We start from the raw sequence: 112793 nt of genomic DNA, 5'->3' as shown, positions 1-112793 counted from the left end.
TCCTCATATTGCGGAAGATGGCAGGACTGTGACCCATTTCCAAGTTGCTTGCCAGGCAACTGTATGCATAATGCATATCTGTGGAGAGTTATGTCGTGTGCTAGGGTGAGTATATGTGTAAGTGTTTGTGTAAGTGTAGTATAGGGAATGAGTGAGGATGATGATGAAATTAACATCCCTGTCTGACAGACGAATCACTATCGACAGTGATATACAGTATACCTTCTCTTCATATGTGGAGAGATTTAGAATTTAACCCAGGCATATTGCACAATCTAGTGATTAGAAGTTGTGTGAGAACTGTACTTTTAATATTACAGTGTTCCACTTTCATAAATCCTCAAGAAATAAAAGACGAGCTTAATGACTGCTCAAATGAAACCAAGAATTACCCTTTGCTACAATAGTGGGTTGTTGCTTATAGTAGTTTGAAGTACAATTATTATATTTAGTTGAAATTAATATTTCTTCATCATTAAAATTGTGTGTGTTCATTTGTTCACACCTATATCATATTCACAGTAAGTGTATGTAAATTACATATCGTATAAGTAGGATAAAATGTTAAAACTAGGCGTCTGTGTGGAAACTAGAAATGTACTGTAAAGTGGAGTAAATATGACTACAAAGCAAGAGAAATTAAACATATCAGGCTTGTTAGTGTTTTAAAATAATAAAATATACTTAAAAGAAAAATAAATTATTAACTTTACAAAAATATGTTCAGTGTATCTGATGTCATTGGTTAAACCTTTTTTTATGGTCAAGTTTAACCCAGTTTATGGTATGGAAAATAGTTTATTTCAGAGGAAAAAGTGAGGAAGTATCCAGCAATGTATCCTATAAAGTCTTCCATAAAAAATCTTGTCCTCCCAAGCAAAATCTGAAATGATGCCCCTTCTTGCGTCTGAAGACTCCATATTCTCTACACTACACAGGACTGAGCTGGCCACGTGCTTTGCACTGTGTGACTGTAACATAGACCTTTATTCCAACAAATGTTTTTGCTTTAAAGCTAGCAGAATACGATGTTATGCTGACGCCTGGTGAGATTAGTTTTAACCTAATATGGTAAATGATAGAAGTAGAATCAGAGATCTCTATTCCACTATAAACTCAACATCAGATAAAATTAACATAATCCTTATTCGGTCACATGTTTTATTTATTGAAATTTTCTTCAGCAGTTTTGTGCTGTATTCTTTGCTAAGTCATTTCCTTCATTGCACCAATATTTTATTCATGCAAGCTGTACAAATTAATCAAACTACTACATCAGAAGAGACTGAAAGCATTCAGAGAACAGTTTATAAAGTAGTATAAAACCTGTAGCTCTGTTGTTTTTAATGATACTATATTACTGTTTCCGGTACACAATTCTGTGACTGAGAAGTGACAGTGAATACAATATTTTGAGTACTCATACTTCATATTAAAGAAAGAATAATCGAATTTTAAATTAGCGATGAATTATACTTCCTTGTTAGATTTATGTGTAAGAGTTAATTTTAGGAATGAGCCTGAAACATACATTCTTGTACAGGTACTTACAACTTACAGAAAAAAGTTCATGTGTTCTAAATTGTATTCTGTTACGAAAATCTGTAAAAGATATATTTAAAATAGGAACATAGATTTAAATATAGCTATGAATTTAATACATGAAACATTATATTGCAGGACTTTATCTTCTAGGATTCAAATAGTATTATGCATATAATTATTTCATGTTTTAATATTGTCATGATAGGATCTCTATTACCTCTTCACATCCTTTATCATAACTGATAGTATATATAATGGAAGTTATGAAATAAAGATATTTGACCTTTTTGATTATTGATATATGCTTAATGCATTACCTTGGAGACCAATATTTTTATATTATATATAATTTTTTAGTGTTCACGAAATTTTGTTTTTGTTTTTTTTTTTTTCTTAATTCTCCTTTTCAATGTGAGACTGTTGATTGGCCTGCCCCACCACGAGGAATAAACACACTAGCAAGGCTTGTATGCTGACAAAAGACTTTAAGTAGGGAATCAAGACGTTTTTGAAGAAATTCTTCTTTTGTTTCTAGATATTCTGTTCCATTTTCACCAACAATCCCCCTGTCTTTCAAATAAAGCTTTGCTACATCCTCTTCTTCGTTTTTCTGTTCTATAGATTCCGTTATTACTTTTGGAGTCCCAGTAGTTATTTTCTCTAATGTTGGCAATTCTTGAGGTGATGTTATTGGTTTTGTGTCTTCATTTATTTCAAAATTTGTTCCTTTCGCTTTTTCAGAACTTTTGAATATAGCATCAATTACATTGTTTATTACATTTAGAGTTGGTAAGAAAACTGCATCTTGAATTGCTTTCATGATGTCCCGTAAAGTGCTATCTTTACATTCTGCTGTAGTCTGAAGTGGAGAATAAACTGTGTCTGTGATTTCATCAAGTATGTTCTGTGCTGGTTTTATACCAGTAGTTTCATATACTTGCTTCATTATTGTTGCCATAATCTTCCATACAGGGTTTATAGTTTTGTTGACTTCTTCGAGAATGTTGGGCTTTTTAATTTCTGCAGGATTTACAATTGACTGTTCAAATAAATCATTTAATATAATGATAATTTTTGCCTGTGTTCGTTCATCACACTTATCATAAACACTATCAAGAATGCCAAGCATTGCTTGCTTTCCAGGGTTCATATCTTCTCTGTACTCAAATATTCTTACAATAATTCTACTTAATATTTTTTTCATGTTACTTGTATCATTTGAATCATAAATAATATTTATAATTTTGAAGAGTGTATCCTTACTCGGATCCATAATTGATTTTTGAAACATTTTATTCAAATTTTCAATTAAAATTTCTTTGTTAGGATTTTGAGTTTCATAAGTATAGTCAAGAATATTAAATAATAACTTTTTTCCAGGATGATTAACTTTATTTTCAGTCTCTTTAATTATTTCTAGAACAGTTTCTTCTCCATAATATGTGAATTCATAAATATCTGCCAGAATCCTTATTAGATCTCTTTTTGCAAGATTATCATCTGAGCTTCTATAAATTGCTTCTATAAGTTCATTCAAATGTTCTTTTACAGGAAGTATGTCAGAGAATTTGTATATCAAATGCAGAATTTTAGTCAGTATGTACCAACCAAGATATAGGTCTAAAGATTCGTATATTCTCATCAGTATTATATTTGTTATTTCTTTTATTGGATATTTGTGTACAGAAGTGTATACATTTTGAAGGATTTTCATTATTACTTCTTTTCCATGTTCAAGTTTTATAGTATCATAAAATCCATCCAATATTTTATTTACTACTTGTAATGATGGATATTCATCTGAAGTTTGACAAACATATAAAAATAATTTCAGGAGAAGTGCTACGGGCACATATACTTCTATAGTTTGTTGAATGCAATCCATGATTTCTTCGAGATACAGTTCTGTAGGTAGATAAGCTAAGGCTGTAGATATACTTCTCTTGTTATATTTAGTAACTGACTGACCATAAATTTTATTTAGTACTTTATATAAAACATTATCTCCTGAGTCCACCTTGAGAAACATTAGTACTGCTTGTAACACCTTGAGAAACCCTACTCTTGTGGGGTGCAATGCTGTTCGGGTGTTCAGTTCCGTTTTCTCATACACATCATGTATAATGTTGTCAATAATTCTATTTGCTGCCTCACTATTAGTTACTGATGTTTTCAAAGAAATATCTGTAGTTGGGCATTCTGTGTAATTTTCAGATTCTGAGGAAAAAACTTGTTTTTCTTTTGAAGTTAGAAGTTTCTCGAGTGTCAAAAGGAATTCTGCCTGTCCTGGAACAGCTTTCATAGAATAATTTATGAATTTCTGGAACTCCTGAACAATTAATTTCAGCTTTTCTTTCCAGAAATTAATATCTTTTTGTAGAATCTTCGTAATAGTCTCCAGTTTTGATATCTCTGTTGTTTTCCTCTCGATTATACTGTTCAACTCTGACATTTTGATACTAAATTCTTTCTGCAATTTTTCTACTTCTGCTTTGCTGTGTTCACGTTCACATAGTATAGCATATGCAACATCGCTAAGATTTTCACACTCCATCTTGTAATGAGTTTGTTCTAAATTGCAATTGTAGATTTCTGTTGCTTTCTGCAGCTCTTTCTCCATTTCGAGCTTGTTTTCCCTATCAATAAAAATATAATTATTAATAATTATATTTCCATTGAATGTACTTAAGGAAGTAAAGAGAGCTTTTAAATATTTATTTTCACAGAGTTAGGCTACTTTTTCTTTGTTAAAGAATAGTCCACATCTTGTAGGAAATAAATGCTGACCATAACCAGGAATAATAAGTTTGTATTAAAAATAATGGAAAAATATAAACTTCGTTGAATATAAATTTTTGAGTTTTCATTTCTATTTCTCCTTTGATACGTGAATTGATTTTAAGTGATTATCATTACAAGTTGATAAATACATGATGAGCACAAATGATTTGGACGATTTTGCAGCCATCCTGTATCGTGATCACATCGAAGCTACAGCCATGGAATTTGATTGGAATTACAGGGCAGTGCCCAGAGTTTTATTATAGGTGGCTATGGTAACTATCAACATTTTTTTTTTAACTAGTGATCTCTGCGCAGGAGAAAAGTTTCTACATCTTGTATTTTCATTGAAATAAATCTATTATCACTGTTCAGTGCAATTTTCGAAGATAATATGGAAAGAATCTACCAGTCAAGCCACGAAGGTGAAGGTGAGATAGGAACAAGAGAAACAGTCCATAGTTTACGAATCAGAGGATTTGGAGTGCTGCAAGGTGAAACGCCATCTTGTGATTGGATAACTTGGTGGCCATCTTAGAATTTTTTTAGACGACCATGTCCTTGGAAACATACATGGACTCGTGAACAGATCACAGAAAAGCAAATAAATAGTTCTCTCTGATGGTTTTGAGGGCTATCAGACAAGTCAAGTTATTGAAATTCTCCAAGTTTTCGGCTACTGACTTCAGGGATGAAGATGGCTGCAGAGTTAGCAGCCGGAAACTCAGAGAATTTCAACTTGAGTCGGCTGATAGCCCACGAAACCATCATAGGACGACAGTGTTCTTATACATACGGGTTGTTTGGTGTGTAATATTTTCATACATACAGCTTAACACCTATTTCACATGGAGCTCTGTGATCGCCTTTTTTCCCCACATTTTAACATGTGCTGTTCACTTCTTATTCTGTGAGTCAAGCAGTCAATTTATAACTGATACACCCAGTTCTAATATACAGGATCTTTATATAAGGTAAAGTCGATAGGTCATCTCCCTTTGTCTAATCAGAAAGTGAATAGCATTCATCAGTGCTTTGAATGAATACCCCAGAAATGTACAAGAGAAGCCAGCAGAGAGCTCAATATTTCACAGAAAACTGTGAGGGAAGTCCTATGTAAGCAATTACACATGAAACCATATTGACTACACTCATTTCAATGTCTAACTGATTTTGACTGTGTGCATCATAACAATTTCTGCATCTTCCTCCAAGGACTGCAAGATGTTGGTTTTGCTGACAAACTGATATTCAGTAATGAGGCAACCTTTCATATGATTGGAAAAGTCAATAACGTGAGATTTTGGGGATATGAGAATTGACTTGCTTACCGGTATGTTGAGCATGAGTGTGTTTCACTAAAACTTTGTGTGTTCTGCATAGTGTCATGTCAAAAGCTATACGTACAGACCAGTAACAGGCCTGTTATGTGGATATGCTTAGCAAATGAATGATGACTAGGATAATTTTATCATTCAACAGTTCTACTGAAATATTTGGAGAAGTTTCTTCTTCAAGCTTCCATCCTACCTCCATATCAGTCGAAATAATTCTACAAATCAGCAAGTACTTCATATTACTGAACAAATTGCACATAAAAGAAAGAACACACCAAAGTTGCATTTTTTTATTTCATTCAGCATTTGATCGAGTTTGGCTTTAAGGTCTTTGGTACAAATTATACTTGTCCAGAGTTCCAGACTATGCAATATAATCACTAGTTTCTTGCCAAATCGCACATTCTCAGTTAGAGTAGATTGTACTCACTCTTCTGTTAGAGTCATTAATGATAATGTAAAAATTGTAATTGTAATATTTTGACTTGTTCCACAGCTTAAATTTCACCCCTTTGATTTGATTACCTGGTTGGGTTTTTCCTAGGTTTTCCCCAACCAAAAGGTAAATACCAGGTAATTTTTTGGCGAATCCTCGGACCTTACCTCATCTCACTACATCTCGCCAAAATATTGTAAAAAATTGTACAAAATTGTAGAAAATTACTAAATTGTAAAACTGTAAAAATTGTAATTGTAATATTTTGACTTGTTCCACATCTTAAAGCTTCATTGCTCATGTAAGATCTATGGAATAAAATAAATGAATGAACTCAAGGCACTATCTTAGATCCAATTTAGTTAAACATATATACTTCTGACATTCTTGCAACACCAACTACACAAATTGCCAAGTATGCAGACTATACAGCTATTTATGCAACCCATTGCAACATTAACAATCTCACTCAATTCTCCCTGGTTTGTCCATAATACACAGAGAAATTGGCATTGGCACAATCAAACAGTTTATTCATTCACAAGCGAACAAGTTCTATAACAACCTAGAAAACATTCCAGGCTCTGTTCATTACTCTCTCGGAAGTAACTCTACATTTCCCACCAGAATTAAGAGCCGACTATCCATGGACCTAATATTATTATCAAAATTTATTATGACATAAACCTTGTATGTAAAGGGTACGTCTGAAAGAATGGATGGATTTAAAACTATCGATACACAGCGAGGGGAGGGATAAAGAGAGGGGGACCACGACTGTTGCATCAGCGAGAGAATGCAGTTTCAGTTGAGAATATGGAGTGGTCTAGCATGCAACGTGCGTTCATCATAGAGACATTTTTGAAAAATGAAGAGTCTGTGATTGCCACTCAGGACTCATTTCGAGATCAGATGTCATGCTAGGATTCCAACTCGGAATACAATTTTGCAGTGAGTGACTTCATTTCGTACTACAGGTTCAACATTGAAGAATAAATCACCTGGATGACCATGGAGCGCGTGTACAAATGTGGAGACAGTCGGTTGTCCAGTCACCTCAACGATCAGCCCGCAAACATGTTATTGCACTGAGATTGTCCAAGACTACGGTAAGATGCATTTTGCATTTAGATATTAAATTTCACCCATACAAGATGGCAATTGTGCAACAACTTAATGCAGGAGATTGAGAGAACCGTGTTGATTATTGTCGGCATATTATCATGAACGTATCTCCTACCACCGTTCTGTTAACCAATGACAAAGCCCATTTTCACTTCTCCGGCAGTGTCAATAAACATAATTTCCGTTATTGGGCAGGAACCAATCCTAATGAATTGCACGAGAAATCTCTTCACAATGAGAGAGTTACGGTTTGGTGTTTGGGGGGTCTTATTTTTTTAGGATGATGAAGGCCATGCAGTAACCATTACAGGTGCTTGTTACATTAAAATGTTACAAACTCTCCTGCAACCAAGGTTGAACAAGCTTACTGTTGATGCTGAGGACATTTGGTTTCAACAAGATGGGGTTACTGCTCATACCATGTGTCAAACAATAAATCTCCTACAAGAGCTCTTTCCAGGGCACATCATCTCGCATTGTGGCGACATTCTTTGGCCTGCATGTTTGCCAGATCTTGCGCCCCGCGACTTCTTTCTTTGGGGCTATTTGAAGGCAGAAGTTTGTAAACATCGACCACATATACTGGACGAACTGAAGACTGCGATTCGTGAAGAAATTGCGGCAATCCCACCAGCTATGACTGTGAAAGTGATGGTGAACGTCAGAAAACGCCTCAATGCCTATATGGATGATGTATTCTATAAATAAACTGCATGTATTGGTGAGTCTGTTGATAATAAATTTTTGATTTGATGAATCCTTACAATTTTCTTGCCCTGTGAAATCCATCCATTCTTTCTGACGCACCCTGTATTAGAGTCCAACCATGGTATTGATTGACATGACCACTGATTTTAAAACTGTTAAATTCTCATACAAATTTAATTTATTTAGATAACAACAAAACCCCTGTAATTTGCTGTGTTATACTAGGGGCACGAGAAATAGATGGGTATGGTGAACCCCTCATTCACTACCCTGACTCCTACACCGTCAGAACCTGCTTGGTGTATGGTCTTGTCCCAAATAACTTACTCGTCCATTCACAAGTTTTGCACTATTGGAAAACTTTAAAGAACAAATAAAATAATAATGTGATTTCTAGTAATTACAAATACTGTACCTCATTTACTGAATATTGTTGTTTTGTTTAGCCAACTGTCCGAACACAGGTCTGAAACTCGTAAGTGACAACAATAAGGCATCATTCATGAGGTAACTAAGCCAGGATGTAATAGGTTATGACGGCCAGTTCTCTTTCCCCCTCCATTGCATACGTCGCTGAATAGTAACATATTACACTAATCAGACTTAGATGATATTATCATTTATAATATTTAACAAGTTAGCCATTTCACAAATTTAATAATTATTATAATGTAATGTAAACCTAATACGAGAAATAAAATATTTAGCATCACACACAAGTAGACCTATTTTGGTTTTGTGTGTTTTCAGAATATTATATTGAAATAATAAATACTAAAATATAATGTTTATACAGTTATCAATTTTGTGAATCATGAGAAAATAAAAAAATTAAAGTGTAAAAAAATAATATATTATTTTGTACTATGTTAAGAAAATGTACACGTTATTATAACATGAACGAATTAGCTTAACAAACGTAATAACACAATAAGTATGACTAAAAAAAATCGTTTTATAAATAAAATTAGGCACTCAACACTACTCCGAATCTATACAATGAGTTTCGTTCAGTCTAAATTTGTTTATGAGTCTGTATTATTGCAATCCATCAACAATTAAATACAAAAATAATCTGTAGATATGCATTATTAAAGTAGTTGATCCACATATGTCACACATCGTGGAAACGTAAAATGTATTGATTTCGACTCCGATCAAGGTAGGTAGAAATTATAAACAAATAAAACATTCAGTGTAATGAGAAGCACTGCCGTTAATGTGTTTGTATCATTTAATTATACGATTATAACTTTCATCGTCGTCATCATCTCAGTCTGAAAATTTGTCAATTTTGTCAGTAATTATACACATTAGGCCTACACAACAAATTATTCACTTCTTCACATTTAAGGGAATATTACTTATACGGTATAAGCAAAAAATATTGTCATTAATTCCACATACAGTGAAACTTTTAGAGAACTGATAAAAATACAGGCATCATAAAGTTCAATTTGTTCAATTTTAAAAAAAAATCCACTACTTCGAAAACATGTCAAAATTCACCGTCATTATCACTGTCTACTTCAGAACTATCACTTCCTAAATTTACTACAATTCTTTCCATTATCACATCCCTGGCCACTTCTTTCATAAAATCCTCTTCCTGTATTTTCTGAGAGTGCGTCATATATTTTTTCCAGTCCTGCACTGTTACTCTGTCCAAAGCTTCTTCCAGCAACATTCTAACGTCTTTAATTTTAAATGTTTTATTTTTTTCTGCAACCTCCTCTTTTACTTTCGCCCATATTAGTTCGATTGGATTATATTGACAATGGTAAGGCGGTAGACGAACTACTTCATGACCCATCTCTGCAGCAATGTTGTCTAACTAGTACACTTTGGGGAACAATCCTTTATATTTATCCACAATCTGGAGTAATTCAGGAACGGACTTTTGAGGATCATGAGGAATTTCTTTACTGGCGAGCCAGGACACAATTTCTAACTTTCTGGAATTTGTTGTGGGAATTTTCTCGAACACGTGCGAATGGTACGATGCATTGTCCATGACGATGATACAGCTTTCTTCCAGACTCCAGAGAAGATCGATGAACCACTCTTTAAACACATCGCTGTTCATTTGCTGATGGTAGTCACCATTGTTGCTTGCTTAGTCCCTTCAGTAAATCCATAGTTCGATGAGCCTGCATGGCAAACAATTAGTCGTGACCCCTTTCCAATGGGAACCTTAAGACCACCAGATGATGATGAATTAGTCCAATATATTTTCTACTGTGGTTTTGGTTCACCCACGCTTCATCTATATAAATTATTGGGCATGGAGTTTCTTCTTCTCTGATGTTGTGCATTTTCCTTAAGAAAGAGATTCGTGCTGCAATGATGTCTTTCTTTCCACAAGAAAACGTCTGCTGTCATTGCTCCTCTTGTATGTATACCCAAGTCTTCTCAGAATTTTGCCCATCGAATTCTTAGAGCCTTCGAAATTAACAGCTTCCATAACTTTTTCCCGCGTGGGGTACATACCTTTGTCATAAAATTCTTGAATTTTACGCCTAATATCCTTCTGGAAATCGTCTATATCAGTGACAGACTTCTTATGTTCTACAGTCTTCTTTGGAGACGAAAAAGATGGCTCCGCAGCATTGTTTTCTGCTGTTCTCCCTTCTCTGCACAAATTCTCTGAACCGTTCACAGAGAAACACCACACGCCTTGGCAGTAGCTGTCTGCGTTGATGATGGTACACTTTTAATGTCCTCACAATCTTTAAGTTCTTTCAAGAAACAGTAAACTTGATAAATAACGCCTTTAGTATGACTTCTGATATCAGGGCTCGACTGAGACATGATAGCGATTACTTGGATGATTAGTATTTAAAAATACTGTTTGTAATCAGTGATTAGTATTTAAAAATACTGTTTGTAATCAGTTATTAGTATTTAAAAATACTGTTTATTGTTGTATATATTTGCGAACAAGCTATAACACAGTAGTATCACGGGCGAGCATTTGTCAACAACTAGCATTCGAACGCAGCGACAGGAAGGTCTCTTTGTTCAGGTCATAAACCGCTAGAGAAACTGTGGAGTGAGTCGTTTCCGCACAAGACCAAAAACCCGCCTATTTCTCTTGTCCTTACTATAACATTAATTTTCAAAATAAAATACATTTTGAAAATGCAAAAAAAGGACAAAAGTAAAAAACATGGATTTTGAGTGTTACTGAAGGAAAAGAGTTTTAATTTTTTTAAATTGCAATGTGCATTATTAAAATATATGTTTACTGTGAGTACAATTCTTTAACAGGTCAATATATTTCTGCAGTAAGTAAAGTGATACAATTTTTTGAAGATTTTGATCAATGTGAATCTAAAGATATTCATAGGAATACTGCAGAAATTATTTAAAAGATACTTATGTTCTGGCAAAATTTTCTTCTCACATACAAGATTCTTTCTTCAGGTAGGCTCTATTTATGCAATGTCCAGGAAGGGCTGAAAGATGATGAAACTAAAGTGTGTGAACACAAATCACACAGTAGGCCTCTGGGTATTAAAATACAATGAAGATGATATTTCTGTGATTTCAAAAACGGATATAACCAGTATAAATCTAAAATCATGAGTGGTAGAAACAAAACATGTGCGTTATTATTTTAATATTCCAGTTGACATTAATCAATCAATCAATCAATCAAAATAAATCAATTTTCTTAATGTATCCAGCTGTTTGCTGACAACATAAAGTCCACTATAGTCTTTTCAGTTCTTGTTTTTCATGAGAAATGATAGGTATTTTGGTCGGTGTTGACATTAAGGAACCCTAATATGTATTCCAGTAATGTAAAGGCTTTGGCTATTCTAATCTCCAAATACAGACACTTAAATAAAAGGTTTGTCAGTTTTTCCTTCCGTAACATGACTCTAAATTATGATTTAGTTCTCCATTGTTAAAACATGCGAACAAAAATATGATAGTAATGTGTGTTAGAAGTTTAAATATGAAATAATTCTTCTTGGATTCTCAGCCAGGTGAGTTGTATTGTTGCTTCCAAGCTTTCAATGACTAGCTCTGTAATCTTAAGGGAAGATGACAAAGCTAGTCATCGAAAGCTTGGAAACAACAATCAGCTGAGAACCCGAGAAGAATTATTCCATATCTAATCCTGGGAAACCCCAAATCCTACAAGTTAAAATATGTATGTATTCATAATAAAAATTTCCTCTCTCTCTCTCTCTCTCTCTTTTTACATCTGACTTCATTACTTCGCGTATTTAATCTATGTCTTTTTCAATTCCTTTCGTAACACAGGGAATTTTTTCTTCTCCCTTGGGCTTCTCATGGTCCGTAGTATGGAAGTATGTTACTAAGGGGTATTGTAGTGTATAAATGACGTAATTGTAATGTGTGTGCTCTTAATATATTTTTGTAAAAAGGCAAATGTCTTCCTTCTGTAACATTATATACCATCTTGACCCATATACTTATTAACAATTTTTTGTTTGCTGAGTAGGCTGACCAGATTTTTTATGCTCCAGCAGGGGACAATTTCAAGAAAAACCACAAACACTTATCTAGTCACTCTCCGTTGAAATGTTGCAGAAAATATGTGCAACAGTAGATACATTGATAGAACTTTTCACACTAAATTTGTAGAGTACCTATCTTAACTGTTTTAATTAAATGCATAAACACACTTAACTCCTATACATAATTATAGCCACTAAAAATTCAATTTCAGTACTGATGCATACATGGAAGTCTTTCGCATAATATTGTACACACTGAACTCTAACACACACATTTTACAAGTACCTGTAATTGTCTGAAGAATATATCTTTTTAAGGATCTGTTCATTCCTATACAGCTTCATACTAAGTTCTTACATGAGAAATGAAGGTTTGTTTTCACTTGTAACAAAGCTTTAACAGTGTGTGTGCATCTAATGCCTACCCACTTCACTTGCGTGATTCGGGTTCTGCATATTGTGGATACATGGCAGAACTGTGACCCATTTTCAATTTGTAGACCACTTTGGTGGGCCATGCTGTACATGATGTGTGTCTGTGAAGAGTTATGTCATGTATAGGGTGAATATATGAGTAAGTGTTCATGAAAATCTCTGACTCCATCTTCAACTTTCACTCTTGACTTTTCATCAGTACAGATTGAGTTTATTGTGGAGAATAGTATTTCAACTGATGAATTTCTGCCTTAAGACACATGATTAATGACACTATTTTGAGAAGATTTTCAAATGGTGTGGAATTTATTTTTAATGTTGAAAAACATCATACCACTTTTCACCTGTTCGTTTGTCACAAAATTTCTCATTTTTTTTTAACTACTTAAAAATGGACACTGTGGCATTCTAATGCTTCCACACAATATGAATGCTAAGCTGACCAAACGCAAAGATGCTATATTCTTCTCAAAGAGTGCAGAATATCTCATACTGTGCTGGTTCTTCTGTCTCATACTAAGAACCGTTCAGAAATGTGCATGAATCCATTACGATACTTAAATATTTACATGTAAAATGTTATTGAAACAAAATCAAAATTTCTGGGGACAAAATTAATTTCCACGGACAAAAACGGGGAAATTTGCTCCCTGGGGACAGCAACTCAAAACTGGGGACTGTCCCTGGAAATCGGGGAAGTCTGGTCAGCCTATTGCTGAGGTACCCAATCTAGGCTGCCCTCAATTTAATGTTACATAATACATTTATATTTATTTACTTAGTTCAGAAGTGGTCTGTATAGCACTAAATGCGCTGATCGATCAATAATTTATTTTAAAAAATCTTTCAACAAGATGGCATATCACTGCATTTTCACTGCGAAGTATGCTGGTACTGCTACCACAGCATTGGATAGGATGTGCAGGAGAGAACAAGTTGAATCTTTTAAGGTGGCCTCCCCATTCAGCTGACCTAATGCCCTATGGCTTCTTTTTGTGGGGCTACATAAAGAAGGCCATGTTTGTTTCACCTTTATCATACTTGCCCAGTTAAGGCTGCTGATCACCAAGACTGTTGACAGCACTGATATATGCTGAGAAGAGTATAGGAACACCACATTGACTGACGACGTGTAATATGGGCCAATCATATTGAGCCCCTTTAAAAGTTTCAGAGATAGCCTCTTTCGTGTAAAGTCCCATGTGTCTAAGTAAAATAAAATATTTGTAGTAATTAAAGGAAATCGTCTAAATCTTTCATGCTCACGGTGTACTTCTGTTAAATACTGACGTAAAATAACAAAAACTGCAGTATGCTTATTATTTGGTATGTTAACAGAATTCGTTTCTCATAATAATAAATGTCAAAAAATGTATGTGACACATTCTAAGAAAATTAATTTTATATAAGCATTTCTTATGCGCACACACACACACACACACACACACACAAACACACGCACGCACACATGGAGGAAAGAATTATGGGGACCAAATGGGATCCCACAGTTACAATCTCTGTTCATATCTAGTGTGATAAAACTTACATAAGGAATAGTTGATGCTGTCTATTAAGAGCAGAAAATTTTTCTGCTTGTTCAAGTTGGTGTTGTTTAATAATTTCTAATTCTTGCATCTGCAAGGCAACCTCCTTTTTATCTTCCATGAAAATTGCCACTTCAGCTCTCTCCTTCTGTATTGTTACTTTCATTCTTTCTTCAAATCTACATTTTGTTATATTTACAGCATCCTGCAGGTAAGAGTAGCACTAGGGTTAATTTATTTTAATAAACTGTAACTTAACTACATTCTTAACTGTAACTTAACATCATATTCTGCTGCCTCGAGGCAGAAAGTAAAGAAAGAAAGGAGAAATTAACTTTTTTTTTGGCCATATCTTATGTGCACAAGCTTTATTGAAGTTGGTAATCACTGGAAAGTAAAAATTGCACATGTATACTGGATGTTCATTTCAAAGTGTGTCATGACGTCACTGTTGATGAGTCAGCGATTTGAAGCGAGTTTCAGCTTTTGTGTCAGAGAAGTTGCCTATTAATCAAGGCGTTCAATCTGGACTTGATGACATGTACGGTATAACTTGAACATCGTAGCAACAGATGCCGGTCTGTACGGTCTGTGTGCTACCATAACCTCTTTCGAACTGTGTTTTGCGTGGCCAAGTCGTACGCAGGCTATTTGTTATCATCGGTTGCATACGGAAACATTCCACAACACAAATCAAATGCTCCGTGTCCATGTTGACTGTCGAAGTTAATGTCAACAAATACGTAAGTAATCGTCTTAACCCTCTCCACATATTCCTACAGTAAGAAAAAAACTCACCTCAGTACGTGTTTCCAAACAGTTCACATTCCTGCCACTACATGCGTTACCGTACATATCAGTAAGTACTCTTCTGAATGAACGCCGTACTTGCTAGGCAACTTCTCTGGCACATAAGTAATACACCTCTGCGGAAGTGTAGGAAGATTGAATTCTCTAGGCTCATTGACTAGCCACATGACGGCATACAGCGAGCCATGATACACTTTGAACTGAACACCCAGTAGAATTCAACTGCTCGTTTTCTTAATTTAAGTGTTGGGAATTTTTAAAGATTGTTTGATTAATGTGTCTATTTTTACTGCTTTAAGCTTTAATTAGAGTAGAAGCACTTCTCTAGAGAAATATGAATGTAGTATGCAAAGTTACCTGTATTGTTTTATGAAATTGCTTTATTATGACCTCTTTCTCTTCGTCATATTTCTTTTGCTCCTCCTGAATAGCCTCTTGTATAGCTTTTCGACTTTCCATGAGTGTATCTAATTTCGCATTTCTTTCAGCTGTAGCAATACCATGCTCTTTCTCCATTTTTAATTGATTTTCATAGCGTACCATATATCTCTCTCCCAGTTCTTATAACAAAAAAACATTTTCGTATACATTTTTGTATTACATGTAACACAAAGGCTAGTATAATTATTATGCATGTAAGGATTTGTCTGCAGTGGACTATGTATACCATAAGAGCTGAGGTTTGTACGTTCAAAATTAGTTGTAGATTATGTGTTTTTAAGTACGATAGAAATCATTGACATGCATTCCTCAAAGAAAAATAGAGAAATAAATGTATCATTGCATGCCAAATCAACACACCCTTTTGGATGTCCATGAAATTTAGTGAGTGCATAGACATTATAGCAATATGTATTTGGACAACATTTTAACTCTCTGTATTCTGCTTTATAAGTTACAGGCATTCAAAAGTTAGTTAGTTTTTTTTTTTCTTTTTTCTCTTCTTGTTGACAGTGGTCTTAATCAGTTTGACCAGACGTCCTTTTGAAGGATATGCCCTCGTTTTTAAGCCTTGGCTTCCTGTCCTCCAGGCATTTAAAAATATGCCAAAATGTCCGGAATTTAAAAATGTATGACTACTGAAAGCTGAATTCGTAACATGTGTTACTTCTTATCCTTTTAGAGGGGGAGGGGAATTATTTAATTGTTTTGATTGAGATAGCAGTGCCAAAAAATACTTTCTTTGATTTATGTTGGTAATGTCCCTAAATTTCGTTTGTACTACAAATGTTGGTTGTCTTGTTAGGTATTGTTTTTAGTTTTTTGAAGCTACCAGAAGTTACATTTTTTGTCTTGGATTGTGTCACTGCATTTTGTAAGCATCTGCAATTGGCATTACAAGTATTAGAGTTATATCTGTTTATGACCACGTCACTGATGAAAAGAAAATACAAATTCAGTGATAGTTTGAGAGTAAAATATCGGTAAATGTTACTTTTAGCGATCACAACATAACAGTGCTAAGTGACAGGTGGCTGAAGACTGTGACAAGATTAGAGTGAATTAGATGAGTGGATAGCTAAATCTCATGAAGCTGAGATACCACTGTGACAAAATTAGTGTGGGTTAGAAGAGGCAATACCTAAGTAATCGTGGCAAGATTAGAGTGAATTACTCCTATTATATGAAGGGCTAATTACATGTAAGGAGTCCGTGGACTGTGACAAGGTTGTGACTTAGCTATTCCCTTATCTAACCCACTCTAACTTCGTCACAGCTCTCAGCCTGCACTCACTTAGTGCTGTTGTGTTGTGGCTGCTAATGGTTATGTTTACCTAAAGTACCGGTATCCATGATTTGTTAAAGGACGGACTTGTTTCATTTCTGTAGTCAACAAAGTTATGATGATTTGTATCGCCATGTGGTGAGTGATAAACACAAATCCTGCATGCAAAATGCAGTAGAGTCTTCAAAAGTTACCTTATCTCTTATGTACAATTACATGTATCTAATCATCCTCACAGGTGACATTTCAGAGTTGGATGTAATGAAAATGTGTGACGCAGAAAAATCATTGTCACTTTATGAGTCGGACGAAGTGGAACCTGCAAACGCTGTGTTTGGTTTGAAAGAAGAAGGGCTCACATTGGGGTACCAAAACCGTGCTTACATGGACTCTGTGCTCCCATAACTCGAGAAGTACTTGTTGCAGATGGGTCGAGCTAAGTGCCGTTCAACAGAGAATTGTTTGTTCTAGAATTAAATATGAGAGATCGCTCCTTAGATGTGACATTTTGGAGCTGGAGTAACGAAAAATGTGTAACACAGAAACACCGAGTTGAATGAAGTGGAAACTGCGAATGCATTTCAAAAAAAGGAAGGATGTGAGTAGGCGATTGTGAAAATTTCGATTGCGCTGTTAGCAGAAGTGGTGAGGGGCACACATTGAAGTGCAAAAAACCATACCCGTGCAGCTGTGCATGCTCATAACTCGAGAAGTACGCGTCATGGATGTGTAGAGTGCAAGTACTGATCAATTGAGAATCGTTTGCTCTAGAATTAAGCCTATCTGATCGTTTCTCAGAGGTGACATTTCAGAGTTTGATGTAATGAAAAATGTGTATGCTGAAACATTATTGACACTGAGTCAGACAAAATGGAAATTGTGAACGCCACATCATGAGTCTAGTATTGTAACTAGATAACTGTAAATCTAATGTTTCGAGATAATTAGGAAATAGCTTTTGTGCATCCAACCTATTATCTTCATGTGTAGTAATGCTGTGTAGCAGATTTTTTAAAATAAATTATTTGGCTTAAGAAACCATAATGAATCTCTAAGCTTACTACCGGTACTTAAATAAGTCACTGAAGTAGATAACTCAAATATCGAGTTAGCTAGTTATAATATTAGATCTGCAATATACGGTTCGAAAGAGGATATGATACACGACTGTGAAAATTTCGATTGCATGCTGCACTTCTAACAGAAATAGTGGGGCACACGTTGGGTTACCAAAACCGTGCTCTAATGGCTTTGCATACTCATAACTCAAGAAGTACGCGTAGTAAATGGGTTGAGCAAGTGCCATTCAACAGAGAATTGTTTGTTCTACAATTAAGTCTATCAGGTTGTTTCTCAGATGTGACATTACAAAGGTGGATGTAACGAAAAATGTGTAACGCAGAAACATTATTGTGACTAAGTTGAAGTGGAAACTGCAAATGCTGTATACCAAGTGCTTCCATAACAGGACTCTGGACTACAGTCTTTCTCTAGTGGCCTACTTGAATGTAGACTTGATTCTATGAGTTTTTAAGCATTCACGGTGACTGTGATCAGAATTAGGGTTTTGGTAGAAACTATTACAGAAGACTAAGATATATATTTAATGCTGTTTGTACAGTACCTGTATAAATAAACATAATTATTTACATTGTCCAAAACAGTGTCACTTGCAATGGACAGAGCTCAGTGTATGGTTAAGGATAAAAAGGGCTCAAAGCATTTCTTAGGGAAAGAGGTGTAGAAAGTAATTATAATCTGAATTGCATTCAACACGAAGAATCCTTTTCTGTAAATTCAGTGAAAATGTCAACGGTTATGAATATTGTGACCCAAAATGTAAATATAAGGTACAATGCAGTGAAACATCGCCAATTTAGACATTTGATTCAATTATTCCGAAGATAAATTTGTAGATCTACAATACAGTATTTTTGTGACGTAAAGTGGCTGAGCAGAGTTCAGACGCTACATAGACTTTTTGATCTTTGGAACATGATTGATAAATTTTATTTTTATTTTATTAGGTTATTTTACGATGCTTTATCAACATCTTAGGTTATTTAGCATCTGAATGATATGAAGGTGATAATTCCGGTGAAATGAGTCTGAGATCCAGCACCGATAGTTACCCAGCATTTGCTCATATTGGGTTGAGGGAAAACCTCGGGAAAAACCTCAACCAGATAACTTGCCCCGACCGGGAATCGAACCCAGGCCACCTGGTTTCGCGGCCAGACATGATTGATAAATATATGAAACAGCATGACAGGGCAATTGTAAAGTTCAGTAATGATGAGTGGATTTGTGACATATCCTTTTATGCGCGACATTTGTGAACACTTAAACAAGCTCAGTATTTCCTTGCAAGGTCGAAAAAAACATTATCAAACGTTATCAATATGTACTGCTCGATTAATGCATTCGTTAATAAACTTAAGCTTTGAAGTGAACATGCCAAGAAATTCCATTTGCACTACTCTTTCTGTTTGAACTCTCTCTAATATATACCTCCACAGTAGCTTAATAGCTATAGTGACAGTTGAATAATCTAAAAGTCGAATTTACAGAAAATCGATCTGCAGACTTGAGAAGTTTAGAAAATCGTATCTCTGTGTACACTGATCCATTGTCTGTAGATGTCAGGAAAGCAAGAGTAGATAATTGAGTTACAAACAGACATAGTAAAGAAGCAAAAGTATGCAAATTGTAGTCTCTCTGAAGTAGGATACAGAATTAGTGTGAAGAAAAATGTGGAAAGGTTAGGAATTTTATTTTAGAGGAAGCTATTTTTGGAATAACCTGTCTTTGTGAACAACTGTTCTCACAAATGAAAATTATAAAATCTATATGTACGAACGGAAGCCATTTGACAGACACACATTTTAGTGACCAGTTAAGATTGGCCGTATGTAGTGCATGTGTTATGACCCCTGATTTCAATTCCATAATCTGCACAGTGTATAGATAATTATACAGTATGGACACTTCGCATCGGTACCTTTGATGTAGCAGGACTGATTTCAATGACCTTCAAACCAATTTGAGCGTGAGAGTCTGCTTTCTCCCAGGAGTTCGCACTGACATCACACTAATTAGCAGTCGATACAGCGGTAATATAACAGACATACAATTAATACATCTAGGTACATTATGTACTCAAAATAAATTGGACTGATGAAATAATAAATCTGTCGTTAACTGTAATGTCTATACTCTAGAGTTCCTTTATAATGAGAGTTGAGACGTTGACCACAACAACAATTAAAATATGTAATTATTTGATAGCACTGAAAATGGAAAAACAAAACTCTTATGAGAAGTAAAACCATGTGCCTATATTATATTGTATACAAATATTAAACGAATTTGATACATAATTTTATAATGTATTATATTTTGTAATATAATTTATTATTTCTAAAATATAAAAAATTATTATTACAACTAGTTTGTCACTGAGAAATAAGGAAAAGCTCAAGCTGTTAACTTGGATTTATTTGAAGCAAAGCATTGCTGGATTATGCAATAAGGTAGGTGATGTTTGGATCCTGTGTCTCAACTCTATTCTCAATTATTATCTTAGCGTGTGCTCGATTACACTAACCTCTAGCGCTTGAAAGTGGAACTATACGCCAGCACATAGAGAAACAAAACACAGGAAAAATCGCTCAGTGTCCATTCTATATAATCCCTATTCGCTGATCTACTCACAGTACATAACGAGGACTAATGTCAAAACGTACGAGGGTGTGTCAGAAAGCTAGATGAGGAACTTTTGTCTCATAGAGATACATACAGTATTATTTGTGAAAAATTAAGTTGCACTTATTAGTTACTAATATGTCGGTAGTTAGGCATAATGTACAGTGCGTTATTTATTTTTTATTCACAAGTGTTTCTTTGTAATTAGTTTGTAATCAATATCACAATTTAGAAATAATAGTCCATACCTGTGGAGTAACGGTTAGCGTGTCTGGGCACGAAACCAGGTGGCCTGGGTTCGATTCCCGGTTGGGAAAAGTTTAGGTTTTTTCCGGGGTTTTCCCTCAAGCCAATATGAGCAAATGCTGGGTAACTATCGGTGCTGACCCCGGACTCATTTCACCAGCATTATCACCTTCATCTCAGTCAGACACTAAATAACCTAAGATGTTGATAAAGCGTCGTAAAATAACCTACTAAAATAAAAAAATAAATAGAAATAATATTTCGATTGTGAGAATGAGTAATTTGTTTTGATCACGCGTCCACATACAACTTGTACACTTCTTGCTGTCTATGTCACACATGAACAATGCAGCAGTGATGGCTGGTTTGCGAAATGGATCTCCAATAGGACTCCGAGCTGGCCACCCTTACCATGTACTGTTCGAAAGAGGAAGGATGTGGGTATACAACGTGAAAGTTTCGACTATGAACTATGCTTCTAGTGGTCGTGGTGGACGCATGTTGGGATACCAAAACTGTGCCTGCATGGCTCGACGACTACAGCAAACATGCCCTCCATGTCTTCACCAGTATTAAACTTCGAGTCTGACACACAATATCTCAGTCAACTCTTGTATACCATGTATGAAATGAATTCTGTAAAATTTGAACAAATAAATGAACTTCTTCAAAATTTTTATTTCTCTCTTATTTTCTTGAGCCCCAAAACTACCCCTTTCTTGCCACAAAAACTCTATTGACATAATTCCGCGCCTGAAACCGCAAAGATCTTCCTGTAAGAGGGCATCCCACTTATTTTAATGTCTAAGATACAAAACTAAATAAAAAATGTTACAAAAATTAAGAGATGTAGAACTTTACTATTCTGTATATCTTTACATGGAACTACATGTGGATGCGATCACCTGTCGACAGATTCATATAGCTTTACTATGCTGCATATATTTACATAGACTGTGTGTGGATGCTGCGAGAAATGAAACAGGGTGTGTATCCAATCATCATTTCTGTGTTTTGGAGCAATGCAGTGGCAAGCACCATTAGGGAAGTTCTAGAAATCTCAAAAACAAAGTTTCTAAAGGTTTATGAATCATATCTGATAAAAGTTTGTGTACGTCAGTTTCACATGATTTAACATAGGTATACTGCTGCTGCCCTTTATCGGGCCTTGGTCTCCTGAAGATCAGAGTTATACAGTAATATTATAATTAGTATGTATGTTTTTTTTTTTTTAGTAGGTTATTTTACGACGCTTTATCAACAGCTTTGGTTATTTAGCATCTGAGTGATATGAAGGTGATAATGCCGGTGAAATGAGTCCAGGGTCCAACACCGTAAGTTACCCAGCATTTGCTCATATTGGGTTGAGGGAAAACCCCGGAAAAAACCTCAACCAGGTAACTTGTCCCGACCGGGAATCGAACCCAGGCCACCTGGTTTCGCGGCTAGATGTGCTAACCATGTATGTTTGTGTATGTGTTTATACGTACATACACACATATACATATATAAATGCTACTAGTCAGCGATGTATCTTTTCAAAGCTACTTTTAATATAATCATTTTTCTAATGCTAAGATTATACCGAAAGTAGCTTTGAAAATGAAGGCAATTAAAAGTGACAATGCTTTTTCTTTCTCCTGCAAAATGTTTTTAAATACACATAGCGGGTTTTGGAGGTGCAGCGATGATATAGGCCTATATATCGCTGCATATCTCATTGGCTATGAATTTACCATTATATTGCCCCAAAATTATTTTGAAGTGGAAACGATTAGGAATTTTTATTAGATAATGAATTTATTTATTTATTTATGTCATAACAGTAATTATTTATTAATATACCAGTGCATTACGCATATTGTAATATTAAAAGGTATTTTATGAGATAGTTCTGTCATCATTTCGCTACAACATGATCACTGGATACTCTCAAGGCTCCATATGTTTAACTGCAACATCAAAAGTGGCTTGAAAGTAAAACTCATGCTACACGCAGGAATATATGAGAACAAACTTTTAAGAACGTCATATCGATGGCTGGGAATCAGACTGCTCTAAGTCCAACTTTTTGTAAGAAAGAAATCTATATTTCATTGTGTTCCAGTTCTTGTCTGCATATATGAATCGAACAAAATTGTAAATATTCCTCTCCATAAGGTTGCTATGAAGCTATTCCAAATTGTTTCATGAAGCTTTGAATGTCAGGAGCTTAAAATAGCTCTCCTGAAAAAAAAATAGTAAAATGGACTTGGAACAGTCTGGTTCTGGGCCATCAATATGTAACTTACTAATAGACAACAAAGTTCCAAACTCCTGAGGTATAGGATCAAGTGACATTCTAGATTGGCTTCCTCGTTTTCTGTAGGGAATTTCATGTCATGTCCCCAAATCTGTATTTATGACTTCTTGAATTTCTGCATTAAGTGCCAGAAGATACTAATTGAAAGCTGCAGAAGTCTCTCAAACTAAAGATCTCCATCTGTGATAATTTTTCTTTCTGTAAGAAATTTGGCACGAGATGACATTGATAAGATATCTTCAGTTTTGATTGCATTGGTTTTTAACTTATTCTTTCCTGATGCTTTTATTATTATTGAAATCCAGTGATCAGTACGGTACAATAAATAAACTGCTTAGCCTGTTCTCTCTCGATTAATGCCTGTATGACCTGATAGTGTCATAATATATATATATATATATATATATATATATATATATATATATATATATATGAGGCGATAAAGTCTTTGAACACATTTCTAGTGGCAACGTGACTTTTAAGTTCACCATCCCTGAGTAGGTTGCAAACAATTTGCACGCAATATGGAAAGGAAGATGAAGCCTTCAACCTGATAACAGATTGAAAGGAGTACTTCCGAATCTGTGCCCAGAGGGTCTCACAAAAGGCTCACATCTGTGGAGTAACGGTTAACGTGTCTGGCTGCAAAACCAGGTGGCCGGGTTCGAATCCCTGTCAGAGCAAGTTACCTAGTTGAGATTTTTTCCAGGATTTTCCCTCAACCTAATATGAGCAAATGCTGGGTAACTATCGGTGCTGGACCCGGACTCATTTCACCAGCATTATCTCCTTCATCTCCTTCAGATGCTAAATAACCTAAGATGTTGATACAGCATCGTAAAATAACCTACTAAAAAAAAGGCCTCACACTACTCCCTATTAGAAATGAGAGGGCAATCCGTAAAGCACTTTTTTGCTACCTGATCCTTCTCCAATAAATTTTGGCCCATCACATAGCTGTAGAACTGGGAATGCCGGTAAAAAATTTATTGATAATGTCATTTACGAGGAAAGATGGTAAATCTGTAACGAACATTGGAATTTTAATGAACTTCACAGAAACCATGAATCACTCCCTATCTAATATGGACCCACCAACCCATCGTGTAGGCCTAGATGTCACGACACAGAGGCTATACATGTCCATTTTTACCACTACAATGTGTCCATGTTCGAATTTTAGAAATTGATGAGCAGCCTGGGAAGTACCGGTAAATTACAGAATTTGTTGCAATTGTTACAAATCCTTAATCAATGTGCTTGCAAAAAACAATGTATCTAGCAAGTTAATTGCTTTCTATGGGGTCAGTACTAATAGTACTGCTACGATAATTCTGATGGTGCAGCAGGTCAGAGAATCAAAACTGTTTTCCACAAACTTAAAAATGACACTTGGTCGTAAAATCCTCGGCATTGGATGTGCAGCGCATATAGTGCACACCATTACAACTGCTGCTGATTTTTTACCAATTGCTTAAAAAAGTGAATTCACAAAATCTACTACCATTTTCATACACACACTGTCAGGGTTGAATCATTAAAGGATTTTTGCAGATTTGCTGAGGTTGATTACAAGAAACTAGTTGGTTATGGTAACACTGGATGGTTGAAATTAATGCCAGCAGTTGAAAGAGTTCTTGCACTTTTGAAGGATTGAGGTGTTATTTCCTTATTTAAGAAAAATGTACAGTATTATCAAATAATTTTTCGGAAACTATTTGGCTAATCTTTTTTTTTTTTTTTTTTTTTTTTTTTTTTTTTTTAACCAAGCAGCAGCTTTCCTAGGGCATTCTCGAGGTAGAATGTGAAATAACGACAGGTGTTGAAGTAGCCATTGTATTATGGGCGAATCCAGAAATGCATATAGAGTGTTAGTTGGGAGGCCAGAGGGAAAAAGACCTTTGAGGAGACCGAGACATAGATAGGAGGATAATATTAAAATGGATTTGAGGGAGGTGGGGTATGATGATAGAGACTGGATTAATCTTGCACAGAATTGGGACAGATGGTGGGCTTATGTAAGGGCGGCAATGAACCTGCGGGTTCCTTAAAAGCCATTTGTAAGTAAGTAAGTAAGAAAGCAAATATGACTAAGAAAAAGAAAAATAGTGCTTATCCTGCGTGACATACGAAATGCTACAAGATGAGGGTGAACTGAGAGTAGATCCCCAAATACAGTAGTAGCATTTCTCCTTTCAATAAATTATTGTGTACAGTATCAGAGACATTGCTAAAATTGTAGATTTGGCTTATCCTTGCCTGAAATCAATGCTCCTACTGCAAGAATTTTTGCCAAACTGAACAAAACAGGGACTGAATAACTTTATGATATCTTTACTGTGTTAACTTCTGCAATTTATCTGGCTGACTAGTTTCGAATTGGTATCCTTCATTGTCCGAAGCCTAGGCCACTTCGGAACTAGACAACCAGGTAAATTGCAAAAATTAATATTAACACAGTAAAGATATCATATCAATGATTATAAGTGTTAAAAGAGTGTATTGAACAATGAATACGGTAATAAAATATTGACATCAAAGAAAACACAATTACAGGTTGACACATTGAAAGCATTGTTAACTACCAAAGTTTATTTAAAATACAGTTGCCTTGAATTCTTCAATTTCTTGAAGGAGAATAAACTGTTTATGGAAATTCATTCTTCAGAAAAATATACTCATCTGTTTTTGCAATGTATTATATATATATCGTACCTAATTATAAATCCGTAACAGTTAATGTCTACATTGTGTTTGCATTTTTTTAAAATTAAATACCGTAATTGAATTTCCCTTTCCAGTACTGAATGTTGTAAGATTAGGAGAGAAAGTTTTTGACGTAGAACTAACTATTTCTCCTCACTATGTTTGGGGGAAGTTAACTTGGAAATTGGCCGTCACATAAAAATGAAACCTTATTTATTTTTCTCGTTGCATCCTCTTTATCTTCCCATAATCCTTATATTCTTCTTGTCATTCTCTTGTTCTCTTTGTATTCCGCTTGTTCTCCTTGTCTTTTCGTTATCCTTGTATTCTCATTATTCACCTTGTTTGATTTCTCGCTCCAATTACACGTAGTTGTATGTAAAGATATGTAGCATAGTAAAGCTATGCATTTGTAAACAGGTGATCACACTCACACATAATTCTACGTAAAGATATGCAACATAGTAAAGCCATGCATTTGTCGATTTTTGTGAAGCTATTGTGTTAATATCGTAAGTGTCCTATTTGGAGCTTCAGAAATTCTGGTCACATTATCTGCGAGCATTGCCCGACATCGTAGCTGTTCACCTAGTACGTCACTTCGTCCGTCAGAGCGCTCTCAGACGTCATATTATAGATAGCGCTATGAATCCTTTCATTTTCTTATCCAAATTATCCTATGGGCCGGTTGATTACGTCTCACGAGAAGAGGGGGAAAGCGAGTTTACTTGGTTACGTGCAGTCATATGTTACTTCCCTCAGGACTCGGACGCTGTAGAGATATCACTCAGGACTTGCACGCCGTAGAGATAACATCACTCAGGACTCGGACGCCATAGAGATAACATCACTCAGCAGTTGAAGTTGGTAGAGATAACATCACTTAGGAGTTGCAAGCCGTATGGGTAACATTACTTGGGAGTTGCAGCCCTCATCGATAGTTTCATTCAGGCAATTGACGTGCACTCGCGAAATGGAGCTCGAACTGTTTTCTATTCTACTTTGGTAACTTAAGTTTATCGTGATAGATTGTTCGAGAATAGGGTGTCATTATATTTCTTTTGAGTATTTACGGATTATATGGAACCTTGTTTCAGATGTATATCTTGTGATTTAGCGTGCTTACAACTTGTGTCAGATTTGTAATCAGTGGAGTAGGTAAATTTGGGTTGTGATGTTTTTATTTTTGGTTGTATGTGTTTGAGAGATTGTGCTGGATCGTATTTTGAAAAATCGCTCGCTGGTGATACGTCTTGGGTCAAGTAATTGTGATTACGTGGAGTAACATATAATGTGATGTATGAGGTTATATTGTATTGGGGATTACGTGATGAAATATGATTTGACATGTGAGGTTTTGATGTTCCAAGATGGTTTGTGTGATAGCGTAGCGATTACGATCTTTGGGTTACGTCCTATTTGACGTTGTAAAGAACTAGAATAGTATGGGCCTCATTTAATTGTTCTAGTATCTTCCCTACTCCATTTTGATTATTGATTCCCACGCCGCTATTCAGGAATCGAGTGCATTGACTTTACGTTGCTATTCAAACGATCATTGAGATTTGAAATTATCGTCAGTTACTTATCATATACCGTATCTCTCTCTCTCTCTTGGGCATTGTTAATTGTAAAGTACAGAGATTCTTGTTAGTGCTATCTGCACAGTTTATGTGAGACGTATGTGGAATGGGTAATGTATAGTGATCAGTCATGTGACGCTTCGTACCGGGTAAAGTCTTTGTGTTATATTGAGTCTATGTGTACATTGAGTTTGGTTAGTCAGATTGTATGGTATCTGTAATTGAATGGGCCATGTATTGAGTTAGTGTACTGACTGGGCGTTTGTGTTGAGCTTTATATCTAGTTGGATATACATATATATATATATATATATATATATATATATATATATATATATATATATATATATATATATATATGAGGTGTATAGTTCCAAAAGTCGACATCTGCCATTTTTATGAAAAATGAGTTACGATCATTTCTTATATCTTTGGGTTGAAATACATTGAAAAAACACTATTTCATCCTCAAAAACTCGATATTTCTAACATAAATCAAGCTTTAAAATATGGAGTTTTTTCCAAAACCAGACTTATTTTGTTAAGGTATTGTTCCAAAACTCGACATATGCAGTTTATTCCAAAGTCCGACATTTACACTGCCATTGTGTGAACTATGAAGGCTAGTATCGTTCCAGAAGTCGACATCTTTGCTCAAGATAAAGAAAGTGTGTGATTTCTTTTAGAATATCATAATTCTTCAGTGCACGGAATGGAAAAATTGACAATGGAACTTTAGCTGAATAAGAATATGCTTAATTATATTAGTACTTCAGAGCTGTGCAGATTTTTACAATGTGTTGACGTGTTGTGTTAGCTTCTTATAGAAGTAAAATTTTCATAGAATCTCATATACAGATTTTGCCTTCTGAGCCTGGGCGTGGAAGAAGGAGAGTCGATGATACAAAGAACTAGACAAAACATAGAAAAGGGATAGGAAGTTAAGTTTTATGCTAACTGTAATATTTGTCTTTACAGTGATTGTGCGATGCTTGCCTGTATTTGGTAATTTTTTGTATTGATTATTGGTCGCTACTCTCTCAGAACTCAAAACTTTTCCCATAAACCAATGAAGTTTCCTAACTCAGCGTGATATCAACCACTTTTACAAAGTGTTTTACAGCGTCCCCAATAAGTTGGTTCAAGATGAATTCATACTGAATACACAATAGCTGATTATCCTAAAGCATATTTTGTTAACAGAACAGTGAGACATCAGGGGATGGGAGCAGGTCGTGTTCTACCAGTTTACCGACAAACTTTCTTAAAAATATTGTAAGTGTCAAAGAATTGGGTGGGACTTGTATTTAAGTGGCATTTAAAAATTGGACTTTCGCCAGTAAAAAAAGAAGAGAAGAGGATACATGTAGCAAGAAATGTGAAATAAAGTGATATGCTATGAAAGACTTCATCGAAAAATTAGGTACAATGAGTCGCTTCATTTCCTCCATACCAACGGATAGAATTTTTTTATGGAATTGAGAAGGAGGCAAAGAAGATGAACATTATGAAATCCGAAGATTACTGCAATATCGTCGACAATAACACCATAAACAAGTTAAGTACAGACTGTCCAGTTTATGAGTGTAAAACGAATATACAAACTGTTTTGAAGCCACCAAATGGCTGGCATTTCAAACTAAAATTCTGTAAAAGAATTAAGATAAGGGAATAAATAATTGAGTTGCGATAAGGGGTGAACAAAACTATAGAAGAATTGTAAATTTGTACAAAGGATTTTGAAAAAGGGTAAAACGTGCTCTGGATGGAAAAATCACACTTGCACAAAAACACATCCATAATCTATAAGGAAGAACTAAGTAATGTTAACAAATTACTTAAAGAAATGTTTAAGATAACTTGAGAGACATGGAAACTTTGGAATATTGCAAGAATATTACAGACCGTATTTATAACGAGGATGAGGATGAAGAAGATTGACTATCTGTGAACCACTCGGAGAAGAGAATTTCAGGATTTAAAATGTACACTTAATGAAGGTTAAATATAATATTCTGATGATATATATAAATGAATGACAATTGTTTATTACATTCTTACCATTTAATACGAGAAAAATTCGTACCGGCACTGGGAATCGAACCCAGGACCTCTCAGCTCTGCGCACTGAGCGCTCTTTCCAACTGAGCTATGCCGGGACACGATCCACGGCGCCGGCCGAACCTCTCTCGTTCGATTCCCGGTGCCGGTACGAATTTTTCTCGTATTAAATGGTAATAATACACATTGACTACTTCATAGTAGACGTGTAATATTCAATGAGGTGGGCGAGACCTCATACTTAATGAATATTGATTTATTACATTCCATGGATTCAATAAAATTAATAGCTTTTTAGTATAAAATGTGGATTATTTATGGGAAATAATGTTATTAGGATTTCCAAAATCCGACATAAATTTTATTGTTAGTTCCAAAATCCGACATATATTTTATTGTTAGTTCCAAAATCCGACATATGCAATAGTTAGTTCCAAAACACGACATGTTCATATTTAATAATCTAATAACTCTTACAAAAATACATACTTTTAGTTCAAACATGTAATTTTATCCTCAGCTTTACTATTAAAGATTATTATAAAAATTTCCTGCACATCTCAACACTGGAAATACTACAGATAGTTTTTTTGGCTTTTTCTCTAAACCACTTAGAAAGCAAATGTCGGGTTTTGGAACTATACACCTCATATATATATTCAGAGAGTGTTTTAATGACTAGATGATTAATAGGTCAGTTATTGATTATTGAGAGATGGGCATATTAGATTGTATTATGACCTATAAGTATGTTTGCCCAGTCTAGTTAAACTTTCATGATTCAGATATCGCTTTGGCACTTGTTCAGATTAACTTGTGATATTTTCATTCGCTTATTTCATACTTGTTTGTTATCTCATTTATCATTCATGTATATTGTTATCCGTTATTGTTAATTATATCTGTTATACAAATTCACACTATTTATTTCTAAAAGTCTTCCACTGCGCACATCTAATCTTCCAATGTACCATCCACCTGGCGAACAACAGCCACTATAAGAAATGTAGAGAAGTGGATGATCGTACACCTCCCTCTCATCTGTGAGGCCAAATGAGTGGCTCATCAATGCCAGAGGTGCCTAAACAACAATAACACTGAAAAGAGATATTGAAATCTAAATTTGGACGTCGTTTTTTAAATTATGTGCACTCAAATGGAAATTATTTCTCCTTTATTGTCGTCTAATATTTATCTCGTACATGTACTTGGCATACATAGAAATGATAATTTACAGTCATTCTGTGCAGAAGTCAGAAGCTCCAAAATTTGTGGTTAGGCAACTCTGATACTATACCACTCATAATATAAGTAGATACTGAGAGATACCTATAAAATACCATGTGCTCAACCATGTTTGTACCACCTGAACTTTATTCAGTTGGTGGTTTTTCACTAAAGAGGGTCTGGGTTTGATGCAGGTTATTATGGGATTTGTAGTGGACAAAACATTCGTAGGCCAGGTTTACTATAGCATTCTAATTCAAACAGTATACTTCAGTAGCCTACTGGTATCATCTTATTTCCTCATCGTCATTGATTAGCATTTGTAGTTGAAAAGGGATGCACTAAATAAAGAATGATCCATCTTGCAAACGCACCCCTACAACAGGCAGCGATGTCGAGATGACGCTGGGATCTAGTAGGCTCTGATGATGGTGTGAAGGATGCACCGAAACAGTCGCAAGCCACACGTGGTTATATAATTTAACATTAGTAAGTTTACCATTTAATAAATCATTTAAAGAATGATCATTACCAATAATGATTTGTCCATAATTAGAGGTTATCAGTATCTATTGGTGACACACCTCAGGTCAAACTGTCCTCCATTGTCTATAAAATACCGCAATAGAAAATTAATGTGGATTGCCTATAAACACTGCCACTGTTGCTTACCTAAAATGTCCTTGTGAGTGAGAGCACGTATACTGGTATGTTTGGTTGCATTTAATTTACGAAGTAACTCATTTCCAGCCAAGAGATTATTTGACGATACCCAAAGGTCATTACCAGGTCCTACCAAGTAAGGAGTAATACCCATTACTTCCTTGGTTCTTTTGTCAAGAGTAGAAAAGAATATATCTGCTAAGGAGGATCCCAAACGTTTTTTGACTTCTGACTGTTTGGGGACAGCATTCTCCTGCAGCAACTTCCGCCTTTGTGTGAGTTTCACAGATTCTGTTCCAAATCCACAGTCTGAAAGAATGAAAATGAGAATGCTGATGTACTGGTACATAAAGCCTAATACAGACCTGCATTGTATATATTGCCAAGAAGAAAACTAAAAATTATGTTTTCAGGTACTGTACTTTACAAACTTTCATGGCACACTGAATTTTTTAAACAAAGGAAGTAAGTCCCTCCTTTTATCGCCACAGTCCTCACTTCTTCTCTTTCGGAGAAAGAGAGAGGCTGTATGGGACAGATTATCTTTGATAGGCTAACTGAAAATATCAATGACTATTTTAACGTATTCTTGTATATTTGAAAGTTACTAGTGACAGGAAGAAAATAGGATGAAGATACTACCACAGTCTAGTATGTACAGTCACGAAGCTCAATACGTAGGGAATATGCATCCATAGATAGTTGCTAACCACTTGGATCGCTACTATTGCCTCATCACAGACAATGCAAAATAGTACTGGCACAGTATATTGTTCCTAGTACCCTCAACAACTCAAGCTTCGTGACTGTATATTAGACTGTGATACTACTGTACCTGTCAAAGCATTGAAAGAATCAGAGAAAGTATGATCACAAAAATGTTGGGCATAAATGTATAGACCAAGGCCAATTGTGTAAAGAAGTTACATATTTAGACTTTGGAAAAATCAGAATACATTTAACTTAAATACCGGTATGTGGCAAATGGTTAGCCACTCTGATTTATACCATGGTGACCCGGTTTGAATCCTGTCTGGGTCATGAAGAAATTTGTGGTAGACAAAGTGGGCTTGAGGGTTTTTTCTCTGGGTTCTCCCATTTTCTGTCACTATTAACATCACTATTCCATCACCATCCATCCATTTGAGCAATTCTGCTTCAATTGGTTGAGGATTCCGAACCAGGCCTCCAGATCAAAAAATGGCAGTCATTTTTTCTGTTTCAAAGCAGCAATACAAGCAATATGTTCAAATAACTCGAAGAAATCATTACAAATAAAGGAAGCATATAAGATGATAGCTCTCTCAACTTCAAAAACTTCACAAAACAATATCCTTTCAGTGGATTCCAGCACATTGTGGAATTGCAGCAGGGAATGAATTGGCCGATATGCTTGCAACGAAAGGAATAACAATATTACAAACAAAAAAGAAGTCAATTTTCTATTTTCATCATTAAAACGGGTAATAAAATCAAAATTCTTACAATAATACTCGCATGAATTGCAAACATATGCTGCAGACAAGAAATGGAACATCCTCCTCTCCAACCCAACATACATTGTACAAAAACAACAGTACAGCTTTTAGATTGCTTACAGGCCATGATTGTTTGGCGAGCCACCTCTACAAAAGGGGCATTCCACAGAAAAGTCAACCCAGATACAATTTTGGGAAAATTAATGAAGAAGAATTTTTTCTCCTTAAAGTTGTTAAAAAAGCTTTATGTTAAGCATGTCTGGTTGAAAATTAGGTTAATTTCATGTTACCGGTATATATGCAGTATTCCTGTTTAAAAATGAAGACTTTGGAACAGCTGCGAAAACAAAGAAAGATAACATAATACCGGTAATATTAAGTAAAAATAACATAAGTTTGGGAGTGGCTAGCAGCATTTTTAAGAAGATATTGAAAGGTTTTTGAATACTGACAGAAAGGTACGAGTATTTGTAGCATGTTCACAGGTATTAAAACCTAAATTCATTCATAACAAAGGAAGATTTATAATACAGAAATATTTTATTGTTGTATGTCCCATACATGACATTAAAAGGTTATATTTTCAAATTCTTTGAAAGCAACATAAAATAGGAGTAAAGTTTTTATATTTTTAAATAGTATTAATATGGCTAATATTCATTGCAATTTTGAGAATTTTAGTGCGTTTTTTTTATTTACATATTCACAATTGATTTTATGTCCCATACATGACATGAAATTGTTAGTAATTTGAATCAAGTGACTGGGAGTGAACTATTGAACAATTTTTACTATACTGGGTGTTCATTTCAAAGTGTGTCATGACGTCACTGTTGTGAGTCAGCGATTTGAAGCGAGTTTCAGCTTTTATGTAAGAGAAGTTGCCTATTAATCAAGATGTTCAATCTGAACTTGAGAACGTGTACGGTATAACTTGAACGTCGTAGCAACAGATGGCAGTCTGTGCGGTCTGTGTGCTACCATAACCTCTTTCGAACTGTGTTTTGCGCGGGCAAGTCATCGCAGGGTATTTGTTATCATCAGTTGCGTACGGCCACATTGCACAGTACAAATCAAATGCTCCATGTCCATGTTGACCGTCGAAGTTAATGTCAACAAATACGTAAGTAATCATCTTAACCCTCTCCCCATATCCCGACAGTAAGAAAAAACTCACCTCAGTGCATGTTTCCAAACAGTTCACATTCCTGCCACTACCGACGTTACTGTACGCATCGGTAAGTACTCTTCAGAATGAACGCTGTACTTGCTAGGCAACTTCTCTGGCATATAGGTAATACGCCTCTGCGGAAGTGTAGGAAGATTGAATTTTCTAGGCTCATCGGCTAGTCACATGACGGCATACAGGAACACCCAGTATGTATCGGTACTATGTAATAATATAATATTGGATTGTTTGTATTTATACTATAGAATGGATGAAAAGCTTAAAAAAATCCACAAGTGCTATTCGCAGAAAGACTATAGTTTGGATACAAACTTCTTTTTTCGTCCTGATATTGTATACACATGCCCAGGAAAGATTCAACTGTTATATGGGAAAATGGAAAAAAGATGACACTACAAAAATATTACATTACAGTGTTTTTTAAAGAGGCTTTTGCTATCTTTCGTGAGGAAAATCCAGGCTTCAGTTCAGCTTTCCATAGTTTTGCAGTTTGAAACCCAAAAAGGTCCTCTTATTGAAGGATATACCATGTGATCAATGCAGATGTCAGATACATGAACACTTCATTTTGAAACTGAAAGCACTAAAAGTAAATTATTCTGAAGAATTCTAGAAATTTATGCTAAGTAAAGTTTTATAAAATTCTGCATGTTGGTAGAAATCTTGCAACGATTGCTCAAATGGAAAAAAGAAATTAGTGTGTTCGATGAAATGAAACAAAAGTCACATGGAAGGTTTAGGAAAAAGATTCAGAAGGCAGACTGACTTTGTTCTTGAAGGAAGGCTTTGTTGATGAACTTCGAGATATTGTAATTAACGATTTTCCAGAAATGATGTGACATGTTAATCTAAAGAGAATTGAAGCCATGAAATTTGAAAATGACAAATCGGGTTATAATATTCGTATATTACAGGTGGACTTCTCAATGCCATTCAGTTGTGAATACCAGGATGAAATACAAAGTGCTTTATGGTCCAGGAGAAGCATCCTTTTGTTTACAGCTGCTACATTTTTCATGGATAAATGCAAGATGTTTCAAGTCTGTTCTAATATTGCACACAAGGATAAAAATATTATATTTGTCATGATCAACTTTGTAACAGAATATTTATGCTGGAAGGGGATTCACTACAGCCTGCTGAAGAAGCAAATTGGAGTGATGAACCATCTTCTGAATTTAAGAATAAGTACATTGTTAGGTTGATGTAGTTCCTTTCTAATAACACAAGAAACAATTCAGTTGGAAATACTTCAGTACTTCTCACAGGAAAGATGTGATAGATGATGTGGCCAGTAATGTGAAATGCTTAGTGAGGCAAAAAATTATAAATAAAAGAAATTTCAACTTTGTGCAGTGTGAAAAATATTTTGCTGATTTGGCAACACAGCTAGTACCGTAAACTTGTATTTTCCACATTAATGAACACGATATCAGAACTGAAATAGAAAAGGCAATCCATGGAACACAGTGGTCGTGGTTCCAGGCATTTCTACCTTTCATGTCATGACAAATATAAGTTGCAAAGTACACGCCCTATCAGAAGAAACTCAAGTAAGAAGTAGGAGAATGGATAACTGATACATATGAAGAGCAAGTATACCCAGACCAGGTCAAAAAGATTAATTCAGGTAATAGAATTAAAATGTCAGTTATGCACGAGTTTTGCATTGGGAGTACAAATGTCCAAAGGATCCAGACTGCATCATCTATGATCTGGAGGACATTGTAAAAATGATCACCCAGGCAGGTGAACAAGAAGGAAGTTTCAAATTTGAGAATCTGTAATATTTCATGCTAATATTGTCACACTGTTGTTTGTTATATATTAAATGTGTTGCTGCCTAACTAAATACTTTGAGAATGCCAAGAAACCATGTTCTTGATTTCATTTTTCATAGTTTAGTGCACAAGTCCCATACGTTACAGTTGATGTCCCAAACGTGAAAACACAGTTAAAGGTAAATTCTACTTCGTTGAAGAGCAAGAAGTTAATCTGAATGGTCTAGTCGATAAGCAAACTTCACAATGAAAACATAAAAAAATTAATTAATTGATGAACTACCGATAGTGGACTTACTCGTGTTAAATATATATACCAATACAAGACACATTACAGATACTAAAACAAATGCTCACAGATAACAACACACCACAAGAATTCATCGAAGAAATCATCGAAATCACAGACATCATAAGAAAGCAAAACTATTTCACACACAACAACAAATACTACACCCAAACAGAAGGATTGCCAATGGGATCACCCATATCCAGCATACTAGCAGAGATATTTTTACACAACATAGAACAAACATACATACTCAACAATGAACACAACAAGTATGCAGACAACATAATATATTGGCACAGATATGTAGGCGATATACTCATACTATACAAAGGAAACAAAAGACAAATACACAAACTACACCAATACATAAACAAATTACACCCAAAACTTCAATACACACTAGAACTTGAAAACAACAACTCCATAAATTTCCTAGACATCACCATAACAAAAATCGACAACAAACACACCTTCAAAATATACAGAAAACCAACCACCACCACCACACACATACACAACACATCTAACCACCCCATACAACACAAACATGCTGCATTCAGGACAATGGTACACAGATTACTCAACATACCCATGAACCAACAACACTACAATGAAGAAGTGAACACAATCAAATACATAGCACAAGAAAACAGATACAATCCAAATATAATAGACAATATCATAAGGAAGACAAAACAAAAACTTAACAAACACAATAATACACAAAACACAACACAAACACAAGAACACAAGAAATACATCACACTAACATATGAAAACAAAAGCACACATAAGATCGCATCTTCATTCAGAAAACAGAAATACAACATAACATACAGAACAGAAAACACTCTACAAAGACATCTCAGCACACAAAAAACACAAACAAATAAATACGACCACACAGGTGTATACAAACTCAAATGTAATAGTTGCGACAAGTTCTACATAGGACAGACAGGCAGATCATTCCAAACACGCTACAAAGAACACATTAAAGCTATAACCAGAGGACACAATACATCTACATACGCTGATCACATAACCAATACTAACCATACATACAATAATATAAATACGGACATGGAAATCCTACACACACAACCCAAGAACCAAAAACTCAACACACTAGAACAATATGAAATATACAAACACACTAAAACACACCCCGATCAAATCCTCAACACACAGATCAATTTCAGTACACACACACTATTCGACTCCACAATTCAACACCTTCCAACAATGAAACACACCCTCCTAACAGGCAGAGAAGTTCGAGATGACGCCGCGATCTAATAGGCTCTGATGATGGTGCGTGAAGCATTAAAACAGCTGTAAGCCGGACAAATATTTCATATTTAACACGAGTAAGTCCACTAGTTCCTCAATTAATTATATTCAAGTGTTAAAAGTGGTGTACGCAAGATTCAAAATGGAACAAAAATTTGTTAAATTTTTAACATTGATAGTTTAGCTGAATTTTGATAGTAGTCTTACAAAAGTAATATGATGGTAGACTTTGAGTGTCCCATACGTGACAATAAAATCTTAATTAAGTAACCCTAGTAATAGGGGTTGCACTAAGAATCTAAATGCACTCTGAATCTCCTGAAGTGTCCTGTTAAGTTTCATAACAAGCCAAATTTTTTGCATCTATTTTACTAGCTGTTAGAGCAATTATTTCAAAATAAAATTGCGAGCAACTGTCCCATACATGACATTGGAATGCTCCAAAATAGGAATTCTGACTTCACCATTCTGCATTTTATGCAACATTCAAACTGATATGAACGAAGAACATCTGAAAACCTTCAGCACATTCATTGCCAGATTCCAGGCATTAAACAACAACAACAACAACAACAACAACGACGACGACAACAACAACATATTGTAGCCCAGTTAGACGCATATAGATGAGATGGACCTTGACTATCTTTACAGTTGAGTCAAACTCCGCAATGAATACTTTTTGTATACACAACATTGAGCTTACGGAAGTTAAACCACATCTCCTTCCCGTCTTGCCTCTCAACCCCCGCACAAGCCCATCTCTCGTCTTTCTTCAGGTAGCCAGCAAAGCTGCTACCTAACAAGGCTCCTACTAACAATTGATGCCAATCACATTAAAACTTATTTAAATGTAAAGGTAAGAAAATGTAGACTTCAAAATAATAGCGCTCACAATAAAAAATTGAAATATTTCAGGAGGAAAAGTTTGGTGGTAGCGCAAACCTTCTACTGACTGATATAATTTTTGCGAAACTTTCTACTTAAAACTTTTCTTTCTAAAAAAATGGAGGATACGTTTTTATATTTTTAGAATCTCAATATGCATGAATAATTGTTTATAAAAAGTATACATATTTTTTTATAATTTAGCAAATGCATAATTTTGCTCATTGGTATGGATTTACATAATGATCTTATAGCGTTAGGCCTACAATCTTCTTTTATATCTTGCAGCATTTTGATTTAATATTCTGAATATTACTATTATTCTATTATGAAGCTCAAGCTATTACAACGTACTCATTCTTTTATATAAAATCCTCGTATGTTATGTTTAGAATTTAGATATTTCATTTCATGTTCCTGTTTGGAACTTTGATTTACGCGGTATCATGGCGTCATGATTGGTTTCTATGGAAACCAATTTGCTGTATTAATCTGCCATCTATAGGTGAAAGTACAAAAATCTACCCACGTGACCAGTGCTGTGGTTGTGTAGTATGTGTGTGCGTGTGTTGATGTGTGCGTGTACGCGAATAAGGAACCACATGTGACAAATATTGATATATTCTGATTACACAGTAAGTTTACATTAAATAATATACCTAATGATAGTATTACACATTCTGTTGAGGTCTACCTTTATAAAGCTACAATTCAAGTTGCTAATATGATGTTGCCGTCCATTGAAACACTCAAATATGTGGCGGACTCGGGAGCATGTTTTTTTGTTGAGGTGCCTATTTTCTTTCGCCTAAAAATAACACGACCTTTTTATTAATAAATTATGTGAAAGGGCGCGTAAGAGTTTTATTAGCATACGTCAGTAGAAATAATATGTTTTGATGTAACTCATTTGTATTGATTGGTATAACACTTCTGTCCATATCGGTATGATCCGGCAAGTGAGTAACGCGGAATTTCCATGCTTTGTAGCATGTAAAGTTTGGTACCGGTCGAAGACCCTCGATATTGGTCTTTGTATATTTAGGTTTATAATTGCAATTATTTATGTACGAAATACTCCCAAATACGAAATGCTAACCTGTAGAAATTAATTACAACGTTATTATCAGCTGTTCACAATCGTCTAGTATCCTTTGCCTTTTTTTCTATCGTTAGCAGTGGGGATACTGGTAGGACAAGTTCTTACCGGACTAGGTCACTTTCCAGTATCTTGGTTAAATTGTTTTACGTTCTGTATAAGATATGAATTAAATTTTGATGAACAATTGTTTATAATAATTTTGATTACAGTAACTTTAAAGTACTATAATATGAACGATGGAATCTATACTGCTCTATAACCTCAATAATATAACTAGTCGGATAAAATATTCTTCATCAAGAAACTTCGTATGTAACATAGTTTCATGTGATAAAGAGCATAGTGACATTTATGTGTGTAGATTCATATAGCTAAATAGAATTCATTATTAGAATTTACCGTAATTCATTTTCATTTATAGCGCTATATGAAAGTTCATGGCCACTTGACACGTTCCGGTCACTCGTAAGGACACATTCCCTGTTACTGTTTACATATATATTTTTGAAATTAATATATTGTTTTACTAGAATAGATATATTTGTAATTTGATAATTCCAGAAGTGTCCGCAATGAATTAGGTTAGAGCAATTAATAAAACATAATACCGCTACAAATAGGTAGTGTCAGCTTAGGTAAGAATTCATAGAGTGTTTCGTTACAATACTGCAGAAAGTTAATTGACAAAATTCGTAGTGGTATTGAATAATAATAATAATCGTCACCACCACCACCACTATCTGGCAATGTGTCGTGGTTATCACTCCTTCCTTACATTCGAGAGGTCCGGGGTTCTATCTCTTGGGCCTGCTATCCTGATTTGTGTTTTTCTTGGTTTGTATCAAGTCTCCCCAGGCAAATGCCTGAATAGTACAAAAGGGCCACGACCCGTTTTTACCTAGTCCTATATAATAGCTCTTAATCATCTCATTTCGCTTATCACACAGAAAAGTCTTAAACACTATATCTATTTTTGTTATCATTGTGTTTTTTCTAACGCCGCGCATATTAGCCTACCCCATTTGCGCCTCTGTCTATTTTATTGTCGTTTATAATGAAGAATCCTGTTCTGTTATTGGGGCACCTGTTAGGTCGGATTCTGTACGCCCATATGATAGGATAACATGAGATGGATGAGGATGAAGGTGATAATGACGGCGACAGAGCCCAGAGTCCTACACACAATTGAGGATATTTATTTACTTCAGTGGCACTAATTTATCAATCCCCTATCCTCCATAAGACCTTGTGACAGTTCTTGATCTACTCTCAGTTACCTATCCTCTCATCTAACCCACTCTAACCTTATCACAGCCCTCAGTCTCCTATCCGTTATCTCTTCATCTATCCTAACCTAATCTAACAACCTGACCTGTAGCAAGCATTGTTTACAGAAATGCACGCCGTCAGAGGGTAAAGTACAGTGCATGATCAGATGCTACTACAAATAGCCTATGTGCCAAATACGGTAAACTCATGGTGTCGAAAGTAAATAATTAATTACGAAATTTAATTTTTACATGCATTCAATCCTAAAAATACTTGCAGCCTATTAAACATTTATGTAACATATTGAAATAGGCTAATGGCTATGTAACAGTTATTTTTCTATAAGAAAAAAACTAATGATTATAATTTGTCCAAGGTCAAAATGTAAAAGACGTTAAAAAAACTTCTACAATTCTGAGAACTGCCGTAATTATTGTTATTAGTCCGTTATTTGTTTCAGGTGTTACCTCTTCTTTACAAGACACCTGTCATGGAAACAGGCTTCCTCAACTTACATGATGAAGAACATTTCTCCACTTTGCCATCACCCCTATATGACCAGGTAAAATTTGATGGGTCATTATTACATACATCGTTTTTGTATTGTTATATAGGCCAACTGTAAGTAATAGCCTAGGTCATAATATATATACCCAGATTGCTCGGCGTTATAGACTTCGACAGTAACAACTTTTGTCAGGTTTACTATGCTGCCATCTAGTTGTTACATAAGGAGTCACGTCATAACTCCCATTTGAATTGCATTAGCGACTGTACTGCCATCTCGTGTTTGTTTACGGCGGACGGGTAGCGATCCTGGCGGTTCTCTTCAAAAGTGCAACCGATTTTAACATAGAGATAAGCAACCTATATATGATCTGGGGTAATAGCCTAAATTCAGGAATCTTGATATAGTATAGGTCATTCATTATCTCTTCAAACCAAATGCTTGCGTGCGCTGTAGCATATAGTAAGAACCTTATGGTGGGAGTAAGTGAGCTTGATAGCTACGAGTAGAATTGTAGCAAGGAAGGGAAGTTTCTCAGTCCACTTTCTTCTTCTCCTGATGCGCTAGAAGATTTCATGAGATAACTAATGGCCTATAAATTATGATAAAATACGCAAAATTGTTAATCTAGTATAATATTACATTAATACTTTTTGTATCCATTGTGATCATATCTTTTTGCATTTATGTTCCTTTTTGATATTTGTAATTTTATTTTTATTTCTTATTTATCCCACTTCGTCTCTCTGCATTTGTTTTCTGTATATGCCTATTTATATTCTGGTGGTGTGGTAGAGAAGGCTTGTTGCCTTAACTCCAGCAGATTAAATAAATAAATACATTACTAAAATATGTTACAAGTGCTGAAATGACATTAAATAATAGCTGTCATCAAGATGATACATTTTGATACGGTTTTCATGTTTTGTAACAGTTTAGTTATTTATAATGCAACCAATTATATTCTTGCTTATAAATATATTTTTCTCAACAAAATATGTACAACTGACATTTACTGTGTTCAGCACGTTGTCTGTGTTGCCACATGTACATTTTACAAGTTCAGTATCACATGCTTATGAAGAATATCAGTTCTTGTAAAGTCATACTACCATTATTGTTCAAAGTTGCCAGTGGCCAATTTTTATGTTAAAAATAATGTAGTTTGGAGTACCTACTTTCAATTTCAAATATATTTGTACAAAACTGTGAACTTGGCTGTTGCCCTTTCTAGTACACAATGAATGGAAGTGAATTTCAGGGGCCAAAAAGATCTGCGATATTAACGTAGAACTACTTTCCCTTTGTTTTATATAAACACGACTTTAACTTTCAAATATCCTTGAAAGTTTCAAACCATGAATAGTAGCCTATATAAAGTGCAATTAATAATATTTTTGATTTATAATTTAAAAATAAGTTTATATTATGATGTCTTTCATAGCGTTGCGTTAAATCTTTTTTATTGTGCCTCCTCCTAGATGTGTTATAGTCTGGTTGAATGCAAGATCGTTAGATGGCAGCGATAGCGAGCTTGCTGCACAACCAGTCGGTTTCTATTTCCCGCCTATGCGCTGATTCAGAGGAGGATCTCCTCCCTCTCCGTTCATTTACTCGCTTTAAAACTCTGTTTCTTTCTCTGGCCGCTAGTGCGCTGTTGTCTATGTGTGCTAACTGCAGTAAAGGAGGAATGGATTGACTTTCCTCCATACAAACAATCTCGCATCTTTCTCACAGTTTTCTAGCAGCACATGAGTGCGCATCGTTTGAAACTCGATCAGCCAAGGTTTTCTTACAGCTGTGAACTTAAAAATTATCGAATCTTCCTTGAATTTCGAGGTACATATTTTATTTGGTATTTACTTTCAAAAGAAGAAAAATGTGAGGAGGACGTTCCTCCCTTCCCTCCCCCGAGGAACTGCCACTGCATTGTATTGAATATTGATTTTATCTTTGATTTCTTGTAATCAAAAAATGGGTGAGAAGGGGTTCCTTATTCGTGGGGTTGATACAGATAGATTCAGTCAAGCGTAGCTTTGTAGAATGACAGGAGGGGAATCTGGTAGTGGGGGGGGGGGAGTAGTGGAAAGTGATAAGAGGTGATCTTCAGATTGACATAAGCGATTGAACATGTATATTATTGCAAATGAAAACAATCTCTTGATTACGGACATGACAATATTTCATGTGGATGACTTCCTTTAAAATTGTATAGAAATTTGTGAAGTCGAAGCAGAAAATAGTAATATTGTTATGAATGTAGTCACATGTCAGCAATTGAAAAATTTACAAATAACACCACAGTTTCCAATGTAATCATTGGAATTTTATTAAACTTGATCTGTAACTAAAATTTATATTGGAGATTATAAAAATTGCACATGTAAATTAATGTGATGCTATTACCATTTTTAGGTTTTTTTTTTTTTTTTTTTGCGTTTATTGGAAATTATTTATTTATTTATTTTTTTCACATTAGAGATTGCTGAAAATTGTGTAAAGTAATTATATTCATTTGAAGAGGTGGAAAAATTCAAATAACTTGGAACAACAGTAACAAATATAAATGTATAAATGATACTCTGAAAGAAATTAAACACAGAATAAATATGGGAAATGCCTGTTATTATTCGTTTGAGAAGCTTCTGTCACCCAGTCTACTCTAAAAAAAGCTGAAAGTTAGAATGTATAAAACAGTTATATTACCAGTTATTCTGCATGGTTGTGAAACTTGGACTTTCACTTTGAGAGAAGAACAGAGGTTAAGGGTATTTGAGAATAAGGTGCTTAGGAAAATATTTGGAATTAAGAGGGATGAAGTTACAGGAGACTGGAGAAAATTAACACAACACAGAACTGCACGAATTGTATTCTTAATCTGATATATTTAGGAACATTAAATCCATACGTTTTAGGTGGGCAGGGCATGTAGCACATATAGACGAATCCAGAAATGCATTGGCTATAGAGTGTTATTTGGGAGGACGGAGGGAAAAAGATCTTTGGGGAGACTGAGACTTAGATGGAAAGAGATTATTAAAATGGATTTGAGGAGATGGGATATGATGGTAGGGACTGGATTAATCTTGAATAATTTCAAGGGAAAAATTGTTTCAGGGCCGGGCATCGAACCCGGGACCTTTGGCTAAACGCATCAAGCCTCTACCAACTGAGCTACCCAGAAACTATACTAGACCCCGACTCAATTTCGCCCCCTATATCCACAGAACTCAAAGTGGGCTGACGGCCATCAAGCAACCAACATTGATGTCACACAAACTCTGTGTGACTTGAATTGTGGTTTTCTGTTAACGAACAGTGACGTGTATTATGCAGATCTAGCTTTTAGGTGTAGCTCCCTGTGAAGCTGATTTGAATAATTTCAAGGGAAAAATTGTTCTGGGGCCGGGCATCAAACCTGGGACCTTTTGCTAAACGTGCCAAGGCTTTACCAACTGAGCTACCCAGGAACTATATCAGACCCCAACTCAATTTCTCCCCTTATATCCACAGACCTCAAAGTGGGCTGACAACTGTCATGCAACCAACATTGAGTGCACGCAAACTCTGTGTGACTTGAATTGTGGTTTTCTGTTAATTAACAGAATTAATCTTGCTCAGGATAGGGACCGATGGCGGATTTAGGTGAGGGCAGCAATGAACCTCGTAGTTCCTTGAAAGCCATAAGTAGTGTAAGTAAGTAATGAGAACACAGTGCTATATCTGTAGATAAAACATTTGTAATGGGAAAATGATAACAACTTACTTTTTGACAGAGAAATACAGACGTGTAAGGCACATTTCTCAAAATGTGAACAAAATGTAACTTTTTACAACTGAGACAGTTTGGTTTCAGTTCTCTTGTAAGAATCTTGGTTTAAAGTATAAATCCTTCCTATGGCTGTGCTGACATCAATTTGGCACAAAATGTTTGAAAATGGAACTTCACAACTGTCATTGTCAGAGCAATAAAATGATGGAGAGGACTCATGTGGATGCATGAATTTTATTGTAGCATCACCTTCTTCATAATTAACTTTTTACAATAAAACCCACATACCACAAAGATTCATACACACAAGCAACATAAAAATTTGCCTTGAAATTTAGAATCACAACAGTTTAAATATGTCAAATATCACACTCAGTGACATGCAGTGGCCAACAGATTACCCAAGCATCCGCGTAGTCAAGTTTTCTTTTCCTTCTTACTATTTATATTTGATTAAAATAATTATAATATTACTAATTATAAAAATACATTGGTATTTGGTACCAATTTTTTTTTTACAAAAGCTATAAGATTAGGCCTACTGCAACTATTGCCTAAAATTAAAAATACTATTATAAAGGACTACTCCAAGTATTAGTAAGTCTTGACGAGTTATTCCATCTTGTTTGGGAAACATGTGGTAATCATCGACCCAGAAATTCATCAAGAAATTTTGTGCGCTTTGATGATTTGGAAAAAAATGCTGCAAGCCCAGAAAGAGTAGCAAAAGATATACGACATTCAGAAATACTTGAAGTACTTTGGGACAGTGCTAAATTTAAACAGCGTGCATAGCAGTGAACAAAGAGAGCTAATATTAAGGTGCCTTGCCTTAATATTAGCTTGACACCACATAATGAAGAGGCCATCACTGCTCTTCCATCGTAGCTCTGTGCGACAAGTTTCTTACTGCAGTTTGAAAAGTCTTGAATATGTCTTAAAAATAAGATCAGAATGTGCTGCCGCTGTTTTGTCCTCACATCATGGAGGCACACAAACTGCTCTACCACCCTTCCTTCAATTGTATATCGATAAGCGAGAGAAAATTGTGGTTTATTCGAGATGTGAATTGTCTCATCAGCTAATATGGCAAAAAAAATCAGATTTCTGTAATTGCTATTTAATTTTCTTATTAAGTGCACTGGCAACAGATTCAATTAAATCATTTTGAATACGATTTGATACATCTTTGAATACTGTAGATGTCTCCAAATGATTTTTTAGAAGAGGGTCGTACTGGGCGGTGTAGTCCAAAAGTTCTGAATAATTACCGCAGTTGTTGGACATTTTCGACTCACCGTTTTCTCTAAATGAAAGTTCCAGCTTTGCAAGTAAACAAATGGTGTTTATAAACCTTTTCAGAATGTCTCTATTGTGTGTTACCTTTTCATTATGTAGAATAATACTTTGTTGTGTTTGGTCACTTAGCTCAGTTTCAATATGCACAGTTCCAAAGTTGCGAGTGCGTTAGAAGCATGAATATGTGCAATAGCAACATCATGATCCCGTGTTGCTTTAGATAAATTACTGTATTTAGCTTTTGTTGTTGAATTAAATTATTATTATCACCAGACGTAATCAAAACTTTTTATTGCATTCATATACACGTACACAATGTACCTACAAAGTACCAGTACAAACAAACGCAAGAGAATCAGTACGTTTTACACTCAATCGACTTCATGCACACAGCCAGCACAGGCAGGCTACTGGCTGCAGGGACTGCAGTATGTGCATTGTATATGCCCCATCACGCGACTTACAATTAACAAAACGTATTTAGAAACGTTTCAGGACTTTATGATTAAATGAACAGAAAGTTTAATCATGGATTTACATAGATATCGTGATTCTTTATAATCAATCAGTGCTGGCCAAGCCATGCCAATGTTGCATCTGGATTAACCTGGTATAACGAGCCCAACAAAGTAAGTAGAGCCCGATCAGAAACTCGTGGCACCAGCATGCATGAACTTCTTCTGAGGCTTCGGAGTGGAGGGTTCTGTGTGTGCGGGCCGATTGCTTACTCATAGAGTGTACTGTTCAAATTCCCCACCCAGCAAGACTCTTGGGCGAGTCCATGTAAGTGGATGCCAGTTCGTCTTTTGCACAGATGCCACGAATTTGCGATCGGGCTCTACCGCCTCTGGTCTTACCTGTATGCCTTGATCATGGAACCTGTGAGTAGTTTCAAAACGTTGGAAATGTCAAGTTCCAGGACACAGTGGAATACCCAAAAACCTAATTCTGATGAGTCGCCATGAAAGCCTAAAAACTCATAAATTCTGAGACCAGTTTATTGTTATATGTTAAATGTATAGAATAATTTAGTTATGTCAATTAAATCTTATCTGGAATTAGTATCTGTTATTACAGCATAAAATCTAGATAAAAGCAAGAGATTATTTTATTATTTTACCGCAGTTTTGAAGTTGAGTAAGTGGAGTAATAAGAATGATAATATTATGTAATTAAAATAGCAAACCTTGATTTGATTCCTGGTAAGAGTATGGGCAGGACCATTTTTAGGGAATGGCGAACTGGAACTTGGGTGAAATGGAACTGATTCCTGGTATAGAGTGTAAACATTCAACTCATTTTTATGAAAAGTGACTTATTGTTCTCAATGTTTGTCTCCAAATTTGTTATTGTCTGACTGAACTTCTGTAACTGCAGTTTTATTTCCTGATTCATTTCTTCTTTAATTAATTCTTACATCACTTTGCTCTTCACACTTGTTGGCCCCAGATTCACTTCAATTCCTCCCATTAATATCATCACTATGATGCTGCAATTGCCCATTTTAATTCTTTCTTCTCTCCGCACTCCCATCTTCTCTCTTCTTTAACTCTTTTTATGCTGAACTTTTCAATTCTTGATCTATATACATACAAATCCACAGCCATTTTACTTTCGTCTACTGTTGTTCCTATTGTCTGACGATCCTTTTTTACATTAGCTTAGAGCATCACTCTCTCTATGTTGATTCTGCAATTTGTAGCATGACAGTACGTCCACTCGGCTTGATTTCCAGTTGCTGACTGGAGAGAGTAATATAGTCCAACAATAATTTGTCCAACAATTGTTAGTAAAAATATTCTTACGAAACTCAGAAAGCCTACAGTGAAACAAACCTCTTTAAACTGGATCCTCTTACAATGGACAAAGTTATAAAATCCTCAGTGAAAGGGATATGGAATATCATATATAATTACCTCTTTCAAACCAATAACCTGCAAGATAAATACAAACACTATTTTTATTTCTACTGAACATAATTTATTTCTCAGTTATAGACACTTAGTTCATATCAATCAAATGTGCATACAACCAGACGTTGCAATTTAAAGTTAAATTCATGTTATTCTGTTTGCATTTTAACTCCTCAAAAAATTTTAGAAAGAGAAGATATTCTCATCCTTTCACTCGTGCACAAGGTAGTTAAGGACTATGAACTTAAAAGTGAGTCTTTTATTGTGCTTAATTGGGATAAAGCTGTCATGCAAGTTACTAACTTCCTTACTTATGGCTTTTAAGGAACCTGGAGGTTCATTGCTGCCCTCACATAAGCCCGCCATCGGTCCCTATTCTGAGCAAGATTAATCCCGTATCTACAATCATATCCCACCTCCCTAAAATCCATTTTAATATTATTTCCCATCTACGTCTCGGCCTTCCCAAAGGTTTTTTCCCCACCAGCTTCCCAACTAACACTCTATATGCATTTCTTGATTTGCCCATATGTGCTACATGCCCTGTCCATCTCAAATGTCTGGATTTAATGTTCTTAATTATGTCAGGTGAAGAATACAACGCGTGCAGTTCTGCATTGTGTAACTTTCTCCATTCTTCTGTAACTTCATCCGTCTTAGCCCCCAATATTTTCCTAAGCACCTTATCCTCAAACACCCTTAATGTCTGTTCCTCTCTTAAAGTGAGAGTCCAAGTTTCACAACCATAAAGAACAATTATTATTCCTCATGAGAATGGTGACTTGCTTGCAGTCACTCATTCAATCCTGTATAGATGGGAAAACTATTTTGGGCAACTACTAAATGTACATAGGCCAAATAGAAATGATCGGGACAAAATTGAAATACAAACTGCTCAGCCATTTATACCTGAATCCACACTTTCTGAAGTCGAAATTGTGATAGAAAATCTGAAAATGTAAGTCTGCAGGTATTGATCAAATTCCAGCGGAATTAATACAAGGGGGTGAAAGCTCATTGTCTAATAAAATTTATAATCTCGTATACTGCTAACAACCTTACTTAGGATTCTTTATCCATAAAAAAATAAAATCAACAGTAAAAAAGGTCGAATTTATCAGTGACAGGTTATTGTATTTAGTACTTAAGAGTAGATGGTGCGATATCATAGTTATAAATGCTTACGCCCCTACAGAAAAGAAAGACGACTATATAAAGGATAGCTTCTATGAGGAATTGGAACATACTTTTGCTCAGTTATCTAGGTATCACATGAAAATTTTATAATATACACTGTGTCCCACTTAAAGGGATCGAGAAATAAATGCTAATTTAAAGTATAAATTATGGGTTTATGACATAATATTTTGTATAACTTGATGTAAAAACTATCCGAGTTTCGAAGAATGATCAGTGCAACTCTGTTTGTGTGCATCAAGCTACCCTGAAGACATTTAAAAGGTACTCAACCTTCTGCCAAGTGTTCCATAACATTTGTGGGGTTATTAGCGCAGCTGCATTTATAATGCATTGTCTAAGTTTTTCCAAAGTGCCAACTGTATCACATTGGTACAAACACTTGTCACAAAGTCCCAGAGGAAGGTCAATGGGCGTCAAGTTGGTTGACCTGGGTGGCCAGGCAAGGGTTCTCCTCTTCCGATCAACCTATTGGGAAAGTTTGCATTCAAGAATCCACACACTGCTCCATAGTAATGGGGTGAAGCCCCATGTTGTTGAAAACGCGATTCTGGAAGGAGTTGGTCAACAACAAAAGTTCTGCAACATGTCCAGATACATATTCCCTGTGACTGTTGCCTCGATGAAGAAGAATGGTCTAATGACGGAATGTTTTACTGAATGGTGCCAGACTTGTTTGCATGATAAACATTAGTACACATGCATATGAACATGCAACTGTTTTTAAACCATTGGTGCATAAACTTGGACAGTTTCTGCATCTTGTCAGATATAAATCAGAACGATATCTTCATCTGATTTTAAATAGTGAGCATTTATTTCTCGATCCCTATAAGCGGAACACGGTGTATAATATAATTTCATGGAAGTTATAGCTACAAATTAAAACAAAGAGAAGTTTGTGGTTTTGAGACGTCCTTTTTATTTGTTTCACTTGTACCACTTACATTCCTTAACTCCCAGGGAGCATGAAAGGGAGTGTATTTGACATCTTTCTGCATGCAACCTGTACACTACCAATGTACTTTTAGTAAATAACATTTTACTTTAATAAGTTCAGAATTGCAAATTGTGTTTCTTGTTCATATCAAGTAATACTGTGTATGTCTGTACAGTAATTCAAATTCATCTTCAATAAACACTCCCCTCCCTATTATGGACAAAAAGTAAATCTCCTCAAATGTCTATGTAGGAGAGGTTTGCTGTATTTAAGTTCATCATACAAGGCAGAGGGGACAGGTTTGTCTGAAAGCATTGTTCGTATCATCAAGATTGGAGTCTTTGTCAGTACACTCAGACTGCCACTACAGTTGCTTCTTGTGTCACTATTCACAATGTCATCGATCAACCCTTTGAATTGTTAATACTTATTTTCAATTTTATTTGCATGGTTACATCATTTTTCCTTTATTATACAGGCAGAAAATATTGCCCTTTAATAAGACATGCCTTGCCATACAACCACCAATCAAATTATTCATTTCCTATTCTTTCATGCTTCCACTACCAGATGTCCAAGTCATGTGACTGATGCGCATTGGTGCTGCACACATTTTTTAGAAACTTGTCAGAGTAGACCTACAGTAACAGTTTTATGATGGGTTTCTTCATGCCATTGGAACTTGGTTTTTCTGATATTTCTGAGGTATTGGGCTCTCGACCACTATGTTACCTCTCTCCATTAAGAATATATGCTTAAATTTCTTAATTCCGAAGCCAGCCTTTTTCATTTTCTTAAAAATTCCCTTTCTCCACAGAAGTTGATATTAACTTGTTTCAAAGTTGGTAGCACACGTTTTAATATTAGTGTCTTTTTTTTTTTTTTACAGTGATATTATGATGTTGAAAACGTGATTACTTGGTTCTCATCATGAATATTTGTTAATTTTGATTAATTTCTTATTTTACGAATTGTAGGTTCAGACTTTTCAGTAGCAGCAGTGCATTTGTATCATGGCAATGGGATACTTTTAATTTTTCAGTTGACTTTTCTTCATGAAAATACTTTATTATATTTCTAACTATTTCAGTACTCTTGCTTTGAGTAGTAGATCTAATTATTTATTTGTGTCATGTTTTCTTTCGAAGCCTTCACAATACTAACAAGTATACATCACATACTAGAAGAAAGAATACCTGTATAGACTGTACACTGTCGCAAAGTCCATGCAAGAGACACATCTGATTAGTAATCTCGCATGTATCTCACGCATATTTTAATGTGGTTGCACAGTATAGAGGGTCTCAGTGTCGAAATTCATTGTGGCGAGAAATGGGCTACATAATTTTCCTGGAGCCCTCTATCAGGGATAGGATTCTTTTATGTACTATAAATCTAACACATGTGATCCCTGCTTCACTTCCTTCCTGGTATAAGTCATGTTAAGAATTTTATCTCCCTGAGTTGGGTTAGAAACCTCTAAGCTTGGATCCAGTGGCTAGTATTGTAACCATTAGACTACTGATTACGACTTCACAATGTGATTCTAAGAATTTATGATGTTTGGTGAGCTCCATTGCGACATTGTGCTTAAGACTGGTCCAGATGCAACAGCTTACTTGATATTTTGCTTGCACATGCTTTTAGTTGCAAGTAAGAAGGAGTGTGTTGACTGTAAAACTGAGCGATTTTTAGAACCGAATGCCTCCTGCTCAGTGTTCAGTTTTCCTTCAGTTCTAAAAATCACTCAGTTTTATGGTCCACATGCTCCTTACTTGCAACTAAAAGCATGTGCAAGTAAAACGTCAAGTAAGCTGTTGCATCTGGACTGGACTTTGCCTAGAATACAGTTGATAAACTTTTCGATTCCTGTCTTGCAGTGATGGTTGACTTAAACAGTTATGTCCATTGGGTAATCTGATTCTTACTACAATTTTTTTTTTTTTCGGGAAAGCTCTAGAGCAGGATATCAACATCAATGCTACAAGCAAGTGACTGTAGCATTCATAGTACTGGGGAAATTAAGGATACAGCATGGCTGTATGCACAAACAAATAACAATCACATACCAAGTCTTTCGTATGTACAAGTGTAGTTCATTTAGTTTGACTTCACGAACTGTAATTTCAAGAAATAATATACATAATCGTATATTTAATTAAAGCATTGTGCTTATACAGGTGAACTTGGTTATAGTGTCACTGAAGGGACAATAAAAAGAAACAGCTTCCATATTACTCCTTAACACTATCTCTCATCCTAACAGACTCTTGTTTCACCTCAAAACCAGCTTTGAATGGTCAAGTCCCAAACAGTATTCTGTATGAAGATATCCACTGTAATGGGATCCAACCTCTTTTGGCTGGCACCTTTGTTTAGTTTTCAAAACACACTATAGGTAATTATTACAGTAACATTATTTTCAAAGTAAAGAAAATCCACAATATTTTAAAACAATAACTAAACATACATCCTTACTTGCCTAATTTATATAAACTTATGCTATTTTTCTTCCTGACAAGAAGAGGACAACATTGAATGAAATGTTATCAAAATCCATTAATTAATTTTCACATTTTATATCTGAAATTAAAAATCAGAAGAATATTGGGTATTATTAATACTTTCATCTTCATTTATACATTTGATAATAAATAATAATTGTGTAGCACAGATCTTATATTAATCCTGCACACTGAAAGTAATTTTACTTATACAAAAAAATAATATCATATTCATTAGTATTCTTATCAGCAACATCATTACCTTCAGCATCACACTAAATGTAAAGTAATCTATTCACTAAATCAGATTATGAAGAAGATTGGTATAATCGCATCAAAAATGATCTCAAAACTCATCACCACCATCACTAGCCACTTCAGAACCATTATTTTAAATTTACTACAACTCTATCAACAATTTCTTCCCTACTTATGTTATTCGTATATGAAAAAAAAAAAATCACACATAGGAGCACTTATTAATAATTGACATTTAGATGGAGCAATAGGAAGTTTCAGGTACACAGGCTGTAACTTTAGAAGGTGTGGCTTGGAGTGTTCTTTTGCACTTCCAGAAACCCACCTATTCTTTCTGCCCCTAATATAAAGAAATTATGTTGAAGTAAACTAGTGTTGGTATAATAAAAATAAATGGATACAGAAAATAAAATTCAGAGAAGAAATAATTAATGTTGTTGTTGTTTTCTAATGCCAGGCATTTGACGGTAAAGTCATTTGACCTCTTGCACTCCAATATTTTTCAAAGATATTATCATGGCCAGCCACTGAAGCACAGATTTTGAGGTGTTCCGAATCCACTTCTTGGTTTGAGTTGCACAATGGGCAGTTAGGGGACTGATATATTCCAATTCTATGCAGGTGTTTGGCCAAACAGCCATGGCCTGTTGCCAATCTAAATGCAGCTACAGACAATTTTCGTGGTAAATCGGGAATTAACTGTGGATTATGATGTAGAGAGTTCCATTTTTTCCCTTGAGATTGTGTTATCAAATTTTGTTTGTTGAAGTCTAAGTCTGTAGATTTAATAAATCTTTTCACAGAGTAATCACCACGGCATGGCGCGTCCTCAGGTTGCGGATAGAGGAGACGGCCTCCAGATATGGAGGGTAGCTGCGAATATATTGAATAAGCAGTCGTGGACAGCCGATAAGGGGTGGTCCTCCAGCTTGGGGGTTGGGCGAAGGGCTAACAACCCATCACCGTAAAAAACAGCTTGTTACGTATCCCTATAATAAGCCTCGGAATAGGACTGATTCTCCGGCACGACCACAGCAAAGGAATAAGGATTTGAGATTTGGCACTTGGAACGTAACTAGTCTTTATAGAACAGGAGGGGTAACATTAGTAGCAAAAGAACTAGCTAGATATAGAATAGACTTCGTAGGAGTACAAGAGGTTAGGTTAGATGGGAATGGCATATCACAAATAGGAGATTACTTGTTGTATTATGGGGAAGGAAACAATAATCACCAATTAGGAACAGGATTCTTTGTTCATAAAAGAATAAAATCAGCAGTAAAAAAGGTCGAATTTATCAGTGACAGGTTATCATATTTAGTACTTAAGGGTAGATGGTGCGACATCATAGTTATAAATGCTCACGCCCCTACAGAAGAGAAAGACGACCATATAAAGGATAGCTTCTATGAGGAATTGGAACAGACTTTTGATCAGTTACCTAGATATCACATGAAAATTTTATTGGGGGATTTCAATGCTAAAGTAGGACGGGAGGATATTTTTAGACCAACTATTGGAAAAGAGAGCCTACACGCAATTAGTAGTGACAATGGAGTTAGATTAGTCAACTTTGCCACATCGAAAAATTTAATTGTCAAAAGTACAACATTCCCCCATAAGGATATACATAAATATACTTGGACTTCTCCAGATGGATTGACACACAACCAAATAGATCACATCTTGATAGATAAACGGAGACATACTAGTATAGTAGATATTCGAACTTTCAGGGGTGCAGACTGTAATTCTGACCATTATTTGGTGATTGGAAAATTAAGAGAAAGATTATCAGTAGCCAAGCGAGTAGAGCAACAAGTTAATATTACTAAATTCAATATTTTGAAATTAAAGGACGAGGAAACTAAGCAACATTATCAGGTCGAAATTTCAAATAGGTTTGCCGTATTAGCAAGTTCCGACGAAGTTGACAAAGAGTTAGATGTTAATAGCATGTGGGAAAATATCCGAGACAATATCAAAATTGCAGCTGAACAGAGTATAGGTTATTATGAAACTAAGAAAAAGAAACCGTGGTTTGATGAAGATTGTTGCATGGTAGTAGAAAGAAGGAAACAGGCAAAATTGAAATTCTTACAGGATCCAGTTGAGGAGAAGAGAGATAATTATTTCAATGAAAGACGGGAAGCAAGTCGTACACTTAGGATTAAAAAGAGAGGTTACTTGAAGGAAAAACTGAATGAGGTAGAAACAAATAGTAAGAATAAAAACATTCGAGATTTATATAAGGGTATAAAGGAATTTAAGAACGGATATCAGCAAAGGGTAAACGTGATCAAGGATGAGAATGGTGACTTGCTTGCAGACTCTCCATCAATCCTAAACAGATGGAAAAACTATTTTGCGCAACTACTAAATGTACATAGGCCAAATAGAAATGATCGGGACGAAATTGAAATACAAACTGCTGAGCCATTTATACCCGAACCCACGCTTTCAGAAGTCGAAATTGCGATAGAAAATCTGAAAAAGTACAAGTCTCCAGGTATCGATCAAATTCCAGCAGAATTAATACAAGAGGGTGGGAGTGCATTATATAGCGAAATTTATAAACTTGTACTTGCTATTTGGGAAAAGGAAATTGTACCAGAACAATGGAAGGAGTCCATAATTGTACCTATTTTTAAAAAGGGGGACAAAACCAACTGTGGTAACTTTCGAGGAATATCACTTTTGTTGACGTCGTACAAAATTTTGTCCAATATTCTTTTGAGAAGATTAACTCCGTACGTAGATGAAATTATTGGGGATCATCAGTGCGGTTTTCGGCGTAATAGATCGACTATTGATCAGATTTTTTGTATTCGACAGATAATGGAGAAAAAATGGGAGTATAAGGGTACAGTACATCAGTTATTCATAGATTTCAAAAAGGCTTATGACACGGTTAAGAGGGAAGTATTATATGATATTCTTATTGAATTTGGTATTCCCAAGAAACTAGTTCGATTAATTAAAATGTGTCTCAGTGAAACATACAGCAGAGTCCGTATAGGTCAGTTTCTATCTGATGCCTTTCCAATTCACTGTGGGCTAAAGCAGGGAGATGCACTATCACCTTTACTTTTTAACTTCGCTCTAGAATATGCCATTAGGAAAGTTCAGGATAACAGGCAGGGTTTGGAATTGAACGGGTTACATCAGCTTCTTGTCTATGCGGATGACGTGAATATGTTAGGAGAAAATACACAAACGATTAGGGAAAAACGGAAATTTTACTTGAAGCAAGTAGAGCGATCGGTTTGGAAGTAAATCCCGAAAAGACAAAGTATATGATTATGTCTCGTGACCAGAATATTGTACGAAATGGAAATATAAAAATTGGAGATTTATCCTTCGAAGAGGTGGAAAAATTCAAATATCTTGGAGCAACAGTAACAAATATAAATGACACTCGGGAGGAAATTAAACGCAGAATAAATATGGGAAATGCGTGTTATTATTCGGTTGAGAAGCTCTTATCATCCAGTCTGCTGTCCAAAAATCTGAAAGTTAGAATTTATAAAACAGTTATATTACCGGTTCTTCTGTATGGTTGTGAAACTTGGACTCTCACTCTGAGAGAGGAACATAGGTTCAGGGTGTTTGAGAATAAGGTGCTAAGGAAAATATTTGGGGCTAAGCGGGATGAAGTTACAGGAGAATGGAGAAGGTTACACAACACAGAACTGCACGCATTGTATTCTTCACCTGACATAATTAGGAACATAAAATCGAGACGTTTGAGATGGGCAGGGCATGTAGCACGTATGGGCGAATCCAGAAATGCATATAGAGTGTTAGTTGGGAGACCGGAGGGAAAAAGACCTTTAGGGAGGCCGAGACGTAGATGGGAGGATAATATTAAAATGGATTTGAGGGAGGTGGGGTATGATGATAGAGACTGGATTAATCTTGCACAGGATAGGGACCGCGGGCGGGCTTATGTGAGGGCGGCAATGAACCTTCGGGTTCCTTAAAAGCCATTTGTAAGTAAGTAAGTTTCACAGAGTAATATGTAGATTTAGTAACAGGTCTGTAAGTAGCAATGCTGCCTTTCTTTGCTAAAGCATCTGCATTCTCGTTTCCCAGGATTCCACCATGGGATGGTATCCATTGGAATACAATTCTTTGATTGAGAGAAATAATTAATAATATTACATATTTTGTATGCTGCTATATTTTATAGACCTACAGTAGCCTACTACAACTTCTTAAAATACTTTACACTGTTTTCTCTTTTATTATTTTGAGAAACAAAAATAATTGTGAAAAATAGTGAAATACATAGTAAAATACTATAACATACAGTAGCCTATTCACAATTAAGAATGTGGGTTGAAGAAATGTGTAATTTTTTTTTCTGCTTCAGTTTTGCAAAATACTGCATCAGTAAATCATTCCAAATCAAATCTATGGCACACACAAGCTTTCTTTTTATACTATCGATTTGTTTCATAACATTAACTTTAACTTATATATTAAATGAAAACTTTCTTTTTCTTTGCACCTTACTCCATTGTACAGTTTGCGAAGTGAATGTCTGAAGTTACAGCCTGAACTGATATGGTACACAACTTGGCATGCTATTGTTTGTAAAGGTATGTTAGGATGACAAAAGAAAGAGTCTAGCTTACCCCATACTACACCCTCTTTTCTTAGGATTCCAGTTCTTGACTACAAAATTATATTGTCACAGTAACTAAAAACCCAAGCCATTGTAACTATACAGTTGATAGTTGTTATTTTAAGAATTCTGCATTGTAGCCTTCTGAACCAATCAGAAAGTTGCATTTTTTTATCAGCTATTGCTGCCATGTGGAGCACTTCTGTGTTGTCACCTTGCTGCAAGTTGTATAACATAGTGTTACTACCTCGTGTATAATTTGTGTGTTGGTGTTATAAATACTTTGTAATGCTGCTGTGAAATGTCGCAAAAAAGATGTTCTGAGAATGATAACTCAAGAAGTGAGATTTCTTTATGTAAAGGTGTAGCATTAAATAGGTGTAAGAATTGGTGCTGCAAAGAGCTAGCGAGATAACTGTTGTGTTGTGATCATTTTGGCAATGTTGCGTCTCTTGCTATCAACATAATATAGAGCTGTCAGGTGCATAGTTACAATGGCTTGGTTGTAATGACATCACTGGCTGCCTGCGAATTCCCTTGAATGACAATCTCTATTTAATGTAGGACAACCCTTTTTTTCTTAGAAATCCAGTTTTGGCCTGTAAAATGCTTTTGTCACTGTAAGTGAAAATGAGACTGGTCATCAATGACATACCGTGTACTTGCAAATTCATTTACAGCTTTTGTTTAATGTATGTGGAACATGCATTTTTAAACAATTTATACTGTTGCTAAAGTCACTATAATCGAGTTGCTTATTGTCATTATAAACGTAATAAATCACATTTGTTTACTACAGATAAAAGCTGTACTTCTTAATGATTGTCACTGTAGTTGAGATGCAAGATGTCTCACTAACCTTGGTTGCTATATCCAAGTTCCACATGTATTTTAATGCAATAAAATTGAGAGATGCTTATATGCTGCAAGTATTTAATAAACATTTGAGAGATGCTTATATGCTGCAAGTATTTAATGAACATGTTCATATTACTACTACTACAAATGGCTTTTAAGGAACCTGCAGGTTCATTGCCATCCTCACATAAGCCCGCCATCAGTCCCTATCGTGTGCAAGATTAATTCAGCTCTACCATCATATCCCACCTCCCTCAAATCCATTTTTATATTATCCTCCCATCTATGTCTTGGCCTCCCTAAAGGTCTTTTTCCCCTCCAGACTCCCAATTAACACTCTATATGCATTTCAGGATTCGCCCATACGTGTTACATGTCCTGCCCATCTCAAACGTCTGGATTTTATGTTCCTAATTATGTCAGATGAAAATACAATGCATGCAGTTCTGCGAATACACATGTTCATATTATTATTTTTTTAAGTAGAATTGGTACCATATTACACAATAATTTCAGAATGTATGAATTTGAAATACGAAACTACCTTTTTTTTTTTTTTTTAATCTTTCCTGTAATACTTTACAAATCACGATTATTCTCAGAACCTAATGTACAGTAAAGTCTCGTTAAACTGGACTAACTGGGGGGATAAGTTGACCGGTTTAACAGAAGTCCGAATTAACTGAAATAAGCTAAGAAAACAGTACAAAGTGCATTAAAACTTCGTTTATTACAACAAAACATCTTTGTTATGGTGTATTTAAAGGGCATAGGCCTAAATACACTATACAGTACAGTAAAATGTAAAGCACTATACTTTAAACCTAAATTCACACTTTTGCCTTTTAAACCTTTATGTAATCGATAATAGCATTTGTTTGTATACCGTAGTTTAATTACTTTAATGCAAATTTGATGGATTTTCTTTATTTTTAATACTGTAGGTGTAATATTGTAATGCCATAGTTTTAATGTATAAAATTAAGTCTTAAAACAAGATTCTTCAATTTTTTCAAACTCGTCTTTTTTTTTTTTTGTCCATATTAAGCGAAGTCCGGCTTATCGGGGTCCGTATTAATGAGGTTGTACTGTACATTAAATAATGTATTTTTATTTGTCGCTTGTTTTATTATTATTATTTCTAATATAGTATTCAGAAACAGAAACAGGTACTTTCCTGTTTTAAGCTAAATTTTTCATGTTTTAATTTTTTATTCAACACGAGTAAATAATAGGGTTTTTTTTTCCGAATCATTTGTTAACATTTAACATTCAATGCAATATCTTGTATCTGTTCTGCAGTAGTGTTTCTCGATAAGCAAATAATCGAACTTGTATGATCCTGAAGACCAAATATTTTTAGTCACATTTCTAATACACTTCTTAATGTAATCATCTTTTTCAGTGGGCAACTTCTGTATGATATTTTATAACTAGTTCTGAAAAGTGCTTATGATCAACATTCGTTACTAGTGTCCTGCAAAAGTATTGGAATATAAATATCAGGACATCGTTACTTACCTTGGAACATTTCATTCCAGTTGTCCTAATAGACCATTTCTTTTGTTGCCTATGATATTTTTATAGTTTGCGTTTAGTACGTTTATTGGTATACAGTGTTTTCTTTAACCCCTTACCGCATGGGACAGTCTTGCACAGACCAGTTCAATATTAAAATAACTTAAGTAATTCTTTCTTTCTTAACTGATGTCACATATGGTCAAATCCAATTCTAGACAGTGTGTCATATCTGTCCCAGTATGCAGTTTGAAATATTATATGCTTATATTATAAATTATATGAATATAAAACCGGTATGTACCATATCTGTCCCAGAATGCGGTAAGGGGTTAAGTTGAACTTAAAGACCTGTAGCACTTGTTGCTATAACAAACATTTTACCTGAGTGTCAAATTTTTCACACTCAGGATCGAAATAGGCCCTATTTAATTGGTGAGGTGTCCATATCCAAGTCTCTATTTAATTGGTGAGGTGTCCATATCCAAGTCTGTAGCCCTGGACAGGACCATTTCGATTCCACTGGAAGACTAGTGCTTGCAGTACAATGACTCCAGCAGAGGTGCTGAGAGTCTGGTGGTACACTACTGTATGCGTCCTTGACACCACTGTTCTATAGTTATAGTGAGGATCACGTAAGTTCAGTTCCCAAACAGCAAATATTTCCGCCTTGTCAGTATTGCCAACTGTTACCAGATATCACCACATGCAGTAAAATCACGATCCTATGTACTGAATGACTTCTTTACTCACCGTACTTTACCTTAATGTTGGAAGGTTATTCTAAATAGTTTCAATAATAATGAGAAATGTATTGCTATGTTCTATTCTTTTATTCCTTTACATTATTATTAGTATTAGCATTAATAGGTTATTAGACGTAACTGTACAACAAAGTATAGTATATAATATAATATTCAAGAATCAAATCTGTTTCAAGACCAATTAAATTATTGTCACTTCACTTCAAAGATTCCAGCGTAAATATACTGTACTTCCTAAAGGTAGATAAATTAATAATCAATTGACTTTTGGTTGGAATTCGAATGAACTTCTGATTATCTTTTGAAATTAGTAAGGAAATGGATAATACAACTAGGCTAAAACTGAAATAATAAATCAACTTACAAAAATAATTTTGGTCCTTAAAAGCCATAAGTAATTTCACTTCTAGATACCTTTTTAAAGATTTCATTTGTTTGTAAATTGCTTAATAATGTTACACTTACACTTATTATTTCTGCAACTCCACGTGTGTTATTGAAAAAATGTATGATACATAACTGTGAAGTCTCTTTTTCGCTCTTGTGTCCTAAATTTAAATAAGAAAAAACAAATGATTCAAGAAATGTGAGCTGGTGAAAATTAAATACTCAATTAATAAAATAATTACTACCAAAAGAGTATTTTATTAATTCTATACAAAAGATGGATTACACAGAACAGATGGCCAGAAATCATAGATTTATACGCGACATACAGCATGAAACGATCATCAAAAAATGCTTTTTGTACACAATAACATCTTTCAAACGAAGTGAAATAGCCAGTAAGTTCAATAAATATTATGCTAATAAGTAATAACTATAATTAATAATTATCTACAAGCTGTAAAAGGGAATAAAATAGTATATTGTTGAAATTAGGGGGTTATGGTTTATTACGTGTATTTATAATTTTAATTACTTTTTCTACATTTAATTATATTTTAATTTCTATTAGATTAGTTGGTGGTGTGGTTGTTAGTTTTATCTGTGTACGTCAGACTATTAAGGAAAAACTGAAAGAAATATTAAATCTACAATCTACTTTATATAACAATATTTAATCAAGAACTGAATATTACTATTAATTTAATAACATAAGACCCAAAACATCTCCAAGTCCAGACAATACACATGCTGATTTTCTTAAACATGTTGGCAAACAAGCAAACTCACTACTTTTATCTTGTAATCTCATCTAAAATACAATATCTGTCTGGAGAAAATCTATCATAACATCAATTTTGAAAAGCAATTATTCAACTAATATCTTTTCGAGTTATCGACAGATACCACTTACTAGTATGATAGCCAAAATTATGGAAGAGATGATTTCTTAGATTGAATTGGTTCCTGGAATCTAGTAACTAACTTTCATCTTATTGGGTTGACTTTAGAGAATTGCATTCAACAAATGGACAGATTTTAAATTTTAGTCAAGATATTGAAGATATTTTAAACAGAAAACAAAACACCTTAACAATTTTAATTTATTTTCAAGGATCATATGGCTCTGTAGATATAAATCACTTAAGAAATTGCAAACTTAGGGTGTCCATGATAAAGTGTTACACTGGGTCAGTGACTTGATTATTTGATTCAGTGACACAAATATGTAAATAGAGACAGATTCATCTGGGCTTCCCACATTGTTGTTTTCAGGAATACATTTTCCAATATTAATGTCGATGGTCTAACTAAAGAAATAGATCTTATGATAATCTCGTCATTTGCAGATAATATGGTTGTCTAGAACAAAAAATCACAGTCCACAAATATTAATAAACTGAGCCAAAATCCCAACAGACTTTTTGACTCTACTTGGAGAACTCAAACTTGCTCAATTAAGGGAAACTTTACTAATAAAACACAATCCCAAGTTATTTGAAAATGAATAGTATATAAGATAACTTTAACAGATGATGTTAAGAAATGTTATACTTCTCCAGACATTTTAAAAATCATTAGAAACGATAAATGATCTGGTCAGTGAGTGACTACATACAGTATTTTTTATAGATGGATCCTGTTTACCAAGCCATAGATGTAGTGGTGTTGTAGTACAATACCAATATATTCCCTTTTACAGGGAATTATATTCAAACACTTGTTTGCCCCATTTTAACCGTGACAACGCTTTTTAGTTTTTTAAACATTCTGGTTATTGTATTGTGTTTGTGTTTAGTGAAAGATTTTAGATAAGGGCGCAAATAGCCATAGTAGCTGACGCACCCTTTTTAAACACCACTAACTAACTAACTAACTAACTAACTTCAAACACTGACTAATTTTGATAGCGAAAATTTAGATACACTTTTAAGCTTACAAAATCTCCAGTATCAACTTCATAAATCTGAGAAGGCTGTCATACTATCAGATTCAAAATCAGATATTCTTGCTGCAGTATTGGACGTAACAGCATGAAATCTCAATATTTTACAGTGTTTTAATATTTTAAGCAAAATGGTCGAATTACATCGACGACTGGTACTTCTGTGGATCCATGAACTTTATGGAGTGGGAGGTAATGAGGTAGCTGAAAGGTAGCAAAATTACTGTAAGGTTATCTATACCTGCATCTTACCACACTGTTAAAAGAATAACAAGATCAGAACATGACAATGTGGTAACAAAAATCGGAATGATTCTAAAGCAAATGAAAAAATTGCAATAGGCCATCCGGCATCCGCTCCACGATGGAGGAAAATCCTCAGAAGAAACCAACTAATCAGATCAAATGGGGGCTCCAACCTACCCTTGAGTGCAGCTCTGAATTTGCAGGCCAACGAGTCTACCGACTAAGCTACATTGGTGGCTCTACTAAAAATATGAAGTACATGGCACTCAGATTATTAAATTGACAAACCTAAACAATTATTCATCAGTTAAGCTATAAAATATAATACATAGCAAGCAAGTTAATTCAATTTAAAAGTATAACAATTCAATCAGTTGAAATGTACAGAAATTGATAATAAATATCATGCAAATTACTTCACATTACAAGCATAAACAATTCATCACTTGTGGTATACAGCCTACTATTTAATTTACAGCACATACAATTCATCAGTTACGCTATAGGCCTACTGTCTACTATTCAATTTACAGCATATATAATTCATCAATTAAGCGAAACAAAAATATAGTACAATACATAGTAAAAATAATACACCTAATTTAATAACTGAACTTCTATGAAAATCTACAGTGGCAGTACTCATATTATCATAGGCCATGATTGTCTCAAATATTTACAAAGAACTGATATTTCAGAATCTCCCCATGCCATTTCTGAAATCTCAATGAAGATATGGATCATTGTCTTGACTGTTTAACTTTACACAGCTTTCAATCATCTGGTTAAATATTGGAGTGCAAGTTAACAAATGACATCAACTGCTGAACACTTGGTATCAATCAACCAACAACTTCATTACATTAAAGGGGAAAAAAACTGAAAGAATTAATTGTATATAGACACAACACATAAGACAAGGCCGCTTCAGAACAGTAACTGGCAAGGCTCTGTTGTCTTAGGATTCTTATGTAGATTCAATTTCACCTGAAAGAAAAAAGTAGCATCTATAAGTATGCCTAATTATGAGAAACAAGAGCAGCAGGTGTGGTGGTGGTGGTGGTGGTGGTGGTGGTGGTGGTGGTGGTGGTGGTGGTGGTGGTGGTGGTGGTGGTGGTGGTGGTGGTGGTGGTGGTGGTGGTGGTGGTGGTGGTGGTGGTGGTGGTGGTGGTGGTGGTGGTGGTGGTGGTGGTGGTGGTGGTGGTGGTGGTGGTGGTGGTGGTGGTGGAGGTGGTGGTGGAGGTGGTGGAGGTGGTGGTGGTGGTGGTGGTGGTGGTGGTGGTGGTGGTGGTGGTGGTGGTGGTGGTGGTGGTGGTGGTGGTGGTGGTGGTGGTGGTGGTGGTGGTGGTGGTGGTGGTGGTGGTGGTGGTGGTGGTGGTGGTGGTGGTGGTGGTGGTGGTGGTGGTGGTGGTGGTGGTGGTGGTGGTGGTGGTGGTGGTGGTGGTGGTGGTGGTGGTGGTGGTGGTGGTGGTGGTGGTGGTGGTGGTGGTGGTGGTGGTGGTGGTGGTGGTGGTGGTGGTGGTGGTGGTGGTGGTGGTGGTGGTGGTGGTGGTGGTGGTGGTGGTGGTGGTGGTGGTGGTGGTGGTGGTGGTGGTGGTGGTGGTGGTGGTGGTGGTGGTGGTGGTGGTGGTGGTGGTGGTGGTGGTGGTGGTGGTGGTGGTGGTGGTGGTGGTGGTGGTGGTGGTGGTGGTGGTGGTGGTGGTGGTGGTGGTGGTGGTGGTGGTGGTGGTGGTGGTGGTGGTGGTGGTGGTGGTGGTGGTGGTGGTGGTGGTGGTGGTGGTGGTGGTGGTGGTGGTGGTGGTGGTGGTGGTGGTGGTGGTGGTGGTGGTGGTGGTGGTGGTGGTGGTGGTGGTGGTGGTGGTGGTGGTGGTGGTGGTGGTGGTGGTGGTGGTGGTGGTGGTGGTGGTGGTGGTGGTGGTGGTGGTGGTGGTGGTGGTGGTGGTGGTGGTGGTGGTGGTGGTGGTGGTGGTGGTGGTGGTGGTGGTGGTGGTGGTGGTGGTGGTGGTGGTGGTGGTGGTGGTGGTGGTGGTGGTGGTGGTGGTGGTGGTGGTGGTGGTGGTGGTGGTGGTGGTGGTGGTGGTGGTGGTGGTGGTGGTGGTGGTGGTGGTGGTGGTGGTGGTGGTGGTGGTGGTGGTGGTGGTGGTGGTGGTGGTGGTGGTGGTGGTGGTGGTGGTGGTGGTGGTGGTGGTGGTGGTGGTGGTGGTGGTGGTGGTGGTGGTGGTGGTGGTGGTGGTGGTGGTGGTGGTGGTGGTGGTGGTGGTGGTGGTGGTGGTGGTGGTGGTGGTGGTGGTGGTGGTGGTGGTGGTGGTGGTGGTGGTGGTGGTGGTGGTGGTGGTGGTGGTGGTGGTGGTGGTGGTGGTGGTGGTGGTGGTGGTGGTGGTGGTGGTGGTGGTGGTGGTGGTGGTGGTGGTGGTGGTGGTGGTGGTGGTGGTGGTGGTGGTGGTGGTGGTGGTGGTGGTGGTGTGAAAAGGTGATTTCACACCATCAACTCTTATCATTTAGTACAACAAATCTATTATATTCAGTTGCAATCACCAGTAGCTGTTCTTTCCTCCATTTTGTTGTTGGCTGATTTTTCACAAGTCTGCTATGATATGCAGCACTATCCATGGCAATAACGCATTGCCCTAATATTCTCAGGTCAACAACTGTGTTTGCACCCACTTCTCAACTACAGGGCTATTCATAGCACTATGGTAGTCCTGACTTTTCTTTCAATTGCATGAAAAAATTAAATCAGCACCTGCAATAAAAATTATACCTGTGCATATAATTACGTCACATGAATTCACAGCATTTAAATAAAGAAAATAAAACATAACATAACATGACATGAGATCCTCTTTGGTGAAAGGCTTTCCCACGTTTTTATTTAGTCACCAATTTTTATATTTTTGTACCCTGATTTAAAAAATTACTCTTGCCAAATTTATGTAAAATATAAATCAATATAACTTACTGAGTATAAATCCACCTTTCGTTCCGGCATCTAATCTTCCACCCTCATTTGTTGGTCTACGAATAACACCATTCATGTCACTGGAAACTTCACCTGGTTTATTTCATGAATAAGTGGGTGATCCTACTTAAAAAAAACAGAGAGAGAAAAGCAATTCACTTTGACACTCTAAGAGACACAAAAATTTTAAACACAGGAAAACCGTTCAAGAATTTTATAACTAACCTCTAGTTATAATATGAAACTATTAATTGCAAAACATGTTGTTCCCACCTGAATTCATTACTAGTAGCCTATATTAATTGCAATTTCATATTCCACATAAGTGTTAACCTATTTGTTAGTAAAAAATTCAATCAATGTCTCACAATACATTGAAATTTACCATTCATAAAAATCCAAGTCTCATCCAAGAATACTACGGGTTTAGGGTTCTCACGCTCCACATTTCTTATATATTCTCTTAAAAACGAATAACATCACTTTCTCGTACATGTGTATAAGGATCCCCTTTGCTCCATAGAAATTTCATCTCTTTCAAAATTTTTTTCACCTATGATAAGGATACTCTAAATAAATATGTTTCATAATCATCATTCATATGTTCCAGAACTTTTGCTGCTGTTAGTACTTCCCCTGTAACAATAAATGAAAATTATGCCATATTTTTATACATATGACTAATATCAGAATTGCATTGCATAAATCAACACAATAATTCCTGTAACTTCCCTACCTTTATGTAACTTGTCATAAATAAATCTCGCAATTGCATCTTTCGTAAAATCATCAGCATCAGTCACTGGATGTTTACGTAGTCTATGTTTTCCTGGTGTCCCAAGTGGGGTCCCCTTCTGTGAATTTGTTATCACTTTCGTGGCTGTAGTAAAACCAAGCTGTAATAACAAACAATAACATAACACTTCTAAAAATTGTTATGTCATAAAATTTAAAAATTGTTATGTCATAAAATTCATGCATGATACCAACATTTACAGCTATATGAACAGAAAATGATCAACATGTTAGGTTGGGTCTGCGATAGGTTTAAGTAGGCTAATATTTAGGTAATTCTCCAGAAAAGCTGCATCAAAGAAGGCATAATTTTATTTTGTTTAATTGATTTCTGTGATATTTACATAGTGATGAACACGTGGTTTTAGTGCACAGCCACAAATACTTTCAGCACAAAAATCCTTTGACACTTACCTGTATATTCTAATGCATTGTTGTAGTCCCTCCCTCAAACTTGTTACTAATTACCAATATAACATGCGAGAGGTCCAGGATGAAGAGAAATGGTTAGTTTCCCAGTAGTGCGTCCTCGTCCTCTCGAGTGTTATATCTTAACAAGTACTTTGGATGGGGTAGCTTTTCTGAAGAAACACCATATTTAATATTACTTAGACCAGTCATGAATAAATTATTCAGCCAGAGTCAGCGTTCCTATGCTTTATAGAGTATGTTATATAGTTATTATATAAAACTGAATTATTTTTAAGCACCATAACAGGCCAACATTCATGTAATATTTGCTGCAATATCAAGTTAATAATTACAATATGACTTGTATTTTCTTCGGCCGATGTGGCATGTAAATTGTGATCTGAACGGTTAATTTAATACCAAAAGAGAAAACTGGAAATTTACTTTCGTGCTGTTTGATTATTTGTTCGTCTAATTTGTAAATGTATTTAAGCTATCACCTACTGCAGTATTACAGTATCTTAAATGTATTTAGTTTGGCAATATGAAAATCACTGACTTGATTAAACATCTAGGCCTAACCTAAAAATTTGTTTTGTTTGACCACAATCATGAAATTAGTGGTGCAAACTCCTAAAACTGAATACCACTTTGAAATGTATGCTTAAGAATACTTACTCCTAATAATTTTCCTATTCTGGTTGTAATTGCTGTCTCCGTTAGCATAATTCCTTCTTCATTATCTTCTTTGTTCAACTCATTATACATGTGACCTACAGATTTCTGAAGCGTACTCTGAATGCCACACATTTTCTTCCTTGGAGGAGTCACTGCCACACTATTTCATTTTTTTGACATTGTAATAAAAATCTAAACACGAAAGAAATTCATTAAAATTTGAAATAATATTTCTATCCATTACCCACGTGCATTATCACGCCCAAGTATATTATATTTATTCGTACTTATCTGACTATTCTTGAATTATAACCACAACGCAACACATAAAATAACTATTATGTATTAATATTAATACTAATATTAATTAATTATTAATAAGTTCGGATTTCACTATCTTCCAGTAACCGGCTGAGAAATCTAGTACAATTTTAATTTCATGGAACTCCAGTACCGGCAAATATTGTCGATATTTGCCTCAGCTGCCAACATACCAGTTACAAAATCACTACCATTTATAGTATTTGTCAGTAACGAAATTCGAAACGAAGTTGGCAAAAGAAAATTCAACCTTCAAACTAGAAAATCACCATAATCCACTAGCATTTGTAGTAATGGGGGAAAAATGGTTAGGTTTCACCCTTAGGGTATCAAGTTACCTGGTCTTCCCTATAGATACAGTTTTTCACCATTTTATTTTATTGTTTGGATGTTTCTTCATGATGTTACTTGAAATTTGTTGTAATGAGCAGGTTTACTGATTTAAATAAAATATTACTGATATTTAGTGCCCTTTCTCCCCTTTTTGCGCACTGTATGAAGGAATCTTCTTTATAGTAAGATTGATTTGTTTAATCTGGCTAACTATATGATACGGTTTTGTTTACTTTTTTGTAGGCCTAATTCATTGTTTACTAGTGCCTCCTATTGCTTTTATTGATGACTTAGATTGTGACTGGATGATTTGTTAACTTTCTTGGTTTATAGATCAGTTATTGAATAAAAGTTTTGATCAAAATGTTACCTGTTTGTTTTCAGGATATGTTGGAAGATTCTGATGTGTCGTTACTGGATATGATTCGTAATGATTTCTCATATGAAGTGGCTGTTAGGAACTTTGATGCACCTGATCTCTGGGGCACAGAACAAGAGTAAGTATGATTGGAATGTGTTATTTATATTTACAGCAAGATTTGCAGATTACAATGAAATAATAAAACAAAACTGGACTAAAGGAGTGAAAAGTGCACTTCAGCACCAGTGTTCCTTTCAAACTTCCCATGTTGTAACATATCCTAAAGCATAAAGTATAGAAGGTAGGGAGAGTGACGCACACACATGCGCACATACACCTGAATTCATTTTCTTGCAGTGCCTTCTCCTCACATACCAATGGGTCACATCTAGAGATTTACAGATAAAATCAGTGATTCCAGAAGTAGATCCTCTTTTTGCCAGACTAGGATATTATGACCGAAGCAAGAATGCTCTATCTCCATCCAGTACTTAACTGAAAAGTATATTTGATTGCAGATTTCTGTAGAGATACAAAAAAAACAGAACCACAAAAATGTTGTTGTAATATAATGTTACATGTAATGTTATGTATGTTTGGATGTATGCATTCGTGATTCATAGAATGGCTATCAGAAAAGTTGTCTTGAGGGTCCAGATTTATTGTTATTCTCATTCCAATGTTGTTCCATTGTCTCATGGTGTAAAAGAGTTTTAAATAACTTCTGACTATTCTCCTTCCTTTTCTCTCTTCCTAGATTCATCATAATCTTATTTTATTTCCATTTTGAACTTCCCTATAGGCCATCCTTGACCCATTCTCCATTTAGATCTTCCTAATGTCTTGTAAGCATTTCTGATTTCTCGTTTATACTGTTTATGTGATGTTATTTGCCTACTATTTGATCCCTGCAATAAAAAGTATTTTCTATCTTAGGCTGAATGGTGACATGGCTGTGCTTCCATTGACAATGCCCTTGGATGGGAGCTTCTCTAAACTGGAGTCCCACACCAAGGAGGACTTCCAGAAAATGCTTACTGATTGGCAGGAACATCTTGGTTCGTTGCAGGTAAAAAAACAGCTATTTTGCTTTGTAAAATATGTATTTTAAAATACACTAGACTCTTGTTAATCCGGCGTTCAGTAATCTGACTTCTCGATTATCCGGCTGCCTTCCAGTGTACTGCCTACCCTACTGCAATAGATCTCTGAGAAATTTGCACTGGTGCCATGTATTGTACTGTGTTACTTATACACTATAATTCTTTTACATACAACTCAGGAATTTGGTGGAAAGTCTTTAACTTCTAAGAAAATAAAATTCTGAGGATATATTAGAATGGGTATGTATTAATAATAATGTTGTGGGATTTAATCGATTAATCAATCAATTTCTGTTGTGAGATTAATCGACCAGAAATATTTAATTGAATAATCGAGTCGATTAAAATGAATTGGTTGTTGTTGATATTAATTATTATTTTGTTAATACAAACTCATACTAAAAATTCCGACAATATTTCTCTCTCGGAAATTGCTTACTTAAAAGCATAATAGTACTGTTATTTTCTAACAGTAAACCAACTAGCGTAGGGAAAAATCTTTGCACAAACACTTCAGAAAGAGATGGAGATATGACAGTGACCTAGTCTACCTCTATTGAAAGTTGAAACAATGCGAAATTCTTATGAAGTTTCATGGTTTTCCAAGAAAACTTCCACCTTGTTGTCAGCTCATCTTCCTAGCATATGAAATACATACTTTTCTGGGATTCGTCCCCCTCATCCTTTATAAAATAGCCATGTCTACACTGTGTGCAAGTGAGAGTGTAACTACCTTCTTCTCTTTCTAAAATCTGGTAATTCGATTACAATAGGGGCCAGTCTTCTGTTTCAACCACTGTACTTTTGCAGTTGCAGTTTCTGTACTGAGTTTGTATATGAAGGTTGTGTGTTTAGTTTGAAAAAATAAAAGATATCAGTTTTCTGTGGTTTGTGAAACATTTGGATTTAAATAGAAATTGGAGAAGTACTTGACAGAAAAAAGTTTTTTCGTGTTTAGTGATGCAGGAAACATTGTTAGTAAACGTAGAGTGGCACTTTAGTGATGCAGGAAACATTGTTACCAAATGTAGAGCAGCACTTAATTTGGAACATGTGAATGCACTCAAAAATCATGGATGAAGCAGTATCAACTAGGTGAGTCTTCATACTTTTTGTTATTTATGTTTGTCTTAAAAATTCCCGGAGAAATTGACACAATAAATTATAAGCCTCATAATAAATATGTTAGTAAGTAATTAAATAATTGTTTTGTAATATAACGATACCATATATATATATATATATATATATATATACAACATTTAATACTTACACCTATCACCGAACGCAAGTTAAATTTAACAATAATTGTGTATTACAGTATATTAAAACATTTTTTCAGCTCGATGAATCAATTAAATTCAAATAGCTAATCGATTAAATATTTTGATCGATCAATAGCACTAATTATTAATAACTGTAATTTATATTACGTAATTTAGAACTGCAGTAAACAAAAGAGGCAAAGATACTCGTCCTTGTAATGTCACGAATTTGAGACAAGCCGTGCTGCCCATGTGTATAACATTTACTTTCGATTTAGAAGTTCAAGTGCAGTGACTAGCACAGTGTTGTATTTTTCAATCATGGCTTCAAAAAGAACATGGGACGTTAGGATTGGTGCAGAAATTGGAAATTTTAGATAAATCTTTCCAAAAAACCATCACTGCTGAGTATAATATTGAGCATGCTACTGTTTATGATACAAAAATTAAAGAAAATAAACTGACAGTATGCGAGCCAAATAGATAGTGAGTGTGGAAAACGAAAGATTATGCAAAAGGATAAGAATAATCTACTTGATGCTACCATATACAGATGGTTCATACAGCAACGCCATAAAGGACTATCTATCAGAGCCAGGTAATAAAAAAGAAAGCAGTGGTATTCAACAAGCAACTTGGCAGCAGTGAACAATTCGCAGCACGCAAAGGCTAGCTATCAAACTGGAAAAAATGGCATTGTGTTAAGATACCTGACAGTCAGTTGGGAAAGTTGCTCAGCAAATAAGAAATATGCTGAAGAGTTTAAAATAAAGTTGGAGAAGATGATAATGGATGAACAACTAATTCTTGCTGTAGTGTGTGTATTGCAAATGAGACTGGTCTTTTTCACAAAATGCTCCCTTCAGAAACTGTTGCTGCTAAGAACGGAAATGAGGTTTATGGGTATAAACAACAGAAACAACTTGTCACATTGATGACATGTTGCAACACTGATGGGAGTCACAAACTTCCTGTTCTGGTAATTGGAAAAGCCCAATGTCCACGATATTTTCAACACAGTGAGATGAGTGCAATACTAGTAGATTATTGGGCTCGAAAGAAAGTGTGGATGGACTCAGAAATTTCCACTCAGTTGTACTGTACTGTAAATTTGTACCAGCTGTGAAAAAAGAATTGAAGGAAAAAAAACTTCCGATTTAAAGCCATTCTCCTAATTGATAATGCTCCCGGTCATCCATCTGACTTGACCCTCAAGTCAGGTGATGTAAGAGCTATCTTTCTTCCACTGAATGTGACAGCTCTGATGCAACCTTTGGATCAGGGAATTTTGGAAACAATTAAGTGCTGCTACCAATATGTGCTTGTTACCTCCCTGCTAGAAGAATGTGAAAGTGATTCCACCACAGGTATACTGAAGACATGGAAAGTGATAAATATGCGTGACATTGTTTTCCAGACAGCAGAAACATGGGACTCTGTGAAAAGAACTACCTTATTAAAGTGTTTAAAAAAAGTGTTTACACTGAGTTGGAGTCAGCATTTAGTGATAGTGATGCGCCAGTCAGTCCAGAATCATTAATTTCAGATGCTGTGTTCATTTACATGCTGCAGAAGTTTGCTAAGTGGCTGGATGGGAAAAATTTGCTGTAAAGCAAGCTTTAACAAATGAAGAAATCATCAAAAGTGTGCACGAAGAAAAGATGAAAGTGATGAGGAAGACACTACAGAGGCAGACAGCATGAAGATTTTTCATACTGCTGGCGCCAAAACTGCTGACATTTTCCTGCAACAAACAGATACATGCAATACCAACAAAATGCAAGTCAAGTGACTGTGAAAAAGTGTGTCATCAAAGAGCATCTTCATTAAAACAGAAAAAATCCATGCTAAGTTTCGAAGTCATCACATTGAGTAGAAGAGTGGGAGATTTTATCTGTGCTGTATTTTAGTGTATGCTTCTGTTACTGTGTATTATTGTATTTTTCTTTGATATTGAAAAGTTAAAAAACTTAAAACTATCAAATTTGCAGAGTAACATGGAAATCATGACACAAGGCAACTGACATGTATGTAATGCATGCACATAGGACGGGTTTGAAATGCATTCTGTTCCAGGATAAAATGTATTTATTTATTGTTAACTGAACTGTATTTGTGTTTATATTTAATTTGTGGCAAATACATTTGTTGAAAGTTTTTATTTTATTTTATTTTATTAATTAATTTATTTTTTGCCTTTCAAAAGTGGGATGCATGGTTTATTCGAGGGTGCAGAGTATTCGAGAAAATACATTATATACACTGGCCAATGAACAGTTCCAGATATCTCATCTTACGTTACCTTTGCATCAGGTCTTTTCGGGGGCAAAGATAACAAGAAAAGGAAAGATAATTAAGTGCTTGAAAGCCTCTATGGAGAAAAACAAACACCTAAGAAAATTAGTACTTAAATAATATATAATGTGAAATAGGAAAGTGAGGGGAAAAGTGGCGTAAGGAACCAACACCACAATATGAAAACAATTTTTGTTTTGATGCTATAAATTGAATTCTTTCAAATTCTTTTGCATTACCTCCAAGCTAAATTTATGAGCTCAGCCAATGATATGAATGAAATAGTCTTCCATAGTTCCCTTTAATAATGCACCACATTTTAATATGTGACAGAATCAGTTATCCACATATTTTATATTTTACATTTTCATGTTCAATTTCAAAATTATTTAAAGCACTGAGGATTACTTGTGAACAAGCTTTACTGTTCATGGCATCTAAAAGTGTGCATTTTAACAAAAATATTTTCTACTCAGATATTGCAGCTTGATTTTTAATCAAGATGGCACACACACATTGGGCTGCTGAGTCAGAATTTAATTGCAGATTAGTGCTGAATTCGTCTTTGCTTCCAAAGATGGAGAAATTTTTGGTTAGGAAATCATGTGTTCATATAAATAATGTGACCCTTATGTTTATAAAATTAACAGTCTCTTAGCAACTTTGAAAAACAGTGTTAATGTCAGGATCATAAATTTTTGCACCAGTGTATAGTTCTAAATTACAAATATAGCCACTCTTGTATTTCATAATTTAAAAAATGTTTATTCCGTATTTATGAGGCTATATTTTCATGGACACACTAAAAAGACACATATCCAAAAATGGACAGATGACCTCATCAGTGATCTGAGTTTCTTCTGGATGATAGATACTTCGAAATTAGGTATTTACAGTCTTCATATTACGACTCTGTTTTTGTTAGTATTCTTAGGTCACTTGTTCCATTTCTGAGCGTTTTTGTTAATATTTTTAGGTCTCTTGTCCCACTTTTTAACATTTTTGTTGTGTTCTTAGGTCTCTTGTTCCATTTCTTAGCTTTTTTGTTAGTATTCTTAGTTCTCTTGTCCCAATTCTTAATGAGTTGCAAATGTGAGTGTTTTTTAATTTGACTGAGGTGCCAACTTGCTCAATCACGGTGAGATCTCTGGGATATATCCCAACTCATTTTATACTGAAGAAATTACAGTCATGCAACTTTCGAACCGTGAAGGAATCGTGGTGCTAATGAAAACAGGTTTTTTGTGTGATTTTCAAATTCTAAGATAGTAATGCACAACTACTTTGCAAGATTGTTAATATGCAGTCACTAGGCTCAAAGTGTTAAATAAAACCATAAGTACTAATAAATAAAATCAAATGCGAAATACTTCCCAACTTTCTCCCTTTGATTTTTAACTATTGTAAAAATTTTGGAAGAGAGTTTTCCTTAGCTTATAAATGATATTAAGTTTGTGTTTTTAGGTACTTTTCTTATATTTTTTCTTTTCCAGGCATCTGACACAGAAGATATGGATGTGAAGGATATTGTGGGTCTGGATATGGTGATGCCAAAGCAGATATCAGAAAACCTTCCTGATGACATTTTTGAAGATGACTCCAAACCATACATTGCAACAAAGAAACATACATCTCCTATTAAGCTTGAACACAAGTCTTCCCTCTTTGGAATTAGTATTAAAGATGAACTGAGCGAAATTACTTTAGACAATTTCATGGATTCTGAGGAAGATGAAGACTTGGCTTTAAATACAGCTGAAGATGAAGCTATTGATGTGGTCAGTGGAGCCACAGAAGTTACGAATTCTGACATAAAAGTTGAAATGGAAGAGGACTGTATTGATGTAGAAACAGTCTCAGAACAAATTCCTGGTAAGAAATATTTTTGAGAATCATTATACTATTGATGTTTTGATATTAATTGTCCTATGGGATTTTATTTTTCATCAGTATACAGTACTGTAATTACGAATTACATGGATTATATAGGATGGGGTAGTTTGAATTATATGGAAAGTATTATTGAAGTTCTGAATTGGTCTGTTCTCTTCCCACCCCCAAACATTCACTGTTTTTGCCTGAATTTGGACTTGTGAGTTGGGTGTAATGTCAATTATAATGACAATTTCATCACAAGGATTCAAAACCGTGCATTGAAATAAGATTATGTTTATTAAATGTTAATCCTTATATTGTAACATAATCACTTACCCTGTCCATTCATTTCAGTTCTTGAAGCTGGGGATTTGACAAGTTTGCTTGAACAGTTTGAAGCATCAGAAGCATTCAATACAAACAGCAACAGCAAACCCTCTGTTCTGGACACGCACCTCTACGCGATGGCAACACAACAGTTATCATCATCCACATCAAAAATTCATAATTTGCCCAGTGTTGCATCAACGCCAACAAAGGGAGGCACTTCCATTCTTTCGCATCAGAATATTAAAGATTCATTGCCTAAAGAAGTTATTGATAGGATAAAGGCAAGTAGTTCATTATGATTGTGTCTTAGATACTGTAGTAATTACCTTTGTGTAAATTTTCGCTGTTCTCTGTGGATATTCAGGCTTCCTCCCCCCTCCAGGGAAAGTATTTTGATGCTGCAAAAAAAATCGATTCCGGGATTTTTGAAGAACTACATGTTTTCAGCATCCTTGATGTCATAAAAGTGGTTTTTGCCATATTGTCTGTTTGTCTATCTGTGTACAGTGATTTCTCATAAACTATTTGACAGATTTGCTCATATCTGTGCATATGTAAATTTGTATGCAATCAAAAAACATGAAATAAAATGACAAACTCGAAGTAGATTGTAACAATTTTTTTAATCTTGCGTAAAATTAAATAAACTGTCCAGTATGTCCCTAGACTTGAATTAATTCTTACTTTCAGAATTTTTTCTGCTTTTCGTTATGAATTTTGTTGAGAATTTGATAGTCCCAGATGAGACAAGGCAGTCATTATACTTATTGCAGAGTGCCTCATTGTTATAGGATTAGCATTCCTAATCATAAATACAGTTCGTTATGCATGAGTGAAACAAAGCACAGTCTGATATATTAAATCCGCTAAACATAGGAACATGTTCCACTAAGTATGCATGAACAGTTTTGTGCAAAAGTATGGTAATTCGCCCTCCAGATGGCAACTGGTATATGTCTGCATAAGGCAATACATCAACTGTTTTATTATTTACATTTCTTTCATGTCTTGACTTAACATTGCTATTTGCTGGTTTGTAGATGGCACTTCCTAAATCCAGCCTGTGCAGGTGATAACAACTCTTGAGATTGCAAATACCAGTTCAATCTTCTACATACCATACATTCCATTTTTTTTGCCACTATACTAGTGAGAGATATAGGTCGATCATTTGAAATGCCATGTGCATCCTTAACTGGTTTCAGCATTGGTGTAATTACTACTTTTTTTCCATATTGTTGATATTACTGTCTTCCATGAAAAATTGAGAATTTTTAACGAAGTATTTAGAGTCTAAGGTCGGGTGCACAGAGAGTCAGATGTGGCGCAGCATGACACGACATTTTGTCTGATGGTACTTGTCTACCATTGATTTCTTATGATGTGATGCACACAGAATCAGACGCAGCACGATGGTCATGAGCAGATATGAGGAGACATAGAGAGACAACATCGAATGACTGCTTGAAGTTCGTTGCGAGGAGACTGTCTGATAGCTGCAGTATACTGCGCATGTGTTAGTAGTGGCTATGATTGCATGCTTTCACTATCTACGAATGCTATTGTTGTGTAGTGCACATTATTCGTAATGGAACTCAGTGCGAATAATTAGTTGTTTTAGTACAGGAAAGATACATTCTGTACAATCTTTGAAACACTATCACGACAATAATGTGGTTTCAAAAAAATATGTGAGAAATTGCAAATGAGATGAAAGTAAACCTAATTCTCTGCTCTATACTATCACTCATTTTTTATTTAATACATAATTTTTCTTTATTGTGAGTCGTGAAGTAGTCATAAACATACAAAATGACGTTTGTGCAGTACATTAGTAGTATTTAATTTTAATACTCTTTCAATCATACAGATTTTTAGGTGTATTAAGCATCCTTAGGAAATAATAACCAAATACAATAGAATTTTTCATATAGACAGTCCTCTTTTATTGACGCCATTTTCTAGCCTAGGCCAGTTTTCCAAATGCACACAGCCAGCGAATCAGTTGTCGCGAGCAGACAGTTTTAAGCTGTCGCGAGATGTTGTAAAGAAATACATAGCGTTGCGTCGCGTCTGATTTTGTGTGCACCCAGCCTTAGGGCTCATGTGCTCTAGGAGCTCAGGCATAATTTGTTCAGTACCAGGGCTTCTCCCATTTTGTAAGTTACAATTTATTGTAAGTTGCTAATTGCAATCTTTAGCTCATTCATAGTGAAGTCGCTATGGAAGGTATCTTCTTTGTTCTGATTTTGGAGGTTGAATTTTTGTTTCTTTATAGACTTCTTGATTTTCACTCTTTTGCTAAGAGGGTACTTAACTATAGTAAGTTAAATGCTCCAGCAGTGTGTTAATGATTATGTATATTTTATTTTTGTAATTAAGAGGATATTTCTTCTGTACAGTTTTCCTATTATTCAATTTTATACATTCTTGCGGTCTATTGTGTTCTTCTTCCATCTTTCTTATAATCCATTTTTTTTTTTTGTAAAATATTTGTGGAATGTTTCCTTCTTACCCTTTATGATTTCTTTCTTCATTAATGCTTTCTTTTTCTTCCAGTACATCATATCTTCCATTTCCTTGGCTTTTTTAGCTTCAAAACGTGCTTCATCTCATTCCTTCTTCAGGTTTGAGAGATGTTATGATCAAAACGGTTTGTATTGCTTTTACCTTCCTCTAGGGATTCATTTTTTTTGCTGCTTTGATCACTGTAGTGCAAAATTATTTGTATAACTTGCCTGGTGGGTTATTAGTATTACTTAGGGACTGTCCAGATAATGTTTTGTCTTCCTGAAACTTTTTTTTTCTTTGTGCTTTTTTAAAATTTCCAGGATACTCTTGTATTTCTGAAATTAGAATTTGGTGTATTTGTTAGCTCTACTTTGGTGGTGATGACTGTGACCACATTCAGGATCATAAATAATTTTTCTTCTTCAATTTGTATATGTATATTGGAGGAGGCAAGGGTAGTATCTAGTAGCTCTGTTATAATGTAACTATGTAGGTGTATCCTTCTTGTACACGAGTTCTACGTTCTTTGGCATTAGAAAATCTGTTGTTGTTGTTTTCTAATGCCAGGCATTTGACAATAAAGTCATTTGACCTCTTGCACTCCAATATTTTTCAAAGATATTATCATGACCAGCCAATGAAGCACAGATTTTGAGGTGTTCCGAATCCATTTCTTGGTTTGAGTTGCACAATGGGCAGTTAGGGGACTGATATATTCCAATTCTATGCAGGTGTTTAGCCAAACAGTCATGGCCTGTTGCCAATCTAAATGCAGCTACGGACGATTTTCGTGGTAAATCGGGAATTAACTGTGGATTTTGATGCAGAGAGTTCCATTTTTCCCCTTGGGATTGTGTTATCAAATTTTGTTTGTTGAGGTCTAAGTATGTAGATTTAATAAATCTCTTCACAGAGTAATACATAGATTTAGTAACAGGTCTGTAAGTAGCAGTGCTGCCCTTCTTTGCTAAAGCATCCTCATTCTCGTTTCCCAGGATTCCACCATGGGATGGTATCCATTGGAATACAATTCTTTTATTGAGTGATATTAATTGAGAGAGCATTTTAGTTATTTCTGCTGTTTGAGATGAAGGTGTGTGTTTAGAGACGATTGATAGAATAGCTGCTTTGGAGTTTGACAATATAACTGCATTCCTAAATTTATTGATGTGGCATAGAAGATTCCTGAGACTTTCACTTATTGCAATGATTTCACCATCAAAACTTGTTGTTCCATATCCAAGTGATCTATAAAGTGAGAAGAGACAGCACGTAACACCTGCACCGGCACCTTGTTCTCTGGAGATCAAGGATCTGTCGGTGTATAAATGAAGCCAGTTTTGTGGAGGGTACCTAATATTAATTGTCTCGAAAGACAATTGTTTCAGTATTTCAGTGTTTACTTCTGATTTCAGTATTTCTTCTGTTAAATTTAGATTATATTCTATATTTAATAGAGTTAAAGGGTTTGGTTTAATTTGTAGGTTTTCTTTTAAATTCGGGATATTGATTTTCTGTTTTAATTCTTAAACAATGGATATGAAACTTTTTTGAGTTTTCAATCTACAGAGAGGACTGTATGAATGCCAATTGTTTCCTGGTAATCTGATAAGTTTTTCATATTGAATCAGTGCTTTTTCTTCTATTGTCATTTTGATGCTGTTAATATTAGTGAGGAATCTCATAGAATCTATTAGAGTTGTTTTGATTCCACCAATAATGAGTCTGAGAGCTTGGTTTTGAACATATTCTATTTCGTTTATGAAAGGTGAAGTAATTAAAATTTCTCCGCAGTATGTCAGCACTGGCTGTATAAACATTTTGTATGTAGTGTTCAAAGTATTCCTAGAGCATCCCCATTTCTTTCCTGCTAGTCTTTTTAGAAGGGAGAATCTTTCACGAGCTTTTTCAGAAATGTATTTCAAATGGTTGCTCCATGTTAACTTACTATCGAAAATAACTCCAAGATATTTGGATTCATAAGTCCTAGGAAGGTGTTGGCCATTGTATTGGATATTGAATTCTCTTTCTTTTTTACCGAGTGAAAATATTTGGTAGTTACTTTTGCTTAAATTGAGTGTCATCAAATTTGATGTATTCCATTCATGTAGTTGATTTAGAGCTTTAAGAGCAGAATTTTGAATTTTGTTTCTATGTCTGTAAGATCCGGAAATCCACAAAACTATATCATCTGCAAATAGTGCTGTTTTCATGTTTGATTCCTCTAATAGGGAGAGTAAGTCATTTATATAAATATTGAATAAAGTTGTGCTGAGGACAGCGCCCTGAGGTAGACCTCAATAGGTTTGTCTGTAACTAGAAAGTGAATTATTGAATTTAGTGGCAATGAATCTTTGACTAAGGAATTCTGATATCCATCTGAACATATTGCATTAGATAATCTATGATTGCATGTCCTACTCGATTTTTATCGTGGTATTCCCATTTCTCGGAATGTACGTTAAAATCTCCCAGTATTATGGTTTTTTTCGTAACATCTAAATTGTCTAAGTTTAGTATATTATGAGGTGGGTTGTATATGCTAAATATCTGTATATGATTCCCGTTTTTTCAAACATGGACTTACCATACTTGTACTATTTGTGATTTATCATCTTCACTTATCTCTCTAACAATTTCAAATTTATGTGCGAGATCTTTTCTAATTCCTGCCATTATGCCACTTGTAATTTGCTGAGCTTTTGGAAATATGTGGGAAATATAGTTGGTAAATTCATACTATCTTATTTGATGTCTTATTGCATTTGTTTCGAGAATACAGAATACATCTATTTCTTCATTTTCTAGTATAGTTATATATCTTATTTCATCTTCTTTGCTTGTGTAATTCCTCCAGCATTTCATTGTGAAAACTTTATCATATTATTGGATCCGAAAGTGGTCTTCACCCAGAGATCTGAATGGGGGACTTCTTTATCTCCGAAATTTATGTCTTTAAGAAGCAAATTGAGTCATTGCCCATTTAGCATCAGCCAGGGGGCACATGTAATTTAAGGATGTATTTGCAGTAAAAGTTGCCTAATTTTCTCCTGGAAAATGCTGATGTAAGAAATCTCGTTATATTATTTGCTTAGGACTCCACTGTGTTAAGGAACAGTTGTTTCCTTTGAAACAGATGAGATAAGTTCTTAAGTATACTAAGATATTCTAAGAGGAAATGGTTGATGTGCACAAACTTAAAACTGGTTAGTTGTAGTAGATTTTTTAGCCATAGAAGCACTGTATTTTCTTGCAGCAGTGCTTTCTAGATGCAGTAATGCACAAGATATGAAATGTAGCACAAAATTTGTTGGTCACCCATCTTAACAGTGTTGAGGTACTGAAATTTCTATATGCAGTAGTGAAGATTCTCTGCTTTTTGCTTCAGTCCTTGCATACTCTTAGGAGAATGCTGATAAAGTTTATACAGTCTTGTTAAAACTGAATCATTTTCGTTGTGCTTTCTATACTCCAGAGAACTCAATGCACTGTGAGCTACACAATGTACACCTATTACATGATTCACATTCTGTCTTATTTTGTTTACTAGATAATTTTCACAGCTAGTTATTCTTGTTGAATCGTCAATAGAAATGCCAGTTAATAGGATCAGATGATAACACGTCTCAAAAGTGTTTGTATTCCTGTTTTTTTAACAACTTTTAAGTAGTTCACTATCAAGTGATAAAAGTGAAGGAATATTCCATGCACTCCAGAGTTCTGTTAACTTATAAAATCACTTCTTCAACGCTTGCTTTGTCTGTAAACATGAAACCTGAAGGTGCCTGAACAAGCGAATGTATTTCTCATCAATTTATTCCAAATAATTAATATAAGCGATTGATTATTCAATCGTATTTGAGACAGTTGCTGACAAATTACAGTATCTAGTTCAATATAATTATATTTCAGCCTATCGGATCATGATGTCAATAAAAGGATGTATAGTTGACCCATTAACGCTGTTGTTGTTTAGTCAACTGTCCGAAGACAGGTTTGAACTCCATAAGTGACAACAGTAAGGCATCACTCATGCGGCAACTAAGTCAGGAGATAATGGAGTGGATGGCCATTCCTTTCTCCCTCCATTACATATACATTGCTGATTAGTTACATGTACACTAATCAGACTTCATACACACTGATAATATATATCAGCCAGAACCTCAATTAGAGGGATTAACGCCATTAATAATTTGAAAATAAAAAAAATAATTTCAGAATGTCCACGAATGAAAGCTATCGCACTTTTTCGATTATATATGGGACATGATTGTTTGGCTGCCCACCTATATAAAATAAATATTTTTCCTATTCCTAATTGTTTACTCTGTGAAGAAGATCTGTAGTGGATATGACACACCTCAAGAACTGTAAAAAGTTAACAGCTGCAGATCAATCATTATGATACTGGGAAGGTAGAAGACAAATGGAATAACTCCATTATGTCGAGCATTAGCAACCAACCATAATTTGAAAGAGCGAATTAGAGAAGCTGTCGCATCCATCTCTCCTGGTGGTTTTGGAGTGTGGCATGAATTAAAAAGTATACTGCTGAATGAAATATCCATCAAGCTACCAGAGGAACCCATATCGCACTTTAGTGAAAACACAGGAAACATTTGAAGAGTTTTTCTTTCGTTTAGTGGCTGTTTCAGGTCTGCATCATGTTATGTTACAATTGTATAATCTCTCTCCTCTCCTCTTCTCCCTCCTCTCTCTCTCTCTCTCTCTCTCTCTCTCTCTATATATATATATATATATATATATATATATATATACACACACACACACCAAAAAGCATCACTTATGACGTAACTAGGCCAGGAGATAATGGAGTAGGATGGCTAGTTTCTTTCCCCCTCCATTGCATACATCGCTGATTAGCTACATGTTACACTGATCAGGCTTCAGATGCATACAAACAGTTATTGTTCTTCCTCCGACACATCGTCAAGTGAGATGTACTGCTTGATAATAGAGGTACATATCAGCCAGAACCTCAATCAGAGATGGATATATATATTCAATTCAAAAGGAGGAATGTCAAATTTATTTCATTTTGCAGGAAATTAAATTTAAACTTTGACATTCCCCTCTTTTTGTGTTGTATACCAATTCGTCAACACAATGTAGATCTGGAACTATCATCTTTCTTGCAGTGCAACAAAGTTTATTGTATTCTACTCCCTTCATCTCATTTTTCACAAATTTACGACCTACATACACACACACCAGTATATCACAGTTCTAGTTTCTGTGAGCACTGTATGACTTGCTTACTTTAAAATTTTTTATTAAGGTTATATATAATAATTGCATTTATATCACTTAGTATTTCTTTTGTTTTTTCTGCAGGCATCTGGTCGAAAGAAGGCAATACCAGTAATACCTGCTATGCCAACAAGACGCCCAGGAAGAGGGGGCACACGCATGCAGGATGCTGGTGCAGCCCTCAGCAGAAACAAGCTGCTGAAAATTGTGAGTGACATACCAGAGTTCGGAAGTGTGTTATATTGCTGTTGGCTTAAATACGACTGAGTATATTTGTAATATTTCATTATTGTGCCCTCAAGAATTTCTCACTGCATAAAGTACTTCTGTGCATTGTTTGTACTTGGCAACGTTGATACATTTGGGTTAGAAGTGATGGCTGCATTAAAGGTTACTCCCTCCTAACATTCAACATCTTTACCAGCTCTGCGTCCAATCATATTCACCCTCCCCACTTCTCGTGATTCTGCGCTGTTAGGGGCAATGGGCTATGTATTATATGACAGACATCACGTTCATGTTATACAGTGTTTGTGTGCACCCAAGTTATGCTACAGCCTGGAAAGTTGTTGTAAATGATCCTCTCTGTGTTGCTGTCACCTGAGAAGTGATTTTATGGCAACATTTGGTAGAGAAGAAAATGTTTGTAGGAGAGAAAACTCTTTGATGATTGCAGGGGAAGGGAAATTAGAGAATGTATAATGTATTGACAGAGAATTAGTTCTTGTTGCCTATTTACGACCTTTAGACAGTCCTACTACAACACAAGTAATTGTCTTAACCCTTTAAGACCAGAATAAAAAAAAAAAAGACCGAATATGTTTCCACCGTAAGAGTTAAGTTTCTAGCTGTCTGTCAACGATATTCACAAAATATTTCATTCGTATGTTACACCGTGTGGTGACTAAGGGTTGTGTTCATACGATCATGCTAAGCATTAATGTTAGCAAATTTGTTATGTTTGTCTCGGAGTTGACATCCAGCAAAAATATTATTAGCAACATTTATATAGGTAAATATAATATTTGCAACTGATAATGATTTCAGACCACAAAATACTTGATAAAAACATTTCTTTCGAAACAATTTTCTGTAATTACGAGTTTCTCGAATCAGTTCTCAAGAAATAATATAATAACACATACAGCAGAATCCCCTTAACTGGCACCAAAGGGACCATGCTTGTTCCGAATACGAGATTTTGCCAGATAATTGAATGAATACCTGTACCGGTATATACAAAAAAAAAAAAAGTTTGTATTTCGTAGTTCCAAATGTTGAAACTGCAGCCATATGAAGCTTATTTCTATATCACTTGCTCAAAACTGAATAAACATAAAAACTGTGTGGATTTTCTGTATTAAAAACATATTACACAACACAAATAATACACAAATTTTAGGTTAGAATATTTATTGAAAACGGAAGTTAGTGCGAACTTCCTAATGTGGCAACACTGATAGCCCGAACATAACTAAATAAACATAAAAACTGTGTGAATGTTCTTTATTAAAACACATCACACAACACAAATAATACACAAATTTTAGGTTCAAACTTATGTGACTCATGCGAACTTATGTGACAAAACTGACTGCCCAGAGAATGGCAATCTGGCAGATTTAGTTATTTTTTTTTTGGACCCAGCCCAAAGTGCCATTGTTTTGGTATTGCCGGTTATTTGGGTGCCGGTTACGAAGGATTTCACTATATTTGTCGCATTTTGTTAGAAGTTATATTATACATAGTATGCTTCTAGTGTTGCTACAAAACAAGTAATATCAATAAAAATTCTTATTTAGCCTACTAAAATATCAATTGGAATGTAACATATACAGAATCAATTATTTTCTGAGCAACTTTCACTTAGTGTGAAATGGAACAAAGCACGGAATACAGAGTCCTACTTTGCACTTTGTACATTCAGTACGAACAGTACTGTTGCAGTCTATACCTGCACAGCAACGCCTATTTGAAGTTGCCACAAGATGCCTTGCACCATCAAGATGAATGTCATCACTGATGCGCCACTGTTGATTACTGCTCCTTGAAACTGATGGCCATCCTGTCCCAATTGACATGTTTCTGTACCTTTGTAAGTTCGTTTGCACGATGTGACGACGAAATTCCAGGTGTGAAATGTTGGCCATTGAATTCTTCATTAGTAGCCACAAATTGTGGACTGCTGCATCCAGCATCCAAGTGAAAATTGACCACTAGCACTTCTTTCCCTGTATGCCTATGCGGTAATATGAAATGTTTTCGTCTATCCAGTCTGTTCTGCCCATGCATTTATTACAGTGAAACCTGTCCATAACGGAACCTGTACTAAATGGAAACTTTACCTTAAGGAAAAAAAATTCCATGGTCTCGTGAAATTTACGTTCAAATACATATAAAATAAGCCGAACTTGTCCAACACGGAAACAGAAACTCATACTGTGTGTGTTTAACAATATTCAGAGTCTCAGTTTCATGTGTTTTAGTTTTGTATGTTCCCTATAATACTTTTTGCTTGTTACATTTTCTGAGCATAGGAAGTAGGATTCGGTATTGAGAAGCAATGTAAGTCGCAAGACAATTTTAACAGTATACAGAAGTGAATCACCCTAAGATGCAAGACAATTGCTGCAAAATGTTAACAGTGTTGAGAAGTGAATGACTCTGCCCTTCATTCAACAAACTGTTTGCCTTGGAATTCTACCTGTACTGGACCTCTGGAGTTTTGTGGCAGAACGGTACTTACCTACGAATGTCTTATTTTTATTAATCTCTACAAAAGTGTCTTTTGTGTGTACGAAAGCGAAAATAAGAGGCAGTGAATAGGTACTGTATCATTGTCAATGAGGGAGAGTGCTCTTTTAAAATTGCAGTAAGGCCGGTTAGTGTATTCATAATCAATGATGGCTACAAAGAAGAGAGTTGTTCTCGATCTCAACACGAAAGTTATAAAGTGATAGGGGCAAGTGAAAAAAATAAATTGAGTGTAAAGCAGATTGTAGATACATTTAAAGTAGGAAAAATATGGGTGTACGGAATTCTAAAATCAAAATTGGAAATAAAGAACTAATGGCTGAGCTCACAAGCGGACTCATTGGCTAAGAAGAGAGTTCGGCTGCCACTAACCTACTCAAAACCAATGTCACTCCAGTCTGTGAAAATAGCTGTAAAAGAGCTATTCAAGACATAACACCTGCAAGACCTAGCCTCAAGAACATCTAACAAGCACTGGAGAGAGTCAATTCTGAAAATACCAATTCAGCCAAGAAAAAGTGCACTCGCACTCTTTTGTCTAGCAACAGGGCATGATTTACTGGCCGAAACACCTTTCGTTTTGGGATAATGGAGACACCATCCTGCAAATTGTGTAACTCTAATACAGAGATGGACCGACATCACCTTTCAATATGTCCTGGCCTACAGTCACTCACAGAAGTGAAATGTTATTGGGAAAGCAGATTGAATATGTTTTCTCTATAAATTGTTTCTTAATGTTTGTTCACTTGTTGTTTTCTTTGAAGATTAATGATTCTATACTCAATTTATCAGCCATTAGATAAATAAATAAATATTTGAAATGAAGCAATCTTAGTGATATATATATATATATATATATATATATATATATATACTCATATTATCATCATCATCATCATCCTTCACGAATTAGGCCTCTGTAGACCTGTTTCGGCCCCATCTAGCAGTGTTCTAAAAGGTCTTCCTGGTCGACGATGTCCTCTAGGTTTATACTGCATCATAATTTTTGGGATTCTTGAATTTTCCATTCTTCTTACATGATATAGCCAATTTAATTTGTATCTGTTGATTTTTTCTTCTACTGACTCTACTTCTAATTGTTCTAAAATTTATTCATTCCTTTTTCAGTCTAAAAGAGTATATCCTGCTGTCCTCCTGAAAAATTTCATTTCCATTGCTTTGATTCTGTTCATGTCTTTTTTTCTTTAATGTCCAAATCTCGCTTCCGTATAAAAGGGAGGGTAATACTAGTAATGTCCTAAAAATGCCATTATTTTTTATTTTTGTACTAATTTAGCTTTTAATGTATTGTTTATTATTCCTAGAATTTGTGTAAATTTGGTAATTTTCTTGTTCTTTTTCATTTTGATAAGATATTTCACAACCCAGATAATTGAAATTTTGTACTTGTTCGAGACATTGGTTATTGTGTATTATCTTACTTCTGACTGGGTCTTGTCCTAAAAATGCCATTACTTTTGATTTTCGTGCTGAAATTTCCATCCCAAAATCTTTTAATATTTTATTTAATGTATATAATCCTCTTTGTAAATTATCCTGTGAATTGGAAATTATGACTTGATCATCGGCATAGAGTAAGGTATTTAATGTTAGAGCACTGGTTATTTTGATTCCTGATGTGTAGATTTGGTTCCATTTTAAAATAATTTCATTTATATAAATATTAAATAAAGTTGGTGATAATGGACAACCTTGTTGGACTCCATTATTAACTAATTTTCTTTCGGATGTACAGTTATTTATTTTGACACATTTTTTACTGCCCATACAATCGTTATTACAAATTACAGAGGTACAGTTTGCATTCATTATGTGAACATGCCTAAAATTAATTGTATGGATCAATTGTAATGGCACACACAGGTTCATGTAAAATAAATGGATCGATGAACACTACTGTGTGTGTGTGTCTATATATATATATATATATACTTTATAACATTTTAATATCTAAATCAATACTACAAGCTACAAAGATGCAGATGTACTGCGCCTCATAGAATGAACTAATGACCTCATCAACGTCTAGCATGTTCATATGATCACAATACATTTATAATTAGTACACTTGCGTCATAATGAAAGACTAAACATCTTTAGCAATTCAGCAGAAGCTATGATTATTCTAGAGTACGGCCAACATAAATATCTTAATAAATATATTCAGACAATGCAATAAAAGCAACTTACACAAAGACTGCCATCGTATTCCAGCCAATGAAGGCAAACAGATAAGTAACACTGCAGACAGCTCTTAAATGTGTCCCGGCAATGATCTTATTGCGATGACAGCATTGCCACATATCTTCTGAACCAATAAGCACTTACAAAATTCAAATCCATAACGTAGTATTATTTTTTCAAGAGCTTAAATAAACACATGCATGCCATCATCATATGATCATGCACAGTGATAATGGGTTAATTAATGCTCTTCCTTTTATATAGTTCATGTGTTTTTTAAAGTATTTTCTTTTGTCTGATATCTGTTTCATACACTTTAATTTAAAATTTATTTATTTATTTTCCAATGACAGGCACTGAGATTTACATCTTTACCTAAACACAACTTTAATAAAAAAAAATAAAATAAAAAAAGACATAGAATGCAAAAGGAGAAGAAAATGTCCCAGTATATTGGTAACACTCTTTCACTTTGGTTAAGGTTGGAGATACAATTCTGTGAAATGGGAAATACTAATCAGCAGTCTTAAATAAACAAAAATGTTGCATGATCTTTGTTAACACACTTCAGTGGTGAATAATTAGTCTCTTTCATTTATATACTTACTTTAACCGGGTAGGAATCTGCTTTTTAAGTCATATTTACTGAGACTATCTACAACAAACATTTTGTAAAGTTTTTCAGGAATTTTGTATTAGTATATTTTTTAGAATTATTTTATTAACTTGAAATATATGCTTTTTCTTTAACCTTTTTCTTTTGCATCACTGTAATAATCAATGTACACATTTGCCACTCTTTTCTTTGTCATGAAGTGTTGTACCTGAGTCAGACATTGGTACAAAATGCAGGGAACTTGCCCTATACCATGTATTTTACTGTAGGAATTATTGCTATGATATTCTCAGATATCTGATGGAGTAGTTTTTATAAAAAAACTTGCAGATACGCTTAATGCATGAATTAGGCTCTGTCACAGAAGTATTGAGTACGCTTGTTTCTGTGTATACATGAGGGTAAAGAAATTTATCAAGGACCTATCTTTTTGCTGGAGGATTGATTTTGTGGTTGTATGATGGTACAGATATGATTTACTTTTAAGGTAGAGATTGCATTTAAGTAATCTTTAAACATGGTTGGATAATTTAATGCAGTTTCTTTGTTGGGTTATTAAGTATATATAATAATTCAATTGTCTCATTTGAGTTGTATATTTGCTGTCATCAGGTTTCTGGTAGTGGAAATGGAGAATCAGTTCAATTGGACCACGACTACTGCACAGTTTCAATGAATGACGTAGATGTGGCACCACCACCTAGATCATTTTACCATTCAGATGCCTCAGAATATGTTCCAGATAAAATTAGTAATCAACAGGAAAATGAAGAAGTCAAAATTAAGTCTCAAGAAGAAGAAAACGTGTATTCTCGTTTGCCTGAATATTACATGGTTTTAGCTCCTCAGAAATTAGAAAAGAATGATTGTAGGAGTAGAAAGGGGACAGTTAGGGATGACGAGTGTTGGGGTGAAAGTAATTCTAAGAAAGACAGTGGTTTAGAGTCAGGAGAGGTTAGTGATGCTAGTGAGGAGATAGCCTCACCTAGTGAAACTCTCCAACATTCTAGTAATAAGTGTATAGCTGGAGATCGCAGTGGAAAGAAACCAACCGGAGTGAAAAATATAACTTCAAAAACGTCTCTCCTAACTAAGAGTGTAAAGAATTGTAGTAACGTACTTTCTGTTAATGGAAAAGATTATCATATAGCTTCAAATAGTGTTAGTGGTAGTAAGATAGCATCAAGCAATTCAGAAAATATGCAGACAGTGAATGTGAAGCCTGCTAAAGAAATGACAATGATTTCAGTGTTAAAAAAGTGTCATATAGGGAATATATCCAATTCTCCTGGCAAGCATGTTACAGTTTGCTCCAGTAGTGTTTCTAGTGAAAGTTCAATGACAATTAATGAAGTTAAAGTTGTAAAAGAAGAGCAGCAAGGTCCAAAAAAAAGAAAACTGAATCTTGAAGAATATCGAAGCCGGCTTAAAGAACTTGATCGAATTCGGGGGAGTAGGGAAAGTAGTCGTGCAAATTCCCCAGTCCCTTCTTGTTCAGTCTCCGTCAGTGTGGGAACAAGCACTGTGGATGACGAGACTTGTGTAACAAAAGACAATTCCTGCATTACTGCAGCTGTAGTTTCAGTCAAATCTGAAACTGTTGAAAATGTTGTGCCCTGTTCGAAAGAAGAAACCACATTGCGACCTGTGATGCAAAGTGTGGAAGTGCAGACAATTCCTGAGGATGAAGTGCCTGTAGGGAGTGACACAGCAGTGAAGAATATCCCACAACAAGATGTGAAGGAGAGAAAAGGCAGTCGCACCAGAGATCGACGGAAGCGACAGTATAGGTCACGTCGTGCAAGCAGTTCATCTTCAAGTGCTTCTTCATCATCCAGCAATTCACGGAGTTCTAGAAGACGCCATACCAGTTCACGTTCCAGACATAGGCGTCGGCCCAGGTAATTTTATTTTAGTCTCTCTCTCTCTCATATATATATATATATATATATATATATATATATGTATATAACATGGGTTGCATAATTAGCTGACCAGCCAGAACGTTGGCTTTCCATGCTGGAGACTCAACTCAAGTAGAATTTTTGGTGGACAGAGTGTTTGAGGCAAATGCTCATTTTTCACCAGTGCTGTTACCCTATTCTTATTCTGCTAGCAAATGCTTTTTATGGGGTGTTCTTTTGCCACATTCTGCCTGACGTGATGCTGTTTCATTGCTAGATAAAAGGTTGAAGGAAGTGATGGTATATTTAGGCCTAGTTGATCATTTCTTTACAAGTTGATATTTTATGACTTTAAGGCAACATTCATATTTGAAACAAACATAAACTTAGTCTACCATAAACAAACATAAGAAAGAAAATTTGAGTATTCAGAACGAGAAACATGTAATTCATAAAGACATACAGTTCTAATGATTCGGGAGTGATATTGTGGATTGATGGAATTGGCTATAATTGATTATATTGTTGCTGAGGCCATGAACTTTGTTTACATTTCGTATCATGAAATTTAAGTACTGATTGTGATACTATAGTAGGAGGACACAGAAAATGCTTTTCTTCAGTTCGGTTCTCGATTTTCCATACTTCGTCACTTCTGCCTTGTGATTGACTGCATTATTTGCTTTGACGTAAACTTAAATTTGGAGCTTAGAACTACTAAGCTTCTACATTTTATGTCTTTATGGTTGCATCTACCTGGATATGTTGTGAATCATCACATTTAATGGAATGGTTCGTAGCTTTGACATTAAGAGTATGCTCATGTTCAACTGTGCATAAAGGTAGAAAGGTAGACATGGGAGCCAGGAGCCTTCCCATTAAGTGTGATTATTTGTGGTACGCTCATGTAGGAGCAACTGTAATGTCTTATATTAGAAACCAGGTAACTAAATTTTTAAGTTTAAACTTGCTGTAAAGTAAATCATTAAGTCACTAGACAGGGATGATGTGCTAATGGAAGATCAGGAATTCAATCAAAGCACAGAGTAATTCTTACATATTTTCTTCATTGTCTGCATTCAAGAAATTGAACAGCACTATAAACTTGCTTCTAATGACAGAATGATGCTGAAATCCATGAAAAGAAATGTAAGCAAAACTTAATTGTCTCTGCAATAACAGAGAAACAAATTCTCAGAGTTGATTCCAACAATCACCACTTCCTTTCAAGAACCTTTAGTATAAATTATTCCTTGCAGGTTGAATGTTCAAGTTTTCTCTGCTATAATTCGGTTTACATCAGGTTATTATGTTTTTTTTTTTATGTAGCAGTGTGAACATTGCTGTCATTCTCCATAGAATTTAGATTCATACTGAAGGCTCACCTAAATATACCATGTTGTAATAGTGAGCGATTCATGAAAATTAAAATTAAAATTCTACATTCCTAAATACATTTGGAATTTTACATTTCCAACTCTGTCAACTCTTTTTGTTTCAGAAGAATTTGTACCAGTTTTTATATTTGATATTAAATATCTTTGAAAAATATTGGAGTGCAAGAGGTCAAATGACTTTATTGTCAAATGCCTGGCATTAGAAAACAACAACATATTTGATATTAAAATGGAGCGAGAAATTATTTGTATTGTGTGTGTGTGTGTGTGTGTGCGTGCGTGCGCGTGTGCAATGTTAACTTTTTAGGTTATTGTTGTATAGTCAACTGTCCATAGACAGGATTGAATCTCATACATGCATAGCACATGAGGCATCTAAGCCAGGATGTAATGGGTTAAGGTGACCAGTTTCTTTCCCCCTCCATTGCATACATCGCTGAGTAGTAACATATTACACTAATCAGACTTCAGATATATACAAACAATAATTGTTCTTCCTCTGACACATATCATCAAGTATTATAATAAATGTACAGATACGGAAATAAAATTTGGAACTCCCTTATTGTGTAAGTTTCTCTTACAACACACTGTGCATGTGCAGTAAACAAGAGCCCCTGTATATATGCTACTTATGGACAGTTGTGTGAAATTGTTGCCTACATACAGGTGGACTCCCATCAAGACTCGCTGCAAATTTTAATTCCATATCTGTACATATCAGCCAGAACCTTAATCAGAGATATTTTTAGTTTGGGATAATTTAAATTTTGTTATTATTATTATTATTATTATTATTATTTTTTTTTTTTTTCAGTATTTGGGTGTTGGTGAGTGAAAATTTTAAGTTGAAGATGTTATAGTTGTAATTTATTTGATGCAGTATTAATTCGTACTGTGTTGAGTGATTTAGTGATCATTCAAGCAGTTTACTGTTTTATGAATATTGGCTACCTATTCTTGAACTTTTTTTTTTGACGGATTAATTGTCCTGAAACAGGTAATGCTGATTTATTTTACGATTAATGATTGTATCATAATTCCATAATGAGTAAATGTTATACATCCTAAATTCGGAAAACTGATTGATTTTTATTGTACTCACATACAATGTATTGAAAATTGAAAAGAGATCAAAATCAAGATTTGTCTCATATTCGTAAGAAATTGAGTTAGAGTTGAATTTGGTTAATAAGTTTGTAATTTTCTTTTATAAAGTGAAGCACATCGTCAGATGGTTGATAAAATATGTTTTAGTTGGCGTCGCAGCTCTACTGGTCGTTCAAACAGCTCATCAGGCTCGCGGAGTCACAGCATCTGGTCACGTTCTCCATCATCAGACTCTGAAAAGTCATCTTGCTCAAGGTAAGTCCAGACTTATTTATACATCTGTAATTCAGCTTTGAAAGTTGTGTACAATCAGACCCTTATTTAATAATTTGCAGCTTGTGATTTCAAAATTGGGATAGGCTATAAATGAACACAAAATCACCTCTAAATTGTTTGTTGTATATTGATTTATTAATTTATTCGCCTATTTATTTTCATAAATAAGTACTTAGAACAGTGAAGTTAAATGTTTTTTTATATATTATAATATGAGCGCTTGACTTATGTTTCTGTTTGTCTGTAAATGAAATTATCCTTCCTCTTCTTCTGCACTGTAGACTGGTGTATGAAAAATTCATTGAAGTTTGATCTGGGCATGTCAAGTTTCTTCACATTTACTCTACTTTCGTGACTCAAATTTTTGTCTTTACATCGTAACTGTGCCTCCAAAATCCACTATGTGTTTTTAAAAAAGATTTTGTAGGAGAAAGAAAAAAGCATTGCCATTTTTAATTCCCTTGATTTTCAAAGCTACTTTCGGTATAATTTCAATCATTACAAGAAAAATGATGTGTTCCTCAGTCAACATCAGTCTCATAGCATTCAGAACTTACATCAGCTCTTTTCTTCACAACATCTATATGTTTATTCCTGAACAAATTCGCACTATTCTCTTCTTAAAAGGTACTATTTGGGATCAGTGACTTAGATGATTCTGTTCAAGATTGAAGTTAATGATGTAATATTTGATAAAATATTTTATCACATTCTTTGTGAAAGAACATTGATAGTGTAATACCAGTCTAAGGAAAAGAGCTTACTAATGATCATATGACCCAACTAAGATAGCCATGGACCTAATGGGTCAGGTGGTGATCCAGATTTACTGACTGTATTTAGACAACTAGCACACATTTAAATTGATCCATCAATTGAGTGCATAATGTACCAATGTTGTAAAAGGTGTAACTTGGATCTAATTCATCTAATGTATTCAATTCAAATGTTGTATAATTGTTGCAAAATTGTGCTTTAAATGGGTCTTGCATATCCAGTGCTGTTAGAAGTGTTAACCCAAGTATGCTTAGCAAGTAGACTAAGTTAAGAAGTTAAGTAACCAGGATTTAAGTTTTCTTTATTGAATGTTAGGTTATAGTTTTGTCAGATTTCCTTCACTCATATTAAAGTTGTGAGAAGAAACACACACATACAAGCACGCACACACACAACTGAAGTATTTTTTCTTTCGAAAATTAAGTATGTCAGGAAAAGAGAATTGTCGTAGTTTATTAATTTAGGCATCCTTTTGAATCCAGGAAAGAATTACCTACTTACTTACTGGCTTTTAAGGAACTTGGAGGTTCATTGCCGCCCTCACATAAGCCCGCCATTGGTCCCTATCCTGAGCAAGACCAATCCAGTCTCTATCATCATATCCCATCTCCCTCAAATCCATTTTAATATTATCTTCCCATCTACTTCTCTTCCTCCCCAAAGGTCTTTTTCCCTCCGGCCTCCCAACTTACATTCTATATGCATTTCTGGATTCGCTCATACGTGCTACATGCCCTGCCCATCTCAAACATCTGGATTTAATGTTCCTAATTATATCAGGTAAAGAAAACAATGCGTGCAGCTCTGCATTGTGTAACTTTCTCCATTCTCCTGTAACTTCATCCCTCTTAGCTCCAAATATTTTCCTAAGCACCTTATTCTCAAACACCCTTAACCTATGTTCCTCTCTCAAAGTGAGAGTCCAAGTTTCACAACCATAAAGAACAACCAGTAATATAACTGTTTTATAAATTCTAACTTTCAGATTTTTTGATAGCAGACTAGATGATAAAAGCTTCTCAACCAAATAATAACAGGCATTTCCCATGTTTATTATGTGTTTAATTTCCTCCCGAGTATCATTTATATTTGTTACTGTTGCTCCCAGGTATTTGAATTTTTCCACCTCTTCAAAGTATAAATTTCCAATTTTTATATTCCCATTTCTTACAATATTCTCGTCACGAGACATAATGCTACTAATTTATCCCTCCTGTTCTGTATAGACTTGTAACATTCCAAGTACCAAATCTCAAAACCTTATTCCTTTGCTGTGATCGTGGCAGAGAATCAGTCCCATTCCGAGGCTTATTTAGAGTTTTCGTAACAAGCTGTTATTTACGGTGATGGGTTGTTAGCCCTTTGCCCAACCCCCAAGCTGGAGGACCACCTCTCATCGGCTGCCCACGACTGCTTATTCAATCAATATATTCACAGCTACCCTCCATATCTGGAGGCCGTCTCCTTGATCCGCAACCTGAGGATATGCCATGCTGTGGTGATCCAGGAAAGACTAGATGAAATAATTAAATATCCCTCTCCTTCCCAGAACAAGAATCTAGGGTACAATGTTTCATCATTTGAGTTAGACGCTTATTCTGAGGAGGGGAGGGGGGAGTATTCAATTGACTTTTGTTCATATCTTGGAGTTCGTCATTACTATTAGTACAGTTTTATATGAAGAAGATCATATGGTTTCATTTCAGTTACTCATTGCATAGCAGGTCAAGATCCCGAAGCAGTGGTCCCAAATCGTCCCGAAGGAGTTCCTCAGGACCCAGCAGGAGATGGCGTCGCTCATCACAGTATGATCATCATGAAAGAGACTTCAGGAGGTCTGGTAGAAATTACACAGGGTCTCGTGGGTGGAGGAGGTACACATTTCTTTCTTTCTTCCTTCATTTGCTTGCAGGAAGTTAGTAAGGATTTGTGCAAATATTTGTTGTTTGTGTATAAAAATAACTGGAATGAAACATGAGAGGTCAGTGGTAACGTAACAGTCCTTCTCTGTTATAAAAATGTCTGGGTATCACGTTTATTGTTACATAGAGACTTCTATTTTCATTTATTATTATATAAATCTGTGAAATGATACAGTATAATTGTAATATAATATTTTTTTTTATTTTATTGGGTTATTTTACGACGCTGCATCAACATCTAGGTTATTTAGCGTCTGAATGAAATGGTGATAATGACGGTGAAATGAGTCCAGGGTCCAGCACCGAAAGTTACCCAGCATTTGCCCGTATTGGGTTGAGGGAAAACCCCGGAAAAAACCTCAACCAGGTAACTTGTCCCGACCGGGATTCGAACCTGGGCCACCTGGTTTCGCGACCAGACGCTCTGACCGTTACTCCACAGATGTGGACGTAATATAATATGTACTAGGGTGCAGTAGTACTTATCAATTTTGAAATTTGTATTTGTTCGTGATTCAAATACTAGTCATTTTCCTTTTATTAACTGTGCATTTATCATTCTGAAGTCTCTTTACTCTACCTTCCACATGGTCAGAGGATCTCTGTGCTAGAGGCATATTTTGGCTGAAAATGTTATCAGGAATGTAGATCTTTACACTTGTTATTGGACATCTCATACATTGTCTGGATTTGTGATAGGGTGCATTGTTCTGCTGGAATTGCGGAAACTTTCGTCATCCTAGCAGTTTTCTCTTTGAAGGAAACATGTATTCCTCCATGATTTGCAAATGTTTAGGACTGTTAACTGTTAGTGATGCATTGGTTACAGTGATCTTGGTTTTACTAGTGGACTGTTATCTTTGTTTAAACTGTGCAACCTGTGGTACACCTGCACTTGTGACTAATACTAGCACAAAGAGAAATGGGCTTGCTACTGTACATTGGGTGCTGCACACTCAGGATGGTACTTTCTTCCCTTTAACAGTTTTCTCACTTATTTCAATTCTTTGTATATCAGAATTTTCGTCACTAATAAGGTTGTAATCTTGATCATGCTGATATTCCTTCTTAATATCACTGTCTTCTGTTATATTTGTTGTGTACCTGTATGTTTCAATTCCTAATTCGCACTGTACTGTTGATTTGGTATTTAACCCCACACTTTCTGAACTTGCTCTAGTACTCAGTCTAGGGTGACCAGATGTCCTCTTTTGTCCAGACATGTCCTCTAAAGTCCTTTGTCCGGGGTCTAGGCGGATTTTTTAAAAATCAAGAAATGTCCTCTTTTTCGTAACTTGTATGCCTGATATTTTGAAATTATCTGATTTGACGCTTTTTTCAAGTAATTTGCCTGTAGGTGGCAGAAGCATCGATGGAATATACTCTTTGCCAACGATCATAACTCTTTTTGCTTACAAAGTAATATTAAATTCACATTTTTTGCGGTATTTTGATGTATTTTGATAATAATTATAGTTCTCTTGGTTTTCATGTAGTTAACTGTAAAATCATTTTATATTATTAAGTTTTATCATAGCATGCTGTAATAAAATAGATACTGACATAATTTTAAGTATAATATAGACTTAAGCTAAATCTAAATAGATATTTTCTGTCGTCTTTAATAATTATAGTTCCCTTGACTTTCATATATAGCTAACTGTAAAATCATTATTATCAAGTTTTACCGTAATTATTTTGTGATATTAACATGCTTTTAAGTATGATATAAGCCTAAATCTGTACTGTAAATATTTTGTAAGAAAATAGATATTGACGTAATTTATAGTATAATATAGGCCTAGTCCTAAATCTAAGTACATAGTTTGTCATCTTTTTTCGAACAATGTCCTCCTTTTTGAAACTTTGTCTCCTCTTTTCTGTCGATGTGAATCTGGTCACTCTAACTCAGTCCACATTCCACTAGGAGGTCTAAAACTAATTTCTTCCTCAGGAAGGATCAAGCTCTCTTTTTTTGGTGAAGATTTTACTTGAGAAACTAGATATTAAGACAGTGTTGCACCTAAGAAATGTAGGATCTTTTTTTTTTAGTACATTGCTCCATTAATGTGGTTAGCAATATCTAGTGACTTTAGTTACTACACACAACTGGAGAAGTTTCATACCTTATGCACTGATCCAAGTGACACTGTCACGTCCTGTAATGAACGTAGTAAAAATTTATTCCTAAGAAAATTGAAATAATTTGGGCCTTCCATTTTTGATATGCCTTCCATTTCTTGACGTATCTTCCATTGATCTTTGTCACGAGGTGAACTTGCTGATGACAATTCATCTAAAAAGAGAACTATGCTTCACTTCTCAGTAGTCTAGTGGATATGGTCTATGCTTCATTGCAGTCGTGCAGAGCGATTTCCTTGTGTGCTGCTGCTATTGACGGATAACAATGTACTGTTTAGATGGAATAAATAGCTCTACTCTCCTGCTGAACAGTGTTAAAGGTTGCTTGAGTCTTTTGTTGCACCCTCACAATAACACAGTCGACCTTGGAAGTAGTAGCTCTAGATAGTCCATCTCTCGGTTTATCTGACACACTTTTGGTCCCACTGTAATTTTGTATTGTGTGCACACAGTGTCTGCTGATTTGTAGTAGTCTTGCAGTTTCAATTGACTTCGTTTAGTTTTACTGTGTATATCGGTAATTCTATAATCTTCAGTTCACACGTTCTGAAATATATTTTTTCCCCATATTGAAAATGTCACACCTTTACATGCCTTGCTTACAATGAGTCAAGGCATGGAAATAGCTATAGAAGAAGTGTGGGGAGGGTTGTGAACTTCTAAAACAAATGGTGGCTTGGTTCCCACTTTCACTGTAAAAAGGTACAAATACTGATTCGTGAGACAATCCATAGTTTACTTAGCTGTACGTGATAGCAACAAAATGAAAACCCGATGAGTGTACGAATGGACAGTCACAATATGAAATAAACTAAACACTTTGCTGCAACACAACTTCACATCAGAGTGGTGGGAAGACAATTTTATTGTGCACTGCTCAAAGCAAGGGTCACTGTCCTGTGCTGACTTGTAATGTAACATTGAAAAGGATTCACTCTGTTTGCAGCTCACTTCCCTGTACTGAAAGTATTTCTTTACGGAAATTAAAAGAATCTTACCTGAATTTTGGCATAATTGCTCAAAATATCCTTCATTACGTTCTGTACACATGTTGCAACGATATATGATGTACTAGGACACTGTAGTGGTGCATGGGGTTGGAAAAACTCGAACTCAGCTTTATAAAAATATCTGCAACTTAGGTTTAAAGTCGATGCAGGACACAATGTGTGGGTTTTCCTTATTAGTTGTTGCACCATGCTCGCTCACACTTAGTCAGCTATCTGAACTATATTGAGTAATATTGTATGTATTTTGAAACATGATTACATACACAGTACAGCAACACATTTTACTTGTTGAAACGTATCTACTGAAATTCACTAGTTACCGCAAAAAATCACTTGCCAGACTATAGTGTCTGAAACAGCAAGAACATAAGCCACGAGAGCTGATGATCTGCTTGTTGAGAGATGGCAGGAGTGCTGGTCCCTCACGTTTGACTCTTCCTGTAGAAATGGTAGTAGTTTGAATTGAACAATGAATCAAAATTATCAGATGTATATCTTTGAAAAATATTGGAGTGCAAGAGGTGAAATGACTTTATTGTCAAACGCCTGGCATTAGGAAACAACAAACAACAATTCCCATTAATAGTTTACAAGACATATTGGACCGACAAGTCAATACTAACAAATAAATGATGATAAAAAGAACCTTCACCTGATGATGCCAGATAAGGCGAAAGTACTTGTAGCCACTATTTGTTTTTACGTGCTATTCACTTATTGAATTATTCATAATAAAAGACAGTCAAATGAAGATTCTTTTTTATAATCATTTATTTGTTCCTATTAATAGATTACTTGCCTTCAGCAAAGTCACTTTCAAGAAAATTAAACAGTATGTCTCGTCTTGAAGATGACAGATTTCCTTACAAACGTTCTTTGCATAGTATCTAACACTGTAAAGTGATAAGTCGCATTTATCGTGCGAGGTGTGTGTGCGTGCGTGTTATATATATATATATATAAAGTTTTCTACCTGTATAGACAATTGACATTAATGCCAATAGGGATGTCTGTCCTACATATCTGCTGCCTTTATCTCCAGGAAAATATCCTGGGTACTCATTTCTGTAGGAGGTTGAGTAAACCCCAGGGCCATAGTGTTGTTAAAAGGGTTAAATCAATGGAGAAAGTCCATGACCAGTCGATATTTGAACTCATGATTTTCAGCATTACACCTTAACTGCTTTGCTACTGTGCGCCCCTTTCAGATAAGTAGAATTTCTTAATTTGTAGATTCATTTTTTTTAGAATAAATTACATTTCTTGTTTAAGTACACATTAATGCAAAGAAGGAGTTATGGCTTGTATGTTGGTATGATTTGACTGAAGTTGTAAAGATTAGCAAGTAAGAGTATTTTATTTCTCTCTGTTAAGATCGCGGTCCCCATTGCGTGGAAACTGGAAGAATATGGGTGGTGGAGATTGGCAGATAAATGAACGTGAAAAACAAAGGCAGGTAGAAGAAAGACGAGTCATATATGTTGGTCGCATTGAAGAAGGAACATCTAAGGCAGAGTTGAGAAGGAGGTTTGAAATGTTTGGACCCATTGTAGACATCAGTGTTCACTTCAGGGAGCATGGGTATGTAAGTCTGTAGAATTTGATGTAATTAAAAAACTGTTCTTTTTCCAATACACTGACCTACACCATTGTTCAAGGTTCATTAATAATTGCTCTAATAGAAGAATGCTGGGATTAATCTAAAGCAGTTAGGTTAGTCTCGAGAATTGCAGCTTTAGTGGATATATTATGCTTACCTATTTTAATGAATTTTTAGATCCTTTAAACTACAATTATGGTTAAAATAATAGGTTTTGATATTTATTCTTTCTAGTTTTCCGAACGTATACCACTGTGTATTTTATATTAGAAATACACTATTTGCATTTTTGTAATCAGAAGCATTTTCTCAAGTGTTGGTTTTATTTATGTTACTTTCAAATAATAAATGCATGCACTAAAAATTAACCTGCAATGTTATTTTGTATACGAAATTGAAGCTATTTTAAATAAGTTGTGTTCTGATCCAAAATAACTTGGACAAATTGCCTAACTAATGACATTGTACAAAGAAAGCCATTGAAGTGCAAACAAGTGCAGTATTTTATGCTGTTGTCAAGTGTGGCACTTCTTGCAATGTGCGACTCTCTTTCTACAGGACTGTCTGCATTATGCTCCAGATGTACCTCAGTTCTGCTGTTATTTCATACATTTTTGTTTCTTTGTCATCTTACAAATGCTGTTAGTGTTGTTACTGTTTTTAGCTTATTTTCTTGATTCTCTTGGTCAATCTTTTCAATGTATGCAGCAGGATAACTTAAAGTCCACTGTAGTGCACTGATAGTCTTCAGATAGAATTTCTTCCAACAAATGATACTTTGATTGGTTGTTTGCAAAGCTGAGTCGTTTGCCACTGACATTGGTGACTTTAATTTGATTCACTTAGGGTTTATGAATGTTCATTATGAAAGAATGTCTTTCAGATCTCTTTCTTGATTATTGTCTTGTACTGTTTCGAACTATCAATTAAAAGACATATACAAATGAAGTAATCTACTATGTATCCGAACAAAAAGATATGTCTTCTTTTTTTTATATAATTGTACACATAACACATTCTTTAATAATCCCAGAAGATAAGATATTTGACTTTTATAAATTGTATGGTTTAAGTAAATATATATAATATATATTTTTTTTACACAAAATTTTTTAAAGGAAGAAATTCAAGTGAAAATAATTTATGGACATTCTCTTTTGAATACGAAGCCGATGTTTATAGTTAGCTATGAAATGAGGGTAATCCTCTGTTGTAATGGGCTATCCTTCATTTGATCTGTCTTCCCTGTCTTTTAAATCATTTGCGGCAAGAAAGGATTTCTGATTGCATTTTGAGATGTAAATAGTTTGTGTCTTTGTGTCATTTATTTTATTGTCGGCCTGAGTAGCATAGTCGGTATAACGCTGGCCTTCTGTGCTCGAGGTTGCGGGTTCGATCCTGGCCCAGGCTGTTGGCATTTAAGTGTGTTTAAATGCCACTAGATATCATGTCAGTAGATTTAGTGGGATATTAAAGAATTCCTGCGGGACAAAATTCTGGCACACTGGTGATGCTGATATAACATCTGCAGTTGCGAGCATCATTAAATAAACCATAATTTTATTTATGATATTTATTTATTTATTATTTGTTCTGGTAGAGTTAAGGTCATGAGGTCGTCTCTTCCACATCAACAGAAGTGAAATATACATTGAAATAATAAAACATAGTAATATTATCCCGTAATTGGTGAGGTGGTGATTGTGAGTACCCCAGCCATTGCAATAAAAGAAGCCTGCGCCAGGTGGATGTGCGGAAATATTTTTTTCTTTTTCATTGCTTATTATGCTGCCTGCTTACCTAATTTTGAAGAAAATCTAGTTGAAACAAATCAAAGTACTTGATTATATAAGTTAAAAATTCAGTTTGATTATCTGAGTGCGACGATACAAATTTCTATGTTTGGGCAAGTGCAATCCCAGTTACGTGACTAGAAAAGTACCTCACCACTTAACGGGTTAATAGTAATACTTAAATATAAAATTGTCATGCACATTAAGGGGCTTACGTACTGTGTAATGAAATATTGACTAAACATGATACATAATTAAGTAATTACAATTAAATAGCCTTCAGTTTTTCATTACTTGCAAATAAATTCCTGTAGATGTCTTTAAGGCTAAAACACAATTTTGTAAATGTTAATTTTTTAGAAGTAAACACCCTCTCTCTCTCCCTCTCTCTTTCTCTTTCTTTGTTCCCGAAACAGGTAGTATTACAAAGCAGTTTGGATAACTATTCTTAAACTCTAAATGTTTGTTTGGAGAAATCTTGATTAGAGGTATTAATTATGTAAAGACTAAATTAGTTCTCTGACAAAAATAGTTTTTGGGACATATTGCCTGCATCATTTCGTTTTATCATGGTTTGGAGTAAATTGTCATTGTGTGTGTGTATATTTTTTTATTAAGAGCCAATAATTATTTTTTATAGCAAAAATTGTATTTCTTGCGCATCATTCCTTATTAAATTTACTTGTAAGTACTGATTATGGATAACAGTCATGTAACAATTTAGGAGAATTTGCTGTATAAAGGCAGACAGTAGCTGAAAATGCTCTTTTGATATCAGGGATGCTTAGAATATGTATGTCTGTGAAAATATCGAATTCTGTTTTCGTAATATCACAATATTGTTTTTTTTTTCTTTACTTTCTTATTATATAAGTTTAAAAAAAAAAAAACACAACTTTTTCTGCACTGATGGATTATTTTTAAATTATAAACTGTGTATTGCATGTTCTTGAGGTTTTCATCTTTACAGTAGTTAAGAACATCTTAGTTCAAAGAGAACCCAGTTTACAATAATTCAGAAGCAGCTAGTTTTTTTTTTATTATGTAATTTTTTATAATTAATTTGGTCTGATTTTTCCCACAAAACTCTTAGTATTAACCTCAAGTAAATTAGTAAGGTTTTAAAAAAAAGGTTTCTCCAAAACATAGTTTTTGTATCAAAGATACATTAATTCTCATGATGATAATGGTGATACAGGTTTGTTTCTTTCGGCAAATTGTATTGTCCTTCTAAATGTCTTCAGAATTTGTTCATTTATTTGATATAGTGAAGCGTAATGGACACACTTGAGTGGACAACTCTTCAGATGTAGAATTATACAGACCTAAGGATGGGGCCTGTAGGCAGTTAGAGAAATTAAAACTCGCATGGTTGCAAAGTTCAAGTAGTTTTTAAAGATCATCAAAACCTTTGCTCTGATAAGAATTTGCAAAGGTAATACTTTTTTTTTTTTTCATAAATAGAAATTAATAATAAAAACTCTTTTCCTTATGTTAATCCGTTGAAATAGAATATTATTTCATGCACAAAAATGAATAAACTTATTGCTATGGCAGTGCCATTCTTTGTGTAATAATAAGGCAGTGTCAGAATTTTTAAGATTACATAGAATATAATAAAGATATTAGCAATTAAAATTCTCTCTTATTTTTGAAAACCTGAAATATATAATTTTAAGAAATTATATAGATTTTGGTAATGTGAAGTAGAGAAAATTGTGTTGTAATAGAAAAGTGAATTACTGAAATTTACAAGGAGTTGGGCCACAGATTGATCAGTTCCAGTCTCATATTAGAGTTGGAGAAATCTCTTCAGTGGCCTTCCAGGGTTTCTTCTACCTGCCAGGATGTAATTTTTTAGTAATCTAGGATATCTGTTATGCGGCATCCTATTGACATGTTGTATCCACTTTGACTTGTAATTTAAAATTTATTCAAAGGCTGATGTCAGTCTCAATTCTTCCAAATATAGAAATATTTAGTTTGTAGTTCCATTTATAACCTGCTGTTCTTCTTAAATATTTCATTTCCACCCAATTATTCTTGGTCTATCTTTTGCCTTGATTGTTAAATTTTCACAATCATATAGTAGTCAGAAGAGCCTATATGTTATACAGTCATCCGAGTTTTATTTAAAGTTTGTTTTGATTTAAACCCAATGTTAATGACACCAGTAACCTTTATGAAATTGTTTAAATTATGATTAATATCTCAAATTCAGTTTCATATGAAACAATATTACGTAAATATTTAAATTGTACCTGTTGCGAGATATAGCTATGCTTGATCATGTATTTGTTACAGAGACAACTATGGATTTGTCACATTTGCATACAAAGTGGACGCATACGAGGCTGTAGAACATGGCAATGATGATCCCAATCTGCCACATTATGACCTTTGTTTTGGCGGTCGGCGAGCTTTCTGCAAGACTCGTTATGCTGATCTTGGTGAGTTAATCAGCAACTAGAAATGAGACCAAGCGTGGCATTGTATTGGTTACTTTTTATTGGATGCTTTTCAGAGAGAAACTCCAATATGAGGAATGCTGCCCTTAAAGGATTACCACAATAATACAGCCTACTATTATGTAGGATAATAGTCAAAATATGGCAAGAATAATTAATACTTATTAGCAGAGAAAAATTCGTTCCGGCACCGGGCATCAAACTCAGGACCCTCAGCTTGGTGTACTGAGTGCTCTTTCCGTCTGAGCTATGCTGGAACCCAATCCACAGTGCCAGCTGAACTCTCCTTTACAGTATCGTAGTGGCCTACTACCTGCATTTTAGACAAGCTGAGGGTCCTGGGTTCGATTTTCGGTGCCGGAACGAATTTTTCTCTGCTAATAAGCATCATCAGTGATAACTACATAAAGTCATTGACATTCAATAGAGGACGGTGAGTTCCTCTAATAAGAATATATATATTTCAATATTAATAGTTCTCTAGAACTGTTGTTGGAATGGCCATATAAGTCATTTTAAATATGTGCTCCTGCATACATGACATATCTGTGTCTTGCTTCCTGAGCTGTTTCTTTGTGGGGTGAGATGCTGAGAGGGAGAGTGGGAGGTCCTATAACCTGTTTGCATGTGCAGTTAATACTATCCTGCATTCAACACATCAGCCTTTTAAGTATTCCTTTCGTTAGCTCTGGAGCAAGATCAGCCATCGACAAGTGAATGTATAGGCTATCCCCTCACAAAACATATTATGTCCTCCTCATCAATTGCTGTAACTAAACACTAATACCAGTGGTAGACTACAGTCTGTACTCGAGATTATCGGTCTAATCACTATCACGGTTGTCATGTATATTACATCCGTGAAGTCTTTCCTCTATGGCAGTGGTTCTAAAACTTTTTCCACTGTGATGAAACTCCTTTTAGCCTGAAGTGCAACTGTGGAAGCCTTGTTATTGTTTACTAGTATTTAATAATTAACAGACAATTGAAAGCTAGTATCTCAATAATTCTGTTCAGTGGGATGAATGTATTTGCTTTTTAAGCCTGCAATCTGGTTTTATGGCTGAAAGTTGAAGTCTCATTTTTACTTCTGCATTTTGTATGTTTCGGTATTTTGTTTTGGCGGACATATATAAAGAGAATCTAGTGGTGAAAATGATAAGTATTATTTTACGGTCGGTAGGCCCTTCAAGGGCTATAGCGCCTCATATTATTAGATGTTTAGTAGTAGTAGTCATTTAGTTTAGTTTAGTTTAGTTTAGTTTAGTTAGCTAGCTAGTTAGTTAGTTAGTTAGTTAGTTTAGTTAGTAGCAGTAGCAGTTACTACTATTAAACATCTAGAATGGAAAATAATAATAATAATATTATTATTATTATTATTATTATTATTATTATTATTATTATTATTATTATTATCATCAGTGATGTTTCATGTTATTATTGATTCATGTTTTCGTAACATTTGTATATTTTTATAGTATCCACTAAGTATAAAATAAAATTTAAAACCATATAGGGCTCACAGAACTCCAGCAACATACGATACTTTGAGAAACACTGCTCTATGGTAATTGAGCAGTTGTCTGGATTGAACGAAGAGTCACCTTTTTCTCTTAGTGTGTACATACATTTTCGGAAATTGCCATCAGAGATAATAGCGAAAATAGTAATCACAATTAGAGTCTCCAGTATTATAAACAGTAAAGACCCTTGGAATGACATAGGATAATGTTTTCAGCACATGTAATATGCTACCGTGCTGCATGTTGCAACTACCATGACGGTCCGAGCAGGCTTAAGAGGCACTAGGGAGTTCTCGGCTTAGGAAGTGAGACACACACAGTATGTCTAAAATGCAGTAGTAGGCCATTACGATACAAAGGAGGAGAGTTCGGCCGACACAATAGATCGAGTTCGAGCATAGCTTAGATGGAAATAGCACTCAGCGCGCCAAGCTGAGAGTCTTGGGTTCGATTCCCCTTGCTGGAACGAATTTTTCTCTGCTAATAAGTATCTAAGTGATGACTACATAAAGTCATTGACATCCAATAGAGGACGGCAAGGTCTTCCAATAAGAACATATATAAGAATCATTAATATTAATAAATAAAAGATTAAATAGGCAGTAACTTATTTAACATGGATATGACTATGACGACTATCCTCATATAAACATATGCAACTATCTATAGTTTTTAGTTGGTTTGTTTTTTCGCATTTACTCGATGGTTCCATCATAGCACTTGTGATGCACAGTTGTCCTGCTTTTCTTAATTTATTGGTGCTGGAACTCAAGATAACAATGCCTCACTATCGTTAGCACTGCACTTGTAGTAAGCTCTGATGTGGCTGCCCTTTGTTATAATATTTTTTTTCTATAGTAAAGACAACCAGAATTCTTCGCATTTTCAGTGACACAAAGTATGGTGACGCAGGTAAAGTTCACATTTTACATACAAAAGTAGTCTTTGAGGCAAAGATAAATTTAAAAGTAGGTGGCTGTAACTTGAACAATAGCAAACATCCCTTTGAGTCAGAGAAGGTTATTGGCATGGTAATTCCTCACTTAACTGCAAAGCATCAACCAGACCAATCAGTCAGTATTCTGCTCTTGTCCCATAGCTTGCTACCTTCATTTAAAAAAAAAAAATATATATATATATATATATATATATATATTTTAGTGAGTTTGAAGATGAAGATTTTGCAACAGATGGAAAAGTGTTATTCTGCAATACATATCAATCCAGTGCTAATGCAAGTCAGAGATTTTTAATTAATCACACTTCCCTATGGGCAAGCACTAAACTGGCAAGAAAAGAAGCACCAGTTTACATCAAACTTTTGTATTAAAACCGACCAGCACTAGGAAAGAAGTTGAATTCAACTTGCTTTTTGCCATGCTTTAATCGGATCAGATATAGACAAGGGTAACGTACACTTTCTCATATATTTTATGTATTTGCAATTCAGTCCCTCTATTATGTTGCAGTTGATATTACTGTTTCAATTTCCCCCCCCCCCCCACTTGAAATATTGTTAAAAATATGAAATTGTTTAATATTAAAGACACTAGGCTTCATTTATAAATCACACTGTGTAAATAGACATACATAATTAATTTTTCACAAATGTTTATAAATTAAATAGTTGCATATACAGTATATTGTAATTATTTTTTTATTTATGAAAATCGGCACTTAAAGTGATATGAATGTTAAAATTGAGACTGCATACTTTTAATTGTACCATGAGGCTCCAACCTTTCTTCGGACAGTTGACTAAACGAACATCTTTAATTCTTTAGTGATTCACCTACTTGTAAACAAATGGGTTCAAAAGGTACGGTGAATCCTTGACTATCCTGTTCTCCTCTGTAACTGTGTTTTGCTGTGTTGTAGCTTCTAATCTGAAGACTTAAGCTAGATCCGCAATGAAAAGTGTAAATACCAGTATTATGTATATAATAATTCATTCTTCTTACCCAGATGCTTACAGAGTGACCTTTCTCGTTTGTCAGATTATTCTGGATAATACAAGAAGTCACTAAAATTGTTGTTTGTTTTGGACCGGAGCACCATTACATGATTTTGATTAGAAATAAAGATCCTAATATTTAAGCATTCCTCCATCATAGCATTCATATTATTGATTCAATATTCGTTATTATCATCGTCTTCATCATGTAAACATTCCTTCAATGAAACACTGTACGTGGGCTACCTCATCTAAATTATCATCGTGCACACACATGCACAGTAACCTATTATTACCATAAAGCGAAATGTGTTGTGAAAGATATGTTGATAAATGCAGGAAATGTAAATAAATGCTTCTGAATCCTAACCATCAGCAAGTTGTATCTCTAGAAATTCTACCCTTAAGAAAGTGTGCTGGAAACTAAAATCGAGCTGTTGGCTCATTTTTTGTCTTGTATTTCTTGTATGCTGTTTTACTTATGTTTTCTAGTTCTCAATTGTTTAGATGGATATTCACATCTCTCTGCAGATGGAATGGCAACTAAAGGAGATCCTGTGGGTGACTCTACTGGATATACACGAGGAGGTTCAGCAAACCTCAACAGAAGCAGAACTCAGAATGAGAACTCTTTTGATCTTTTGCTGCGTGAGGCTCAAGCGAAACTACGCAAGCGCAAGGCTTGACACAGGTATATATGTCTAGGAGCCATCACTGTTATTGTTAATATTATACAGATAGGAGAACTCCTGAGTAATTTATTGTTGTAGCAAGTTATTTCCAAGGCCGGTTCCTAATGTTGTATAATACTTTCCTCTTGTGCCCACCCAGGCGAGGACATGAATATTGTGAGGTATTTGTGAATTGCAAAATTGTATAAATGGTAACCTTACACTGCCAAAGAAACGTGCAAACAGTGCTGATTCTGCCCGTCAAGGAAACCGTGTACATTGCTTACTAGACCTCATAGTGTAAGAGATGGGGAAAGTGTGAAAACACTCCTTAGAGTAACGTTGGAATCCTGCAGTGTCTTGTTGTATGGGCCAATAACAAATAGAGCACGTACATTACAGTCTTCCAACGTTTTTTTACTTGTATGAGGTCACTATTTGGTCTGTGTTGAAATACTTTGTATGTTTTTGTTTGCAGTATAGCCGTACCATGTCAACCATTGCTTTTCTTTTCTTCTATCAAATGTGTCACAAGTAATGTAAGGAAGACTGTATGTTCATAGTAGTTTCGAATTTGATAAAACTGCCAGTAAATTATTTCCAAGAAGTAACAAATTCCGCTATGATTTGCCACGTATATTGAACTCTGAGCTACCTCTAATTTAAAATATGAAATTATGTATTCAGTATTGCTTGAATGTTTGGAGTGGTTTTGTATCTGACCACAACAAGTGGATAGTCTGTAGAGATAGTGAAGTGGTGAAAGCTGCTGATTTCATGGCATACAGAATGACATTTTATTTAAATGCAGTTCACTGTCATATCTGCTTAACAATTTATTTTACTTTTATTTATATTGTGTTATCTGCAACATATGATCTGATTGTTTAATGAATAAGACATTCTTAACTGGAGAGAAATAAAAAACGAACGACTTTTTCAATATTTTAAAAATTTTAATATTATTGTGATGAAATTTAAAATGTACATATTTTTGTGTAATAATCACGAAATGTGATAATTTATATTCCTTAAGTGTATAATCTTAAAGAATGTGTTTGTTGATGTAAAAGTTACACTGATTACTTTTCTATGGAAGACCATTTTCATTTATAAAGATTTTAGTTACAATATCACTTCATGTTTAGTAGACTGTAGTTTAAAGACTATAAATATCTTACTGTGTTTTCTGAACAAAATCATAGCCACAGTTCATAGTGTTGTATTTAAAGTTGAACTTATTATTGCGAGGTGTAATAATTTTTGTGAGATAGCTTCTTATGTTCTTACTTGTAATATTTTAGAACTAATTTTGTATGTAAAATGTTGCGTGATACACTACCCCAAGGCATATATTAGCATCTGAAATAAATTTACTTCCATCACATCGTCCAGAATGCAAGGTTGAGTTACAATAATACAAGAATGTTGCTCACTATTAAATTTAGATAAGCGAGACTTATGCCATGTTATAGTTTTAATTTATTTTTAGTCATAGTATATCTGTACAGAGTTGTTTGAAATCTGGTAAAATGCTAGCTTATTTCATAAACACTAGAAAAACTTTAGCCCAATTCATAATTTGCCATAATTTACATGTTTATGAACTAGTTCTCCCACATAAAATAATTGAAATATTTAATATAAGTATGACGGCTTGGTTTTCTTAGGCAATACGTTATTTATGCACAAACAAATTGCATCTGAGAGACACATCGTCTGAAGCTCGTGTGATAGAACTAGATGCAATGCTCAAGCTAACAATGAAATAGAATAAGAATCCTTTGCATTAAATACAGATCTTTTTAACATACAGTGCACTTTGCAATAACTATAAAAGTTTTGCTGGCAGCAGTCAGTTAGTAAATTGTAAACTTGGTATAATGAGAAACTTTGTTACATTTGCTTTGCATTCGTAATTTATGTCATGCTTTTTTCACTTGACTAAGGTAGAAAGTTTAGAGCATAAGTATTTACAAATTTTTACTAGTATTTTCATTGTGGCTGGATCATTTGCCCAAATGGCTAAGTTAGCAGTATATTTGATGATGTTTTATCCAGTAAGTTTTGTTCTTGTTTAATGTTACTTTTATGAAAAGCATTACTAAGATGCACTGTCAACATTTAAGTTTAGGGACTGATAATTTCATTAGATTGTTTTAGTGGGAAGGGCAGTGGAATTTATGTACTATGTTCATGTGAACAATAAAGCCAACGTATAATATTTTCCACATTGCCCAAGTTTTGAGATTGATATTATGTGGAAAAGATTAAGAATGTAATTGCAGTTATGGCGGTGTTGATTTTATTTTGGATGAATAGTCTGAATGCTCGGATTTTTATATATATATATATATATATATATATATATATATATATATATGCATATTTTCTACCTCTCTTATTTTAATAATAACATAAGAATAGATAATACTGCAGTAAAAGGAAGTTAATAAAGTCAAATAAAATTTATGGAGAATGTAAATTTTTCTGTTAATGTTTGCTTATAGGAACGAAGGAACCGTCTTATGCGATTCGTTGTTAATAAGCTTCATTTCAATATAGACTGAGTTTAGTTAAGATTTTCTGTCACTGTGTCAAATATACTGAAAGGATTAGTTTGTTGCTTTCCTTTGGCAGATGATACAGGTAGAAACGAGGAGGGAAATGTGTATAAAAATATGCACAAACTC

The 112793-nt window shown here is 35.0% G+C and overlaps 1 protein-coding gene and 1 long non-coding RNA gene across 5 annotated transcripts; one reads left to right on the top strand and one right to left on the bottom strand.

The window, feature by feature from the left end:
* Positions 1-38881: 38881 nt before the first annotated feature.
* Positions 38882-111034, top strand: LOC138709130 (serine-rich adhesin for platelets-like). Of its 4 annotated transcripts, none has more exons than XM_069839667.1 (13): positions 38882-38989; positions 41186-41287; positions 69346-69458; positions 70259-70391; positions 75479-75857; positions 76215-76471; positions 84060-84182; positions 90166-91454; positions 94112-94219; positions 96724-96891; positions 101466-101672; positions 105789-105934; positions 109961-111034. In XM_069839667.1, exons 2-13 carry the CDS (start codon positions 41216-41218, stop codon positions 110113-110115), a joined length of 3150 nt encoding a protein of 1049 aa, XP_069695768.1. In that variant the 5' UTR covers positions 38882-38989; positions 41186-41215; the 3' UTR covers positions 110116-111034. The 4 variants fall into 4 exon arrangements, with proteins under 4 accessions (XP_069695768.1, XP_069695769.1, XP_069695766.1 ...); XM_069839668.1 differs by having other exon boundaries at positions 96724-96852; positions 109937-110262; XM_069839665.1 differs by having other exon boundaries at positions 109937-110262.
* Positions 61155-67318, bottom strand: LOC138709129 (uncharacterized). Its single transcript, XR_011334834.1, has 5 exons — positions 67160-67318; positions 66809-67059; positions 66424-66549; positions 66000-66207; positions 61155-64451 (listed from the first exon to the last, which is right to left on the bottom strand). It is a non-coding gene; the product is annotated as an uncharacterized lncRNA (long non-coding RNA).
* Positions 111035-112793: the final 1759 nt, after the last annotated feature.

This window comes from Periplaneta americana, chromosome 11 (assembly GCF_040183065.1).
Source record: "Periplaneta americana isolate PAMFEO1 chromosome 11, P.americana_PAMFEO1_priV1, whole genome shotgun sequence".
NCBI classification, from domain to species: Eukaryota; Metazoa; Arthropoda; class Insecta; order Blattodea; family Blattidae; genus Periplaneta; species Periplaneta americana.
Note: the sequence above shows the minus strand (reverse complement) of the source record. Positions and strands in the feature narration are given on the sequence as shown.

Coding starts and splice junctions, on each gene's coding strand:
- LOC138709130 (XM_069839665.1), top strand. CDS start 41,216: ATGGAAACAGGCTTCCTCAACTTACATGATGAAGAACATTTCTCCACT. Junction 101,673..105,788: donor GTTCACTTCAGGGAGCATGG/GTATGTAAGTCT, acceptor TATTTGTTACAG/AGACAACTATGGATTTGTCA. Junction 105,935..109,936: donor GACTCGTTATGCTGATCTTG/GTGAGTTAATCA, acceptor TCAATTGTTTAG/ATGGATATTCACATCTCTCT.